Raw genomic sequence first — 137,465 nt, 5'->3', positions numbered from 1 at the left:
GAGGACCTGGGCTATTCACCAACCGGCCTCACACTTTGAGGGCTGCTCTGTACGTGCATGCGTGCATGAGTGTGTGGGTTGGTGGGGGAGAGGGTGTCCTCACCCCTCTCAAACAAACAAACAAAGTCGTAGACTGGCAGTTGAGAGGCCAGAGTATCCAGGGTGTGAGGCCACAGGGCAGAGGAGCCCTGATGGCCTGTCTGGATCACGATGATGATTGGCCTGAGACTCTACGGAGGCCTCCACGGTGAGAGGTGTTTTCTCTACAGTGTCTTAGGATGGGCTGGGAGAGATATAGAACTAGAGGGAGAGTGGAGAGGGAGAAGCCCCCATAGCCATATTAATGAGGATTCTCCAGAGAAACAGAACCAACGGGGTGTGTGTATGGAGAGAGAGATTTATTTTAAGGAATTGGCTCTCATACCATTATGAAGGCTTGGTAAATCCAAAATCTGCGGGGTAGGCAGCAGGCTAGAGACTCGCAGTCTGAGTGCAAAGGCAGGAGGCTGGCAGAATTACTTCTCGCTCAGGAACGTCAGTCTCTGTTCTGTATTCTGGCCTTTAACTGATTGGATGAGGCCCACCCACATTGTGAAGGACAATCTGCTTTATTCAAAATCCACTGATTTAAATGTTAATCTCATCACCCAATAGCCCTCACAGAAACATCCAGGACTGTATCCAGCTGTACTTCTTATCCAGTGTTAAAGCATGAATGAATGAATGAATGAACCAGAAGGAAGAATTACATATATTTACATATATGTATAGATTTTATGATATATAGTTCACATATGCATATTTATAAAAATTTATATTGTTTTAAATAAAGAGTAAGTTTAATTTTAATAAGTAGAAAAGCCTTCAAAATTAAGAGAGAACAAAAATGAGTAAAAGATACAAATAATAGAGTTGAGAAGTCCCAATAAAATATTTGACATTTAAAAATAATATTTAGTGAAATAAATGAGATTTAAAATAAAAGGCTGAATGGCAATGAAAATGTATATGTGTGTGTACATAGAGAGAGAGAAAACTTATCTCGTTGCCATCCTGCCTTTTATTTTAAACCTCATCTATGTATACATAGATATAAAATTGGCACAATCTGCATTCCCAACCTAGTGACTGCAATGCAGTAGTAGTATTTTGGTATTTATTTTGTGCAATAAAAAGTGAGATGTGGGGCTGGCCCCGTGGCTTAGCGGTTAAGTGCGTGTGCTCCGCTGCTGGTGGCCCGGGTTCGGATCCCAGGTGCGCACCAACGCACCGCTTCTCCGGCCATGCTGAGGCCGCGTCCCACATACAGCAACTAGAAGGATGTGCAACTATGACATACAACTATCTACTGGGGCTTTGGGGGGGGGGTTAAATGGGGCACACCTCAAAAAAAAAAAAAAAACGTGAGATGTGCTTTCACAGCTTCTGCACGGTCCTCAGATGCTGGTCCACCTCAGGGCCCGAGTCCAGCTTCCTCTGCCTTTCTGGGTTTGAATCTCGCCAGGAAGGATGATTGGGAAGAAGATCCTAAGTGATATAAATCATCCCCGGAGAGATGGGTTGAGCGTACGAGAGTAGACCTGTCTCTGAGGATAAGACGAGAGAGGAGTGGGGAGTGAAGACCTGGAAAAAATGAGGACGAGAGGCTGATGCTTGGCCAGGACTTTCCAAACCCCCTCTGTTCCTCCTCCTTCCCTAATCCCGCAGCACACCTGTTTCTTTTCTCTTCGACCTCCCTGCCATGCTAAAACGACTCCATTAGGGGCTCCGGGAAGTACAGAAGACCCAAAGGATCTGTGGGGGACACAACTGACGAATACACATAAACCCCACTAGAAGCCCAGGAAATGGGGCCGTTGCAAGACGCTTTGGAAGGGTTTGAAACTGGGGTGGGGGCGGGCTCTGAATCTTTCAAACAAATGCACCTTTGAGTCAAAATGTAAATGATTCAAATTTCAAGTATTTTAAAGTATCAAAATGATGTCTTACACCAATGAATATGCTGGCGTTTTATGACTTAAGGATAGAATGGTAGACCAGAATATAAAGTCACTAATCCAGGCCCTACCCCAAATCAAATGTGGGTTCTTCCCTGAGCTGGTTTGCTTGTTGTCCCTATCCTGCCGAGGCAACCCAGAGAGATTATGAGCTCAGATTCTGCAATCAAAGCGATTTTACCTCCAGTTTTGTCAGTTATTAGCTTAGAACCTTGGGCAAGTTACTAAACTGTTTTAAGCCTCAGTTTTTTTCATTTATAAAATAGGGATAGAAAACTACAACACTCTGTCAGTTTTTTTGTGGCACTTTAATAGGATGGTATGCATAAAATATTTGCAATAGTAGCTGGTACAAAATAAATAATAAAAGTAGCTAGTATTATCACTATCGATGGTTTTACCACACCAATTTAGAAACCTGAATGGTGTCTTTGATTTTCTTACGCTTCCTCCAAATGATGACCTACTTTATTCTACTTAAGAACTATTTTTAATTTGTCCCTCTGTCCCTTTTCCCACAGCCACTATCCTAGTTCAGATGGTTGTAAATTCTAATCCTCCACCCAGCTAGCAGGCAGAATCATCTCTCCAACATAGATCTGAGAATGTCTCCCTTCTGCTGAAAAAACAGTGATGACTTCCCCTTGCCAAGAACAAAGTTTAATTCTTTTTTTTATTTGGTGAGGAAGATGGGCCCTGAGCTAACATCTGCCAATCCTCCTTTTTTTTTTTTTTTTTTTTTGCTGAGGAAGACTGGCCCTGGGCTAACATCCATGCCCATCTTCTTCTACTTTATAGGGGATGCCGCCACAGCATGGCCCAACAAGCGGTGTGTTGGTGCACACCCAGGATCCGAACCGGTGAACCCCGAGCTGCAGCAGCAGAGCGCGCTCACTTAACCGCTTGTGCCACCGGGCGGGCCCCTAATTCTTTTTTTTAAGAGAGATATAATTGACATATAATATTGTGTAAGTTTAAGGTATACAATGTGTTGATTCGATACATTTATGTATTGCAATACAATTACCCCCTTGGCATTAGCTAACACCTTTATCACGTCACATGATTATCATTTCTTTCTTGTGGTGAGAACAATTAAGATCCAGTCTCTTAGCGACAAAGTATAATTCTTTATCACACCATTCAAGATTTTCTACTATCTGTCCCTGTGGCGGATTACATCATTGGCTCCAATTCTTCACCCCCTTCCATATCTATGTCCTTTGCCATATGACTTTACACTTCCTTCCACTGAAAGGTCACAATCTATTTCCCCACCCCTTGGCTTTAGATTGAGCATGCGACTTGCTCCCTTGCACTCCCGCCATCCCAGAAGAGAAAATTCCTCAGGCTACCTGCTGTTCTGGGAGTAGGGTGAGAGAGATGTGGAGCAGAAACCCTCTAGCTGAGTCCCGCCTACATCAGGCAACCCGCAGATGTATGAGAGATGATGAACAGGTGTTGTTTTAAGACACTGAGTTCTGGGGTAGTTTGTTAAGCAACAATAGACCCCCAAAATCCTTTTTCAGGTAACTTTCTCCTGCAAAATCCATGTATGTTTCAATTTCATAGAACGACTTGTCCCCAGTACGTTTCTTGAATTCTCTGCTGTTTCTCTTTTCCTTTTCCTTTTTCTTTACCATCTTTCAAATCCCTAGTCGTCCTTCCAGGTCCAGCTAATGTGTCACATTCTCTGTCAAGCCTTCTCTGATGCCGCCAATCAAATTTATCACTGATTCCTTCCATAACCTCCCACAGCCCTTCATCTGTACCTCTGGGATTCTAGTACCTAATGTACAGATCTGCTTCCCACTCACTTCTAAGTTCCCTTAAAGGGAGTGTGTGTGTGTGTGTGTGTGTGTGTGTGTGTGTGTCCGTATGTGGCTATTATTCATCTTTGTGTCCTCTTCAGTGCCCTACATATATATTCCAGAAATGTTTTTTGGAAAAGTGGAATGAATGAATGAAGGGAGAAATAAATTGAAATGCAGTGTCTCTCTTTTATCACAAAAGCAGGTCAATGACATAATGATTTTCTGACATTGTGCCCAGCTTAAACTTCAACTGATATAAACCGGAGAACATTAGCAAAACAAGTCAAGAAAAACTGCTAAGAATTTAGTTTGGCTAATATTAAAGTATAATTTTCAAAAGGATAAAGTTATGATTCTCATGCAAATATAAAATGAACACATGTCAAAGATTTTACTCAGCCTATTAATGAGGGAACCAGTAAGATGTTAAGACTGATTTAAATAGCCATTTGAGGAACTAGGTATATATAAGCAATTAAGGAATATTAGAATAAGAATTCCAAGTTAAATACAAAATTGGTTAATATCCTACAGAATAGTAAATGATGACCTTTGTAGATATCTTATTCACCAGACAGTAATTATTTGCATCTGTACCAGACAAAAATCTACACTTTAACATGTAATTTTATCAAGACTGGGAACTTCAATCAATAGTTTTAGCAGTAAGGAGTTACTATGTGAATTATTGTGCTTAATAGTCACACATACTATTTTAGATCATTAAAAAGATTAATTCTCTAAATTTACATTATAGCAGGAATTTTGGCAAGCTAAGTCAATTTAAAATATGTATTGAGTGTGTCTGTGTGAAGATAAACACGGTCACTGTGTACATACTGAATATGACCCGTTCTCTGCCTTCCGGAAGTTTACACTGTAAATTCTTTTATTTGCATGAGAATTTCCTGAATTGATAGTCTGATTTGTTCTTTGCAACAGCCCTGCCTAGTAAGAATGGCAGGTGTGGCTATGCCAGTTTTATAAGTAATCCATAACTTAGGTAACTTGCTCATAATCCTTCAACTAATAACTCACACATACAGTTTGGATTCAGAACAAAGTTTTCTGCTTCTGAGTTCAGTCTTCCTCTCTTTCCATCTAGAGGCCCCTTCTGTAGGATCTCTTGACATAGTTTGTTGATCATGTTGTATGGTTTTCTATTTACAATTTTTTTCTTTAAAAAAGCACTTTAGAGCTGAGTCTGCAAATTGCCAGAACTCATGGAACTATTAGAATTCGTAACATATTTTGCTTGGCCTGCATAGGGTGATGAATTTTTTTTTTTTTTTTAATTTAAAAGTCAGCAGATTTTACATACAAGTCCAGATTTTGGGCTTTTTTTCTTTAAAAAATGGTAGATTTGGCAGTTCTGGGCCCATATCTTTGCATGATAACCACAGGCTGGAGCTGGGTGGCTGCTGTCCCATACAGACAGTACCCACCCACCCTCACTAACATGGCCTGGGTGATGGCTGAGTTTGCAACCCTTGCTCACCTCTTCCCTGCACCCCCTCTCCCTCCCAGACCCAGCTGTGTGCAGCGTCCCTCTGCTGCCAGAGAAGCCAGTGTTCTGCACATGCAGAAGGAACTCAGCAGCTCCCAGGGAGGTTTGCAACTTACTCTATAAGATGGGCCAGAAATTTCACCTGGCTCTGGAGGAAACGAATGAGAATATCTTTTCGGTCCAGTTCTCTGTGACCACAACAGTTTAAATGGGTTGGAGTAAGAAATAGAGATTTGGGTGAGGGTGGCAGATATACCTTTGTGGCTTAGAAAATTACCTTCCGTAGCTCTGCTGAATTAGGACGAAATGAGATTTCAGAGGAATAGCCGTCCACCTTTGTTAACAAGATGATTGTGGAGGACAGACTTGTGGAGCTGGTCTGGGGAAATGCATTCTGAAAAATTCTGGAAAGAATAAATAAAATATTGTCTAGTACATCACAGGAGATTAGATCATAGCTTTAGGCCCACCTGCTGGACTTGTCCCTGTGTCTGTGTTCCTCTTCAGGCCTAAATTAATTAACATTTCATAAATTAGTCAATACTTATCCAACAATAGATATCCACGTGACAGAGGGGAATGGAAACCAGCGCTACAGTCTTCTGCATTTGGACTCCCTGGGCAGAAAGGGGGTCACGAGGAAGGATGGTAATACTCATTCTGTGGGGCGGGAAGGGGAGGCGGTACCTTCTCCCTATTTGTCACTTTCTTTTCTGCTGCACAGATGATCGAGCTAAGAGAGGAAAAGTGTCCTGTGAGAGAGAGCCTGAGAGGCTGGGGTAGAGCTAGTCACCTCCATCCCTGGCTCGGCCCAGAGCAAAGGCTGGCATCTCAGCTGCTCTGGCTGCAGTCACTCACTGGTCCTGTGACCTGGGGTAAGTTGCCTGAGCCTCAGGGTCCTCATCTGCAAAATAGGGATAGCAGTAGTTCCTTCTGCAAAGTATGCTTGTGAGAATTAAATGAGGAATCGGTGTCAGTGACCAGCCCACTGTAGGGACTACAAAAATATTAGGCCACCCCTACCACCAATATATGTCAGCTTCGTTTCTTCTTTGACACATCTTAGGGTAGAATTCCTCTGAAGGCAGTGAGTTAACAAAGCTCAGCAATTGAGAAGGTTGGCGCTTGCGCAGACTGCCTGCGTTTGAATCCCTCCCTGCTGACTACTGACTGTGTGACCTTGGGCCAATTATCTAACTTCTTTGTTCCAGCCTCAGTTTCCTCATCTGTGAACTAAGTATAAAAATTGCCCCTATCTCAAAGGGTTGATTGTGAGGATTACATGCTATAGTACAGGCAAGCACTTAGCACAGAGCCTGGCACAGAGTAGGTGCTCGACAAACGTAAGCCTTTTTATTTTTTTCAACTAGATGCAAAAGTTTATCTTTTTTAAAAATTGAGGTAACATTTACATGATATAAAATTAACCATTTTAAAGTATACAATTCAGTGTCATTTAGTACATTCACAAAGTTGGGCAAGCATCACCTCTATCTGGTTCCAAGGCATGTTTGTCACCCCAAAACGAAACCCTGTCCCCATTAAGTAGTTACTCCCCATACACTCCTCTCCCCAGCCCCTGGCAACCACCAGTCTGCTTTCTGTCTCTATAGATTTGCCTATTCTGGATGTTTCATATAAATGGAATCATATAATATGTGACCTTTTGTGTCTGGTTTCTTTCACTTGACATAATAATATTTTCGAGGCTCAGAAGCCATTATTTTAATTATTACTACTCTCTGAACTGCTCTGGCTAACATTCCGGAATTATTAGATTCCTTTTGGGGAGTGAAGATAAGATAATTAAAAAAAAACCAAAAACATGTTAATGGTTAAAATGCTTTTCTAGGACAAATAGAACTTCCTTCTCTGCATTGGGTGTCAGATATTTTGGGGTAAGTGGGAGACAAAGCTGTTCCCAGGTCACTGCCGCCCCATAGTGGCACAAGTGATAGGTCGGATGTGCTTGCCTTGCTGATGGCAAGACTGAGAGGGACAGGTTGGAGCTGGGTCATCCCTTACCCACAGCTATTGTTTGTGAGCCTGGAGAGAAAATATCTGTGTTTACAAACTAGAATGCTCAGGGCCAGCCTGAAGAACTATGTCCAGGTTTCTCTAAATCATTGGGCTTTAGGCAGGTGCTCAGCATTGACTTAAGAGGCAAACAGGGTCAACAAACAATGCATCAGACAGAGAAGGGCAGAGGAATTCCGGGGAGGGCAGTGCAAAGCCCCTGCCTGGGGGGAAGTTCCTTTTAAGAGTCTCTTCAACAACCAGACAAACCAGTCATAGGTCCTTCCTGTAACATGCACTTATTGAGTGCCTGGCTACTGGGGCCACAAAAATGAACAAAATGAGGTAGGTTCCTAGGGATCTCATTGTCATGAGGAGCACATAGGTAAATCCATTTAAAGGGCTTAGACCAGTGTCTGGCACATAGCACTCAATAGGAGGTAGCTATTGTTATTATTATTGTTGTTATCATAGTGCCTTATTTGACTATTTTCTGGCTATTAATTATAGTAGTAGTAAGATGGATAGACATAGATGGATAGACAGATATAGTCCTCTGGGGATTCTGCCAGTTGCTGTGTAAATCAATTCCAATTATGCATTCCCAACATGGGAAAATAGCTAAATAACTACAGATGAAGTCAGGGACATACCAGGGGCACCAGGAGACAGACCTGAACCCCGTTGATCTTCTGATCTCCGTGAATCCTCTCTGACTGGTGAGCAACAGTGGCATTTTGAGTCTCCAAAAAATAGTGTCAATTCGAAGCCAGTGACCATTTATTTCCTGTTTTCCAATCCACAGTCCCCTGGTAAAGGGCCTCAGGTCCCTTGGAGGAAGGCTGGGAGGTGTAAATTTCTGGTGGTGTGGCAAGTTCTTTCCTCAGCACGCCCAGCCTCCCCCTCATTCAAGGGGCTCTGGGTGTGTGAACTGTCCTATGACTGGAAATTGACTGAGTGGCCATGCCTCTCCATTATGATGATTCAAGTCGGACTTCTCTTCACCAAACCTAGAGCCTTTTTGGCTTATACAAATCAGATAGGACTTTCTGAAGGCTAGCTGTCTGTATACTTCTAGGGACACCGTGATCAACTAGCCCATACCAAAGATCTCTGCAGGTGAGACTGCTGATTGCTGATCCACTCTGCTGCTCATTACCGTAGCCATGCCCACCATGTCTTTGACAACCAAGTGCAGCCGTTTGGCCTCTACCATCCCAGAATCCCGTCATTGCCCTCTCTGAGAAGCCCACCAACAAGGAAAGGACCAGAAATTGCAGCTAGACTTTCTAACTTCAAATGAGTGTTTGAAGGGTGAGATCTAGATGTCTGGACATTGATATAAATGTGCTGTTAATACCCTCAATCTATTCTTTTAAAAAAATCTTCCTTCAAATCAATGTGAAAAGCTAAAAGACCAATAGAAACCTGGGCAAAGGATGAAATTTCCTAAAAAAGCAATACATACAGCTAATGAATACATGAAAAACTATTCAACTTCACTAATAATGACATGAAAATAAGACAACAAAAGAGAATTTTTCAGGGGAAGAATGTGGACATCCTTAGAGTCTTATGTTTTGTAGTTGGAGTATAAATTAGTACAAATTTTCTGCAGGACTATGTAGCAATATATATCAAAACCCTTCAAAATATGTTTTTCTTTTTTTTTTTTTGTGATTGTAAAATAGTTGAATTTTATTTTATTTTATTTTATTATTTTTTTATGTAGAATTTTTTTTTAATTTTTTGTTTATTGCAGTAACATTGGTTTACAACATTGTAAAAATTTAAGGTGTACATCACTACACCTCCACTTCTGCACAGATTACATCATGTTCACCACCAAAACACCAACTACAACCCATCACCACACACATGTACCGAACCATCCCCTTCACCCCCCCTCCCTCCCCCCCCTCCCCCCCAGCAACCACCAATCCAATCTCTGTCCCTGTCTGTTTGTTTATTGTTGTTATTATCTACTACTTAATGAAGGAAATCATACGGTATTTGACCTTCTCCCTCTGACTTATTTCACTTTGCATTATACCCTCAATGTCCATCCATGTTGTCACAAATGGCTGGATTTCATCGTTTCTTATGGCTGAGTAGTATTCCATTGTGTATATATACCACAGCTTCTTTATCCATTCGTCCCTTGATGGGCACTTAGGTTGCTTCCGAGTCTTGGCTATTGTGAATAACGCTGCAATGAACACAGGGGTGCATGTACCTTTACAAATTGGTGTTTTCAAGTCCTTTGGATAAATACCCAGCAGTGGAATAGCTGGATCATATGGTAGTTCTATCCTTGATTTTTTGAGGAATCTCCATACAGTTTTCCATAGTGGCTGCACCAGTTTGCACTCCCACCAGCAGTGTATGAGAGTTCCCTTCTCTCCATATCCTCTCCAACACATGTTGTTTCCTGTCTTGTTAATTATAGCCATTCTGACGGGCATGAGGTGATATCTCATTGTAGTTTTGATTTGCATTTCCCTGATAGTTAGTGATTTTGAACATCTTTTCATGTGTCTGTTGGCCATCTGTATATCTTCTTTGGAGAAATGTCTGTTCACGTCTTTTGCCCGTTTTTTAACTGAGTTGGTAGTTTTTTTGTTGTTGAGATGTATGAGTTCTTTATATATTTTGGAGATTAAGCCCTTATCAGATGTATGGTTTGCAAATATCTTCTCCCAATTGTTAGGTTGTCTTTTCGTTTTGTTGATGGTTTCCTTTGCTGTGCAGAAGCTTTTTAGTTTGATGTAGTCCCATTTGTTTATTTTTTCTATTGTTTCTCTTGCCCGGTCAGACGTGGTGTTTGAAAAGATGTTGCTAAGACCGATGTCGAAGAGCGTACCGCCTATGTTTTCTTCTAGAATTTTCACAGTTTCAGGTCTTACATTCAAGTCTTTAATCCATTTGGAGTTAATTTTTGTGTATGGTGTAAGGTAAGGGTCTACTTTCATTTTTTTACATGTGGCTATCCAGTTTTCCCAATACCATTTGTTGAAGAGACTTTCTTTTCCCCATTGTATGTTCTTGGCTCCTTTGTCAAAGATTAGCTGTCCATAGATGTGTGGGTTTATTTCTGGGCTTTCGATTCTATTCCATTGATCTGTGTGTCTGTTTTTGTGCCAGTACCATGCTGTTTCAGTTACTATAGCTTTGTAGTATATTTTGAAATCAGGGAGTGTGATACCTCCAGCTTTGTTCTTTTTCTCAGGATTCCTTTAGCTATTCGGGGTCTTTTGTTGTTCCATATAAATTTTAGGATTCTTTGTTCTATTTCTGTGAAAAATGTTGTTGGAACTTCGATAGAGATTGTATTGAATCTATAGATGGCTTTAGGAAGTATGGGCATCTTAACTATGTTAATTCTTCCAATCCAAGAGCACGGAATATCTTTCCATTTCTTTGTGTCTTCTTCAATTTCTTTCAGAAATGTTTTATAGTTTTCGGTGTATAGATCTTTCACCTCTTTGGTTAAGTTTATTCCTAGGTATTTTATTCTTTTTGTTGCAATTGTAAATGGGATGGTATTCTTAATTTCTCTTTCTGCTACTTCGTTGTTAGTGTATAGAAATGCAACTGATTTTTGTATGTTGATTTTGTATCCTGCAACTTTACCAAAAATATGTTTTTCTTTGATCCACAGTTCCACTTCAAGAATTTATCTTAAGGAAATAATAAATTAAATGTGTGAAGATGTCACAGAGCTGTTTTTATGAGCAAAAACTTGGAAACAACTTAAATACTCAACAACAGGAACTTGTTTTAAGTAAACTATGATATATACATGAAATATTATGCAGATATTCAGTCAATAAGCATTCATTGAGCACCTACTTGGTGAGAATACTGTTGTAAAATCTAAGGATACAGATTATCTCTTTTTTTGTGGAGCTTACATTTTAGGGGTTGGTGACATAGAATAAACAGATAAATAAATTTTTTAAAGTTGGGTTGTGTAAGTGCTCTGATGAAAATTAAAAGGGTGGTGTGGTAAAGAGTGACTAGGGGTGGGGCTACTTTAGATTAAGTAGGCCAGGAAAAGCCTGACCAAGGAGATGACATTTAAGTAGAGATGTAAATGGCAAAAAGGACATTAGAAATCACATTATGTAGGCCTATGTTTCTTGACCTGAAAAGATATTACAAACCCTAGTTTTTCATAAAACCATATGTGTGGGGGTAGGGGCAGGGGATGGTGTATGCCAGAAAGAAGTCTGAAGGAAGTGATATTGATTAGAATGCTTTCCCAGCTGCTAGTTACTGAAAACCCAACTCAAGAAAGATTTAATAATAAAGTAAGTTACTGATTCCTGTAACTGAAAAGACATGATTTCCACAGGCTCAGTAACTTCCCGGAGGGGCTGGTTCCTTTCTGTCTCGCTCTTCTCCATTCTCTAGAGTTGCTTCATCTCTCACAATTCCAAGATGGCTGCCAACAGTTCCTAGGGCTACGTGTTTCCTCATTCATGTCTGGTAGGAAGTAGAGAGCATCTTTGTTTCAACATTCCAGAAGAAGACAGGATCTTCAGTCTGATGGGACTGGTTTGGGTCACATGACCATTCCTGAACCAAATTCTTTGTCCAGGGTGATGGGCTATAATGGTTAGCATAAGCCATTGAGTACCCAACAAAGGAGCTGAGAGTGAGGCGATCCCTAAATCACCCGGCTGAGAACTTGGGGGAGAGAATATGTTCCAAAGGAATTTGGGGGGAACCTTTCCTAGAGGAAGAGAAGAAAGTTCTGGGTAGCAAATACCAGTTGTTGCGTACACAAAAACACCAAAAAGTAAATAGTGTTTGTATCTCTGTGCTTTGGATAATGGAATAACTGGTGATTTTTACTTTCTTTTTTATACTTTACTGTATGTTTGAATTTTTTACGATGAGAATATATTAATTTTATAACTACAAGACAACAAAGCTATTTCTATTTTTTAAATCTGGCAAAGTGAATAAAAGGCAATAAATGGATAAAGACATTTCTTTTGGCCTCTCTACTTTGAATTTGCTTCTCCTCACCTAAAGCATTGTTCTTACAACAAAACCGGCTCTTCTGGCCTTTTCCTTAAGTAAAAAGGAAGGCGGTGCATGGGCGGGCTCTCGGATCCTGAGTCTTCAGAGAATCTCCCTCCTACCAGCCCAGTTTCACTTAACAACTGAGCAGCGCCTGCCGGCTTGCTCTTCCCCGCTTCAAATGTGCTATTCTGGGCCATGGCAATTATTCAGCCAGTTGAGAGTTCTCTTCGGTGACAACTGAGATACCTCAAACTAAGAATAGGACTCTGACTGATGAAGGAAGGCGACAGCGATGGGGCCATGAGGAACTTGGCTCCCTGCCACGGCTTGGGACCTAAAACTCAGTCTTGTTCTTCGCTCCTAGGCCTGCCATTGGTCTGTGGTTTTACTGTTCTATATGTTTCTGTGAAATCTTGTCAGCTGCATAATCATACAAATAATATGGGCTGGAGAGGCTTATCAAGGATCCCAGAGAATATTCCTTCTCAGCCAGGTTTCCAGCTGGGAGCCCTGGGTCTAAGTTTACCAGACAATTCTCTATTGTACATTTTGGGACTTTTTCCTCAGACGCTTTTGATTTGAGGCCAAAAGGATATTCTTGCATTTTCTAAGAGCTTCTGAGAGAAACCAATGAAACTCTCTGCAATCTTTGCACAGTAGATGCTGTTGTAAAGTGGCAAAGGATTTTGAAGTTAGAGGGTGGGCTCCTCCTCTGCCTGGCTTTGTAGCCTTGGGCAGTTTAAGCTTTCTAAGCCTCACCTTTGTCATCTCTAAAATGGGAGTTATTAAAACTCACTCATGGTGTTGTTGTGATGATTAAATGCGTGTTTGGGAAGTACACAGCACAATAAGTGCCCAGCAAACATTAGCCAATATTATTCTACGGTGGGGACATTCCATAGGCTTCTCAGGAAGTTCCACGGAATCAAGCTCCACTACCTAGAGTAACAACCTCGAAAATGCTCCCTTATTTGTTTTTTCTGCCTTCCAGGTCTCATTGTCCCCTCTCTTTCACTCTGGCTCCCTGGGATCATCTGCACATGGGTTCTTGTCTTGGGCTACGCTTTTCATAAGATTAAGCATCATTGGGTCATATCAAAGATTATGATGACAACAGTGTTGATCATGATTATGGTGATTTGCAATTATTTGGGGAGGGGTGTTGCTGATGATGCCACTACTATTGGGTATTCAGCTCACTGAATTCCACAAATTCTGTTTATAGCAAACTAAGCAATAAGGAGTGGATGTGTATGAACTGGAAGACGCCTTGAAGGAAGCTAGAAAACTGGAGGTGATAAGGCCCAGGGGCATGTACTGATTCAAACCCCCATTCCCCCACACCTTTTCTTAAGATTTTCTTAAAACAAGGGGCGGGGCGGGGGGTACTATAAAATGCCAGTGCCAAAAATAGAGTTCTGGCAGACACACCATCAGGGTTAGCAATGGTCGGTGTTAGGTAAATTACATTTTACCCAACTATACAGTCAATTCCCAATTATTCTTATGCTTCTGCAAGTCTCTTCCCATTTTCCATTTCTTCGCTTCCCTCCTCTGGCTGTGGCACAGAACCATCCCTGTGGTTATCCCTCCAATCTTGGTGACACAGTGAGTATGAGTAGGAGTCTGCACACACCAAGGTAATGAAGGGACCTTGGAAGGTCTCGCATTTTATTCTTCGTTTGCTGTTCTAGTTACTATGGCTGTCTAACAGATTACTCCAAAACTGAGTGGTGGGAATAGCCGTTTATAATGCTCATGGATTTCATGGGTCAGGAATTTGGATAGGGTGCAGCAGCGAGAGCTTGTCTCTGCTCCATGATGTCCGGAGCTTCCACTGGAGGACTCAAGGGCTGGGGCTGGAATCCTCTGAACGCTCATTCACACACATGTCCTGCAGTTGATGCTGGCTGTTGGCTGGAGTCTCAGTTTTTCTCTACTTCGACTTTCCCATGCAGTTTCTCTGTGAGTCAGTTTGGATTTTCTCACAGCATGGCGGCTGAGTTTTTTTTTTTTTTTTTTTTTGCAGGGAAGATCGGCCCTGAGCTAACATCTGCCAATCCTCCTCTTTTTGCTGAGGAAGACTGGCCCTGGGCTAACATCCGTGCCCATCTTCCTCCACTTTATATGGGACACCGCCACAGCATGGCTTGCCAAGCGGTGCGTCGGTGCATGCCTGGGATCCGAACCAGTGAACCCCGGGCCGCCGCAGCGGAATGCTTGCCCTTAACCGCTTGCGCCACTGGGTTCTGAAGGCAAGCATTCCTAGAGAGGAAACCAGGAGGAAACTATGTCTCCTTCTGTGACCTAGCCTTGCAAGTTATGCATCACTATTTCCACCACATTCTATTCATTGAAGCAGTCATGAGTCCCAGTGAGGTTCAAGGCGAGACTGAATAGAATCTACCTCTTGTTTTTTTAATTGATGTCGTAATAGTTTATAACATTGTGAACTTTTAGTTGTACATTATTGTTTGTCAGTCACCACATAAATGTTTCCCTTCACCCCTGTGCCCACCCCCAACCCTCTTCCCCCTGGTAACCACCAAACAGTTCTCTCTGTCTGTGTGTTAGTTTATCTTCTACATATGAATGAAATCATGCGGTGTTTGTCTTTCTCTGTCTAGCTTATTTCACTTAACATAATATGCTCCAGGTCCATCCATGTTGTTGCAACTGGGACGATTTTGTCTTTTTTTGTGGCAGAGTGGTATTCCATTGTATATATATACCACATCTTCTTTATCCAGTCATCAGTTGAGGGACACTTGGGTTGCTTCCACTTCTTGGCTATAGTGAATAAAGCTGCAATGAACATAGAGGTGCATAATCCTCTTTGGGTTGTTGATTTCAGGTTCTTTGGATAGATAGCCAATAGTGGGATGGCTGGATCATAAGGTGTTTCTATTTTTAATTTTTTGAGGAAACTCCAATATTGTTTTCCATAGAGGCTGCACCAGTTTGCATTCCCACCAGCAGTGAATGAGGGTTCCCTTTTCTCCACAACCTCTCCAACATTTGTTATTTTTTTGTCTTGGTGATTATAGCCATTCTAATGGGTGTAAGGTGATATCTTAGTGTTATTTTGATTTGCATTTCCCTGATGATTAGTGATGCTGAACATCTTTGCATTTGCCTATTGGCCATTTGTATATCTTCCTTGGAAAAAGGTCTGTTCATATCCTCTGCCCGTTTTTTGATCAAGTTGTTTGTTTTTTTTGTTTGAGTGAGTTCTTTTGTTTGTGAGTTTTGTGTGAGTTCTTTATATATTATGGAGATTAATCCCTTGTCGGATATAGGCTTTGCAAATACCTTCTCTCAGCTTAGAATCTGCCTCTTGATGGAGAGAGGCAAGGTTCTGGAAGAATGTGGGACTGGAAACTTTGCTGTGACCATTTTTGGAAAATACAGTCTGCCACATTTGCATCCAGGTCACTAAGGGGTATAGCAAGGTGCTTCCAAGACTCTGGATGATTATACTTTGAAACAGAGAAAGGTTGATGGTGTTGGGAAGGAGCAATGGCTGGCTCCACTGTGATAAACAAGAATAGATGCTTGGTCTGGTTTCCCCACGAGATCCCTGAGAGAAAGGCCAAGAAAAAAGAAGGCCAAAGGAAGGAGCCTAGGTGAAAAATTGTCGCCTGGTGTGTTAAAATACCCTGCCCCAAGACAGAGTCCTTAAGTTTAAATGGATGAATCTTCTGACAAACTTGAAGGACCAAGTCTGCCTGGTTCTAAGATGTGTTCACAGTGCCTCACACATACAGCTCCAGCGATGTCTGTGGACAAAGGGGCTATGGAGAGGACTGGGGGTTGGCGAAGATCTGGAATAAAGATTGTGTCCCTAGCTTGACCAGTAGGGTTACATTCCGAGTGTCCTAAGAGAGGGCTTGTGCTGTCAGCATATTGACATTCCGTAGGTAGTGCGAGGATTGCAAATGGCTGGGGAGCTCTATGAAGAGGACCCTCAGGCCTTGAGTGCGTTTTTGGACCCAATTCTTCATTTATCCCACTTCCTCTGGAAGGTGCCTGAAGGTTGCAGATGACTCTATTAGAAATTCAGTTCCTACCGAGAGGGAACATGGTTAATTGCATGGATTCACATACTCTGAGTGAATTTATTGGGTGATGATTATGCACCAGATGTTGCACGTGGGTAAGACTGCCTTCCTGACTCCACTGCCTGAACAGTGCTCTCGAGTCTGACGGGAAATGCTAACAAAGGAGGGAAGAACCAAGGTCAAGCAGGGTTGGGGAGAGGTGGCCTGAGGAAGAGGGAGGAGAGGAGACTGAGGCTGAAGCTTCTGCTCCTTTCCTTTTGCTGCGACTTTTGGGCTACCCCTTAGCGAAGCGTTTGCACAGAAGTACCCCGCGGGGTTCTCATGCTGCCTCACAGGAAGTCTCTGCTCGTGCCATTCAGGGCCTTAAAAGCGCCATTCAGGGCCTTAAAGCAGAGACAGTGGACGGCCGGGGAGGGGTGCTTCTCCCCTGGAGACTCTTCCTTCCCTGTAACTACGTATCCTCCTCCCTACCCCAGCTGAAGCCGTGCGGGCTGGAGGTAAAACATTGCACAGCTGAGGTACAATCTCCAATTGCTCAGGGCTCTTGGCCCGTTTGGAGCATTCCCCAAGCTTCTTCTGGGCATTCTCCTCGGGCAGGCCTCTTGCCTCAATCCTTGGATCAAACACCCTCTTGTTCACACCCACTCTTTCATGCCCAGACCCAAGTTGAATATACTTCCTACATACCATGCACACATCTGCAGGCAATGATAGAATCATTGACTCAGGGGTTTGGAAGGAAAATATGAGAAAGGGGTGGGGAAGCCTCAGTCTTAGAACATTCCTGGGAGTAGGGCTCAGACCACCAGTGCTGTGCTCGTGGAAACATCTTCTTAAAACATTTATCAAGTAGCAAGCAACTTGTCTTCTTAAGTCAGCTGAAGAACAACTTCTACAGTGTCCTAGATTTCTCTGTGTGTGTCTCTCTCTCTGTCTCCCCTCGGCTCTCCCTTCTTAACCCAAACGATCTCTTGAAGCCCCTGGATTCCCACTTCCTCTTTCAATATAACCAGCCCTCCTTAGGAATTCAACCACTTCCACTAGCACCGTTCTCTCTTGCTTTAGGTATTATCTTAAATGTCACCTCCTCCGGGAAGCCTTCCAAGGCTGAGTTAGGTGGCCCTGTCACCGACTAGGTGCCCCAAAAAACTCAAGGGTGGGTTTGGAAGCAATTAACTGTTTTTCCAAGTTGTTTCTTTTCCTTTTGTATGTTAAGGAGATGTAACCACCAGCCATCCTGAAACTGATCAAATGAGAAACTCAAGGGAGATGTAACCACCTGACATCCTGAAACTGACCAAGCCTTGCTACAAGAGCTATGCCCATGACCTTTGCCTTATTTTTAATGGAAAGATCTCTCCAGGAGCAACTCAGACCTGGTTCTGTGGAAACATGTTTTCCAACTGAGCCTGTGCAAGTGAAGACCCGCATCTCCCTTTTGAATATTCATTCCCCAACCGAAATAAAAGATCCTGCTGCTGTTTGTTCAGGGACGCCATGACTTTGGAGATGATTCCTCATGGCCTCCTATTTGCTGCAAATACACTTTACTTTGTGAGACAACTTCCACTGGTGTAGAGTCTTATTTAACTCACCAGGAGGCGAGTCCACTTGGTTCGGTAACAGCCCCCGGCGAGCTCCCATAGCAACTTTGATTCTCCTCTGACAAATCATTTATCATGTGTTAAAAATGCTGATTATTGCCCTTCAAACGGTCTTTCTCACCCTCTAGGCGCTAAGCCCTTTGAGAGAAGGAACTGTTTCTTCTTCTTCCATTTTAGCTTCAGCAGTGGGCACATGGAGGGATTCAATAAATATGTGTCATGACAGGAGAAGATACATTAACTCATTTTCTTCCCTTTAGACTTCCCAGGGGCAAAAGAGAACGAGGAGAAAAGCTGGAGAACTTGCATAAGGAAATGACACCCTGATGTATTTTGTTTCTAACACTTGCACCAATACTGGGACTATTATGTTGCAGAGAGATATGGTTCAATTGAGGTAGTCTTCAAGATTTGAGACATCAAGGTTCTGAGAACAGGGGATGGGTCATCCTTAAATGGTGAACAGTCATTCTGAGTGTCCTTCTGTCAGGAAACAGCCAGTTGCACAGCAAGGACGGGAACTAAGAGGACTCATCTTAAGTCGAGGGAGAAAGCCTCAGATTTTCTGGCCTAGATGTTGAGTGCTGAGGTTCCTAGACATGCCTTCCTGGAGAAAATGTTTTGTAGTTTTTTTTTTAAAGAAGTGAATTTTGATTGTTACCAAAATAATGCATGTATATAATTTTAAACATCAAATATTTTGTTAAAAACCTATAACAACATGAAGCCCCACCTGTCCCCGTTCTCTACTTCCACTCTCTGAGGCAATCACTTTCAAACTCATTTTGCTATTTTTTTCTGATTTTTACTCGTCCTCTCGTTTTCTAAGTAGCATGCTTATGTTTGTTTTTCTTGATTTGTCTATTTTTGACACTGGTGACTTTTTATTGTTATTGAGGATGTGCCTCTCTTAACCACACCCCTGCGTCTATTCCTCCCACCATCTTCTCAGTAGAGTTATTTTATCAGTGAAGATAAGGCCCAGTCGCATATAACAGAAAACTCAAAATAACAGTGATTTAAACAGAATTTTCTTCTCTTTTGAGTAAAAGTAGCTGGGAAGGAAGCCTTCCAGGGCTGGTATGGTGGATCCACAGGCACCTGGAAGGCAGCTTCACTATCCTTCCTAGCTCTGGCTTCCATCTTCAAGGTCATTGTTGGGGATCCAGCCATTTAAGTCTGAGTTCTCCGAGGAGGAGGAAGGAGGCAGGGGCTTCCTTTCTGGATTTGCCTATTCTGGACATTTAAAATAAATAGAATCATATAATATGTGGTCCTTTGTGACTCGCTTTTTTCACTTAGCATGACGTTTGCAAGGGTCATCCATGTTGTAGCATGTATCAGTACTTCATTCCTTTCTATTACTGAATAATTTCCATTGTATGGACACATCAAATTTTATTTATCTATTCATCAATTGATGGAGATTTGGGTTGTTTCCACTTTTGGCTATTATGAATAATGCTGCTGCTAAACATTTGTATACAAGTTTTTGAGTGGACAGTTTTAATTTCTCTTGGGTATATACCTAGGAATGGAATTGCTGAGTCATATGGTAACTCCATGTTCAACATTTTGAGGAATTGCCAGACTGTTTTCCAAAGCAGCTGCACTATTTTACACTCCCACCAGCAGTGTACGAGCGTTCCAATTTCTCCATATCCTTGCCAACACCTGTTATTATCTATCTTTTTTATTCTAGCTATCCTAGTGGATGTGAAGTGCTATCTCGTGGTTTTGATTGCATTTGCCTAATGATTAATGATGTTAAGCATCTTTTTATATGTTTATTGGCCATTTTTATATCTTCTTTGGAGAAATATCTATTCAGATCATTTGCTCATTTTTAAATTGGATTATTTGTGGGGTTGGCTCCGTGGCTTAGCAGTTGGGTGCGTGCGCTCTGCTGCTGGCGGCCCGGGTTCGGATCCCGGGCGCCCACCAACACACCGCTTGTCCGGCCATGCTGAGGCCGTGTCCCACATACAGCAACTAGAAGGATGTGCAACTATGACATACAACTATCTACTGGGGCTTTGGGGAGAAAAAGGGAAAAAATAAATAAATTGGATTATTTGTCTTTTTATTGTTGAGTTATAAAAGTTCTGTATATATTTTATATATGGGTATCTATACATATATACATATATGTTTATTTTATATACATGTCCCCTATCAAATATATGATTGCAAATATTTTCTCCCATCCAGTGGTTTTCACTTTCTTGTTGGTATCCTTTGCAGCACAAAAGTTTTAAATTTTGGTAATGTCCAGTTGATCTATTTTCCCTTTGTTGCTTGTGTTTTTGGCATCCTTTATTGATTTTTCAGGTATTTTTGAGGGTTTTTTTTGGTAGTTGCTCTAGGAATTACAATGTGCATCTTTAACTTGTAACAATCTACTTCTGGTTGATGCTTAGTTCTGCTAAAATATAGCAACTTTGCTTAAATATAGCTCCATCTCTCCCCTAAGTGCTGTCACTGTCATATATATTACATCCTCATATGTTATAAATCCAAAAATACAGCTATTTTTTGTTGGATGAAAAGGTAAGTTTAAATTCAGGTCAAAATACCTTGAAGGGATGGGAGGTGGGGGAAGAGTTACTATGTGCAAATCATGGTGAGATCTTTTTCAAGTCCTGAAGAAGCATAGAAATATTGAGTAAGGGCCGGCCCCGTGGCTTAGCGGTTAAGTGCGCGTGCTCCGCTGATGGCGGCCCGGGTTCGGATCCCGGGCACGCAAAGACGCACCGCTTCTCCGGCCATGCTTAGGCCGGGTCCCACACACAGCAACTAGAAGGATGTGCAGCCATGACACACAACTATCTACTGGGGCTTTGGGGGAAAGAAAGAAAGAAAAAAAAAAAAAAAAAAGCTGCTTGATAGTGTTGTTCAAGTCTTCCATATTCTAAAAAAAAAAAAAAAAAAAAAATTGAGTAACTTTCAACATTCACAGAAAAAAAATGAATGGCATTAACTGATGTTAAAAGTAAAGAAATGCAAATATAGCACCACAAACTAGTAGAGGAAGAAAGACAGGGAAAACATAGAAAACTTTGTCAACTCATCAGTCAGGAATAGAGGGAAAAATAGGCAAAGAAAAGGATGCTAAAGAAAAAATGCACAGCATAATGGTAGAAGTAAGTCAAAATGAATCAACAAGTACAATAAATTTAAAAGTATTAAATTTACCTATCAAAAACAGAGATAATCAGATTGGGTTTTCAAAGTATAACTATTCTTACAACAGATAACATCTAAAACAATACCACATAGGAAAGTTGAAAATAGAGGCATAGAAAAATATCAAAAGTAAATACTAACCAAAAGAAAGAAAGCCCCTTCTGGCAAAGAAATGTAAAAAACAAAACCATTAATAGGGATAGTCTATTAACAACTCTACTTAACAACTTAACTACAAAATACGAAACTGACAGAATCACAAGAAGATACAAACAAATCCACAAACACAGTGAAAGATGCTAACATACCTGTAATAGAGGTGTATTTTTAAAAAAACAAACAACAAAAATAATGATTTAAAAGATTTAACAATCCGAGCCAGCCCTGATGGCCTAATGGTTAAAGTTTGGGGCTCTCGCCGCTTCAGTGGCCTGGGTTCGTTTCCTGGTCTCGGAATCACATTACCATCTGTCTGTTGCTATGCTGTGGCAGCAGCTCACATAGAAGAACTAGAAGGGCTTACAACTAGAATATACAACCATGCACTGGGGCTTTCGGGAGGAAAAAAAAATGAAGATAGGCAACAGATGTTAGCTCAGGGCAAATCTTTCCCTGTAAAAAAAAAAAAAAAAAGAAAGATTTAACAATCAAATTAACAAGCAAACTTGATTTAGACGTCCTTTTGAGATGACATGAGCTATTTACACCAGACTGTCCATATAAAACTTTTAAAGAAAGTCACAACACATTTCAAAGAACTGATATTTCAGCTCAGACATTTTACTAATCATGATGAAATTAAATTAGGAAGACATTTTTAAATCACATGTATTATAAACTTTAAAAATGATTTATTGAATAACATGAGTTTAAGAGGAAATCACTGGGAATTACATAATTTTTAGAATTAAGTGACTATGAAAGTAGTATATATAAACTTATTGCCCTGAAAGCTATATATACAGTCAAATTTATTATTATTTTTTTAAAAAAACAAAGGTTGAAAATAAAGGAGTTAAGTATCCAATCCAAGAAGCCAGAAAAAGAACAATGGAATAACCTAAAGTAACTAAATGAAAAGAAATAATAAAGAAAAGAATATATATTAATAAAATAGAAAACAAGAATCAATAGAGAAGATCAACAATACCAAAAGTGGTACTTTGACAAAAAATATGAAACAAAGTGCTAGCCTGACTGATCAAGAAGGAATAGAAAAGACACAAATATAAAATATTAGCATCAAAATAGTGAAAATAGTGAAAATACTTACTTACACAATTGAGATTTTTAAAATAAAAAGAAAATGCTATAAACAATTTCATGCCAATAAATTAGAAAACTTTGATGTGGCAGAGACTGCCAGCTGTCCAAATTCATTCTTCTCTTCTTCCTCAATTATGGAACCTCTGATTTTTATTTTATTTTATTTTTTTGTGAAGATCAGCCCTGAGCTAACATCCATGCCAATCCTCCTCTTTTTGCTGAGGAAGACTGGCCCTGAGCTAACATCTGTGCCAATCTTCCTCCACTTTATGTGGAACACCGCCACAGCATAGCCTGAGGAGCGGTGCATCAGTGCGCGCCCGGGATCCGTACCAGAGCCACCAGCAGTGGAGCGTGCGCACTTAACCGCTATGCCATGGGGCCGGGCCTGGGAACCTCTCATTTTTAATTGGGTGGGTGCCTACCTGGAATAAAAAAGACATTTACTAGCGTTCCTTGCAACTAGGAAGGAATGACTTCCTAGAAGAGGCTCTATGACTATGTTCTGATCAATGAAATAGAATAAATATCCTGTGGCAACTTTTGGGAAACTCTGGAAAGTCAGCTGGCACCTGCCTTTGGCTCCCTCTTCATTCCTTCCTCCAATCAGCTAGCTGGAATATGGTCTTGATGTCTGAATCTGAAGCAGCTATATATACCATGAGGCAGGAGTCACGTGCAGAAAATAGCAAAACAGCAAGTTAAAACAAGCCTACACTCCTGATAATTTTGTGATGCTATCTACCAATTCTGTACAGGCTGCCTCGGGAATTCTTTTATATCTCAGAGAAACAAGCTTATGGCTTGTTGAGCCAATTATATTTTGGATTTTCTGTCAGCCATCAGGAGCGTTGAAGACGTAGTACTTCTTAAACTAGGATCATAGGATATTTTCGGTCAAGCTTCTGACACCCATTTTGAGAAGTTTCTTAATATGTGACGGGCAAGTCTTCTACATGCACTTCAGTTACAAAATATAACACAGCATCATCTAATCCTTGCTTAGGTCTCACGAAGCATAGCTCTGCAAGGAAATATCTATCTGATCAAGGTCATTTCTCCAACAATGAAAATTTATCTCACTAATATCAATTTTCTATTCAACTGGTCTGTTTCAGCATCTTTCTAGAATCACAATCACTTCTTATGTCCATGCTGAATTATGGTGTAAACTTTTGTGTGTGTGTGTGAGGAAGATCAGCCCTGAGCTAACGCCTGTTGCCAATCCTCCTCTTTTTGCTGACGAAGACTGGCCCTGGGCTAACATCCGTGCCCATCTTCCTCTACTTTATACAGGACGCTGCCACAGCATGGCTTGATGAGCAGTGCGTAGGTCCATGCCCAGGATCCGAACCTGCGAACCCTGGGCTGCTGAAGCGGAGCCTGTGAACTTAACCACTACGCCATCGGGCCTGCCCCGTGTAATCTTTTTGAAGAACGCTTAACTCAACACATGCATACAACAATGCACACTGCTCGATTGAAGTGGTGATAATGTGGACAGCCATGACCAAGTTCAATTTTGTACAGGCAAGAGCAGCTATGTCTTGACTGCTGCCTGGTGAAGAGCAATTACACAATGTTGTAGATTGTTAGGTCTGCGTAGCCTAATTTCAAAGATAATAAAATGTGTCTTATAACCAATAATATGTAATAAGTTTTGGTATCTAATAGGGAAAATCCTTCCATCTTGATGATTGTTGCTTTAAGCCACTAAATTTTAGGGGTGATTTGTTATGCAACAAAAGCTTAGTGATACAATAATTTATAAAAATACTGTAACCAGGAAATGCATCTGTTTCTAAAATCATACAAATTCTTCATTAAATAAAAAGTTAGACATCTGTACAGCATCAATTATTGGCCACGTATTTTCTCTGCTTATGATAAAAGGAGAAATAACTTCTTAGCCATTGCCTTTATTTAAATATCAACTTAATCTTTCTGTAAATAACTTTCTAGGTTGGGAAAGCTGCAAGTCACCCAGGTTCAGGCCAGGGAGGAAAGACAAGTGAGTGCAGATAAACCACGAAATCACATTGTGGCTGAGAACTCAGACCAATATTTATGCACAGTTATAGCAAAGATTCAGTCATTTCAAAATAGGTGCTTTTAGTGATGAGTAATAAACCCTTCCAGAATTGAAAGGGTTCTTCCTGCTGTCAGCTTTGTGCCACTCGCCGTTCTCTCCTCCAGACGAATAAACTGTCAGAATATCATTTGAGCAATCTGATGTCTACATTTTTAAAAGGAGTACCGTTTTGCTGTGGATAGTCATTGAAGCCGGATGATGGGCACACAGGGGTTCATTGTTCAATTTTCTCTACTTTGTAGTATGTTTGAAAATTTTTATAATAAAACATTTTTTTAAAAGGCTGCCAATTTAAACAAAGTTCCAAACAATTATTAATATTCGATGAGTATTGTCCATATTGGTGTTTAATAATTAGGCACTCAGAATGTACATTACTCCCTAAGAAATACCTAGATGATTTCTGCTAGAAGTAGACTCGGAAATGTTTATGAATGTAATGATATGGTGTCTGGGGTTTGCTTTAAAGCACTCCAGTGGGGAAGGGAGTAGAGAGTATGGATACAACAAGATGGGCCACGGGTCGGTGATGGTTGAAGCTACATGATGGGTACCAGGGCCTACTTATACTGTCCTATTTTTGTGGATGTTACAAATTTTTCATTATAAAAGCTTTCTTTAAAAAGATATGTCTATGGTCCAGCAATTCCACTTCTAGGTATACACTCCTAAAGAGTTGAAAACAGAGGCTTGAACAGATATTTATATACTCATGTTCGTAGCAGCGTTATTCACAACAGTCAAAAAGAGGAAGCAACTCAAACATCCATTGAGGGATGAATGGGTAAACAAAATGTATCATATACATATAATGGCATATTATTCAGCCTTAAAAAGGAAAGAGATTTTGACACATGCTACAACATGGATGAACTTTGAAGATATTATGCTAAGTGAAATAGGTCAGACACACAAGGACAAATGGTATGATTCTACCCATATGAAGTACCTAGAGTGGTCAAAGTCACAGAGACAGAAAGTAGAATTGTGGTTGCCAGGGAATGGGGGAGGGAGTATGGGGAGTTATTGTTTAATGGGTATGGAGTTTCAGTTTGAGAAAACGAAAAAAGCTCTGGAGATGGAGTGGTGGTGGTGGTTGCACAACAGTGTGAATGTACTTAAGTGCCACTGAACTGTATACTTAAAAATGGTTAAAATGGTAAATGTTAGATATATTTTACCACAATAAAAAGACATTTTTAAAAGATATGTCCAGTTTTAAAAAATGACGCTAGAGAGAGAGAAGTAGAGAGAGAAAAATTGAAAGTATATGTGAACGTGATAAACATTGCTTGATCTCTAAAAACTATGATAATCCTTTCTGTCCTCACACATATCCATCATTTCCTTAAATAGATTCTCTGGTTTACTCTCACACTCTGACCTCTTCCCTCAAAGTCCCTGTGCTTCAGAATCAGGAGCTGATGTGCCTCACAGAGCCAGTCACAGACAGAAGTGTAAAGTGGAGCGCTTCTCTGCCATGCCCCTCAGCCTTCCCTTCACTGCCCTCTCGGGAGTTCCCTGTCCCAAAGCCTGCCCCCAGAGAGTGTTCCGTGCTCCTCCTGTCTCTCTCTCCTCCTAACCAGACCTAACCACTAGGCAACTCTCCTCATTTTCCTGAGGAGAAATCTGAGGCTCAGAGGAGGAAGGTGGATCATTCACTGTGGCCAGAGAACGGAGGCAGCAGGAAGGGACACCCAAGTGTGACCTGCTCCTTCTCTCTGCACTTCACACACGTTACTTCACACTTCTGGGTTCTTCCACTCGGCTGTGCTGACTTTCACTGCTGCCCGGGTTTGTCGGTGCTCCCTAGAACTGTCTAGAAGTCTGTTTTGGTCTTGGGAAACACTCCCAGAATGCTCTTGCAGAACTCAGTAGAAGCTCTTTAATGGCACATCATTTGGAAGAAGTCCAAAGAGGAAATAAATCCATCAAAAGTTAAAAATATCGAGGTCGTTTAAAAACATTCTACACCTCAGGATGGAAAATGTTGATTTGTAAACACAGCCATTTAAAGAGACAAGGCAAGATTACAAAAAAAGTGAGGTAAAAGTATTTTTAAACAAGCTATTTCTGTCCATTACCCGCCTGATTTCTTTGTTCACTTGTTTCTACCTTATCTCTCCCCCACAGAGTGTTTAAAGCGGCTGTGGAGAGGTGTCGAGTAAAATAGGACTGATGCCATCATGGTGAAGGAAGCCTGGTGTAGGAAAAATAAATGGTTCCGGGGGACTTGTGTGTACACAACGCGTGCCATAGGACCCTCCGCTCTTTGCTGGTGGTGCCACAGAGGTGGGACTTGGAACTTCTTGGCAGCCAGAACAAAGTGGGCAGCACCATCAATACCAAGAATCACACAGTCGTTAAAACGAAAATAAACCAGCTATTCAGGAGAAGCAGGATTTTTCCTGGAACTCCCTTTCCTACAACCCCCAGGAGGCCCTGTGTGACGTAAGGGACGATATCCTCATAATCACCCTACAACAGAAACAACAGGCAGTTTCAAGGGACTCTTTCTGAATGTGTCCTTCAGTGTGAGAAAGGAGTAGCACAGAAGGAAAAGTCATTAAGGAATCTCCAGAAGTGACCAGAAGAGTGCAGTCCAAGTGTGTAACTCTCAGGTGACTAGATGTAGTTGAAAGACAGTGTTTGAGACTATCAAGCGGACTGCAAACAGTCTAACACTCTGTGTCTATTATTTCCCATAGCAATACCATCGACAAAAGTTGGACGACAGAGAGACTGGTCTGACTGCCTCAGGGTCTTGTTGATGAAGCTCGTACCTGCTTTTCATCTGAACCCTTCTCCTGGGTATCGAAAGGCTTAAATGCAGCTTTTGTGACCTGGTTCTCTTTCTGGCACACTATACTGGCCCAGGCCCACCCACACCCTGTGGGATGAACCCTCCTGAACCCAAAGTTTTGTCCCTGTAGTAGTCCTGGGACTGGCAGCTCTTGCAATGCTCTGATCTTACTGTCAACTAGATACTCAGACACTGTCCAGAGACTGCTCAGCCGCTGCATCTCTTGACTTGACAAAAAAGTTTGTGCCAAGGTCAGATCTACTTCCTTTACTAGGCTCTAAATTGCTTTGTTATCTTTCCAACAGTGGAATTGATAAAAGAACAGCATTCTGGACTAGAGCAGATGTATTTATGGGGGTGAAAAACCATAGCAATTTTTTCACCTACCATCTTCATTGGTCTAAACAAAAATGTTTTCATGCGAAATCCAGAACAGAAACAATCGTTTGTTTTCAGTTTTGGTTTAATCAGGGTTCTATAGATCAGTAGTCATTAACAAAACTCAATGTGGGGCCACACTTGGGCATTTTGTTCTGCCCTGCATACTTGCTATTTTTATGGGCTTGATCCTGTGTGTCCCATGTGGGCTCTGAGTGGCAGGGGTAGAATGACCAGACACCATCTCTCAGCAGAAGGCTCTCAAAGTAAAATTCTCTCAGGGTGTCAGGTACAACATAGGTGGATATCTTTCAGAAAGGATCCCAATCCTGGAACTTAAATAGCCAGGCCCAGAAAGGATTCATCAACAGGCATTAATTCATCTTTGGGACTTGCAAGAGTTGAAGGGAGGATCTCAAAAGGGGAGTTTGGCCTCCCAACAGGTAGTATGTCTAATCAAAGAACACACAACTGGCTACTGGCAAATTCGATGGGCTCACAGAGAGGCCCTCACAAGGAGTGTGGGAACCACACTGTTAGTCTCTTCTCAGCCCCCTTCCCAAAGCTCTTGACTATGGGGACCTGCCCTTTGCCCTTTGGGCGGGAGGGATGGGGGTGATCAGGAGGGAGTTGTGCAGAAGGTCTGTACACTACTGTCTTCTACTCTGCGTGGACCCATCACTTAGACATTTTCAGTGTGGTAACTTCACAGAACCACCAATTTTAAAGAAAAAACATTTATTTGAACCGTGAAAATTCTGGTACATTTGCTTATAAAATCTGTTTGTAGTCTTGACCTTCGATATATTTAAACTGGTACAACTCTGATTAACTTGCTTAATAAAAAAGTTTACTTTTGACATGTGACTTATTATCTTTCCATCATTATTGAGATATAACTGACAGATTAAAAATGTACATATTTAGGAATATGACTTGATGTTTGATATATGTATACACTGTGAAATAATCATCACAATCAAACTAATCAATATATCCATCACCTCATATACTTACTATTTTCTTTTTTTTTCTTTTTGGTGGTGAGAACACTTAAGGTTTATCCTGTGAACAAATTGCAAGTATACTATACAGTATTGTTAACTATGGTCACATTGCTATACATTAGATCTCCAGAACTTAATTATCTTGCACAACTGAGACTTTAGACCCTTTGACTAACATTTCTCCTTTTTCCCCTTCCATCAGCCCCTGGAAACAACCATTCTGCTCTCTGTGTTTATGAGTTTGACTATTTTAGATTCCACATATAAGTGAGATCGTGCAGAGTTTGTCTTTCCGTATCTGGCTCATTTCACTTAGCCTCCAGGTTAATCCACAGTCTATGTTTTCCAGGTTCATCCACGTTATCACAAATAGCAAGATTTCCTTCTTTTTTAAGGCTGAATAGTATTTCATTTGTATATGTATAATGCCCATACCGTGTATCATAATGCCCATTGTGTGTGTGTATATGTACATACACATACAGATAGATATCTATGATGTATATGGATAATGTATATATAATGTGTGTCCATTCATCCATCAATGGACACTTAGGTTGCTTCCATATCTTGGCTATTGTGAATAATGTTGCAATGAACATGGGAGTGCATTATCTTTGTACTGTCATCAATTTCTCCCTTTAGATCCATCAATATTTGCTTTATACATTAGGTGCTCTAAGGTTAGATGCATGTATATTTATAATTGTTATATCTTTCTGTTGAATTGACCTTTTTATTATTATATAATAATGTTCCTTGTTTCTAGAGACAGTTTTTGATTTAAAGTCTATTTCGTCTGATATAAGTGTAGCCACCTCTGTTTATTTTTGGTTACCATTTGCATAGAATATCTTTTTCCGTCTCTTCACTTTCAGCCTATGTGTGTCTTTAAATCTAAAGCGAGTCTCTTGTAGATAGCATATCACTGGATCTTTTTTTTTAATCCGTTCATCCATTCTATGCCTTTTGATTGGAGAGTGTAATCAATTTACATTTAAAGTAATTATTAATAGAAGAGGACCTACTATTGTCATTTTGTTAGCTGTTTTGTATCTGTTTTGCAGTTGTTTTGTCCCTCTGTTCCTCTTTTGCTATCTTCCTTTGTTATTTGATGATTTTTTCTTTTTAGTAATGATTTGCTTTGATTCTTTTCTCTTTATCTTTCATGTATCTGTTGTGGGTTTTTTCTTTGTGGTTATTCTGAGGCTTGCATAAAATATCTTGTAGTTACAAACATCTCTCTTATGTTGATGACAACTTAACTTCAATCACATACAAACACTATTAAATTGTTTTTCTGGGGGAATAAGGACTGGGACCTCCTAGTCTGCCATCTTATTGATGTCACCCCTTTGATATGTGTCTTTAATTTCCTAAGATATCTTGACACTTTCTGTTCAATCCATTCACTCTCCTGCTGCAAAATACCTTATGGTATTTTATATTGTGGTTATTTTATCTTTGGACAGGACTAAATATCAAGGACATTTTGGCATGGAGCACATGTCTTATGGACATTTTGGACAGAACCAAATGTCCTGCAAGGATGCAGTTGTAAGAAATAACACAAGGAGATCCCATATACCCTTCACCCAGGTTCTCCCAATGGTAACATCTTGCATAACTATAGTACAATATCACAACTAGGAAGTTGACATTGATACAATTATCTACCAGTTTTATATGCAAGTGTGTGTGTGTGTGTGTGTGTGTGTATTTTACACTATTTAGTTTTATTCTGGTGACCATCACCACAGTCAAGATACAAAACAGTTCCATTATGACAAGGATCCCTCTTGTTGCCCTTTTGTAACCGCATCTACTCCCTTCCCCATCCCTAAACCTTGGCAACCACTAATCTTCCCTCCATTTGTATTATTTCATCATTTAAGAATGCTGCATAAGTAGAATTATACAGTATACATCCTTTTGAAATAGATGTTTCACTCGGCATAATTCTCTGAAGAGTCATCTAAGTTGTGTGTCTCAATAGTTCATTCCTCTGTATTGCTGAGTAATATGCTATTATATTGATGTACCATTTTGTTTAATTTGAAGAAAATTCGGATTTTTCCAGTTTTTGAGTGCAAATTAAGCTGCTACAAACATTCACGTACAGGCTTTTGTGTAAAGATATGTGTTCATTTCGGGGGGGAGAAATGCCTAAGAGCACAATTGCTGGGTTGCATGTTTGGTTTTTCCAGAAACTACCAAACTATTTTCCAGAGTGGCTGTAGCATTTTGTGTTTCTACGAGTAATGTAAGAGTGATCCAGTGAACTGCATCCTCACTAGGATTTGGTGGTGTCACTGTTTTTTGTTAGTCATTCCAATATTTGTGTAGAGATGTCTCAGTGTGGGTTTAATTTGATTAATGATGCCGAACTTCTTTTCGTGTGTTTATTGGTCATGTATATATCTTCTTCAATGAAAGGTTGCTTAATGTCTTTTGCTCATTTTCTAATTGGATTGTTTGTCTTTCTCTTGTTGAGTTTTGAGTGTTCTTTGTATATTCTAGATACTACTTCTCCATCAGATATATTATTTGCAATTTTTTTTTCTCAGTCTGTAGCTTGTCTTAACAGGTCTTATCATTTTCTTAACAGGTCTTTTGCAGAGCAAACATTTTTAATTTTAATGAGGTCCAATTTTCAATTTTTCCTTTTATAGACTGTGCCATTGGTATAAATGCTAATAACTCTTTGCCTAGCCCTAGATCCCAAAGATTTTCTCCTATTTTTTCTAAAAGATTTATAATTTTAGTATTACATTTAGGTCTGTGATTCATTGTGAATCACTTTTAGTATAAGGTGTGAGGTTCAGGTCAATGCTAATTTTTTTTTGCCCGTGAATAGCCAATTGCTCCAGCAACATTTGTTGAAAGGGTCCTTACTTTTATTTATTTTTCATTCATAAATTAGAGAGACAGACAGACAGACAGATAGACAGAGAGATTTTAATGACATAATTGAACCTAAGCTGCGGCAGGGGTAGGAACACTGGGATAAAAATGATGATTAGGAAAGAGGGAAGGATTGCCCAAGGAGGAATTAGCTGAATCATGTACTGTTAAAAACTAAGGAAAATAGGGAGGCCATTGACCTGTGTGTGTTTCTTTCTTTTTTTTGAGGAAGATTGGCCCTGGCTAACATCTGTTGCCAATCTTCCTCTTTTTCTTTTTTCTCTCCAAAACCCCAGTATATAGTTGTATATCATAGCTGTAGAGCTGTAGCTCTTCTATGTGGGACACCACCTCAGCATCACTTGAGGAGCAGTGAGTAAGTCCTTGACCAGGACCCAAACCTTCGCACCCTATGCTGAAGCCAGGCTGGCCCCACATGTTTCATTTTTAAGGTGGAGAAAGACTATGGTAGGAAAGAGAATGGAAGAAATCAATCTGCATCTTTGCCATGAGGTGAAGTAGCAACATTGGGCTGTCGTGTAATTCTGTGGAGTGAGGAGGGTGAGGAGTAAAACAGGGTGGCATCCAGGTGGGTGTTTGAGGAGGTCATACACAGTGGATTAGAATTGGGGAAGACGCTATTTCCCTCCAGGTAGCCTCACAGACTACAGTGGTGGCAACATCTCTTGCAGGACACCTTAACTTCTCCAGGGCGTGACCAAACTTGGTATCTCCCAGGAGGGGAATGCCAGGGCTGCCTCTAGCACTCTCCTCACTGCATTTGCCCCCTTCAGCTTCCTTGTGATGTTGGAATGTAACTACTTAAGGACTCAAGAGGCCTTTCACAAGCGACAGGGAGGCTTTGCATTCCAACTCTTGGTTCCCTGCCATGTGACTGTCTCTGAAAACTTCTATGTTATTTTTGGAATGGAAAAACCAAACACCGCATGGCTTCTTTGGAAAAGCAAGGTGATTGCTCTTCAGCTTCTTTGCAGAAAATAGACGCTCTGTATGATTCTCTTTAATAGGCATGTAAAATTAAGAAAAATGAGGCCATAAGGAAAGAACTATTTTGACATAATTCTGTGTGTGCACTGTTAGTGATTGTAGTGGAATTTCGAGCAGAACATAATCAAACATTTTGGCACTTACATGGCAGAAGCAAACAATAGGATGGGCGATATAATCCACTTTGAGATTTTTTGTTTAAAAAAAAAAGAAAGAGGGGCCGGCCTGGTGGCGAAAGCGGTTAAGTGCACGCTCTCCACTGCCGGGGCCCGGGGTTCGCCGGTCTGGATCCTGGGCGTGGACTGTCGCACTGCTTGTCAAGCCATGCTGTGGCAGCATCCCATATGAAGTAGAGGAAGATGGTCATGGATGTTAGCTCAGGGCCAGTCTTCCTCAGCAAAAAGAGGAGGATTGGCATTGGATGTTAGCTCAGGGCTGATCTTCCTCACAAAATAAAAAAAGAAAGAAAGAGTCACCTGGCTGACTGATTAGCTCTGGGATTCTTCCGGGGTGAGCTATTAACATAAAAGAAGGGAGGAAGGGAATATCTAGCTGGTGACAGTTTATTTTCTGTCTTCATTATATGCCATATCGGGTGACACCTGTAACATATCTTCAATCCATGTGCTTCTTTTACAGCTTTTCTTAATGATCCTCACACATACTGTAGTGGGTTGAATGGTGGCCCTCCAAAATACCAGTCCACATCCTAATCCTAGAATCTGTGAATGTGACCTTATTTGGAAAAGGGTCTTTGCAGATGTAATTAAGTTAAGGACTTTGAGATGAAATCATCTTGGATTATCTGAGTGGACCATAAATCTGATGACAAGTGTCCTTATGAGAGAGAGAAGAGGAGAAGACACAGACACACAGAGGAGAAGGCCATGTGAAGACAGAGGCAGAGATTGGAGTGATGCAGCCACAAGCTAAGGAACACCTGGAGCCTCTAGAAGCTGGAGGAAGCTTTCAGATCTCTACCAACAGCTCACCAACACTCCCGAGACGTCAAGGAGAAATGAATTCAAATCCAGTCTTTATTTTTGTATCGAGGAAGAAAGTCTATTGCTAAGGGAGACACTCCAATATAACACTCGGGAGATTGTCTTTCTCAACACATTTCTTCAGTTATTTCTGATTCATTTACTCATTCAAATTACTTTCAACCTTTTAGAGAGAAGAAACCACATTTGTTTTTCTGAAACCTTAAGATTCTGGTGTTGAAGAAGGTTTATTTTAAAATCTGCAATGCTTCTGGGTGTTAAACATAAACTCTAAGGAGAATCATTGTTTTCTTTCTTTTAGAACAGCTTTATTGGGAAATAATTCACATTCCATATAATTTACCCATTTAGAGTGTATAGTTCAGTGCTTTTTTAGTCTATTCAGAGTTGTGCAACTATTACCACAATGTAATTTCAGAACATTTTTATTACACCAAAAAGGAACTCTGTACCTGTTAGTCACCATACCTCATTCTAACCCCTCACCCCATCCCCTCTCCTGCAGCTCCAGGCAACCATTAATTTACTTTCTGTCCCTATAGATTTGCATATTCTGGAAATTTTGTGTAAATGGAATCATACAACATGTGGTCCGTTGTGACTGGCTTCTTTCATTTAGCATAATGTTTTCAAGGCTCATCACTGTTGTAGCATGTATCAATACTTCAGTCCTTTTTATGGCTGAATAACATTCCATTGTATAGACATAAATTTTGTTTATCCACTCATCCGTTGATGGACATTTGGATTGATTCCCCCTTTTGGCTATTATGAATAATGCTGCTATGAATGTTTGTGTACAAGTTTTTGTGTGGACAGATGTTTTCACTTCTTGTGTATATAACTAGGAGTGGAATTGCAGGGTCATATGGTAACTCAATGTTTAACGTTTTGAGGAACTGTCAAACTGTTTTCCAATGTGGCTGCACTGTTTTATTTTATTTTTTATTTATTTTTTTCTAGCTTTATTGAGGTATGATTGACAAATAAAAATTGTACGTATTAGGTTGTACAACATGTTTTTTCAAAGACATATAACCTGATGATTTAATATGTGTATACATTCTGAAATTATTACCACAATCAAGTTAATTAACAGATCCATCATCTCACATGGTTACCACTTTTTTTGTGTGTGTGGTGAGAACACAAGATTTATTCTCTCAGCAAATTTCAAGCATACAATACATTATTATCAACTATAATCACCATGCTATACATTAGAGTTCCAGAACTTATTCATTTGATAACTGAAAGTTTGTATCCTTTGACTGATATCTCCCCCATGTCCCCCACTCCCAACCCCTGGCAACCAACTTTCTCCTCTCTGGTTCTATGAGTTTGACATTTTTAGATTCCTCATATAAGTGAGACTATGTAGTGTTATTTGTTATATGGTGTCTTTCTGTACCTAGCTTATTTCACCTCGCATAATGTCTTCCAGGTGTGTATATACATACTCACCTGTAGAGTGAGAAAGAGAGAGAGAGAACAATCACAATTTCTTTGTTCATTCATTCATCAACAGATACTTAGGTTGTTTCCATATCTTGGCTATTGCAAATAATGCTGCAATGAACGTGGGAGTACAGATATCCCTTTGAATATGACTTCATTTCCTTTGGATATACACCTAGAAGTGGTATTGATGGATCATATGGTAGTTCTACTTTCGATTTTTCTGCCTCCATACTGTTTTCCGTAATAGCTGCACCAATTTACACTCCCATCAACAACATACAAGGGTTCCCTTTTCTCTACACCTTGCCAATGCTTGTTATCTTTTTTGTGTGTGCGTGAGGAAGATTAGCCCTGAGCTAACATCCGTTGTCAATTCTCCTCTTTTTTTTGAGGAAGATTGGCCCTGGGCTAACATCTGTGCCCATCTTCCTCTACTTTACATGGGACTCGCCACAGCATGGCTTGACGGGTGCGTCAGTCCACACCCGGCATCCGAACCTGGGAACGCTGGGCCGCCGCCGACAGGGAGCACAAGAACTTAACTGCTATGCCACTGAGCAGGCCCCCAATGTTTGTTATCTTTTATCTTTTTGATAATAGTTATCTTAAACAGGTGTGAGGTGATATCTATTGTGGTTTTGATTTGCATTTCTCTGTTGATTGGTGATGATGAGCACCTTTTCGTATACCTCTTGGCCATTTGTATATCATCTTTTGAAAAAAGGCTATTCAAGTGTTTTGGTCATTTTAAATCAGGTTATTTGTTTATTTGCTATTGAGTTGTATGAGCTCCTTATATATTTTGGATATTAACCCCTTATCATATGTCCGGTTTGCAAATATTTTCTCCCATTCCACAGGTTGCCTTTTCACTCTGTTAATTGTCTCCTTTGTTGTGCAGAAGCTTTTTAGTTTGATATAACCCTTTTGTCTATTTTTGCTTTTGTTGCATCTGCTTTGGTGTCATATCCAAAAAATCATTGCCCAGACCAATGTCAAGGAGCTTTTTCCCCATGTTTTCTTCTGGTAGTTTTATGGATTCAGGTCTTACATTTAAGTCTTTAACCCACTTTGAGTTAATGTTTGTGTATGGTGTAAGATAAGGATCCAATTTCATTCTTTTTCATGTGGATCTCCAGTTTTCCGTTTTCATTTGTCTCAAGATACTTTTTGATTTCCATTTTGATTTCTTCTTTGATCCATTGATCCTGATTCATTTATCAGGAATGTGTTGTTTAATTTCCACATATTTGTGAATTTTCCTCCTTTATTGATTTCTAATTTTATGTCATTGTGGTTGGAAAAGATACTTAATATGATTTCAGTCTTCTTAAATTTGTTAAGACTTGTTTTGTGGCAATATATGATCTATCCTGGAGAATGTTCCATGGACTGCACCATTTTATATTCTCCCAAGCCATGAGTGAGAGTTCTAATTTCTCCACATTCTCTCCCATGCTTGTTATTGTCTTTTTTATTCTAACCATCCTGGTGGGTGTGAAGTGGTATCTCAATATGTTTTTTTTTTTCCATAATGACTAATGGTGTTGAGCATCTTTTCATGTGCTTATTGGCCATTTATATATATCCTCTTTGGAGAAATGTCTATTCTGATTCTTTGCCCATTTTTAAATTAATTGTCTTTTTATTATTGAGTTGTAAGAATTCTCTAGCATACAAGCCCTTTATCAGACACATTATTTGCAAAAATTTTCTCCCATTCTGAGGATTGTATTTTCATTTTCTTCATGGTGTCCTTTGAAGCACAAAAGTTTTTAATTTTGATGACATCTAACTCATTTATTTTTTCTTTTATTGCTTGTGCTTTTGGTGTTACATCTAAGAAACTGTTTCCTAGATTTTCTCCTATGTTTTCTTCTAAGGATTTTACAGTTTTAGCTCTTACATTTATGTTTATGAGTTAATTTTTGTGTATTGTGTAAGTTTAATATTCCATAAACAACAAGCAGCTTAAGTACAAGTTTTCTTATTACAGAATTTCCCAAGGCTGCTCATTATTAACAACTTGGTGATGTCGACTATGACATAACTCCCCCTCTGTGAGCTAGAGTTTTCCCGCTATACAGCTCTTACAAGAATTTATCAAATTCTTACCTGAATTTATCTGGTAAGATAGAAATATTTGTGTTGCCAGAGACAACTTTGAAATCCAAATCAAAGTAGTCAGAAAAGGGGATTTTCTTGGAAAGATATTGAGGTGTCTCAGGTAATTGAAGGAAGAGTGGCACAGCCTGACTGCAGGGACTGAGGTGCAGCTGGACCTGAGAAACAGCTCAGACCAGGACTTGAATGCCGCCCGCACACATTCTCTCCCTCTCCCTCGTACTCCTGCCCTCGCCTTTCTCTGGGTCTTACCTCTATTTCTCTCTGCCCATCAAGCTTCATAGCCCAAGACAAGACTACAGCCAGCTTGCAAGACCCTGGAGTCCAAGCTCTCAGCACCAGAGAAAGTCTTTTTCCTAGCTCCAGTTTGAAAAATTCTGGGCAAGTTCTCTGATTGGCCAGTCGGAGTCATGTGCCCCTCTGGACTGTTAATGCAAGCTTTCTGGTAACATTGAGGGTGGGTTTCATTTGCAGCAAAGACTCTTTAGAAGTTTACTTTTGGTTTAAACAAGTTGTTGTCAATTTGTTATAGCTCTAGTTATTACAGAACTTTTAATTCTGTTTATAAATCTAGCAGTAGTTAACAATCACTTTTTAAGGAATGTTTAAATATTGTTTGATCTATTTAAAAACTCAGTGAATTAAACTGTTTCAACAGTTCAAACGTCATTTAATATATTTGATATTTAATATATTTGATTTTCTTCTTAAGTATTTTAATTGCTTAACCAAACAAACAAATCTTCCTGAGAACTTAAATAAGTCTTACAAATGCAATAAATTAATCTTATAAATAAGGGAAAACTAACATTCTCTTAGGTGTTCCAATACTGTGCATGAACTTGGTAGGATTTCAACATAATATCGTAAGTCTAACTTAGGTATTCAGTTGTATATTTTAAACTGGAATTATAAGGCTGTCACTCTAATAGACCAACTTCTCTTCAATATTACAAACATAGGATATCAAAAATGTATAGAGTCTTTCTAAACACCAAAGTATTAATACCATGCTTTTGATCCCCTTAAAATTTTTAGTGCTTAATTTTCAATCTTCCCAGAATTAAAACCTGGTACTCACTAAGGAATATTAGTAGAAGTCCAGAGAGCTCAGAATATTTAATTCTAAATTTTTCCAGGGTTAAAAGATGCTCACTCACTAAGGAGCTTTCATCTATTCTAAGATGCACCCTTTTTCCTTCACATTTTAACATCCCTATAATTGGAATGTGTCTTAGAATCAATGGCACCTTAATTGGCAGCAGTTAGTCTTTCTTAGTGGTACATAAAATACGGGTGTCTTAAATTAGGTGAGATATGATACTATCTCAGTTAACTGGGATTACTTAAAACTGGAAATAAGGCTGGGTGTGAGACCTGGAGCTGCAGACATCCAGTGCATTTCTACTCAGCAACACGACTGTCATGTTGAGGTTGTCTTTTTTGGTTTCTATGACATGACTTCAAAACTTAAAAAAGAAGTGTGGCCTGTATGGACTACTAGCTGGATTCAGTTTATCCAAATACTTGAGTCTCTGCCTGCTCAGAAAATCTACCAGTCCTAATCTAGTTGGTCACTTGATTGGATTTGCACTTGTCTGATTTTAGTGTATGAAAATGTCTTTTTTTCATCCAACTTTGAAACTGATGGGAGCCTATGCTATTTAAATATGTTTTTTTATTTAACTTGAAAGATATTTGAATTTGATGCATTCTTTTATTTTTTTTAGGTTAATTAATTAATGTTCCAGATTTAAGGTTATCCTACTTTGTCCAGGTATAAGTCATATATTTGAAATTATAATAATTATTCCCCTTTCAAATATTTGTCATTGCTTAGCCGGAAAGCCTAGAACAACATTTCAAGTGGAGAACAAAGACATTCTTAACTTATTCTTAATTTTTTTTATTGTGGTAACATTGGGTTATAACATTATATAAATTTCAGGTGTACATCATTATATTTGGATTCCTGTATAGATTACATCATGTTCACCACCCAAAGACTAATTACAACACATCAACACACACATGTGCCTAATCATCCCTTTCGCCTCCCTCCCTCCCCTCTTCCCCTCCGGTAACCACCATATTCTTAAATTTAATGAAACTGTATGCTGTTGATGATGGTTTGAGATAGATATAATGTTAAGAAATTATGCCATCTATTTTATTAAGAGATTTTAAAAATCTGGAATGGATTTTTTAACAGCTTTATTGAGATATAGTTCACATACAATACAATTCACCCATTTAAAGTGTAGCATTCAAGTATACCATTCATATATTCACAGATATGTGCAACTTCACTACAGTCGATTTTAGGACATTTTCATCACCTCAAAAAGAAACCATACCCTTCGGCTGTACTCTCATTCTCCCCAATCCTAAGCAACCACTAGTCTACTCTTTGTCTCTACAAATTTACCTTTTCTGGACATTTCATGTAAATGGAATCATATAATATGTGGTCTTTTGTGACTGGCTTCTTTCAGTTAGAGAAACAGATGCTGAATTTGGTCAAACATCTTTTTAGGAAATATTATGGAGAGTATCCTACTTTTTGATTTGAACATCTCATACGGATTTGTCTGACTCGCAGTCACAATGATGAGGTCATTCTATTGTCATGGACCAACCAATTGTGATCCAGAGGGGAGGTGCTGGGAGGGCCCCCAGGTCGGTATCTGCCTCAGACTCAATCTCCATACAGGGGGTGGAGTCGGGTAAGAACATGGCAATGCTGACTGGGACCACATGGTTGGGATAGGTCAAGGAGAAGTCCCTGGAAGTGGGGACAAACAGACAGAATTGAAGATGTCTTTAATTCAGCCATTTGAGGGTCCTCTCCCATGCTTTCCTGAATCATGAGTAATGTTGCACACAAAATATTGCTGTGGTGTGCTGGAAAGAAACTGAATTAGAAGTCAGAAGGCCTAGGTTTTTGCTTTGGTTTTGCAGTTTGACTTTAAGGAAGTCACTCTGTCTCTCTGAACCTGAAGTTTTTCATTTTTAAATGAGTGAAAATTAACTGCCTGGCATGGTTGTTGGTGTATTATATGAGAGGATGTGACTAAAAGACTTACACAAACGTGAGAGTCCAATATCTGTCTTCTCACTCTCTCTGATTCTTGATATCCCGCGTGGTTGCTCCATAGCCCACTGCTTTCTGGAGCTGTTTCAGATTTAACTCTGGTTAAGTGCACTCGGCACTTTTCAGTGTCTACCACTCCACTTCGTGTTGCCATTGGGGTCTCTATTTACAAGATCCATGGTTAGTGGCTTCCAGGGTCCTCAGAGGTTTTCTCCAGACTGCATCCATCTACCACTTCCAAGCACACTGAAAACCATGCACCACTGCCCCCCACTCCCTGCCCCCGCCCTCATCCTACCTTGGGTCTCCACTCACTGGCCCAAACCCAGCAAAGCTGGTTTGGTTGTTAGTTACCTCAGTCTCCGCAGAGGTCTGTCAAAACCCAGCTCATCCTTAGTCACATCATAGGCTGCAAAGCCTCTGAGTTGAAGAGGGGCACAGTCCTGCTCTCTGGGGCTAAGTTCTGAAGCTGACAGATAACACAGCCACCATGAGCAGGACACCTGATATTTGGGTGGCAGGTAGCCTGACACCAGGGTTTCGGGGCCCTGAGTTCTCTTTCAGCTTCATTTACACACACACACACACACACACACACACACACACACGTTTTTCTTCGTACTTTCCCATTGAGATGATTCATAATCAGAATGTTCCTATTCAAAGGAGACCAAGCACCTCAAGAAGAGAGCAATTCTAAATGCTGACATTTAGCATTATATGTTAGAACTGGAAAGAACCATGCACGTAATCTAGTCTACACCACTCCCTATCCACTGCCCCACCCCCCCATTAATGGAGAAGACTGAAGCCCATTGAGGTTACATGACTTGTCTAAGATCACACAACAGATGAGGGAAAAAGCAAAGATCATTCATTCATTCAATGAAAGTTTATTTATTTCTACTTATCAGGCACTGTTCTAGGAGATGAGAATATAGGCTTATTCAACACAAAGTCCCCGTCTTTGTGGAACTCGCATTTCTCTTATTACCATGGAGATAATAAACAATGTAATGTCAGATAGTGATAAGTACCAGGAAGAAATCCAGAATATGGGGATAGGGAGTGAAGGAAGAGAAGAAGTGCAGTAAGGAAGCCAATATAACCAAGATGTCTAGATTCACCATCTAGAGCTCCTTCATCAAACCATACTGCCTCTAAATCATCAGGGGTGTCCCGAGGGTCTTCATGCCACATATAGTGTCCAGGTTTGAGGGGGACTATAAGAACCCAAAAGTTACCATGCTGCCCAGGTTGGAACAGAACTTATGTCCCCGACATTGACCCAGAGCCTCAGTGTAGCATAATAGAAACAGCACTGTCCTGGGGATCAGGAGACCTGATGTGTGATCTTGGTCAAGGCCTTTTGGAAGATCAGATTGTTATTTTTTAAATTTTAATTAAAATTTAATTTTTAGTTTTAAAATGAGTGAGTTCCCAATTTTTTGTGTATCCTGACTCTTTTTGTGGTGGTTGTTATAACTTAATACAGAGATGTACACAAATCTTAAACGCACAGCTTGATGACTTTTTGTGTACGTATACATCTGAGACACAATCACTCAGACCAAGGTGTAGAATGTTCCAGTGTCTCTGAAGGTTCCTTCATAATGTGTCTCCCTCCCCACCCCTGGGCCAATACCCTGCCCTCACCCTCTGCCAATGATAACCATCTGACCTCTACCAACATAGATTAGGGTTGTCTGTTCTTAAACTTGATACAGCAGGAATCATACAGGACGTACTTTTTTGTGCCTGTCTTCTTTCATTCAACATTATGTTTTTGAGATTCATCCATGTTGTTGACTGTAGCAGTAACTAATTTTTTTTTCATTGCGGTGTAGAGTTCCATTACTTGAATATAACATATTTTATTTCTCCATTCTCCTGTTGATGACCATTTGGATTATTTCCAATTTGGGGCCCCTTATGAAAAGCTTCTATGAACATTCTTGTGCATGTCTTTTGTTGGACATAAGCACTCATTTCTCTTGGGTTTATACTCAGGAGTTGAATTGTCTGAGCTTTTTTTAAAGTTCAAATATTTCTCAGATAATCAGATGACAGTAGCTATATTTTAGTATCTATTAATCCTAGATACTAAAGTCAGTAAAGCTTTTAAATTAGTCTTTATATTATTAATTATGAACATACCTGTGTGCATTTGGAAAAATATCTGTATGAGACATAATTTATTCAGTCTTCCGATAAGGCATGGTGTCCAAATGGTTCTTGAGCTACAGGTGGGGAGTCACTACCTTAGAGAATGACTAAAGTGTCCTTGAGATGTAATCCTCTATGATTCTAAAAGGCAGTGTTCCTAAAGGCACACATTTAATTTGATTCTTAACAGAGCCTTCTCTTGAGCTGTAAGCTGGTGCTTAGAAATGGAGCTCAAGAGGAAACTGTGTGTCTGTGTGGCTCACAACATTATTCTAGTATTGAGTGATGAATGTATGTGGTATCAAATATCTTCTTTTCCTTTCATCAAAGATCTACCCTTCTCTAAATTAAAGTCCAGAGTGCCATGAAAAGGTCCCATGAATACAGTATGCTAATTTATGCTTGAGGATCAGCAGGTAGTAGGGGCCCCTAAGACATCCTGTGACTGGGGTGATGGCTCTTCAAAGGAGTGGTGTGAAGGTTTTGCTGCAAGAAAGACTGGTGGCAAACCAAAATGACAGCCAGATGGGATGTGCCAAGGTTCGGTATGGCAGTATGGAATCTATTTGTTTTTTGTTTGTCCGGCACATTCCATTCTCTTCTCTCCATTTCTAGAACAGACCCTACTTCCTAAACACAGAGTAGGAATGTGACCCAGGATGGCCAGTTGTAGTACTTGATGCCCCCGGCCTCAGTGATTGGTCAAAGAATGGGCAGGTAAGTCAAGCTGCACTAATCATGATCCATCTAAGGACTCTTTTCATTACATAGATGGGAGGATTTTCCATTTTTGGATGCAAGCTGGAAAGATGAAATGCCAGAGTTCCTACAGCCATGTCTGCCCTCATGGGGACAAGCCTGGCAGAATGACAAGAGGTAGAGAGAAGATCCTGGCAGGTTGCATCCTTGCTTCCTGTCTCCGATGGGCAAAATATACCCCTTTCCATTCAAACTGGTATGTGCTGACCAGGCTGTTGAGCTTCGGTGGGAAGAATCTGAACAAATACACAGCCAACTGCTTCGTAACCAAGTCTACTGCTCAGGAGATGGTCTAGAGGGACTTAGTCTTGAGAGCTGGCAAGGGGGGCACATATGGCTGCACTTCATTTGGTAGAATGAATTACATGCTCTGATCAGCAATCACTGCCAGGGCTAAACAGAAACAGGAGTCCTCCAGTGTTTCGAAAAAGATCCTGTCTTGACCATGCCACAAAAACAAGAGCTGCCATTAACAGAGTGTCTCCCACATGCAGAGTCTAGACATGAATCTAGACAAGAAATCAGGCAGTCACAACATGGTGTGGCGAAAACTACAATGGGAAGTAGAGAGTGATGTGAAGCACAAAGCAGGCTCCCCTCACCTGGTCTCTGGGGCAGTTCACGGGGATGTCGAGGACGACTTTCTGGAGCAAAGGAGCTTCAATTTGTAACCAGGGATGAGCAGGAGAGTCCCAGGGAAATGTGTGTATGTAACTTGGGGACCAAGGGGATAGGCATAGAACAGTGCTCTCAGCAGAGGGAACAACATATTTAAAAGCCCAAAAGTAGGGGCCAGCCCCCTGGCTTAGCGGTTAAATGCTCGCACTCCGCTACTGGCGGCCCGGATCGGATCCTGGGTGTGCACCGACGCACCACTTCTCCGGCCATGCTGAGGCCTCGTCCCACATACACAAACTAGAAGGATGTGCAACTATGACATACAACTATCTACTGGGGCTTTGGGGCAAAAAAAAAGGAGGAGAATTGGCAATAGATGTTAGCCCAGAGGCGGTCTTAGCAAAAAGAGGAGGATTAGCATGGATGTTAGCTGAGGGCTGATCTTCCTCACACAAAAAAAATAAATAAATAAAAAGCCCAAAAGTAAAACTGAGCCTGGCACAAAAGACTGATATAATGTCAGGATGCCAATTTATTAAATCAGAACAAGATGTGCAGGCGAGCACGTGAAAGCCTTTTGAATGCAGAGAACTCACATCTGCGACTGAGGGCAGCCCGTTTCTTGGATGGTAGAGCTGGGGGAGTGATTTAGTATCATAACATTTCATGGGGAGCAACTTTATTTTTCTGCTATTTTTATGGGCTGTTGAAAGGCAAATAGGGCCTATGAGTGCAAGAGGCACAAAGATGAATAATTTTCATTCTGTTTCTTTCTCTTCCTTTCTGGCCTAATTAAGCCAAGAATCCACCCGATGGAGATGTTGTGAGTATTAGAAATAATGTACACAAAGCCTGGTCATAGCAGACTGTTAAAACCAGCAGCTAGTATCACCAGGAGGCTCAGAGAAAGCAAGGAGTCGCTCCACTTCCTACATCCTAAGCTCCACTTTGCTCAGTTTTCGTTTCCTGTCCCAGGAATGACCTCTTGGTGGATGGCTGATGGCAATTGTGCCCTCTCTTTTCAGGGGAGACCCTACCTCTTTCTCCCTGGGTGACTCTGTGGCCTTCAGTGGCTAAGACATCTTAAATCCGGTGAATTTGTGTTTCCCACAGTTAGCGTTTGTCAGTCTTGAAAAACCAAGTATATGGGGACATCTACAGCTCAGTCTACATGGGCTGTGCCAAGCCCAGGCCAAGTCCTTCTTCTTATTGTCTCTCCTCCATCCTTTGACTATTTTGGGGGGCCCGAGGTTCTCTCTTCCATGAATGGTTGCTGGAAAGAAACACACACAGACACATAGAGGCAGAAAGGTGTATTGGTCTCTGAGACATTGCTTTCAAGGGCATCTCTAAACTCTGGGGAGCTTTTACTATGTCCGCATGGGCCTCACCCCACCGCAGACCCTGTAATTCAGTATATCTGTAATCAACTGGGGGCTTAGAAAGTGTATATATTTTGAAAGCCCCCCTGGCGAGTCTCACAAGTACCCCAAGACCAAGAGCCCCTTAGTGCAGGAGGATACGCAATTCTGCTCTCAGCAGGCCAAGACAGCCTCTCTTATTATCACACAGCTTTTTCCTCAACATCTTTGTTTCTGAAGCGTCTAGCCTTCATATTTGCATAACCAACAGGCCTGTTCAAGACAGTTCCCCAGAACAAAGGAATGGTCTCTGTTCAAAAGTGAATTAGAGCTTTGACTTTTATAGAAACTTGAACCTGCAGGAAGCTCTGATATTACAAGGTTTCACACACGCACCCTCCTAGGACACACTGTATTACATATATATGTGTAGCTTATCTCCCCTAGAAATTTATAAGTCATAAATAATTTGTAGGGCAGTTGACTTGAGTTGTCTTTTGTGGGATTTGCATTATAAGACATTTTCAGAATTTAATTTCAACAATGAGAAAAGTATAGTTGCAGCCCATCTGTTTAACAAATAAGTCTCTTGGGGCCAGTGGCATTAAGAATCCTTAACAACTAGTCTGCACCATTACTTCACAAAAATGGAGTGCCTGATTTGCCCAGCTCTGCTCAGGGTTGCTTTCTTTCTTCCATTTCCTCTCTCTCTCAATTAAAAAAAAAAAAAGTTCCACAGTCCTTTCTCTGCAAAGGGAAATGTTATAATTGAAGTTGCCACTCCATTTCCCCAACACAATCCTCATACAACATAGTCCCTCATGGAAAAACATGAGACCATGGAACCTGAGGCCTTAAAGTTTAGAATAATGAATTTTCAGTTTTGTCCTGGGTATTTTGGGTCTCCAAGATTCCACACCAAAATTCACCTGCTTTTCTTGGTTTCTGCTCTTTTGCTGATCATCTGAGAAACTATGGCGATGAGAATGGCTGAACTTCAAAACTGTAGGCCTAGGGGACACCATCTGATCACATGGTCCAGCCTCAGACAGATGGAGCATCACAAACATGCCCTTGATAGTTGAAGCAACTGAGGCTAGAGAAGCTTGGAGCTGGCTCAAGGTCACAGAGTAGAGGAGGGACTACAACTCAGGATGTCTGGCTCCTAATATGGTACCCTTTCCATTAGAATCCAGGAATCTAAATCCTTCTCCTGCATAGAAATGACCTGGGCAGCAGTGCCTGGCTGAGGACCAGCAAAGCACTCCCCCAACGTATTTACATCTCAGTTTGCTTTCAAGCTAAATCTTCTGCTTTCCCCTTCCAACATATTTGTGACTCGTAGATCCCTCCCATATAAATATTCCCATATAAAAATTCTGGAGTCTGAATAGTACCATCCAGTAATGTTTTCTGGAATGTGTTAAAATGCAGGTTCCCAGGCCTATTATCTGGAGTGTCAGACTCCCTGGCGTGGGGGAAGCCTGTGAACCTGCATTTTGACATGGTTCTATGGTCTGTGGACCACACTTTGAGAAGGTGCTCCAGAGCCACCATTTTAAATGAGGACTTCTGGAGTCCACTGTGCCTTTCTCAGAGAAGCTCTTCTCTTTGTAAAATATAAGAACTGGAGTCAGGTTGCCAGGGAACGTGTTTTGAGGAAAGAGTTTGTTCAGCAGCTCCCACTCCAGCGGGGACTAACCTCCTGTAATTAGCTGACAGGTTGGGTCTTCTGAGAAAGGGTGGGAGGAACTGAGGAGTTTGTTTAAAGGTGTCCAGTGAAACCTGAGCGAAAGAGCCCAAACTCCTGAGTGGTGAAGGTTTTGAGTGCGGGGAGTGGAAAAGAAGGTACAGGGAAGGGAAGAATGGGTGGAAATTTCTCCTTGGAATTTGGCTTTGATCTTGAGGAAAGCTGACAGCTGGGATCCACTGAACGATACACTACAACTATTGTTTCCTTGAACTTTCACCTACATTAATGAAATGTCTGGGTCAAGTTTTCCATACGTTCTTCCTCACTTTATTTTTAATTTCTTTGGTAAGGGCTTATTGAGATATAATTCACATGTATCTTTATTGAAATACAATTCACCTATTTAAATTAGTGTACAATTCAATGGTTTTTAGTATATTCACAGAGTTGTGCAATCATCACCACAATCGATTTTAGAACATTTTTTCTCCTCAAAAAGTTACCCCCTACCCTTAGCAATCACCCTCCCCACATTCAATCTCCCCATTCCCCACCCCTAAGTAACCATTAATCTACTTTCTGTCTCTATGGATTTGTCCATTCTGGAGATTTAAAAAAAAATTTTTTATTGATGTCATAGTAGTTTATAACGTTGTGAAATTTTAGTTGTACGTTATTGTTTGTGAGTCACTGTATAAATGCATCCTTTCCCCCCTTATGCCCACCCCACAACCCCCTTGCCCGTGGTAACCACCACACAGTTCTCTCTGTCTGTGTGTTAATTTTCCACTTATGAGTGAAATCATGTGGTGTTTGTCTTTCTCTGGAGATTTCATATGAATGGAATCATATAATATGTGGTCTTTTGTGACTGGCTTCTTTCACTTAGCATTATGTTTTCAAGGTTCATTTACGCTGTAGCACGTATCAGTGCTCCATTTCTTTTATTGCTGAAAATATTCCATGGCATGAATTACCACATTTTGTTTATCCATTCATCCATAATACCGCATTTTGTTTACCCATTCATCCACACTTGGGTTGCTTCTACCTTTCGGCTATTTTGAATAATGCTATTTGTGTACAAGTTGTGGTGTGACATATGTTTTCATTTCTCTTGAGTATATACCTAGGAATGGAATTACTGGGTCAAATGATAACTCTAACTTTCTGAGGAAATGTCAAACTGTTTTCCAAAGCCTCAAGCCAACCTGAAATCAATAGATCTGAATCATCCTCTAAGAGTTTAGTTACAGGGCCGGCCCCATGGCTTGGCGGTTAAGTGCACGCACTCCGCTACTGGCGGCCTGGGGTTCAGATCCCAGGCGCGCACCGACGCACCGCTTCTCTGGCCATGCTGAGGCCGCGTCCCACATACAGCAACTAGAAGGATGTGCAACTATAACATACAACTATCTACTGGGGCTTTTGGGGGGGGAGGAAGGAGGAGGATTGGCAATAGATGTTAGCTCAGAGCCGGTCTTCCTCAGCAAAAAGAGGAGGATTAGCATGGATGTTAGCTCAGGGCTGATCTTTCTCACAAAAAAAAAAAAAAAAAAAAAAGAGTTTAGTTACATACAGCTCAGCTTGATGAGGTCTAAGGACTTATGGTAAGCAAGTGTTTAGGGAATGCAAAGAATCAAGCCTGGGTTACAAATCCAAACCTCAAATACTTGAGTGTTAATACTTGAGTGTTATTTGGCATAATCTTAAAGTTTGGGGCAATGTTACATGGATTTGTGTTTATGATAAGCTGAAAAAGAAACTCACAGCTATAAATGTGGCCGCTAATAAAAAAAGAAAGCTACAGCACAACTCTTAATTAGCAGCTTTAGAAAGGTTTAGTTGCCTGAAAAAATAACTAAAGTTATTGTATAAAACTATCCATGGATTTTAATTACCTCTGCTATCACCTGTTTCTATATAGGGACATACACAAAAAATTTAAGGGCAAAGTACTTAGAAATACTTTAAAGTATTTAAGTATAAAATACAGAGAAATGCACAAAGTGTAACTCCATGAATTTTCTCAGAATGAATCCCACCCATGTAACTAGCACCCACAGCAAGAAACAGATGGTTATCAGCCCCCCGGAACTGTCTCTTCCAGTCATTAGCCCTCCAAAGGGAGGGAGGACATCTGACTTCTAGCATCAACATTCCTAGACACAAAGAATACATTTTTAATAGTACACTTCTGGTGTCAAGGATTAGATCAGTGGAATAGATTTGTTAAGTTGACAGAATTTCTCAAGACTCACTCAGACGTTTTATATTGCACAGTGCAGTAGAATCTTGAAAATTAAATACCTTTAAGCTTGTGTTTAAAATATAAGGTATAAACTCAGTACACAAGAAGCTTTTAATTTAACATCGCCTGCAATTTAAGAACATGTACTGCAAGACATTTTTAAAGTGCATGAAACAAACATACTTGAAACGTTTATTTTAAAAGACAGCTCCTTTTTTCTCCAGGATTTGAAGTTTATTTCCAAGAGGAGTTTGTAAAAGAAGTCTTAGGGACTATTAATCACAGGTGCTTTAAGAATTCAAAAAGTGTATATGTAAACACACATGCACATTAGCAATGTGGGTTGAAGTAAGTAATGACCAAAATAAATACTGTATAGCCTTTGCAAGCAGAGCATAAAAATGGATACACATTTCCCTTGGTTTATTGGGTAGCAGAATGTTAAATACCCTCATCTTCCTGATAAAATGAGTTGCCTGATACTGAGACTGACACTGCAAAATGACACTGCTCAGGTTTTTAACCTGGAAAAAATATATTATAATAGTTTTATGTATAAGAACACTTTCACACATAAGAATTCATTGGAGAGAAAGGTATACTATTAGGGAAAACCATTTTAGAAGGCGAATCATCTTTTTTGTTTTTTAAGGCTCTAATATGTCTTATAAATTACCAAAAACAGATTAGGATTTTATTAGGATATTTCTTCGGAAATTTCAGGATTCTATGTTCTACCAGGTGATACCTAATACAGCTCAGGACTCAAGGGGAGGCGGACACAGAGTGTAACCCTTGCCACACGCTCCAGATCGCCCCCGGTTCCTTCTTTCCGGATGCTGGATACTTACTTCCAACGTAACCTCGTGCTCACTCTGGCTCCTACCCTGGTGCGGGGAAAGCATCCCTGCCCGCTTCCCTCCCCACCCCCTCCCCCACTTTCAGGCGGCGGGCTGCGGCGCAGGGTCAGCGCCCGGAAGCCCAGAGCTAGTGGTCAGTTCGCTCTGCTTCGTCCTTCCCTGAAAGCCGGCAACTTAGACTTTTCCCACCAAGTCACCCATAGCCCCTCCTCCTGCCTTCACCCCCGCCCTGGGGGGAAAAAGTTTAAAGCCGGACTCCCTTCACATTAAAGGTTGCCGGGGGCCCCCTCTTGGCTGGACCGGAAGGGGGCAAGGGTCCACAGCGCTTCTCCTGCGCTCCTGTCCTGCCCCAGCTCGGCGGGTGGGGGACAGCCGTCGGCCGCCAGCTCCGACGCACCCTGACCGCGAAGTCCTTCCTAGCCCGAGGGACCTATATAAAAAATTGGGGCTGGGCACCTTTCCTGGACCCCAGGGAGCGGGCGCAGGTTCTGCCGTGACCCAAAGGCTGCAGCAGCCGCGCGGCGCGAGCGCAGGGCGCGCGTGGGTGTGTGTGGGGGTGACAGTGAGAGTGCGCTGGGAGCCGGCCGGGGGCGGACCCGCCGAGTGGCAGGTGGGTGCGGCCGGCGGGAGCCCGGGCAGCGGTGGCGGCGGCAGCAGCAGCAGCAGCAAGTGGTTGGGCCGTGCGCATTTCTTTCCCTCCCCCTCGGCCTCGGAGCCCGCCCGCGGTGCCCAGTGCGCGGCGCCCGCGGCTCCGCTCCGCGTCCCCTCCCCGCCGCCGCCGGCCGCTCTTTCCCCGCCCGTCCATGTCCCTGCCCGTGGTGCTCCCGGGCTCCTGCTGCCCGGTGGCCGGGCTCTCCGGCGGGCCGCAGGCCGGGGGCCCGGGCGCCGCGGCCGCCACCGCCCAGGAGCCGCCGCTGCCCCCGCTGCGGCCACGCTGGCCCCGGGCCGCGCTGCAGCCCCCGGCGCGGCCTCGCTGCGTGGCCACCGCCGCCGCCGCCGGGGTGCTGGCCGCGCCGCCCGCGCTCTCCTCCCGCCGGGCCGCCGCCGCCGCCGCCGCCGCGGCCCCGGGCGCAGCGCTGCTCCCCGCTCGCCCGCTGTTGTCGCTCGGGCTGCTGCAGCTGATCCTGGGCTGCTGCATGGTGGCACTCAGCTTCGGGGCACTGTCGCTGAGCAGCTCTCCGCAGGTGAAGAACTCGTGCCCGTTCTGGGCCGGCTCCTCGGTGAGTGCCGCACGCGCCCCGCTGGCCTCGGCAGGGCCACCCCAGGAGCAGGGGGCTCTGGCCGGTCCCGTCCAGTGCCCTGCGATTGCCCACCCCAGGGCTGCAGTGACAGAGCACAGTCCTTCAAGCCAGTTGAAGTTTTGGAGGCGTTAAGGCTGGAAAAAAAGGCTGAGAGAGAGTGGAGTTCAGGGGCGAATGGGTTGCACCTAGACAGTGTCTGTTCCTCGCAGGCTAAAGGATTTTATTGTCTCTGTCAAGCTAATACAATAAAACAGATTTCCAGCTTTTTAGGAGTTTGGAAGGATGGGGTGGGTGGCAGGAAATTGGAGGAAAATGATTAAACTTCTGTCGGCCACTGAGTATTTATTTCGCTGACAGTGTCCGTGCGGGGAGGCTAGAGATTTTGATCAGTGTTTGTTCACTAATGTATCAACAGTGCCGGGCACATAGTAGGTTTATTTGTGAGATGGATGTGTGACAGCTTGACTGGGGCACGTCACGTATTTTATTCTACTTGAAAGCACGCGTAAATGTGAAATGTATCTGGTGTCGGATGGCTCCACTGTATTTGGGAACGAGTTCAGGAGTTAATGACAGGGTGTGTGTAAACGCGCGCTTGTAGCTGGCCTTTATGACTGAGGACCCTAATCCCCCAGTCTGTTCCTGGAGCCACGCAGTCTGCTGTCGTTACGCGTGAGCTCGCCAAGGCCCCCAGGAGCGCGCGGCGGCTGGCTGGAGCAGTCTGCCTCCCTCAGCTTCCTGGCCCTGCTTCTTCCACCGGGGACCAGCCTGGAGCTTCTGTGGTCACCGGGTGGCTACTCCTCCCTGCCTCCTAACCATGTCACAGCTTGCAAGGCGTCCAGCCTCTTGAGATTTGCCCCGGGGTTGAGAGTTGGAAACAAGTCTTTGTGGAATGACTGTGGAAGATGAGTGTTTTAAAGTAAAAGACCTTCTTATGAACGAAATCTCCAAGTCTGGCAGCGCCTCTAGTTCTAAGATCTGTAATGAAGGAATGTTCTGAATGCGTAAAAACTGTCCTTTTGGCTGTCCACACATACCCAGATTCAGGACCAAATTTTAAGAATATAGGGAGAACTAATGGAACCCAAAGTAATTCTTTGAAGAAGAACATTAAGTACCTTGAGCCTGGCCTGATGTTTTATTCTTAAACTGGTGCCCATTTGCTCTCCTTAAATACTTGGATACTGAGTGATCTTACTGTGGTACAATCCAGCTCCAGTAACTGGAGTTCACACTCTGTGCATCATGTAAAAGGAATGCTCCCTCCTGGTCCTGCCCTTGGGCTCTCCTGCTGGCCCCCCTGGGTGTTCTTTAAAACTCCAGGAGGAAGGGTATTCCCAACAGGGTAGGGATTTTATCCATTATGCTCTCTAGTCCTCTTCTCAGACTAAATTCAGCCAAATGGTGGGTGCATTTCATTTCTCTAAATACCATAGGCTGGAAGTGAATCTTGCATACATTTTTAGGGATTTGCTTTTTGTAAAATCATAATCTCTTTGTCTTCTCAAATATAGCTAGTTCAGGTTATCGAAAACTAATTTTTCCCTTATAAAATTAAACCCCAAAATTATTGTACAATTGTGAATTATTTCAGAGGTAAATGCACTTAGATGTTAGTCAAGCCACAGTTGGATTTGATGAAGTATATTAAAAAAAGGCCGTCAGCCAGAAGATAAAGGCTATTAACCTGGGCCTGATGGCTGGGCGTCCTTGTCTCCAGGACCCAGCAAACCAGAGCAGGGAAAGACTCGGTGTTTTGGAACTAAGTTCTCTTCTATAGGGTCGTTTTCTACACCTTGCCTGCCAGCTCCACGTGCAAACCGGCAGCTGTTCGTTTTTCTTAGTTTTTGTGGCCTGTTTCTGAGAGTAACCTCAGAATTTGCAGAGTGACAACAGAACCGACAGATGTTGCATCTCTAGAACAATTAAATAGGATGTGAGGATAGCACCAGACACCGTGACTCTCTTGGTGTTTTAGGAAAAAGTCTCACCAGTAGTTTATGTATGTGAGAGAAGTTTTTTTTTTTTAACTTTGCATTATGAAAAATTTTAAATTTATTCAAACACTGTACAGTGAACCGTAATATCCCCCTCGCCAGCTCCAACAATTGTTTCATCCGTACCCCTTCCTGGCTCTAGTGCTGCCTCTCTGTGTTCTGATAACTCTAGGAGGATGGGTGTTCCAAGCGAGGTAGGAATTAGCTCCATCATGCTCCCTAATCCATTTGTCAGATTAACTTCCCATATTATTTTGAAGCAAATTTCAGACATCACATCGTTTCATTCGTAAATATTTCAATATGTTTATATTTTTAAAAAGAAAATGTAAACAGAATAGAGAGACAGCATAGAAGTGACCATAAGAGCCCCCCTCCACTTTTTTTTTTTAAGATTTTATTTACTTATTTATTTTGCCCCCAAAGCCCCAGTAGATAGTTGTATGTCATAGCTGCACATCCTTCTAGTTGCTGTATGTGGGACGCGGCCTCAGCATGGCCGGAGAAGCCGTGCGTCACTGCACGCCCAGGATCCGAACCCCGGGCTGCCAGGAGCGGAGCACGCGCGCTTAACCGCTAAGCCACGGCACCGGCCCCCCCCTCCACTTTTAATATTTCATTATGAAAATTTTAAATCTCAACAAATGTAGAAAAAATCGTATAATGAACCCCCATTTACCCATCACCCTGCTTCCGTAGTTATCAGTATGTGGCCACTTTATATGCAAACTTACACCACTGGATGGATTATTTTAACGTAAATTCCAGGTATCATAACTTCAGGCATTAAATATTTCAGTATGTATTTCTAAAAGGAAAGGGTTTAATAGTTAAAACAAAGGGGCTTAATAGCACATTGTAACTAATTTAAAGACAGCTAAACTAAGGTTTTTATGAAAAACCTTAAAAATGATGACTTGAGGACTGCTAAAGTTTTTTTTTTTTTTTAATTTATTTTTTTCCCCAAAGCCCCAGTAGATAGTTGTATGTAGTTGCACATCCTTCTAGTTGCTGTATGTGGGACACGGCCTCAGCGTGGCCGGAGAAGCCGTGCGTCACTGCACGCCCAGGATCCGAACCCACGCCGCCAGTAGCGGAGCGCACGCACTTAACCACTAAGCCGCAGGGCCGGCCCTGCAAAAGTTTTTTAATAACAGCTTTATTGAGATATAATTCACATTCCATATGGTTCATCCATTTGAAGTGTGCAATTCAATGATTTTTAGTAAATTCACAGAGTTGTGCAATCATTACCACAATCAATTTCAGAAAGTTTTCATCACTTGCCCCCAAAAATACCCTGTGCCCGTTAGCAGTCACTCCCCATCTCTCTCTGACCCCCTAGGCAGCCACTGATTAATCTACTTTCTGTCTGTATGGATTTGTGATTCTGGACATTTCATATAAATAGAATCATACAATATGTGGTCCTTGGTAAAGGCTTCTTTCACTTAGCATAATGTTTTCAAGCTTCATCTAGGTTGTGGCACGTATCAGAACTTCATTCCTGTTTATTGCCAAATGAGATTCCATTGTATGGATATACCACGTTTTATTTTTCACTCAGAAGTTTTATTGGCATATGAAACTAGGTAGTTGAGTGACAGTGCCAACTTAAGTCTAAGGTTACTTCAAACCCACGTAGGAACACAGTAGAAGGATAACCTCATGTTTCAAGCTTTGAACGAGCATTATGCATGTGCCTTAGTTGGCTCTATCCACTAAATCAGCAAATCTTCTTCTGGCTTCAGTAAAAATTTTGCTTGTATATTTGATACAAAATTAAATCCAAGGGACAAATATATTCATTTGAAAGGACTATTGTTAAACACGGTATAGTTCAAGAATGTTTTTCCATATACACCTCTGTGAGTGTTCTCACCTTAAGCCTGAGATTTTGAGGCTGCTTTCACTTGTCTGAACCTTGAAGGTATATTTTATCTATTTTAATATATATTTAAGAATTAGCAAGTCCTATAAAGACTCTTTTTCTGTACTTTACATTCATACTTTCAACAGCATGCAGGGAGTGTTTTTAATATACTCATTGTTTTTGAGCACTCTGTGATCATTTATTTTCTTTTTGGTATCCTTGGTTAATGACTCAATTGATGATTATTCCCAAAATTCATGAAGCTAAGAGATTAGCCACTTTTAAAAGCATCCTGAAATTTGACTCCAGGTGGCGGCAGAGGGAGGATCTTGATGTCCAAGTTCAGGCCGTGCTGTCCTGGCTCCTGATTTGGGCGCGCATTTAGTTATTATTAGTTAGATTCCACAGCGATTGTGGGAGACCCAGCCTACCACACTGCGATAGATTAATGAAAAAGTAGAGAGTTGCATTGGTTTGTGTCTCTTCTTTCCAAAAACAAAATTCCTGACCCTGATGTCATCTGTGATCCTTGGGAGATATTTCAGGCAAGTGGTAGAGAATTGGTGATTGTTTTTTGTTCTTCTCTGGGAGCTCTAATATCCTTTATTCTCTGCATGTATTCATGCCTCTCTGCTTTAAGGCACTGACCTGAACTCAGGGTCACCCCTCCCTTGAGTCTGAGATTCTTTGGCAAGATTCCAGATCCTTGTAAAGAGACAGATATTGGTGAACCTTAAGGTAAACTTTTTTTTTTGAAAAATTGCAGTGATGAAATGTGAAAAAGAATGAATTGTCCAAAGGAGAAACTAATGCAAAAATTTTGGTCTTTTCTATCATAATCATAAAATGCAACTTTAGTAGTTAAGGAGCAATTTAAATATAATTTTTGTGATGAATTTTATTGATTTTCTTTGGTCGTTTATTTTACATGACAGCACAGTCACATGGATAAATTCTTCAACAAATCATTGAGCCTTTCAGCCTCAGTTACTCATCTGAAAAATGGGTGGGATGATTCTTGCCTCAGAATTGATTTTGGGAGGGTGTAATTAGAGAACATTTAGGAGAGTTTGCTGCTGGTCCCTACCACCAGGCCTGGCACATAAGAGAACCTCTATCAGTGTTTTTTAAACATCAGGCAATATTTAATCAAAGCAAAGTGAACAGGCCAGTTTTCTGTGGGGCAGTCTGGTAACCATCATGTATACATTAGAAATATCCGGTTGTCTATTTCCTCAGTTTTTTTAATGTGTTATGCTGAACAAATAGGAAAGAATGATATACACACGTATTTTTTTTAAATTGCCAGTGTAAAAGCTATAGGGCAAGATAGGTTGTTGAGAGGTTTGATTATTGTGTGCTTATTTACAAGGTAAATATGAGACATTTACAACATGGCTCTTTTTATCTCTATTTTTAGATACACTCTAAGGCGTATTAATGGATTAGCAAAGAAATACAGGGCAGTAGAATTATATGCTTTTGATCTTAATGATTTGATTTTTAAGCTGGAAAATTAAGGCACATTAGCCATATATGATGGGTAACAGCGATTCTTGCGTGGAGTATCTCAGAATCCTTCTTTGCAGTATCAGAAAAAAGAAAGGCCTCTGCTTTTTCTTGTAAGCTACAAGGAATGGGTTACAAGTGAGTGAAACTGAAATTGTAATAAATCTCATTATAACAATATAGAGATAATTTGCTGTTAGAAAATAGGTTCTTGCTCATTCATTCAGGGCAAGTTTCATCTTGCACAGGGTGGAAAGATGCTGGTGGAGTTGCTTTTTGCTGTTGGTGTGCTCTTTTAGGAAGCACAGGAGTGAAAAATATGTTTAGGCTTAAATAGTTGTCTTTGGGCAAGTTCGTCTCCTATTTCTGATCTTCATTCATTCATTTATTCACCATCCATTCGTTCATTCGCTGACTCTTGCCATGACTAACAGAGTGCCACTGGGAGCCTTTAGTGGTACTTGAGAGAATACTCAGAGACCCACACCCTCATGAGATTAACTGTGAGTGTAAAACACAATTAAACAGTTAATAGCATTATGACGTAACGGATGCCACAGGGGACCAGTGTTAGGGGACCTTCCCGACTCCCTTCAGATGGAGCTCCAGCTACTGCTGCCACCGAGGGAGACAGAGGCATTGAAAGCCCTGCCTCCTTCTTTTCTCCCTTCCCCAGCCCCTCTCCCCATTCATGAATCCCAGCCTCTGCCTCCCAGATGAAATGTCAGCATCCATTCCTTAAGTCTTAAGCTCTTAAAAGATTCATTCCCAACTACAGCACTTCTGTTCTGCTTTCCGGAGGCTTCTAACTCTCCAGTCCTCCTTCCTCTGTTTCCCCTTCTCCTCCTCACCTCTCACAGGGTTCCCCAAGTGTCATAGGGCTTAACTGGACTTGAGGAGTGGGAAGAATCGAGTAGAAGTAGGTGTAACCTTTGTTGCAGGTTCAGGACTGAGGTGGATAGAACTGCAACTCCCACCTGCAACTGGAATGTAGTTTCTGAAAGCATCCCTATAAAGAAGGGTGGCTTGCAAAAGTTCTATTGGAATATAATGTGGTGTGTGCTGAGTCTATAAAACAATTCAAATGGAAATGACATCTTTAAATATTTTGTCTTACCATCCATGAACATGGTATATGTCTTAATTTATTTGGGTGTCCATTGAATATTGCTCAGTAGCTTTTTATTTCTCCGTACTGAGGTCTTAAATATCTTTGTCATATGTATTTTGAGATTATTGATATGTCTTATTTGTCAAATGCATTTTGTACAGATTTTTTAAATTATATTTTCTATAGTTTGTTGCTAGTATATGCAAACTCCCTCCTCAAAAAAAAGAAAGAAAGCTTAGTTCTTTGTTCTTTTCTGCCAGGGACCCTTCATTTGAAATGACAATTGTATCTGTTATCATCTATTAAAAAAATGTGTATATATATACCCCTTTCAACTTAACAACCCTTCTCCTGGGACTTTATTCAAAAGAAATAAAAAGTACTTGTTTTTAAGGATATATGTCCATGGATGTTTACTGCAGCATTGTTTGTAAGGGCAAAGAAGTGGAAATAGAGTGAGTATTCATGAATATGGAGATGATCAAATATATTAGGTACAGCCATACAAAGGAATATCATGTAGCCATTAAATGGAAATGAATGGGAGCTATTCCAGTGGACATGGAGAGATTTCCATGAAGTATTTATTCAGAGAGAAAAAGAAGAGGAAGAAAAGTATTTTTTATGATCCATTTTTTGTAAAAATTACACTGTGCATGCGTATATATACACATACACATGTGTGTTTAATGGTAAGAATTTAGAGAAAAATGTGTACATATGTATAATCTGTAAACATACTAAATTGTTCATGTGGAGGAGGGTGGGATGTGGCCGGTGAGGGAGGTGGGAAGTATGGTTTAGGCATATCACTCTTTACATGGGCTTTTATGGGCTGAGCTGGACACCTCACTTTAATAATAATATTGTTTTAATGGAAAAAATGTGTTCCAAAAAGCTGAACCACAGGATTCTCTGTTAATGGAGACCGATGGCATGAATATCAAACACTAGCTGATAATTCAAGTCATATTCGTCTTTTAGTGAAGTGGGCAGTTTTTGTTTCCCTCAAGGGCAGTCAACTTTGCAGTCATGTTTTCACAAAAACAGTTGCATTTCCTCAGCAAAGTGCAGTCAGCAGCAGGGCGGGCCGGCAGGGAGCTCCCGGGCATGTGGACACACGCGCACGCATGCAAAGACTTAACACGCACACATCCGTGCAAGCACGCGTGCCTGCACGCAGTCTGCAGGGTGGGGCCAGCGCTGGAGTGCAGGGTTTCGGAGGAATTGCCATCATCACAGCGGGGTACATTTTTGAGTTAGAAGAGACCCAGAGGTGGTTTCCTTCACTTAGCGCATTTCTAAGGAAATGAGAGTGAGGACCGGGGAAGTGAAATGACTTGGCCAAGGTCACATAGTTATCTAGAAGCCTTGGACCCCGAGGTCTCGTGGATTCTAAGTCCCAATTTGTAAAGTAGATGCAGCCCACACACTTGAGGCCGGACTTGCGCCGTGCGTGTCTCCAGGCAGAAATCCTTTCGAGTGGGGAAGTAGCCTATTGAATTGAAGATGATTGCAAGATTGCAAGTTTGTTTAAACATAGATGAGATACAAAGAAATTGTCACCTGCCTGCCCATACGTGGTTATTGGTCCTTGATATAAGTGGGTAGACTTGTCCTCTGCTGATTTGATGTTATGGAATGATTTACTCTCAGCCAGTAAATGGAGACTGGAGACTATTGCAAACAGGCCTGTGAGCTTTGGATGTGAAGTAAGATTGTAAAATCCTTAGTTATGTGTAGTTACTAAACAGTAATTGTGAACTGGTGCATTTGGGGGATTTTGGTAAAAAGTGCACATAAAGGAAAACTGTCGTAATTGTGTTCAGCAGGTGCACTTTATTGCTCAAAGGTAAGTGTGCTCAAATGGCATCAGAATGTCCCTGGGCTGAATAATTACTTTGCTTGTTCTTTCCCAACTGCTTAGTGAACTGTGTTATCCAAAGAGCTGACGTTGGTTTCGGCAAAATGCTGGTTCCTCTTTGCTGAGGATTTTAGCTTGTTTTTTTTGAAGTATCATTTTGCAACATGAAATTTTTCTCAATGTGGCTGCTCCCCCTTGGTGGAATAAATGCTCAGGAACATTTGCTAGTTGCCAGTCATGTAACAAGCACTGTGCTGGGAGCTGGGGATTCAGAGAGACAAGATAGGAGTTTACAATCAGTGGGCAAGACAGAGATGCACCTCACAAATTATAATAGGTTTTTTTGGGGGGGAAAATGATATGTAGAGGGCTTCCAAGAGTGTGGGGTGGTGGGAGCAGTGAAGGTGACTGTTGGTTGGGATCTTGCAGGCTGCATAGGAGTTCTCAGGTAGCTGTGAGGGGAGTTGGGAGGAGAAGACACTGCAGCAAAGAGCAGTACAAAGCCCTGGAATATCTAGAGCCTGGCCAGTCTGAGGAGGACAGGTGTGCCTGGAAGGAAGGTGTGTGCAGGGAGGGGCAGGTGTACATGGAAACCAGGCTGGAGAAGTGGGCAGGGGAAGATCCTGAGAGGCCTTGTTTACCATTTCGAGGAGTTTACTTGTCCCATAAAGGATGGGTACGCACCTGATGAAGGGAGGGTTGTGGCCAGACATGCATCTTATGAGGCTGACTCTGGCAAGAGATTAGGAGCTACTGGGGGCAGGGAGCTTAGATGGGACATACTGATTCTTTTCACTAACCAGAAGGATGGGCTGATTTCTGTTTGTGTGTTCTTAATTGACCTTAAGAAAACACATACACAGTTAATAAAAAAGCTTTGGGGGCTTGGATGTGAAGGGTCATCCAAAGTGGTCTACCAGGGCGCATGTAATCAGCAGGAATATTAAATGTTTGAGTTAGAAGGCTTTGAAATTTCAGTATTTTTAAAAATACATACTTTAGAGACTAGGGATTAGTTTATTGGAATTGGTCCATTTTCTAGATTGATGATACTGTTTATCCTTATAGGTGATCCTCTCTGGAATCATAGGATTAACGACTTGGAAACGGCCCATGATACTCCTGGTATGTACTGGCCTCATAACTTGTTACCCTTTGTAAAATGTGCTTTGTATGAAGCCTGTTGAAATAAACCACCGAAGACATGCTAAAGCTTCCTTGCTCGTTAAGAGAAGTTAACGGTAGATAATATCACAAGTCAGATGTTCTCATCACAGTAAAGTAAGATGATGATTTTGCTGGTTTTCTGATTCACTTTAAGCTTCTTATATACCTAATGCAATACATGTGTTTCTAGTTCCAAGATTAAACCTATTGTAAAGATATAATAATAAAAAAATCTCAGTTTACTGTGGACATTTTTAAACATATACAAAAATGTACTAATCAGCCAGCTTCAGCAGTCATGAATTCATAGCCAGTTCTGTTCAGCTGGAGCCTCACCCATTCCCCTCACCCTCCGTATTCTTTTTTTCCTCCATATTCTTTTGAAGCAAATCTCAGATGTAGTCATGAATATATAATTTCTTATTGTTGTAATGCTTTGGTTGGACAACCTCAGAATTGCATTGCTTAGATTTTCTATATTCTGTTTATCACACAAATATTATATTTTCATGGTAATATAGACATATATTGGTGACTTTATCCTTTTTTTAGTTATTTAGGTAATATTCACATTCTATAAAATTAACCGTTTTAAAGTATACAGTTCAGAGGCCTTGAGTACCTTCCCAGTGTTCATCCTTTGTTTTTATTTGCTGTGTCCTTTTTATTCAGGGAATACTATAAAAAACAGACAATTGCCAAGGGAGTTGCCGACTTTCAAGCATGAAGTAGAGGGTCTAGAAAATTCTATTTGAACTATACTTAAAAAATTTTTTTTCTATATAACATCTCCTCTTTTGCTTTTTCTCTCATCCGTTTTGAAATAGGATTAAATAATTTCCCGAAGTCATTTTGTATAGATACTTAACAGTTCATCTTGAACAGACCCCCGTTTGCTAAGTGATGGGTAGTTAATAAAAAATTAGTTAAATTCTTAAATACAAGCAGAAGCAGCACACTGTAGAATACAGTCAGAATGGTGGATCCCAAAACTGTGTTGATGGTCTTGAAAAACTAAACTAAAAGGTTTTCAGGCCCTCAAGACAATTTAGGCCACATTTTAGAGTCCATCAATTATTGCATTTAGTGAAACTCTGTATTTCTGGAAGGAGTAAATTATTGATGCAGAATTTTAGTATATTAGGTAGCAGGAAAGGAAAAAATGAGGCTCCAGGTGAGTTTTATGGCATGCGTTATGAGTGGCTGAGGTTTGTTTTGCAACAATCTCTCTAGGTTCACAGGCAGAAAAATTTTGCATGAGGTTCAGTGTTTATACTAGTATTTGGCTGTAGGAGTCATCTTTGCACTGTCTTTTTCCATTGGGTCAATATTGAAATGCTGGATAGCACAAACTTCAGGTATTTAAATTAAATTTAAATCAGAAAATCTCTAATGTTATTTGTACTTTTAAAATTCCAAATGGTGAAGAGAATATGAGCACCTGTTCTATTTTTTTTTGGTGAGGAAGATTAGTCCTGAGCTAACATCTGCTGCCAATATTCCTCTTTTTGCTGGGGAATACTGGTGCTGGGCTAACATCCGTGCCCATCTTCCTCTACTTTATATGGGACGCTGCCACAGCATGCCTTGATAGCTGGTGCGTCGGTCCGCGCCCAGGATCCTAACCTGCGAACCCCTAGGCCTCTTAAGTGGAGCGCGCGAACTTAATTGCTACGCCACCAGGCCGGCCCCTGAGCACATGTTCTAGATAGATATTAAGAAAGTCCACCTTTAAAGACATTTATTTCTTTAACTTTGTTTTCTTTTGGAAAGGTGCCTTATAAATTTATGTGAGCTCAAGCAACTTTAAATGAAAATGACCGTAATTATTTCTCGTCTTTGTTGATAAGTATATGTACTTTGTCACCAAGTTGTAACCAGTTTGTACGTACCATGTTGTGCTCTGCTTTTCTCTTTAATATTAAATTAATTAAGTTCATATCAGTAAATATTAAATTTCCATGTCTGAGGAGTCCACATACCTATGACTTAAAATTGCTAAGTAACATTCTGTCATATTTCCGTATTACCATCAGTATAAGCCTGTTAGACATCTGAGCTTCTATATTTTGACTGTTATGAATTATGTATTTAGAAAGTCATGTAGAGATTGTTTGAAATGGTAATTAACATCAATTTATAAAGAAGATAAATTAATTGACAAGAATTGTGCAAGGGAAAACTTTCTGAGTATATCAACAGATCATTGAGCCTTAGTCAATATCATAAAGGAAAAAGCCTCAGTCCACGTGAATCTTAATAGTATATCGTTATAACCTGTGCCAATGCTTTCGTTATGTTTAAAAACAAAAAAATCTGGGGCCAGCCGGTGGCATAGTGGCTAAGTTCTCATGCTCTGCTTTGGTGGCCCAGGGTTCGCAGGTTTGGATCCTGGGTGTGGACCTACACACTGCTCATCAAGCCATGCTGTGGCAGCTTCTCATATACAAAATAGAGGAAAATTGGCACAGATGCTAGCTGAGGGACCATATTCCTCAAGCAAAAAGAGGAAGATTGGCAAGAGATGTTAGCTCAGGGCCAGTCTTTCTCACCGAAAAAAGAAATAAATACATAAAAACAAAAAAATCATGTGATGTAATGAGAGAAACTGGACGAGGTCAGATCCTCCTAGTTTGGGTCCTAGCTCATCCCTTGAGGAGCTCTGTAACTCTGTGCAAGCCACCTACCTTTTCTGTCTAGTTTTCTTTTCTGAACAGAGAGGATAATCTAATGACACCAAGGGGTGGGTTTACCACCATACCATCTCCCCCACTTAGTGGATATATACTTTACCTTTTTTTTTGCCTCACCCCTACTCCCCTTCTGAGTTTAGGGAATGTGCCATTGGAGGATTTTGGAGGTCATGTTCCACAGAGAAGCCAGCAGGGCCCTGTGGGTCTGTGTTCTCATAGACCGGGGCTTGGTTGGTCAGAGTTCCAGCTCTCCTCCCCTTCATGTCCCACCCTCCACCCATAGGGCACAGGAACCTGGGACCTTCTTCCCCTAGCTGTTTGCTATGCTGGCCCCTTCTCTTCTGGGTCTCAGCTCAGCAATCATTTCCTGAGAGAGACCTTCCCTGACCACCCTGGTTACAGTGGCCTCATCTCTGCCCCTCCCCGTGTACCAGCACTGATGTTGGCTTCACAGTCTGTAATTAGCCTGTGTGCTTTTCATTTACTGCTTGTTGTCTGTCTCCTCCAGTAATAGTCAGTTCTGTGAGGACAGAGGTCCTGTCAGTCTTCTTCACCCTGTGTCCCCAGGACCAATGTGCTCAAGCCACGTCTGTTGTTGACCGTGGAGTTAATTTGGCAGCCAATTAGAAATTTAGGTCCTTGGTGAGTTCTCGAAGTTTCTCTTTTACTTTTGTCTTAAATTTCTCTCACTTGCTTTTGTTCTCTAGAACTTTCTGTTCATCTCCTTTTAACTTCAGGGTGGTCAGGGAGTGTTTTGGTGGTGGACGTTGGGAGGGGCAGGTTGGTCTTTTTAGGGGCCTTTGAGAGGCAAGCTGTCCTCATTTTAAGTTGTTGGGTGCACACCAGTCTAAAACACTTGAATACCTTCTTTTGAGAACCATTTATATTTGTGCTCCCTCTCTTGTGATTGTTTCGGTGATTGAACTAGGTTTTATACTGGTTTGAACAAAGAAGGGTCAGTTTGACTTAGTTCATTCAAACTCAAGTTTTCATGGAAACTCAGAGTTGGAAGCTCTCATTCACTGGGTCCTCTCCTTATACTGATAAAATCTCCATGTGTCCAGAACAAAAATAATAATGTTGGAAAATAGTTTGTAAATATTTGTAGCTGGATTTGGCTATGATTGGGATTAAGCTAGGGGTTGTGTGCATGTGCATGCATTTCTGTGTGTGTGTGTGTGTAGTATTCTAGGTTGTGTATTTTCCATCAAGAGCAAACATTTTCCATTTTTAAAGAATGTTCCTATTTCTTCTTGATATCATTCCTTTTTCATTCTAATACCATGTTTTAGAAGTGTTTGGAAATCACAGACTCAGTGCTAGAAGTGACATCAAGGATTATCTTGTCTAGGCACCTCAGTTAGAAAACAGAATTGTCTGAATAAGATGTTTATATTTAGTGGTATATTTGGTAAGAATTGCCACTGTGAAAGCCCAACCAGGCGTTCTGCCTGTAATTTTGGTTGCTTATGAAGTGGTACTTTGAGCTATTTTTTTTTCTTGTCAGTTTGGAACAGATGGGATGAATATGACCTTAAACCAAGAATGAAGGTTTTCCCCTGGTGATGTTCTTGGGTCACGTTTATGGTTTATTCTCAACTGTGGGTCCTGTTGATTGGCACCCTAGACCAAGAATAGAAGAGGTAAATGAATTGGCTATTTTTAAAAATGATCCATCAGTTTCTCTTCTAACTTCAAGGTTATAGTATTTAGGATAAAGCTTCATTACCCATAGAGACTCAAAAATGGCTTAAGTAAGATATACAGACATTTCCCCGCCTCTTGTAACAGTTTAAGTAGGCTGGGCTGGCAAGATGGCTCTGCTCTTTGAAGCCACTTGGGGATCCAGGTTCTTTTCCATCTTATTGTGCCTTGAGGGGAGAGTCATGGAACACCCAGACACTATGTCAAAAGAGGTTGAGGAATTAGCTTCACCAGATACTCAGAAATAGTTATAGGTGGGTTATGCTGCAAGATAGATGGTGGTCCTTTCATTCCTGATGATAAGAAGAACAGGAGGGGTCAGAATACCTAGGTGCAGTTTAGGAATTTATTTGTCCCTCTATAAAATGAGCTCTGAAGCTCTGGCTTTGTGCAGTCTGGGTCTTTCAAGTATATTTCATGGTTGTCAGTAATTTGGAATGAGCTGTGCTTTGAGAGTTCAAGAAATCTGCATTTTAATGCTGACTCATTACCACTAATTATTGAGTGACCTTGGGGAAATCTCTTGATTTCTGTGTCTGTAAAATGAGGGGCTTAGATCAGAACAATCTTTTTTAAGAGTCCTTCCAGCACTCATATTATAGATTCCAGACTCCTCTTTAGTTGCCTTGATGGTGTTTAACTTTAGATGGGCACTTTCAACAGGCCGTTGTAAGCCCCCTCTGTACAAACTGAAATACTGTAATTATGTCACTCTTGGGTTTTTAAGGCATAAAAATGGATGGCTTAACTCTTAACTCTTCAGAGTTATTAATAATACTCTCTTGCATGCATATAATGCTTAAGAGTTTACCAGGTTCTTTCATATACCTTTCTCATGTAATTTATATGGCAGATATTATTCCTATTTTATAGATAAGGTACCAGTGGCTCAGGAGTTAGCTGGCTTGTCCAGTTCACAAACAGATGAACTGTTATTAGAAACAACCTAGGGGCTCTGACTCCTAGTCCAGTGCTCATTTCATTGTACCATTCCATCACCTCCTCCATTACCAAATTGGTAGGTACTTCTCTGTGGCCAACAATGGGGTGTGTGTGTGTATGTGTGTGTGTAATATAATTTAAATAAGTTATTTTCTTATTTGTGACAGTCTAACTCTTTTTCAAGTTCTAAAGTGACAAAAATTTCAGGAATTTTATCCTTGATTCAAAAGAGCCAGAGGCAGAAACAAACAAGGCAACAAAAGGTCCAATTTTGCGTCTTAGTCCTATCACTTTTCATCAGTGAGTGGCCAAGAAAATTATGCAATCAGCTTCCTCATTTGTACAATGGGAGTACACCTATCCCTCAGGATTGTCGTGAGGAACAAAGATGCACATTGAAACTATAAAATGTGAAATGGAATCTAGGGTTAGGCAAGCACATTATGAATTAGTTTTCATCATCCATTGAGAAAATCTCCAAGAGAAGACCTGGTCTCTCAGTTTGGTGTGTAATTAGGTAACCCATGGCAGCAAAATATGCACTTAGGCATCGTGAAGGCTCCCTGGGCTGGGGTTGGGCTTCTCTGTGACCACAGTGGGTTTAGTCCATGGGCAACAGAGCTTTCATTTCTGTCCTCTAATTACCTGCTCCTGGGAACTGCATTAGGTAAGAATCTGGCATCTTCAGAAGTTGGAAGCACTTTGGGAAGCCCATCTTTGGGCAGAATCAAGGCTTGGGTAGAACTTGGCTTTGCAAACTCACCCTAAGCCATTTGGGTCTGCTTGCATTAGCAGGTTTAGTTTGGTAGCAACAGGTAATTGCCAAAGCTTTGAAGTAACCTTCCTGCCAAGTCAGTCGTTACAATGAAAGTGAACCTCAGACCAAATTCTGCTATACATGCAAACACTTATTCGACAGACAAAAAATTGTTCATGCATTCTGTTCTGCAAGCTTAAAGGATAGAGAACTGGGATTTTTCTCGAGCTTACAGAACAGAATGTGGACAATTTTTTACCTCTTGTTTTTGTTGCATCCACTTGTCTTGAATACCACAGCCAATTCCCCGCAATCCTGTTGATCAAGCAAAGCTGAGTTTATTGGCCCTGCTGCAGTGAGCGAGAACACCTCTTTGCCAGTAGTTCTCAGAGGGGATGAGTCAAAGTGAGGATATTTATAGGCTTTGAGGGCCCTGGTTGGGTGATTTTAAAGTGAGTCTTGAAATATAAAGAATTGATTGGATTTGGGCTGAGCTTATGGCATAACAGCTTTGAATTGGTGGGCGAATAGAGGGGAGGGCCTGGCAGCAAGATCTGATGAGTAAGCTGTCAGTTTCCATAAACTATTTTAGTTGCTTCAGTCTTTTTTTTTAAATAATTTTATTTATTTATTTTTTTTCCCCAACTATCTTTTGCCCAGTAGATAGTTGTATGGTCACAGCTGCACATCCTTCTGGTTGCTGTATGTGGGATGCGGCCTCAGCATGGCTGGAGAAGTGGTGCGTCGGTGTGCGTCCGGGATCCGAACCCGGGCTGCCAGCAGTGGAGTGCGAGCACTTAACCGCTAAGCTGCGGGGCCGGCCCAACACAGTCTTACCTTTTTTTTTTTTTTTTGTGTGTGAGGAGGATCAACCCTGAGCTAACATCCATGCTAGTCCTCCTCTTTTTGCTGAGGAAGACTGGCTCTGAGCTAACATCTATTGCCAATCCTCCTCCTTTTTTTTTTCCCCCCAAAGCCCCAGTAGATAGCTGTATGTCATAGCTGCACATCCTTCTAGTTGCTGTATGTGGGACGCGGCCTCAGCATGGCTGGACAAGTGGTGCGTTGGTGCGTGCCCGGGATCCGAACCCGGGCTGCCAGTAGCGGAGCGCGTGCACTTAACCGCTAAGCCACGGGGCCGGCCCAACACAGTCTTACCTTTGAGGAGTGAGTAGCTAAGTTACTTCTGCTTGGTCTCAGTGTTATTTACGATAGGGTCAGAAAAGTATGGCTAGTCCCAGAATTGATTAACATAGGGACAGGAAATAATGTTGGTTTTAGTTCTCACCACAAATTTCACAGAGAACCCATCTTTAACATCCACTATGCTAATTAAACAAGCTAATAATTTCATCAGTTGGACAATCATTTCCATAGTCATTTTGCTAATTTAGCAAAGTCACCTGGATGTTGTTGAGAGATAAAGATAACGGAAACTTCTGGAGTATGGCCTTTCTCATAAATGCTAGATAACTATCCTGGAGTATGAATTCCTGACTGTCTTCAGGTGTAGCTTGGACCGACTAATATGTACATAGTATCACACTGTGCTGAAGTATTTCGAAGTGCGTTACAGACGCACTTTAGCAGTATGAGTATCTAAGCCCTCTGACCACCCTACATCCAGGCTGTCTGGTCTTAAAACACTATAGTGATCAATTTCTGAATATGACTGTGAGAAAACTGTGAATGATTTGGGGCAAGAGGGGAGACCATTTTGAATTGGGGCATCTTAAAATAGATACATTGTCATGTGAAAAGTTGCAGAATAATATCTATGGTACCGTTTGTGGTTTTTTTTTAAACCTGGAGGATCGTACATATGTGTTTGTAGTTACATGGAAAATTTCAGGAAAGATATAAGAAATTGTTTACAGTAGGCACTTCTGTTGAGTGCAGCAGGAATGGGAAGGAGGGAGACTGACTTTCCACTTTATATCTGGAGAGGACTTGTGTTGTGTTGTGTGAGGAGGAGGCTGGTTTAGTTTCCTTACGTTTTGTTTGGGTTTTGGCCACAAGTATCTGCAGTGTCTGAACTCTCTTTTTGGGGTTGGTTTATCCGCCTTTGTGTGAGAGGCAGGGCCCCACCTCCATCTATGGAAGCTCTGAGGCCAGATGCTTACGCTTCTGAATGCCAGCAGCCAGGATGTGAGCCTGTGACCTCCACCCACTGAAGCTCCTGCCCAGGGCCCTGGAGCCTGAGCCATTGGTGCAGACGAGCCGGGGCAGCTTAGAATTTATTAGGCAAAAGAGGCAACCGGTGTCCGAGGCTGGCAAACAGGAACCTGGTTTTCCTGTGGCGTGACCTTGGTAGAGGTCCCAGCGCCCAGTTTCCCTTGGCTCCTTCCTGGGTTTCCGAGCCTTGTCTCTGTGGATTCTGTGAGCTACCTGATAGCCTTGCAAGAAATTCCTTTTCTGCTTAAATAGCCTGAGTTGGTTTCTGTTGTTCAAAACATAATCAAAAACTCTGCTGTGGGACCGTGATTTTTTTCTTCCGTGGATGTTGCTTTCATAACAATTTTTAAAAAACTAGTTCAAAAATAAATTAAAGAGATTCATTTTAAACATTTGGTCGTTTATGGTAACAGTTGAAGAACAAGAAATCCAGTGGGTACTCAAGTTAGACTGATTTATGCTGAGTGCCTGACTTGGGTGGGAAGTGTTAGGTAGAGAAGGCTGGGGGTGGGGGGTGTCAGGGCCGAGCTGGGTGCAACTGGGTCTTATTAGCTGGAATTTCTCAGCAAGGATACCAAAGGGTTGCCTTTAGAGAAGAATAATTTATAAATGGACATTGTGTATTACTGGGGAAAGAGTATAGACTTGAGTGAGACCTGGATCTGATCAGGGTCCCCTAATTAGTTGTATAAGTTAGGGCATAATAAATAAATCACCTCTCTGAGACTGTTTCCTATTTATTTTATGTCTATCTATAAAATATATTCATATATGATATATATAACACACTGTATATATAAAACATATATATGGTATATATACACACACACTATACATATATCAAACATTATGTATGGTATATCAAACATATATATAGTATGTATGTATATATATACACACACATACTATATATATCTCTCTCTCAAACACACCACTGTGACATTGTGACTTTTTTTTTTTTTTGTGAGGAAGATCAGCCCTGTGCTAACATTTGCCAATCCTCCTCTTTTTTTTGCTGAGGAAGACCAGCCCTGGGCTAACATCCATGCCCATCTTCCTCTACTTTATATGGGATGCTGCCACAGCATGGCTTGACAAGCGGTGCGTCGGTGTGTGCCCGGGATCCAAACTGGCGAACCCCGGGCCGCCGCAGTGGAGCGTGTGCACTTAACTGCTTGTCCCACCGGGCCGGCCCCACATTGTGACATTTTATAATTTACTAAATGCCTTTTAAGAGGAAAAAAATCTTTTTTATCTAAAAAAGGGAGAGCTCATTAGACTTCTTACTCTTATTAAAAATAATAATTAGACCTCTGCATTTCTCCCAGTATAATCCAAACCCGATTATACTCCCTCAAATTAACCATTTTAAACTCTGGTGTTAGTACTCTTGGTGGTTGTCTCCATGTTGCTAAAAGTGAGGGATTTGTAACACTAATGCTCTCCTACCTATCCTCCTCTTGTACTTTTTTGAAATTATTTTCATTTCCCCTTTGGATGACTTTATAATTTTAAATAATATTATAAACTTCTATTTCTTAATTCATCAACTTTGGATAATATCTTTTGACTCTGTCTTTTGTAAGATGAAGAAATGTGCACTTACTCTGCGTCTTTCTCCCGTCCACCCCCCGGTTTTTGATAGTAACACCATTACTTTTATACTGTTGTCAATGTTTTAACATTTACATTTTGCCCTTAAACTATATTATACCATTCAAACTTTGTCTATAAATTATTTCTAAAATAGGGAAAACCAGTAATAGTATTTATACTATTTTCATTATGTGAATGTGATTGTGATAGGATGTTAGAATTGGATTCTTTATTTCCGGATTGACCTGCGGCCACGATACAACAGATGCCAACAGCTCCCACAGTACGGAATATGTTAGACTATCTTAGCAGGACTTGCACAGCTTATGGGTGAAAACCAGTTTTGCAACTCTTAGCTGATCTCCATCCCCCAGCCTATAAAAAGATTAGGGATCACAGAGACAAATGTTTTGGAGAAAATTACTAATTGCTGTGGCATTTTGAGTTCCACCCCGCATGGGGAGAGGAGAGGTGCTTACAGATAAAGCACTTGGAGAGCTGACAGGGGTCCCTTGGTGGTTGACTGGACTGGTGTCTGGCACATGCCTGAGGAATTTAAAGGGCTGCTTGGAGTGCCTTGTGGCCTCAGAGTTAGGGACTGCAGTTGGGAAATAACTGTGCTTCCACAGACCAAGCCCAAGAAACATACTTCCAGCTGACCAGATGGGCCCCGCAAGAGAGAGCAGGTCTGGGATGAGCTTAGATCCTGTCTAGAGAGCCCCGTAGAGGAGTGAGGAGACGACAGCAGAGAGAGGCCTGGCCTGCACTGCTGCATGCCCGAGTGAAGGGAACTGCAGGCTCTCCAGTAGGAATCTCAGAGGAGCCAACGGAAGCGCCATGAGGGAGAGTCCTCTAAACACCTGCCGAGGCCAGACATGAACACTCAGGTGAACTCTTGGCGGCCCCTTATCTTGTTTACCGTCATGCCGCAGCCTCCCTCTGCTCCCTCCTCTCCAACATGACAGAGCTGTGGCTGGCACGCTTCAGGAGAAGTGGATACAAAAGGTAAGGAAACAGAGAAGACTGCATCACTCCCTTGCCTTTCCCACTGCAAGCTTGCTTGCTGCTTGCTCCCTACAGTAATCAGCCTGATGAAAGAGACAGAAGCTGAAATTTAAACGAAGTTCCAAGTTTTGATTGGGACACAGGTCTGGCCATTTTAGTTACTGAAATGAGACGTTTTGTGCCTTCAAGTGACTGGAGGACTTTTTGTATCTGATATTGACCAGAGAAGTCATGGGCCTGGCCCCAAATTTCATCTAAGGGGTCAGGAAGTCCTTAGTCCTAGAAATTGGGCTTGAACAACATTGGGAAAAGAAGACAAGGGTTTTCTGTTGACCCCTACGAGTCCTGCTTGTTCAAGAGATCAGCTACCTTATTTACTGTAGCACTGGGAAGAGTGATTGGATCTAGAGAGAAGGAAATGTAACCCCGTGTCACTGAAGGGAGGACGGTTCTAAGCAGCCAAGTCAAATCTCTTATTCTTTCTTATTCTCTACCATTTGCTTAGTATCATGCCACGTTTTAGTTGCTTCAGCTTTGGACCATGACTCTGATATACAGATTCATGTTTTTCCTGGAGTTTCCAAATGACTCTTTTTTTTTTCTTGTTAACAAAAAAGTACCTAATCTCAGAGATAATCTGGCTGCTGCTGCTTCAAAACAGGTTTATTGAGATATGATTGATATACCATAACATTGACCCATTTAAAGTGTACAGTTCCACTGTACAGTGGTTGTTAGAATGTTCGCAGATATGCGCAAACATCACCAACCATCAATTGTAGAACATTTTTATTACCAAAAAAACAAACCGTGTACCCATTAGAAGTCACTCCTCATTTCCTCCCAATACTCCCAGCCCTGGGAAACCATTAATGCAGTTTCTGTTTCTATAGGTTTGCCTATTCTGGATATTTCAAATAAATAGAATCATATAGTATGTGATCCTTTGTAACCAGCTTCTTTCGCTTAGTATATTTTTTTTAGCACACTCTTTTTAAGGGTCATCCATGTTGTAGCATGTATCAGTAATTTTTTTTGTTGTTGTTGAATACTATTCCATTGATGGATATACTGCATTTTATTTCTCTGTTCATCAGTTGATGGACATTTCTACTTTTTGGCTTTTATGAACTGCTATGAACATTAGTGTTCAAGTTTTTGTGAACATGTTTTCATTGGCTATATACTTAGGAATGGAATTGCTGAGTCGTATGGTAACTCTGTTTAACATTTTGAGGAACTGTTTTTCAAAGTGGCTGTGTCATTTTACATCCCCATCAGCAGTCTATGCAGATTCCAATTTCTTTACTCTTTGTCAACACTTATTATTGTCTGTCTTTTTGATTATAGCCATCTTTACTGGCGTGAAGTGGTATCTCATTGTGGTTTTAATTTCATGTTGAGCAACTTGCATGTGCTTATTGGCCATTTGTGTATCTTCTTTGGAGAAATGTCTAGTCAGATCCTTTGTCAATTTTTAAATTGGATTGTCTTTTTATTACAAGTACCTTATCAGATATATGATTTGCAAATAATTTCCCTCATTCTGTGGGTTGTCTTTTTACTTTTTTGATGGTGTCCTTTGAAGCACAAAAGTTTTTAATTTTGATGAAGTCCTGTTTATCTATTTTTTTCTTTTGTTGCTGTACTGTCATATCTAAGAAGGCTGGTCTAACCAAAGGTCATGAAGATTTACTCCTATATTTTCTTCTAAGAGTTTTATTGTTTTAGCTTTGCTTAGGTCTGTGATTCATTTTGAGTTAATTTTCACATAGGGTGTGAGGCAGTGGTCCAAGTTCATTCTTTTGCACATGGAATTCCAGTTGTCCCAGCATCATTTGTTGAAAAGACTGTTCTTTCCTCATTGAATTGTCTTGGAACCCTCGTTGAAAATTAGTTGACACTAAGTGTGGGGTTTATTCATCTAGCTTCTTAATCATACTCGTTCTGCCAGTGGTCCACTTTCCCCTTTGGACATTTCTCTCTAAGACTACTAACTTCCTGTTCTAGTTTGGACTTAATTATTTTCTAGGCCTGCTGCACAGATGTCATCTGAATATTTCTTTTCTTTGTATTCTTGGATTAGCGCCATTGTTTTGTAGATCTCATGCATTCTTCTTTCTTGAATTCCTTTTTCATTTTGCCAGAGAACATTCTCTAATAATTTTTAGAAAGAATGTGAGAGAAGGAAACCATCTTAGGGTTTGAATGTCTTCATGTATCTTTGTTTTGCCCTCCCACTTGAATGATGGTTTGGCTGGATATAGAATTCTGGGCTCAAAATAGTTTTCCTTCCAAGTGTTGAAGGCATTACTTTTGAAGGCATTACTTTGTCACTGATGAGAAGCTTGATGCTGACCTGATTCTTGTTCCTTAGTAGGCAACCTCTTTTGTCCTCTCTGGAAGCTTTTAGGATCTTTTCTTTACTTTGGTATTTATGAAGTTTAATTTTCAAAAAGATAAAATCATGACTTTCAGGCAAATATAAAACAAACGTGTCATTAATGAGGGAAAACTGGTTCCAAGAGCATTTGACAAACTAAGTATTTATAGGCAATGTTAAGAGAAGATTGCTGGGATAGATACAAAACTAGTTGATATCCAGCAGGGCCGTAAACTGTACCTTTTTGAGTATTTTTACTCTTTGAGTATTTGGCTGTTTTAATTTGGAGAGATGTGTCTCTCTTTAAATACTGAACAATTTTCTTTATTATTCGTTTGATTATTTCCTTTTCTCCATTTGCTCTGCTCTTTCTTTCTAGAACATCTAATAATCAGATGTTGTTCCTCTTAAATTAAACTTCCTTGTTTCTTAACGTTTCAGAGTCTCACATTTTCTGTTTCTTTGTTTTTTTATTTATGTTGTAGATATCTCCTGCCATTATGTTGAAGTATTTGTTTTGAGAATTATATATTTAATGTTGAGAAACTCTTTTTTGATCTCTGATTTATCCCTTTTCATAGCAGCTGTTCTTGTTTTATGTATGCTGTAATTTCTCCTCTCTCTCTGAAGATACATATTACCTACATTTTTTTTTTTCTATTCCCTGGGTAATCTCTGTTTCTCTCTGGGGGTCGGTGGTTCTGGTGGACATCTTGATCCTTCTTTTTTGTGCTGTTAGGCTTTTGAATGTCTATTGATCCTTGATTATTCATGCTAGTATGACTGAAGAACTAGGTAGGTAATATTAGTAATAATAATAATACACACACAACTGGGATGCGTGTATTAACCCACTAATCCTATGAGGTGTTGTTAGTATCCTCGTTCTGAGGAAACCAAGGCACGGAGAGGTTAAGTAAATTGCCCAGGGTCTCATAGCTAGAACTGGCAGAGTTGAATGCAATCTCACATGATCCATGTCTAGAGTTCATGCTCTTAATCACTCTCTTGCTCGTGTGGGTCCGTTTCCACAGCAGCCTTGTCTGTGAGGGGGGGCTGCCTGGGTGCTCTGCGCAGCTGAGTGGGTTTTAGTGATGGATAGGCTTTATTTTAGGGTGTGCTTGAGAGAAGCAGGCAGGTGACTCTGCTATGCCAAAAAGAAGACTTGCTTCTGAAGTGAATGGTCCACCAGGAACCCTGTTCCCCCAGGCAGATTATCCAGCTCTTTTAGAAAGAAGTTCACTAGTATTAGCTAGTAGACAAATGCTTCTGCTCCGTGTTACTTTTGCACTTGCAAAAGTCTCTTCAATATTTTTTCATATGTTTTATAATGAAGATTCTCAAACTTACAGAAAAGTTGAGCAAATAACACAATGAATTCTCATATACCCTCCACTTAGATTCAGTAGCTGTTAATGTTTTGCCACATTTGCTATATCTGTACATAAGTAAGATATTTTGTATTGAACTCCTTGAGAGTTTCCGACTTGGTGATACTTCACCTCTATGTGCTTTAGGAGGCATCTTCAAAAAATAAGACATTCACTATAATAACATTCACTACCTCACTATAATAACATTATGCTTACTAAGAAAATTGTCAGTAATTTCCTAATGTCATCTAATATTCAGCCCATATTTAAATTTCTCCAATTATTCCCAAATGTTGTATAACTTTTTCTTAGTCAAAAAGCTTATTACCTGAAGTATGATTTGTGCACATTTCTGTATGTATAAGTGTATAGCTTGATGTGTTATCAAAAAGTGAATGCTCCTGTGTAACCTAGTTCTTTTTTTTTTAAATCCAGGATCCAATCAAAGTTCAGTCATTTCATTTGATAACTCTATCTCTTTAGTCTTTTGTATTCTAGAATACTCTTCCTGCCACTTTTTTTTTCTTTTTTCAAGAATTGACTTGGTGAAGAGATGAGTCCAATTGGCTTATTTCTACTCCTCCTCCTTCTCTTTTATCTTCTCCTTCCCCCATCTCCTTTCTTCTTCCTTCTTCTTCTCCTTCTCATTTCCTCTCTTCCTCCTCCTCTTCTTCCTTCTTTTGATGTGGAAATTTTCAAATATACTCCTTATCTGAGAGAAATACAACAATCTCCTTGTACCTGTTGCCCAGTTACGATAATCATCAACACATAATCATACTTGTCTCATCTTCACCCCTAACCATTTCTCTTCTCTCTTGCCATTGGATTGTTTTTTGTTTTTTTTTTTTTGTGAGGAGATCGGCCCTGAGCTAACATCCGCCAATCTTCCTCTTTTTTTTTTTTTTCCCCGCTGAGGAAGACGGCCCTGGGCTAACATCGGTGCCCATCTTCCTCCATTTTATATGGGACGCCGCCCCAGCATGGCTTACCAAGCAGTGCGTCGGTGTGCGCCCGGGATCCGAACCAGCGAACCCCGGGCCGCCGCAGCGGAGCGCGCGCACTTAACCGCTTGCGCCACCGGGCCGGCCCCCGCCATTGGATTGTTTTGAAATAAATCCCAGCCTTCACAACATTTCATCCTTAAATATTTCAGTATATGTTTATAAAAGACATGGCTGGGAGCTCAGCTAGGGCTGTTGATTAGAGCATGAACAGGTGACCTCCCCATGTAACAACCACCCAGCAGGAGGCCTGGGTTCTGAGAGGGAGCATCTCAGACGAGTGTTCCAAGAGCCCAAGCTTGTTATGATCTAGTCTTGGATGTCCCAGAATGTTATTCCTGCCACATTCTAGTGGTTGAACAAGTTCCTAAGGCCGGCTTAGACTCAAGGGGAGGGGAATTAGGAATTGGACTCTACTTATTCTCTTTTTTTTTTTTTAATTTTGCCATTCTTAAAAATTGTGGTAAAATATACATATTTTGAATTTTAACCATTTAAAAGTGTCCAGTTTAATGGCATTAAGTACATTCACAATGCTGTGCAATCATCACTACTCTCCATTTCCAGACTTTTTCTTCATCCCAAACAGAAACTCTGTCCCCTCATTCAAAAATACCTCCCCATTCCCACTCCCCCTGCTGGTACCCACCATTCTACTTTCTGTCTCTATGAATTTGACTAAGTACATCATATAAGTGGAATCATACAATATGTGTTCTTTTGTTTCCGGCTTATTTCACTTAGTATAATGTTTTCAAGGTTCATTCATGCTGTAGCGTGTGTCAGTACTTCCTTTTTAGGGCTGGATAATATTCCATTGTATGTATTGGACTCCACCTCTTGATGTGAGAAACAGCCTGTGAGACAGTGAGGGAAGGACTTGATGGCAGCCATCTTTGGAGACTGTTGACTCTGGATAGCTTCTCAAGAGCTGTGATCTTCTTGCTGGGAAGTCATGAGATCTGACTTAATTTGCTGAACCTTGAGAAGCTAACAGCAGTGGAAAAGGGGCTAGAAGCAGAGAAATAACGAAAATTAGAGAAACACAGAGGAAAGGAGAAAAGAGTAATGGATTAAGGAAACTGGAGTCTCAAGAATCATGTATCTGCAATTTTGTTTAAAACTTTCCAGTGCCTTTCTTATCTTCAAATTCACATTTAACTTCTGCCACCTTATTCCCAAGGGGCATAGCAGAGCGAGTTCCTGACCCTTTCACCTTGTTTGAATAGCACATCTGATGTGTCACGTCATCCTCTGATTATTTCTCTTGAGACTCTCATTAGGATGTTTTCCCTCTGGTCCTTAGCCACATTCCTGGTGAGAACATGGTAAATTAGGGGTGGCAGAGCTGTCTAAGTTGTACTGGAGAATAATGGAGCCAGACACACTGAAGGCGTCTCCTTCTCTGCTACGCCTGTCTGCTTGGGTCATGAGAAAAGTCACTTTGCTGAGAAATGAGGGGGGATGTGCTAAAAGGAAGCCCTAGAAGACCGGGGATCTGAAAGAGATCGGGGGGAAGGACCCCAGGTAAGGCAAAATTTCCTTTCCACAAGCAAGGAGGCTTGAAAGTACCCCTGAGATTTGTACATTTTCACCAGGAATCAGCAACTCTCAGTTATAAGTGCTTTTAGCTTACCTCAAAGCCGTGTCCTAAACTGATGAAAGTTTGTGTCTTCCTCTGGTGGGGAGAGGAAGAAGCCTTTCACTCGTGTTGAAAAAGGAATTGGAAATGAATGTTGTTAGTATATTTTAAACACTTTATAATAAGAAAATCTGGGACAGCCATAATAATATGAGTAAACCTGACACTTAAACATCTTTGAGAGCAAAGAGAGACAGCTGGTTCTGTTCACAGCAACGGGCCTGTGTTTCACTTATTGGCAAGGAGAACCAGTCTGGACGTTGGTAATGTATCTGCCAAACTTCTGGAAGAAGTTTAAAGGGTGTCAAGGGAGTGAAGCCTGAGAGTAGGTTCTCTTGGGATCTAAGGATTAAAGGCACACAGGCCGACCAAGTCACTGCCTGTGTGAGCTCCCGAAACACGAAACACGTTTAAAGCAGCAAGAGGCTGGGCTTTGTGAGTGGTTGTGATTTATTATGTTTTCTTGGTTGCCATGGTGCTGGGTAGTCAATCAAAACATTCATTTTGCTAAACTAGTTCAGAAGAGTTTTAGTTTCGTGTCTTGTCTTGAGTTTTTTTTTTCCAGCGCCATTCTGTTGTGTTTGGATAACTTTGCTCATGATTCTACATCTTTGTATTAAAGTGCTTCCCCAAACTGAATTAAAATTTTAAAGGTTAAGAGTCAAATAAATGGTTACATTAACTATCATGGGTCCTATGACAATCGTCTTATTAACCAGTGACTGATCAGTAGTTTGGAGCTTGGACTTCGTGTCTCGGCGAACATAAATGTTAGAATGTTGGTTGGATTCCCAGCCAGATCACACAGACGTTCTTGTTTCAATGGGATAACGTAACCTGAATTGTAAGGGCTGCGTGCTTTGTTCTTCCACCCGTTCACCAACCACCCCCACTCCTCCTTCCTTCAACAGTGGCACAGGAATCCCAACCCTTCCCATCTTCTTTCCCCAGGAAGTGGTAATGAATCCTGACCTAGAGCAATGGTGGTAGCCATTTTCCTGCAAGTAGTGACGGTAAATCTGGTGTTTGCCTGTCAGGGCCTGTCTGTATATGTTCCAAAGTATTAGTAAGAATGCATGATACCTCCATGTAGTGTTTATCATAAAGAATCGATTTTATTTCATTTGTTCATTGATTGATTGATGGATTCATTCATTCATTCAGTATTATTTAAATATTAATTATTTAATAGTAATTTTATTATTAAAACCACCTACGTTTTTGGGTCCTTGGTTCAGATTTTGTGCCCCACTGGAGAAAAGGGTATTTTGTTTTTAATTTATTTTGAGCAGTATCAAAAGGCTCATGTGGGAAAAAAAAAAAGGCATAGCAATTAAATGAGAACCAGTGATATTTTCTTGGGAAATTAAAAGATGAATGAGTGTGAAAGAAAAGGATTCTGAAGCAGTATTAGTATTTTTTAAGTTAAAAGTTTTTGAGAAGTTTCTCCTAATGAGCTTTTGATATTTTAAATAGAAAAAAATACACACACACACAAATTCACTAGTCCCATTCATGGGAGGGCTCTACCCTTATGACCTAATCACCTCCCAAAGGCCCTACCTCCTAATACCATCACTTTGGGGGTTAGGATTTCAACATAGGAATTTTGGGGGGACATAAACATTCAGATTATAGCATGGAGTTTTATTCCATTTATGAGTATACTATAATTTGTTCATCCATTCTCCTATTCTTGGGCATGTGGGTTGTTTCCAGGTTTTGACTGTTATGAACCGTTTGCTATGAACATTCTTGTATGTGTCTTTTTGTGGGCATGTGCATTAATTTGTCTTGAGTATAGATCTAAAAGTGAATTGTTGAGTCATAGGATGTTTAACTTGATTATAAACTGCCAATAGTTTTCCATATTGGCCGTACCATTTTCTAATTGCTTCTTAGACTCTCGATCACTCCTATTTTTAGCCTCCCTTTCATTTCCAGAGGTACCTGCTGCCATCCCTTTGTGAACATTTGGAGATTCTGAGGAGTAATCCTGTTGAGTTCTGGCTTTCCTCATTGCTGTTGTAGGTTTTCTCAGGACCACTGAGTCAATTCACACTTGCCCATCAGCTCTCTTGCTTCTAAAATTTTGTTACTGTTTTCCTATTCTCTCTGTCTTTATGGATTTCTGCATTTAAAATTTTCCCTTTACTGCCATTTTAATGGGTTTTCAGGAATTAGTAGAATTAAATGCTTGTAGAATTAAATGCTCAGTGCACCATTTAAAACCTATTCATTTTTCAACTACTCTACCTTCACATAATGACTGGAACTATTGATTCATTTAAACATACATAGTGGAGTTTCAGTTGTGTCTTGAGCTTGAAACAGTAGGGTAGTGAGAAGCAAAATAGAAGTCCTTATGCAATAGGGCAAGGTCAACCTATTTAGAGAGTGAAATCTTGTATCAAAAAAGACACTCAGCAATACCAAGCTGTGATAGGCATAATTATTTAATGATGTTATGTGATGGGAATTCTGAGGGACTTTTAGCAGGTAGGAATAGGCAAATTGAAAGAGATGTTGCTTCTTGATAGCCTCAGGTTCCCCAAACATTCTTTCCTTGGGACGCTTACTTGAGACCTGGAAAGAACCTGGGGCACAATTGCAAGAGATCGGAGATGAGGTGAATTCCAAATACTGAATTGAAAAACATAATACCTTTTGCATCAAGCCACCTGGTATATAAGTAGCATAAAATACTCGTGATTCAAATTAGTAACAATAAAACCAAAAGCACAAAACGCTTAACTCATGTGGCCAGTCCTTGCGAGAGGACCAGCTTTTTGGATCTTAGATTCTGCATCTTACCCTTGAATGGATGGATTTTGCATCCTTCCCTTAAAAGCCACAGGGTGCAGGGGGGCAAGCCCTCAACTTTTTGGAGCCCACTGTCTCTCATGTCTAAAATACAAGTTCAGAAGCACATTTCTTCATCAACTCTGGGCTTTTCTGTTTCTTGAGAGGAAATCCCAATGATGAATTAGCTTCAGTAGGATTCAGGGACTGTATCCCATGGTGTTCACTTCACTGAGCAACTGATGATTAATTTGAAGTGAGAACAATAGGAACTAGGCTTAAAGAGCAGAAGAAATTGGGGTTAAATATAAAGAAAAATTTTATAGAGAAGTTGTTTCAGTCAAGGTCCCAACAGGACACAGATGACACAATAAAATAATAATTTGATAACAGGTTAATAAAGGGCCTGTTCAAAAGGTGTGTGCAGGAGTAGGGAACAGTACAGCTGTTACTATCCCTAGGCCTAATGAGAGAAGAGGGAGCCATGGCCAGAATCTAGACTCTGTACAGAGGACCCCTAGAGAGGACAGAGGCTTTCCGCTGAGGGACACAGCCAGCCTGAGGCTGCAGAGAAGGAACCGGGAGGATAAGAACCCCACCTTCACTCTCCTCCCTCCCTCAGATCTTCTGCCGGGGCTTCCCGTTGGCTGAACTTAACTAGAGACCAGAGGGCAGAGGAGCCCCATTGATATGGTCTTCCCAGGTCAGCCTCCCCGGGAAGAGAGCAGAGTAGTGAAGAGTGGAGAGAGGATCTGGAGGGACAGGCAGCAGACATCCCACACGCAAGTGTCAGTGGTCAGCGTGGAGTGAGTTCCTAACCTGGGCTGCAGAAGGAATTCTCTTTGGAGAAGTTTTGGAAAAAATATACCTGCAGATTATTCTTACATTTGGGGTATCCCTTCCAGCTGCCATAAATTCAGGTGTGTCACAAGCCTAAGAGCAAAATGCTGGTACCAGACCTAGTGAAATTCTTTTTGTGACATTCACTTTGTAATAACAAGCTGCTCCCCACAAAAGGAAATACCTATTATTAAAAATAATAAAACTGTTTGCATGGCATTTTGCAGTTTACAAGGGGACTTTTCATTTACCTCATTTGGTGTGATTTCTCAATAACTTTGTGAGGTAGGTAGGAAGACCTGCTAACAGATGAGAAAGGTGAGTCTCGTAGAGGTTGCCTACAATATCTCGGCAAACGAGTGGGAAAGCCTGAGTTGAACCAAGTGTCCTGATTCCAAATTCAGGGGCTTTGCACAAAGAGAAACTCAAATCACCTGCAGTGATTTTTTTAAGGCAAGAATCATCACAATATAAGAAATATAAGAAATTCATCTCCTTTCTAGATATAGCTAAGTGGGCTTTGTGCCTGTGATGCTCCTCATTAGTAGCTAATGTTTTGCTGTATTCTATTTGGGAGGATGCCATCTGGTGATGGTTGGGATGAAAACTTGGGTCTTGGAAGTCATACCATTATAACTAGGTTAAAGCCAGAGGGGTCCATTCTGAAGGTCCCTGGAAATCCTAAGATGGTCCCTTATAACTCCAATATTTTGTACCCTTGAATCTGATCCAACCTCTGAAAGAGGTATACTTGGTATCCTAATAGCTCCCATGTCTGATGCATGCCACAGTGGTCTACACTAGAGTAATTCAGGTGACCATTTGGCCAAAGTTTTTTTTTTTTTTTTTTTTGTGAGGAGATGTGCCCTGAGCTAACATCCGCCAATCCTCCTCTTTTTTTTGCTGAGGAAGACGGCCCTGGGCTCACATCCGTGCCTATCTTCCTCCACTTTATATGGGACGCCGCCACAGCACGGCTTACCAAGCAGTGCGTCGGTGCGCGCCCGGGATCCGAACCAGCGAACCCCGGGCCGCCGCAGCGGAGCGCGCGCACTTAACCGCTTGCGCCACCAGGCTGGCCCCTGGCCAAAGTTTTAATAACAGTAATGAAAAGGCCATATGCGGGAATAAATTTGGAGACTAGTACATGGTGGTTTTGTACACAGCCTATGTGCCTTGGCCCAGGTCCTCATTCTAGGGTTTACAGGGCTGCCTTCTGGTGATTTGACTTTGACTTCTCATTGGCAGCCCCTCCGGTGCAGAAGAGAAGCTAAGCCTACCAGGCAGTGAATCCCTGGGGAATTCTCTCCTCTTGTTGTTTGTTGATCTGACATTTTAGAAGTAGCCCCAGTTATTGTATGATCTCATACTCCTGTCTTGGCAGCTGGATTCAGGATTTTCTTTCTTATTTTTTAAAAAATATATGGTAGATATAATTTGTATAAATCCCAAACTGTAAGTGTTCAGTTAGCTAAGTTTTGATAGTTGGATACACCCATGTAGCCAATATCCAAAACAAGATATAGAACATTTTTGTCACTCCAGAAAATTCCCTCATGTCTCTTCCCAGTCAATCCCCTCACTTCACACCTCCCCCCATAAAACAGGCAACCACTCTTCTGACTTCTGTCACCGTGATTATTTGGTCTATTCATGACCTTCATGTAAGTGTAAACATACGGTATCTGGCTTATGTCACTCAACGTAACGTCTTTGAACTTCATGTGGTTGTGCATCAGCATTTTGTTCCTTTTTATTGCTGGAAGCGTTCCACTGTTTGAAAATACCACCGTTTGTTTATTTATTCTCCTGTTGTTGGACATTTGAGTTCTTTTCATTTTTGGTCCGATGTGAATAAAGCTGCTGTAAACATTCTTCTGTGTCCTTTGTGGGCAATTGCACTTACATCTCTGGGTCTATTCCTAGGAGTGGAATTGACGGTCGTAGGGTAGGTGTATATTCAGATTTTTTTAAATAAAAATTTTATTTTAGAGTAGTTCTAAATTTACAGAAATATTACAAAGGCAGTATGGAGAGGTCCTGTATACCCTATACCCTGTTTCCCCTATTATTGACATCTGACGTTAGTATGGAACGTTTGTCACAATTAATGAACCAATATTGATATACTGCTATCTACTAAAGTCTGTACTCTTCAGATTTTCTTAGTTTTTACCTAATATCCTTTTCCTATCCATGATCCCATTCTACGAACCACATTCCATTTAGTTGTCATGTCTCCTTAAAGGGGCTCTGCTTGGCTGTGACAGTTTCTTAGACTTTCCTTGTTTTTGGTGACCTGGCCTGTTTTGAGGAGTACTTGTCAGGTATTTTGTAGCACGTACCTCAGTTAGGATTGTCTGATGTTTTTCTCATGATCAGACCAAGGTTATTATGGGTTTTGGGGAGGAAGACCACAGAGTAAAGTGCCATTTTTATCACATCATATCAAGGATACATGCCATCAATATGATTTATTGCTGATGTTAACCTTGGTCACCTGGTGATGTCGTGTTTGCAGGTCTCGCCACTGGAAAGTTACTCCGTCTCCCCTTTCCATACTGTATTCTTTGGAAGGAAGTACTTGTGCAACCCACACTTAAGAGTAGGGAGGTGAGGGCAGAGTATTTCCGTAAATTATTTGGAATTCTACTGCATGGGAGATGTATATTTAATTTTTAAGAAATTGGCAGTTTTCTTAAGTGGTGGTACCATTTTGTACTTGGACAGACAATGTCTGAGAGTCCACAAGCTCCTCATCTTCACCAGCTTTTGCTGTTGTCAATCTTTACTTTTAACCATTCTAGTTGGTGTCAAGTGGTATCTCATTGTGGTTTTAATTTGCATTCATGATGACTGATGATGTTGAACACCTTTTCATGTGCCTATTGGCCATTTCTGTATATTCTTTTGTGAAATACCTGTTTGCATCCTTTGCCCAATTTTTCATTTGGGTTGTTTGTCTTTTTATTATTAAATTGAGGAGTTATTTGTATATTCTGGGTAAAGGTTCTTTTTTTTTTTTTTTTGCTGAGGAAGATTCACCCTGAGCTAACATTTGTTGCCAATCTTCCTCTATTTTGTATGTGGGCTGCTGCCACAGCATGGCCGCTGACGAGTGGTGTAGGTCCACACCCGGGAGCTGAAGCGGAGCATGCCGAACTTAACCACTAGGCCATGGGGGCTGACCCTGGATAAAGGTTCTTTATTCAATATATACATAAAGTATTTTCTCCTGGTCTGTGGCTTGCCTATTAATTTTCTTAATGATGTCTTTTAGTGAGCTGGATTTAAGATTTTAATGAAGAGATTTGGGGAGCGTGCTGGGAGTAATGGACCCTCACCCATTCTATATCTGATGCTGCTAATTTTTAGTTATGAAAATCAGTGGTATGCTGGTGGGCATAAGGATTATAATCATGCTTTCTTTTCAAGGCATCTGATATTGCATTGAAAGGAAATTTCCACAGGGAAGTTCAAGGCTTCCCTATAGTAACAATAATTGTGTTGCTGGGTGTGAAGATTCCAGATATCTAGGTCTCTTTGAGTAGCAACAGCCAGTGCATAGAAGCAGCCCACGTAAGAAGACTGTGTTCTATCCTTTGCCACTTACGCATTCTCATTTTCCAAAAAGCCTTGGCATGATCATGAATGACACCGTGTAAGAGGGGGCAGGTGCTATATGCTGCTCAAGTCAAGTCCTAGAGACGCTGAGGAATCCAGCCTGGGAAACAGTAACAGCAGCCACTGCTAGTATTTTCCCAAAGACTTGATGACAGGCTTCATAGTCCTTTAACAAATTAACGAAAAAGTAGAGAAGCAGAAGCCAGGAGAAGAAGAAAGAATTCCTCTTTGGAAAAGGGGCATCATGTGATGATTAAATATTGAATAATAACGTGGTTCTGGGGAGATGCTTCCAAGCTTGACTTGGAATACCAGTAATAAAGAATGAGCCTTCTCTGTTAGGGTTCACGTGTGAAGTCGTTTACCTGCTGGTTCTGACATCTCAGCTGCCTGAAATGATGCTTGGTTCTAATACTGACAGTCATTAGCTCCAATCTTTTATATTTGTTTTTATATTTGTAATAAGTTTTGATGTTGATGACAATTATAGTTCTCAAGTTGAAAAGCCTTCATAGTCTCTAAATTGCACTAATACTGAATACTGGCTTCTTAGTTGATTTCTGTCAATTCTTAATTATTTAGGGTAATATTTGTAATTTTTAACTTGAAGAAAAGTGCATGGAAGACCCTTATACACTTATTCTTTAGTACCTAAATTGTTCAGAACTGAAAAAAACCTCCTCTTGATTTTCACTTGTATGCTGTGATTTCTGGCTAATAATGGCTCTGAGCTCCTTGTTTTTCCTGGGTTCCGCTTGTATTCTAGAATTCTCCATTTATCTACTTACCCTTGATCCTGCAGAACTCAGAAAAAATAACAACGGCTCAAGGAGGAAATAGCCATGTCCTAATGTAATGTACAGATAAAAGTTAAAGAAGTCAGAACACCCTGTTCGCAAAGAGGAAAAAATGTAGGGACTTGAAATTATTGAGAAGACTTGAGAGCCAATGGCATTCCTCAGCACAACTTAAAAAATTCTAAAATATGAAAAAAGGTTGTACATTAAAAATATGGTTCTGACTTTTTAAAACAAATTTCTTCTAGGATGAGAAGATGAGTTTTTATTGAGACGAAACTCTGAATTCAGCTGTCGTCTTTTGCTAACTGCCCGTTTTCTTGCCATTTCAGGTGAACCTCTTCGTGCTGCTCTCTGTGGTGTGTGTCCTCTTAAATTTGGCTGGATTTATCCTAGGCTGCCAAGGGGCGCAGTTTGTGTCCAGCGTGCCCAGGTGTGATCTGGTAAGCAAACATCCTAAAACGTCCTTGTGCGTCTGGGCTGACGCTGGCCTATCTGGCTTTCCTGGGGTGCCAGCACTAGGCAACAGTCCTAAAATGAAACCTGAAATTGGTGCAAGGAAGCTGCCTAATTCTTGTATTCAGGTTGTCAATGATTTTTTCCAAAGCAGGGACCAGCCAGCATAACCCCAGAACCACAATATTATAATGCATCGTTAGTTAGTGAAAGGATGGATCTGGTGTCCACGATCAATACCTGTCTGCTCTCATCTAAAGAGGAAAAATGGATATTATCTGAGTACAGATCAGCCGTCCTTTATCTGAAACCTTTGGAGGCAGATGTGTTTCAGCATTCAGAGGTTTTCTGATTTGTAGAAAATAAATGTGATGCATATACTATTTATTCAGTAACACCCCAGTGGAGTCTGGGACAGCAGAGTATAATCAACACTTTTGGTTTTCAGAGCTTTTTGGATTTCAGAATTGTGAATAAGAGGCTGTGGATCTGTACCATCTCTGAATTTTTTTAAAAATTGTGGTAAAGTACATGGAACATAAAATTTACCATCTTAGCCATTCAGTAGTGTTGAGTACATTCACATTGTTGTGCACTCAATCTCCAGAACTCTTTTCATCTTGCAAAACTGAAACTCTATACATATTAAACAACAACTCCCCATGCCCTCCTCCCCCAGCCCCTGGCAACCCCTCTTCTGCTTTCTGACTCTGAATTTGACTACTCTAGTTACCTAAGTGGAATGGTACAGTGTGTCTTTTTGTGACTAGCTTGTTTCACTTAGCATAATGTCCTCAACGTGTCCATGTGTGGTAGTGTGTCAGAATTTCCTTCTTTTTTAAGGCTGAATCATATTCTCTTGTACGGATATGACACATTTTGTTTACCCCTGCATCAATCGAAGGACACTTGGGTATTGTGGCTCTTGTGAATAATGCTGCCATAAAAATAGGTTTACAAATATCTGAGACCTTGCTTTCAATTCTTGGGTATATACCCAATGGCTGGACTATTTAAAAGGACTTCTCAATAACAAATATCTCCCTTTTCTTTTGCACAAAGCAAAAGAAATGGACTCTTTAGAAGTTATAGTAAAAACTCATCTATTTGGAACTTTGTTACAGAGCAGTCTCATCCTTTCAAAACCAGCAGGATGCAAGCAAAGAAGGCTGTCACATTTTTCAAAACACTGTGATAAAGCCCTTGTGGTGACCTTCCCAAATAGGAAAACTCCCCAGGGACTCACTAAACACCTGTTGCTCTTTCTTAACAATCCTTTACAAGTTTTTTGATTTTTTGATGAAGCCATTCCATTGCTTAATAACGTTAAGTTATGGAATCACGGGCTCACAACCTTTTCTGGTTTTCAAGGCCCTCTGAGATTCGCCCTCATCCTGCCCTCTCCCCGCAGCTGCTCACCCTCCCTGTAATTGAGCTCAAGCCTGTGTGTCTTTACCAGGCTCCTGCCCTACTTGCTTATTTCTAACAATGCCGTCTCTCCTCCCAGATTTCCCTCTCCCTTACTTCCCTGCTCATCCAATGATACCAGTCTTTTAAAGCCCCATTCAAAGACTATCTTCTCAGGAAACAGTCCCTGATCCCCAGAGAAGATAATCTTCCGGAATATCCTATCTGTACATCTCTTAGGCATTTATCCTTCTCTTTTTTGGGCCAAAGACATTCGTACACCTGTTTTGTCCCTTCTTCCGGGCTAGGGAAAAATTTTGAACAAAGCTTGGTTTTCCAATTACTAATCACACAGCAAATTAGAAGGGGCAAAGAGAAGAGACAGGCTGGAAGTGAAAAGTCATAACACATTGCAAGACAATTTGGCAAAATTGTAGCATCTGTTATATGCAAGACACTGTGCTAGAGGCTGCAGTGAGTAGAAAGAAGCGTCACCATTGTTTCTGACCTAGAAGTTTACCACGTAGCAAGAGGAGTAGGATAAGCTGGCAAATGCTTGCTCAGTGTTTGCGGAGGGAATGAATAAATGCCCACATGCAAAGCAAGACTGTGATGGCCATCAGAGTGAGACAGTGCTCAGGGGATGCAAAAGAAGAAGGGCTTGCGTCTGTGGAAATATGGGGACAGGGCACCTGGAGTACAGGTATTTGAGATGGACCTTGAATGATGAGTAAATAAAGTGAGTGAGTAGAAACCAAGAGAGGAGAGGATTCCAAGGGCAGTGGTCAGAAGTTAGCTTAGTGGTTAGATCACTGGTGGCTCTGGAGAAAACAGAAGCTAGATTGCAAGGGGTAAGGGTATATGTAGTTGACTTTCCTGAGAAATTCTGTGGTTCTCTAACCTGGCTACCCATTAGAATCACCTTGGGGAACTTTTTAAAGAATACTCAAACTTGGGCCCCATACCTAGAAATTCTCGGTTGCTGTGGAGTGGGGGCCTGGGCATTAGTATTTTTTAAGCTTTTAAGAGTATTTTTAGTTAAAATCCTTTCCCACCACAAAACCAACCCTGTAATTATTTGTCATTATGTAATTGTAAAAATTTGGACAAGCCATAAAAGTGTAGGACAGAATATAAAAATCATTTGAAAACTCACTGGGATAGCACAGTTAAGAATTTGACTATTTTTTTTGGCATCTGTTATGCATAAAAACACACATAATTTTCCGTCAACGGGACCATATCATAATTGCTGTCTTTCAGTGGGGAGCCTATTTGACTAATGAAGACTTCTTGGGGGAGGAGATGCGCTCCTTTCCTCTTTCTGTCTCCACCCATACATCAGTCACCCCAAATCCATGGTAACAAATCCATGGTAACAAGCTGGGGAGTTTCCATTCATGTTTTCATGCTCATATAATCTTACATAAATCTATGTGGGGTAGGGTTATTCATGATTTATGTTTTCAAAATGGGGTGTTTTGTATCTACTTCTCTGTATATTGTTTTTCTCACTTAAAGACATTGTAGATACAGATCTAACTCCTTTTTTTCCTTTTAAGAGGTTAGTTCTTTTTTGTATCTGTTGGGTTTGGGTTTTGGCCAATAGAAACAATGCTACTGGAAGAGCGTTCTGCGTATCCGCATGGGGCTTTTACCTAATTGGGGTAGGCTTCCAGGACAGGGATTGTTCTTCTGTTTGTCTTATTTATTTATTTATTTTTTGTGAGGAAGATCAGCCCTAAGCTAACATCCATACCCATTTTGCTTTACTTTACGTGGGACGCCGCCACAGCATGACTTGACAAGCGGTGCCTTGGTGTGCGCCCGGGATCCGAACCTGTGAACCCTGGGTCGCTGAAGCGGAGCGCGCACACTTAACCCTTGTGCCACCGGGCTGGCCCCTGTTTGTCTTATTTTTTATGACACATTCAACCATTTGATGACTCTATTCATTTTTTTTTAATTGAGGTAAAATTTACAAACAGTGAAAGGCACAGGTCTTAAATGTGCAGTTCATTGAGTTTTGAGCAATGTATACATTCATATTGACAAATCTGTAACTCGTATATGCCCCAAATGAGATCTAGAACATTTTCATCACTCTAGAAAGTTCTTTGGTGTCTCTTTTCAAGCAGTCTCTGCTCTCTCATAGGCAATCACTGTTCCAGTTTCTTTCACCATAGTTTTGTGTTCTTGAACTTCATATAAATGGAGTCATATGGTATGTACCTTTTTGTATCCGGCTTATTTTGCTCAGCATAATGTTTTTGAGATTCACCCATGTTTTTATATTGTATCAATTGTTTGCTCTTTTTTTTTGTTTGTTTCAGAGCAGTATTTCATTGTATAAAAATACCACAGTTTGTTTTACCCGTTCTCCTGTTGATGGACATTTGGGTTGTTTCCAGTTTGGGACATTATGAACAAAGCTGTTGTAAAAATTTTTTCGTTTTTCTTGAGTAAATACACAGGCATAGAATTGCTGGGTCATGTGGTAAATGTATGTCTAATTTTGTAGGAAACTAAATGGTTGTCCAGAGTGGCTGAGGAATAAGCATTTTTAATTTAAAGTAGATAGCTACTTCCTTTATTGAAGGGCTTCAACTCACATTTCTACCAGGGACCCTCCACCAGCAACAAGTGTTGCTCTCTCCTTTATTTTTTGCCAGTCTGATGTGGCTAATGTGAGATCTCATCTTTAATTTGCAGTTCCCTAATTGCTAAAGATAGCATTGCGATTTTTGGAAGCTCCCCAAAACATTCTACTGTGCAGCTCAGGTTGCGAACCACAATATTGGGCGATGCTGAGAGGAGGGAGAGGATCTGACAGCTTCAGGTCATAGTATCAAGGTGAAGGATGGGTGTTTTTCATTTAGGACTGGGGAGACCTGAACAGATTTGTAGCAGATGGTTAAAGAGATTGAAGTTAGAATAAGTTTTCAGAAATATTGGGCAGAGATGGGATTAAGAAGGGAGGTGACGGATCAGCAACAGGGAGAACAAGGAACACAAAATGCACAGTTGCCTAGAATCATTCTGTACAGATCCTCAGGGCTTCCCTGTATCAGCTGGGCATGGTAATTGATATTCATTAGTGTTTTCGTAATGATTAAACTTTCAAGTAGTCTTGTTTAAAGGGATTAACCTTCACCCGTCTGGAAAATTTTGCCATCCAGACTGGCTTACCCCAGAGTTTCCAGATAGCTGAGGTTTCTGTATATTTCCATATATTTGGATGTTTTGTGAATAATGCAGCCCACACAGGCCTGGTTTCTCTCTTAACTGAATGTCTTGTATCGAAAATGGACTTCATGTGGGAAGGGAGGACTTTGTAGGATGACACCTAGTATTACCCGAGGGAGGTAGAAGCCTCAGGTAAGATCTTGAGGCTTACACAAGTACAAGAAATAGAAGTCGTGCTGGGGGGCCGGCCCTGTGGCTTAGCGGTTAAGTGCCCTCGCTCCGCTACTGGCGGCCCGGTTCGGATCCCGGTTCGGAACCCCGGGCGCGCACCGACGTCCGCTTGTCCAGCCATGCTGAGGCTTCGTCCCACATACAGCAACTAGAAGGATGTGCAACTATGACATACAACTATCTACTGGGGCTTTGGGGAGAAAAAGGGAAAAAAAGGAGGAGGAATGGTAATAGATGTTAGCTCAGGGCCGGTCTTCCTCAGCAAAAAGAGGAGGATGGGCATGGATGTTAGCTCAGAGCTGATCTGCCTCACAAAAAAAAAGAAAAGAAAAGAAAAAGAAGTTGTGCTGTGTCATGGTGAGGAAAGTGAGTCTGGTTCCTGTCTGCAGATTAGAGGGCGTTGTGTCCATGAGCAGAATGGAGGCTGATATATCATCTCCATCAGCTGCTCATTCTCCTAAATAGTGCTGTTAGTATTAAAACAGGAAATTCTCAGCTGGAGACTTTACAGGAGGAAGCCCATTGAGAGTAATATTTACCTGCTGGATTTAGCCCAGTGTAAGGACAATTATTAATTATGGAAGAGGGGCCAAGAGAACACCATTGATCCCTCAGAGGGAAGAAGGGTTCCCACCTGCCTAGACCCTGCCTAGAGAGATCCTGTCTGAATGGCCACAGTGGTTTTTCTTTAGAAGGCAAGAATCTAGTGTGGCTGTTAGCAGCAGGATGGATCTTCAAATGTGAGACGATCGAAGAAAAATTCAAATACAAACAGCCTTGTGCCTTTGTGTGTGCGAGGTTGTGGATCTGGGTGTGGGGACATAGCTGAGATCACAACCTCCTTGGACAAACCAGGACAGGACAGAAATCAAGTGGGAATGAACTGATAGATTATGGAGTCCCTCGAGGTAACTCCAGCTGTAATTCTTGGTGTCATATGCAGAATTTATATCAAAATCTGGGCATCAATCTTTGATATAATAATGCATCCCTTTCAATGTGGTTTAAGGACAAGGAATAAAAAATATTACAGAATCCATGGCGTTCTGGAAAAGGCAAAACTAATCTATGTGGGAAGAAATCAAAACGGTGGTTGCCTCTAGGAGGGGGCGGGCAGGGATTGATGGGAAGGGGCATGAGAGAATTTCCTTGTGTGATGGTAATGTTCTGGATATGCTGATAAGGGTTTGGGTTACACAGGTGTATGCGTTGCTCAAAATTCCTTGAGTGGTATGCTTAAGATTTGTGTATGTAAATTTTTGTGTGCGTGTATGTAAATTTTACCTCAAAAGAAAGAGAAATACAGACCAAAAAATGTTGTGTAATCAGTAGTGGAATTTTTTCCCTTAGCTTCCTAGTCAACTTGTATTATAAGGAACTAAGTTTTCTCGTAATTTGGAAGAATACCATGAAATTTATTACTATGCCTAGAGGGTAAGAATCTTAATTCAACAAGGAAAAAAAACTTTTTTTTCCTGTTTAGTAACTAAAACATTGTAGATGTTCAGTCATTCTTAAAGATTCCTGAAAAATTTTGCAGCTAGTGAAGTCAGAGCTGTCTGATTAATTTAACAAGTATGAAAAAGGTGTGGCCTTCCCTTTTAGCCAAAATAGAATAGCCAACTTCAACAGCTAAAGCAGCAGAACAGGTAAGAATGAGCCTCTGCCCCCCAGTGATGGGTCTCATTAGCCAAAATTAGGTGTTACATACATTACATGAATCACAACCTGATTTAAGGGAAACTTGGAAAAGTGACCAAAAGTTTGCAAAACATCTCACTAAAAATATATGAGATTACTCATCAGTGATTTTATCACTTCAAATAAAGAAAACGTTGAAGATGTGAACTGAGAGATCTCTTTAAGCCTACATGGTTTAGGGCTATTGTTCCCCACATATACCCTTTGCTTCTTACAGGCAGGGGGTAGACTGAACTCCTCGCTCTCTTGGAGTTCAGTGGGGCTATATGCTTTGCTTTGTCCGTGAAGTGTGAGCTAAAGTGATGAGTGTCATTTCCAAGAGAAAGATTTAAGGTAGGGTTACCAGATTTAGCAAATAAAAATACAGGACACTCAATTAAATTTGAATTTCAAATAAACAGCTAATAGTTTTTGTGTTTTTTTTTACTATAAATATGTCTCATGCAATATTTGGGACATAATTATACTAAAAAAATGATCCTTATTTATCTGAATTCAAATTTAACTGGGCATCCTGCATTTTATCTGGCAACCCTACTTTAAGTGCCACTGTGCGGTTCATCCTGTGCTCGCCATCTCTCGGCGTAGTGATCATCAGTCCTGAGACGGTGGATGCTCCATCAACTTCATCCCTAAGGGAGTGTGATGAGCAGAGCCCCCTGCTGACCTGCAGTGGCCATGTAGCATATTCAAGTAATAACCTTGGTTGGTCAAGCCTCTGAAATTTTAGGGCGCGTTGTTACCACAGCATAGCCTAGCCTGTCCTGACTGATACAGACACTGCCTGACACTGAACCCTGATGTATCTCATTCTGTAGGATTGGTGCTGCATGGTGTAGCCTGTGTATTTTTCTTAATAATTAAATCATTATTCTGCCTTTTCCCCCTTAAGGTGGACTTAGGTGAAGGCAAGATTTGCTTCTGCTGTGAAGAATTCCAACCAGCCAAATGCACAGACAAAGAAAATGCCTTGAAACTCTTTCCAGTTCAGCCCTGTAATGCTGTTCACCTTCTACTTAAGGTACCTCGAGTGGATTCCACCCCCCACCAATAAATACACCATAGAGCTCCCACAGAAGGCAAAGTTACCTGAAATATTCCTACTCTGTTACCTCCCTCCAACAATTACGCTGTTGAAAGTAGATATGAGTGACCCCTCATTAGTGACCCAGGGACAGAATTGAGTGCAGAGAGAACCACAGATTAGTGTGTCTCTTAAATTGTGTATGGATGGCTTTCTTTGTGTTCAAGAACTATAAGATAGTAAAAAAATGTAAAGGAGCCTAAATATATATATGTATGTATGTAGTACATCTATATTTATATACATACGTATGCATGCATACACACATATGATGTAGCTACACATATGTAATGTAGCCTTAGCAACACCTTTAAATTGCACGCCCATTTGTCATTGCTCTGATGCTCCTTTGTTGGCCTAAGTGAGTCCTGTGGGCTGTTGCATGCTGCTGTTCTGTGACACACAGACTAAGGAGACACACTGGCTAGAAAATACAAGAGAAATTCAAGCACATTACCTCTTATTTAATGGGCAGCGCTATAATAAGTGAAAGAGGTTAAAAACAAATGACCTCAGTTGAAGAGAAATGCAAAATGTGCCTTTATTAGGGAATTGGATAAAAACTGTGTCCTGACTGAAGGCCCAGTAGCCCAGTGAGTGACAGGATCAGTTGGTGAACCTTGAGGTATTCGCTTTTGGGTAGTCCACCACTGACGGCCCTCTTTAGATCTTTGTTTGGGGTTTATTTTTTGGGGGGGAGGAGGAATCTCTAAGCAAAGAGAGAGAAGCTGCCGGTTCTTTGGGTTATGTAGGCTGTAAAAATGGCCTTCTTTCTTTGGCTTCTGGGTGTTTGGTAGCTGAGTCACTCGCAAACTTTCTGAGCCAGGAGTTAGCTTGAGGAAAGCCCCGCTAAGGAGCCAGGACTGCGGCAACAGAACCGTTTGGAATTGCCTTTGCTGCTATTTTGAGACTGTGTTTAGAGGAGAGAAGCCCTGTTTCCACTCGGCCGGTCTGCCCCCTTCGTTGTCCTTGTTGGGTGCCCAGGGCTGCTGTCAATTGCTCCCGAAATAGAATCAGTGGCCACAAATTAAGCAGCATGCTGTCCTGGTGGGAGGCTGTGGGAGAGGGGAGGCTGGGGACGCCAGCTTCAGAAGAGAAAATCATTGCTCTCCTGGAAGGAATGTTTCCAGACAGTACTCTGATGCAAAAAGAAATATTGTAATATCAGATCTTTCTGTCACGGGAAGCTTCTAAGATAAGTTTTTAAAATTAATAAGTACACACTATTGTATGAGTCATAATAATAACCAGCATTTATTTCCACACTTAGCGTGAGCCAAACATCATCTAAATCCTTTACGTGCATTTTTCTCATGAGAATTGTCTTACTGGGACAGTATTATTATTATTTTAAAAAGTTTTTGTATTGCATTGTGGTCATCAGCTTTGAAGTACTCAGTGGCGTCACTGTGTCCTTGTTCCAGAAAGTCCTTTTCGCCCTGTGTGCCTTGAATGCCCTAACCACCACGGTCTGCTTGGTGGCAGCCGCCCTTCGCTACCTCCAGATATTTGCAGCCAGAAGATCCTGCGTGGTAAGTCCTCCCGCTGAGCGCGCCCACGACGTTTTTGTGTAATCCACTGCTTTTCTCCCCGAGCTTCACAGTGAAGACTGTTGACTGACCAAGGTGCTGTTTGATTAGGATGAATCCCAGATTTCTGCCGGAGAAGTGGAAGAGTGTGGACGGATCCCAGACCCCGATGACTTCGTGCCCCCAGTGCCGCCCCCTTCCTATTTCGCCACGTTTTACTCGTGCACACCCCGGATGAACCGCAGGTATCCTTCCTCAGCCCCCCACCAGCCGGGTTCTGAAGACTGAAAGGTTTCCGGAACCCCCAGCCCAAGCTCTGACTGCTCTCCGAAATCTACACAGATTGTGTTATTTTTTAGGATTTTCTATTTTCTCTTCCCCCCCGCCTCTTTTTTTTTTTGTCTGATAAACGGCATGAAACCAAAGAAAAGTCAAACCTTGACCTAAGGATATACTTTTTCAATTTCAATTAGCTTCTTAGGAAATCCGACACCCAGTGAGATAACGGCTGTAATTTGACATGATTGAGAGCTGCCGTTGCCCTGGAAACGCGCTCAGGCCAAATCGATGTTCATTCTGACACCATCAGCGGTCCCCAAATCGTGAAATTCTTCCCAGCCATTAAAAAAAGATTAATTATTAATGACATCTCCCTGGATGAGAAAAAATAGACACCATGCTTATTTTCCTTTTCAAATTCTAGCTCAAAATTTGATCACCTGTTTCTTAAATCTCAGGAATTATTATTTGTAGAATGAAATGCCGCATGTGTTCGTCTTGTTCTTAGCACTGCTAGAATTGTCTCTCTCTAAAGAACGACTGACTTCATGTATTCATTCAACAAACATTTAATCAATCCTCTACTCCTTACTAGTCACTGTGCAGGGTTATTAAAATTCAAAATGAGTTAGACTGCCCTCCTCCCTCTATCAAGGAGCTCACAGTCAAGGTCATTAAAAATAAGTGTTGGAAGGATCATCAATAGTACTCAAAAGAGAGATTTTGAGTGCACAGAGGAAGGCCACCTAACCTAGAATGGTGAATGGGCTGCAGAGAGCTTGAAAGAAGAGTTGGCCAGTCAGGGTGGGCTTCCTGGACGAAGTGATCTTAAGCTGCATTTAAAGGATAAGCAAATCTATATTTAAGCTTCCAAAAGAAAATCTCTGAATTCTACAGAAAGACTAGTGTCTTTAGCTTGATATTGAGAGGGCCAGGAATTTCTACTTTTTTTTATTTATTGAGGTCATATTGGCTAATAACATTGCTTAGATTTCAGGTAGGAATTTCTGCTTTTTCATCCCTGAAGTACACGTGGACAGTTGTCAGACAAATTTGGTGCCAGGCTTGGGGATATTGGAAATCCATTTTCTAATGCTCAGGGCAGCCATAAGTGACTTTGAAACAGGCCACCAGTGGGAGCTACCACGCAGATGCTGTTCGAGTTCTTTTCACTGGGTTATCTCCTGACGTGTCCCTCAGAGTCACACCTACATCCCAGCTCCATTCCCTCCCCTGCCCATCTGCCTAGCAGAGGTAGAGGTGAGCACAAAGCCAGAGGGGACATGAGCTGGGTGGACAGATGGCCAGGGGTGGACAGCTCATCCTCCCTGTTGTCCAGGGCTTGGTGTACTGGAATTTCAAAGCTTCAGGGGCCAGGGCAGCTTCCCTAGTCTCTTAGGAAATGAGCCAAGAATTATAGGGGCCAGAGAGACACAGCAACAGAACACATATTCCTTGGGTACCATAGGACACGTTTGCTAAAACCTTAGCCCAATCTCAGGCTGTCTGCAGAGGACATATTGGAGGATAGTAAAAATGCCTGTTATTTCATGGTTGGGAAAAGAAATGCCCTCAAGAAGAATTCCTTGGCTTTCTGAGGTTGTGGGTGAGCGCTTGGTTGACCTAAGAGGAGGCAACAGACGGATTTAATTTCCTGCAGTGGCAGAAAGGGAAAGTGACTCATGTGAGTTTCGGAGTCTCGAGGTACAGCAGCGTGTCCTATAGATGCGCACCCACTGCCCCCGAGTCGAGCTGTCCTTCTCTCTTTCCTTTATTTTCTCTGCTCCTTCGTAATAAGGCTGATCATTGTGGGCATTTCCACTCTTTGAGGATCTGAGTGCATCCCTGGCTTTGTCCCTCTGAGTCCTGAGATAGCCCCTGGCCAAATCCAGGTTGGAAGAAGACAGACAAGCTTTCCCATATAGAACTTTCCAGAAAGAACATGGGGGAGAGCGTTAAAGCAAAACACCCTTATGAGAAAGAAGACACTGCTCAGCCTAAAATATATACCTAGAGCCCTAGATCATATCTCCAATGGGCAAACACCCTCATTTTCTGAAATTCTACCAATATCAGAGTGCAGCCCACTTTCCTTTTTGAAATGGCTAAATTTATTCACCTTTATATACATATTCTATCGAAGATATTTTTACATTGGACAGACTTTGCTAGATTCTCAGTATAAATCAACTTTAAAGACACTAGCTGTTTAACACCAATTGGTAATTTTCTTTCTCGTAGGCAGGCAGGCAAGAATATTAACGAATGTGTGCGTTAACATTTCCACAACCAGTTACGTTAAGAGTTTTCACACCATAGAGCCTCGCCGTTTCCAGTAAGGTATTCTGACCTCTCAGAAGAGGTCTATTTATTTAACTTCTATAAATACAACCACTTTGTGCATTGGTATCTGCTTGAGAAAGGGCTTCTCAAGTTACTGCCATAAACAGAGGCCAGATTGCGGTCAAGGCTTCTGTCCAAAGATGGGTTATCTACTTGGTGAATTGATTTGTAAGTACAGGAGGGGGCTCTGCACCCTGTCTCCACTACTCCAGGGAGTCCCCCGTTCTCAGAAATTGGCTTGAGCCGGGAATCAAAAAAGAGAGTTTCCCCCTATTTCATGAATGTGGACCTGGTTGTACTACAGGGATGTCACCTGTTAGAGAACACTGAAGTGTGAGGAGGTGGGAGCCAGGTCGACATGGGCATTTCTTAAAAGTACAGACAGCAAAACCCACCCATTTCCTTTCCTAACGAGCTTCAAAACCCAAAGTCAAGTGGAACCAGGTTATGCTCGGGGTTGACGCAGTGCTCAGCTATTGGGCGGGGTGCCTCTGCCTCGCTGCCCCCTCCACGGGCAACAACCCTACCCCCATGTGCCTGGTGAAAAGGCACAGCTTTTCCAGTGCACAGAGGAAGATCGTTCTTTGGTCAAGGGCACATTAGTTGCTGCGTCAGCCTCAGATGAGTTCTCAAGGCCTATTTGTAGCATCAAAGCAGAACAGATTTTGCATGATCTGTTTGGGTTGCTTACTCATCTTCAGTGCTCGTGAGCATGAACCAGTGAATGTTTTGTGGAGACTTTGGGAGGAACTTGAAAGAGCCAGGCTCTCGAGTCTCTTAAAAGGGTGACCCTGGGCAGATCTCTTACCATTTCTGAGCCTCAGTTTCCTCATTCACTTGCGTTGTCCATGGCTGCTGAGAAGATTTTTAAGAAAGAATGGGCATAAAAAAATCTTTCTAAAAATAAAACCTTATACCGTGCTCTACTATTGTTAGATGCACGGTTTAAAATGTCCTTGGTATGTGTCTTACCACACATACGTCTCTTAAGAAATATTTAGCCCTCAGTCTTAACCCTATTGTATCAGGCAGCAGTTTTCTAGACACCCATTCTTAGTAAAAATCTGATTGCCTTTCTAGATGTGACAGGGTTTTAGTTTCAGCTGCCACGGTCCGTTTCCTTTTGCAGTGGTCTCGGTCCTGGCTGTGCATTGGAATCTCCTGGGAGCACTGACAACATACCTGGGCAATGAGAGCAGAATTTCTAGAGGTGAGGCCTGGGCCATCCATAGTTTCAAAACGCTCCCAGGTGATTCTACTCTATAGCTAGGGTTGAGACCCATAAGGGATCAGGAAAAAAAAACCTGCCAGGAGATAGCAGACCCCTTTTCCTCCATGGATCCTTATTTACCCAAAAGAGGTAAAATAAGGAAAAGCTGCTTAATAGGAAAGGAACTTTCCTTCTGCATCAACTCTAGCAGCTTCTTCCCTCAAAATGAGGCTTTTCTGGTTATTTTAATGAGCACCATAGAAACCATTCATTTTGCAGCTAATTTAGATAAACTGCGCCCCCACTTCCCCCCAGTTTTCCTTCTTGAAGAGGTTCTGTAGTAGTTTAGGATCTAAAATGGAAGCCTGTTCCTCTGAACTCTTGGCCCTAAGCAAACCCTCTCTTCTCTGTGAACATACAGGTAGTCACTGGGTTGGGAATATGAAACAAAGACCACCAGAGCTAACAAGCAAACAGGCAAAGCTGGTGGTCTGAATTTTCCAGGCGGGGGCACAGCAGAGGAGAAATGCACAGGGAATTGGCTGAGGGGGAAAAGTCAAGGGTTTGTAAGTGCTAGACAGATGGCTCATGGGGTTATGCTAATTAAGGATTGAAGACTGGCCCTCTGGAGAGGACGGAAGGAGTCCATAGGTCTCATTGCGTAAGACAAGTCACCTTGTTCATTGGCTGGGAAAGAGTCTTCACTTAGGTCCAGGAAGAGTCTGGATGCCTGGAGTCATTTGGCATTTCTAGTCTTTAAACAGCTTTGGTGGGAATGGAGAGTTGACCTGAAACCTGTGGGCTAGTCCTGCTGTAAGGGGAGAATGTGCCCATCATGGTAACTGTCCCAGGACCCCCCCAGTCCCCTCAGGGAGGGACCCATGCGGGTGCCTCTCTTCACACTTGTTGTGTGTTGTGTGCTGAGCCTGGGCACATCCCCGCCCTGGGCGTCAACACGTAACCTTCTCCTTTCCCGTTCAGGTCAAGCAGAGGGTGAGAGTCTTGTTTCTGAGCAAAGATTAAAGAAGAAAGGGGAGAGCTTTCTCATTTTTTCATTCAGGCTACGGAAGTCTCATTCTTCTAAAATCCCAGAATTCCAGAAGTTTTATCGTTAGGAAGAAAGAACATCACATCTTTTTCAACTTTTTTCCTCCACCAATTGCATTTTTGTAAATGGGCACAAGGAATAAAATCAAACAACCGTGAATCCATAGAGCACCTTCCTGAAACAGGCAGTCCCCTGCATGCAGCTGGCCCTAGAATCTGTCTTTCCATCAGTCTCATTTGGTTTATGTCCATTTCTGCATTTCAAGAACAGGCGTTAAACTTCTGCTATCGTCTCTTTTATTCGTTCTCCAATACTCCATGGCCTGAGTATAGGTTTTTTGGTCTTCTGTGTATTTTTTTAAATTGAGATATAATTGACACATAACATTATTATTAGTTGCAGGTGTACAACATAATGATTCAATATTTGCATGTATTTCAAAATGGTCACCACAATAAGTCTAGTTAACATCCATCACCATACAGTTACATTTTTTTTCCTAGTGATGAGAACTTTTTAGATCTACTCTTAGCAACTTTCAAATATACAATACAGTATTATTAACTATAGTCACCATGCTGTACATTATATCCCCAGAACTCATTTATTTTATAACTAGAAGTTTCATCAAAAGGTACAAGCTTCCATGTGTTTTTAACTATTATTTTAAAGTTTAGGTTCTTTATTATATAGATTATTTTAGTGTGTGTGTGTAATTTTCTATGAACACTGGCAGAAAATCTTGGGGGTTTTTTGTTTTTGTTTTTTGCTGTCAAGCGTCCCTCACCCACAGGACAAAAACCACACTGCCTCATGGAGCAACCGCTCCATGCGTGTTTGCTGAACGACCACCTTTAGGAAGAGTCACTGGGATTATGGTATAGTATAGTACATGTAATATATAATATAATATATAATAATACATAATTATATAATATATAATAATATAATATATGATAATACATAATATAATAATTATATAATATATTTTAATAATAATATAATGTGTAATATAGTATAGTATATAGTATACTCACTTAGGATTCTGCCTGCAGTGTGCTGCTTTGCCTCTGAGCTATGATATTTACTTTTTTTGAAAAATTAGTTCATCTTTTCAAATATTTATTTAACAAATAGTGAGTTTCTACCATGAAGCAGACATTAGTAAGGAAACCCAGGCAAGAAACTTTTGTCAGGTACTAATGTAAGAAATAATTGAGTTTCCCTGAGTCACTAGTTTTGTTTTTTTCTTTAATTGAGGTGAAATTCATGTAATGTGAAATTAACCATTTGAAAGTGTACAGTTCAGTGGCATTTGGTATATTCACAGTATGGTGCAACCATCACCTCTATCTAGTTCTGAAGCATTTCATCACCTCCAAGGAGACCCCGTCCCCAGCAGTCACTCCACAGCCTCCCTTCCCCCGGCCCCTAACAACCACTTATCTGCTTTCTGTCTCTGTGGATTATTGTTGGCTTTTTGACTAGCGGATTTAAAAAGAATGATGGTATTGCATTTTATACGTTGTCATTTGCCTGAGGAACTCTAGGTGCTCCATCAAAGAGCAGCTTAGATTGTTTTCCCTCTCCTGGACCGGGAGACTGTGAGGGGTGAGTGGTCTTCCCCCCATCAGTGGGTAACCCTGTAGAGGCTGGGGCCTCTACGGTCGGATGGCCAGTCTGTAGAACGTGCTTCCTGATGCCAAGGTGCTTTTCCTAGGATGGTTGGTCCTGATGTTATTCCACTGCCGCACATCTACGGAGCACGAGTCAAAGGCGTGGAAGTGTTCTGCCCTCTGGACCCCCCGCCTCCCTATGCAGCTGTGATGAGCCAGACAGACCAGGAGCAGGTACTGTCCGTGGAGTTTCTCTTCGATAGGTTGACCGCAAGCGGGAAGAGCAGCATGTCACACAGAAGAAGGGGGAGACGGTGCCCTGCAGATCCTTTTAAATTCGCTGGAGTCCAGATGGGGTTTGATTGAATATCAACAAATATCCCTCTTTTGTCCTGTGCTGCAGGGGTCTTCATTCCAAATGCTAGAAGGATCAGAAGCTGGCAGCAGCCTGTTGGAACCGATCTGCACACCAGTCACTCAAGGTAGTAAATACATTATTGCTGCCCAAACTCATGATCTAGTAGATTAAAACAAAATAAAATAATGATCTGCATGATATTTTGTTGGGGGTCAGATATCTTGAAGGAAATGGTTCAAGCTACATCCTTCTTTCCAGGTGTAAAAATACTACCAACTCTTAGGGCCTACAAATGGGAGATAATATGTGAACACAAATAAAGATGTCCGTAGAATCTATTACGAATAACCAGACTATGCTTAGGGATCTCTGAAATGGATTACAGAGTTTAATTTGGCATTCCTGCGTTTTCCAATCTAAGATTTTCTTTCTCCTGTTAAAATAAGATGAGCTCTTTTGGAGGGAAAAAAAGAGTTTCATTTATTGCAGAGTGATTTGCTGTGAGATTGTGCTGTCATTTATAACCTAGGCCCCAGGTCATGCTGCCTTAACATGTAGTGAATTCCCATTTTCAGTCCTGCATTAAATGCTGGGGTCAGTTTACATTGATCCTTGTAATTTAAGGGAAGCTTGTTACAGCTTTCTCTCTTTGGAGAGGTTTTAAATGGCCCAGAGAACTGTCCACCAGAACAAAATTGCAAATGGTGATAAATAATGGATCAACTTTTAGCTATTTTAGATGGAGGCAATTTTTCAGCAGCACCATCCGGAATGCATTTCCGTTCCGTTCACCTTCCATGCTAAATAGAATTATGCAGCAGTGTTCTGTTTCCTAAGTATGTTTGGAATTCTTCCATTTCTTAAAAAACTTTCCAGACCACAACTCAGACTCACAAATGGTGTGATTTTATTTTCCTGAGCAGCAGTCATCCGACTCAGAGTGGTTTCACTGATTCCTTTAGTGGCCACTGGCTCTTTACCTTGGCTTTCCCGGAGTTTCACAGCCTGGCCTGCAGATACCTCCTCTGCCTGCATTTGGTCTGCAGCCCACAGGGCAGCCATCTCTCCTGTGCAGGTATCACCTTCCACCGAACCAAGCTCATCCTGAATTATCAGAAACCGTAAAATGGCAGGCATTTTCCAGAATGCTTCAGTGGAGGAGATTCTAAGCACCTTTAGAAAAAACTGACATTTTGGCAGGGCTTCTTTATTTTGCTCTTGGCTTTAAAGTTTTTGTTTGTTTGTTTTAGGTTGTGGTGGCATGGTTTGGAAAGGCAGTATTTCCCATAGTGCTGGGAAATAAAAACTAACCGGGCCGGCAGCCTAAGCCAACGTTGTTATCTGTATTACCCTTGCCCTGGCAGGTTTGCGTTCACAGGTTGTTTCCTGCCCAGCACTTTGAAGGCTGCAGCTGATGAAATAATTTGTGTTTCTCCTCTTTTAAAAAAAATGTCAGGTGGGGACATTCCTAACACGCCTGGAGAAGAAAGCACGTTCTTATCAACTCCCAACACAAACCAGCTACAGCCCGCGAGAAGCCGGAGAGCCCCCCCACCCCTGAGGACAAGATCCAAGAGCGACCCTCTGCTCCATCACTCCTCGGAGAGAGGTGATGTCATTGCCCAAGCTTTTCTGCGCTTGTTTGCCTAAAGGTGCCAGGTGAGAGCAGGTGGCTGTGCCCGGCCCAGGCCCTTCAGTTCATGAGGTACCTTGAAGGAGGTTAAGAGATCTTGAGAAAATAAGACATTCTACATGCACACTAGGAGTATACGTCTGCCACATCTTTTAAGGCTCGTAGGGTCTTTTTCTTTTTAAGTCGTTGTCATCAAAGGCATTTGGTTGCACACAATACCATGTTAGGTGCGACACAAAGAAAATAATGCAAACCTAGTTCTGGTTTCTAGATGCTTGCAGTCCTATGGGAATAAACATTCTTTCTCAAGGAAGAAGTCAAAGGGGAGTATTTTTTTACTCCTCCTTCTGTAATTTGATGTTACTTATCTTTTTACTCTGTGTGATGAGATTGAATTATTCAAAGCTGCCCTTGTTTTAAGAACTTTGGGTAGAGTGAATCTCTCACGCTCCATCCCTCTCCCTCTCTGTTTTGAGTTTGTTTGTGTCTAGATGTTACTTGAATAATTTTAAATTTTAAAAATTTAAAATAACAACATTGAGTCTTTTTTTCTGAATATGTGAATACCTGAATATCTCCAGATATCTCTTCATTGTAGACAATTATAAAAAATAAAGGAAATAAAGGAAGAAAATGAAAATCTTCCGTAATCCCCCCAGTACAGGCTTCTTTGGGTGACCTAACAAGTGGCCTGTGCTCTCCTCGAGCTCTTTGCAGATACAACTTTGCAAACCCTGTCCCCCTGCTCTCTCTGGGGCCCTGTGTCACCCCCTTACAGTCTCGGTTCCATTCTTTCCCCCTGACAGCCTGTGTTGTTTGCCGCAGCTCTGGACTGACCGTGTGGGAGCCAGAGGGAACATCCTCTTGTCTCTACAGTGGCTTCCGAGTGGGGAGGAGTCCCACCGCCCGGGGCCTGAGCCCTCCCCGGCAACCCCAGAAGGCCGGCAGCCTGGCCCCTTGGCTCCCCAGACCCGTCTTCACTGTGGGTTCCTCTGCCCAACCTGGCAAGTTGAGGACTTGAGCTGGCCACCTGCCAGCTTCACCAGGAACTTAGCTGTCTGCACAGCTTAGGGAGATCTTTCTGGAAACTTCTCCCATTCTGCAGTGCTGCAGGGGCGAGGATGACGCGTGTTTACCTGTTAGAGCCCTCCATGGTGGAAGGGACCAGATTGCGTTCAAGTGACTGTAGTCCCTGACTCTGTCTTCACACATGAGTGTCTGTAGTGAATGTTCCTAGAAGACTCCGGCTTTCTGTGACATGCACGTGGCAGCCTAGGAGGATGGTTGCTAACCCCTGTTTAGAGCTCCTTGTGCCTGCCCTTCTCCAGAGGAAAAGAAGTACTCCTCTTCCTCCACCTGCTCTCCCACCGCAGGCTTCCTTTCTTCCTTGGACATCTAAATCCTGTTTATCAGGCCTTTGCAGACTGAGGTCTCCAGTGTCACGTGCACTGAAGGCTGCTGGCTGGCTGGCTTGTGAGCACGTGAGACCAGGCCTGAGTTGCACTTCACCCGCCTGATGGTGCAGTAATGTTCTGCCGGCCTTTTTACCCTTGCTGAAGGAGGTAGTTGTGGAAATTAGAGCCTGCGGTGGATTTGCCAGGCCCTCTGTTGACTTCAGAATGATGTGTAATTTTTCTGCCTAGATTTCTCTTTCTGTAATAGTCAGCAGTAGAGCCACCTCACAGCCATGGCATGAGCATCGGTAATGTCAGTACAATGCCCTTGAGGATGTTTAGGACAAAGGTACCGTCACAGTGAACAGAACATTCCATCCATCCCATAAGTCTTGTCTCTCCTCAGTCCCTCTCTTTAAGTGGGTCCTTCATCCTCCCCCCCTTGGAACATTCTTTCATCAGTCAACCATGTTTGTTCTGCCTGCCCCGTCCATCCCCATCTATTGGTCACCACCCGTGAAACCATTGCTCCGTTATGGTTTGCATTCTGGATGCTCTTCTCTATCATCTGTCTTGACCTTGGGGGTTGTGTTATGTGGCACAATAAAATGTTTTGGGACACGTCCTATTGAAACTACACTTCAGGGAATAAGCTTGTGTCATAGTTGTTTTTTTCCTTTCCTTTTCCTTCTGCAAGATGCAAAGCAAGACGTGCATGGCTGTTGGCATTTGTCAGGTCCTTTCCACGCTGAAGTTAGTCGTCTCTGCTGTTTCAGGTACAGGCGTGTGTTCACAGGGGCATGTCCAATGGGTACGTGTTTGTCTCGCCCACAGCCGTCCCCGTGCTCAGCTGTGAAGCCGCGACTCAGACTGAAGGAAGATCAGATTTGGCTGCGGTGACCTTGAGGAGAGGCTTGAGATCCAGAGCTTCAAGATGCAGACCGAGGTCTTTAATAGATTACAAATCTTACATAGACACCAAGCTGCTGGTGGCGAGGTTCCTGGAGCAGTCCTCCTGCAGGATGACCCCGGACATCCATGAACTCGTAGAAAACATTAAATCTGTTCTGAAGTCCGACGAGGAGCACATGGAGGAAGCCATCACAAGTGCCAGTTTCCTAGAACAGGTAGTTTTATTATTCTTATCGGGCATGAATCAGATAACTCGTTTCCATAGCAGCTGAAGCGGCTTCTCTGATTTCCTGTCCAAGGCACCGTAAGTTCATGGTCACTGTATCAAGGGAAATGGGGTTAGGAGGTCTGGGGAGGGAGAGAGAGGAAGCTGGAGCATTTTCTCTTCAGATGTGGTGACTTTTCCACAGCCTTCTTGGCCAAAGGGAAGAGAACCCAATTTTTCTGGGATGTGGAAGCATGCCTGAAGAAAAGAGATTGCAACTTAATAAAAAAAAAAGCAAGAGGTACTGGCAATGTGGAGCACATTCAACATTTGATTTCCTAAGTTGAAAGTTTCCCTTGATGTGGCAAGTTCTTTCAGCCCTTTGACAATGATGGATGGACGTGAATTTTAATATTGGCAAGATTCTGGGAGCTCTTCACATTCCCACGAAATGTTTGCCAAGATACTGAAGCAGATAGGACTTAAAGGAATAAACACCTTTTCCTTTCCATAGATTAAAAAGCTCAAAGCAATCCCCTAACCTAAAGCCACCCGGGGGGGGGGGGGGGGCGGAGATAGAATTGGGTGTGTAGCGGAAGCCATGTAAGTGTCAGGTTTCTCGTCTTTAAAGTGAGGGGTTGGACTAGGCAGTTTCTACACCTGTATTTCTGAATGGATGGAATTTCCTCCTGGTGAGAACTGGGGATGGGTCACAGCTTTAACTGCCCACCTCTTTTAAAAGTGGTTACCCTTTAGGCGTTTGCTCTGTTGCCTCTTGGAGGTGGGGTGGTTGTCGTGGCCCTCAGTGCACAGTGGCCCACAGGTGTTACCTGGCTGTGCCTGTGTGCAGTCAGCACCCAGCAAATACTTCTTCAGTTGAATTGGGCTGGTTTTCAGGGTCATTACCAGCTACAGGATCCTAGGTAAATTTTTAAGGCAGAGTGACTAAATCCTCTTCTCACTTTCCTTTCTGGTCCCCCTTTCCACTTGCTGGCCTGGAAGCCAGAAGCCAGACTGTCTCCCAGCCCCTCAGGGGAGGCAGGGGGACAGAAGGCAGTCTGATTACTCACGTGAAGAGGGACACGAACCGTGGACCTCTTGTTGTTTGCTTTCTAAAAGACTGGTCAGCCAGTGGTCCTGGGTCAGGCTCAGTTAGTATCCTGCGTAGGGGAGACATTTACATCCTCATGTCCCTGGTCTACACCAGATGTCATTCCCTGCCTCTTCCCTCTGTCTAGCCCTAACAGCCCCATAAACAGGAGCAAGCATTCAGAGCCACTCCTCAGAGGCTGCCAGGCTCTGGTGAGCTAAGGGCTGGAGCATCCGCCAAGCCGTTGGGCTGGATCTTCTGCAAAGTCTTGCCTGCTGGAAAATAGCTCTAGGGAAGAAGAACAAGCACTTACAGTTCAACAGATGCTGTCACTCTGAATGTTTGCTAGGTTTTTGTGCCCGGACTGGATAAAAGTTCAGGTACTAGGATTGTTGCAATAGACTCCGGCCATCTGCTGGGGCCTTCCAGGACTGGACCCCAGTGGTGAGGTATCATAATGCCACACCCATCCGCAGACAGAAGAAGGCAGGGACAAGGGGAAGGGCTTTTATTTCTGACTCTACCCGGCTTTGCACATTTTCACTTTCTCTAGTATTACTAGAGTGTGTTTTTAGATCCATTTTAATTTTTACCAACATCAGAGCCATTTGTCTTATCATGGAACAACAGTCAGCATCTATGAATGTTGGAATTTTCTTCTTAATCAGGAGATGAAGACAGGCCTTAAAGACAAATATAATAATAAAGTGTTAGCAAAATTTAATGTCCTGTCTTTTGGGAGGATTAACCTTTTAATGACCCTAATATCTCAGAATGGTACAAACTAAAGTTCATCCCAGTGATCGTTCTGTGATATCAGGTGGTGACAAAGCAGCTGTGTTTTTCCCAAGGTGCTAACAGTATTATAGGTCATGTAGTCGTGACTGTGCAATTTGAAAAAATTGTATGTACTGGACAGCTCTCCCCTCGTCAATCCCAGTTGAATGAGGCTTTTCCTTTTTTTTTTGCGAGGAAGATTAGCCCTGAGCTAACATCCGTTGCCAATCCCCCTCTTTTTGCTGAGGAAGATTGGCCCTGGGCTAACATCCGTGCCCATCTTCCTCTACTTTGTATGGGATGCCGCCACAGCACGGCTTGACAAGCCGTGTGTCAGTCCGCACCCAGGATCCGAACCTGCGAACCCCAGGCTGCTGAAGCGGAGCGCGTGAACTTAACCACTACGCCACCAGGCCAGCTCCTCCTTTTGTATTTTTTTGACATTTTTACAAAGTAAGTGATATTCTGATGCAGTCATGTGCCGCATAACAACGTTTTGGTCAACAATGGACCACATATACAACAGTAGTCCCGTAAGATCAGTAGTATATAGCCTAGGTGTGTAATAGGTTATATACCATCTAGGTTTGTGTAAGTGCACTCTATGATGTTCACACAATGACAAAATCACCTAATGACACGTTTCTCAGAACATATCTCCATCATTAAGCGATGCTTGACTGTGTATTTAAAGTTATGTATGTAGCGCATTGCATAACAGTATAATCATTGTTAAGAGTTTTTACAAATAAATTGGTCTAGTTTTTATGTTGTTTATTGAAGGGTTATCAGATCAATTAGAAGCATCATTGGTTTTGGTTGACATGTTATAAACTCATTACCAGCTCATAGTGCCAGACCAGTGGTTATCAAATTTTCAAGTACATTGGTATCGTCTGGGTTCTTGTTAAACATACAGGTGCTCAAGGGCTGGCCCGGTGGCATAGCGGTTAGGTGCGCGCGCTCCGCTGTGGCGGCCGGGGGTTTGGATCCCTGGTGCGCACGAACGCACTGCTTGTCAAGCCATGCTGTGACAGCATCCCACATAAAGTGGAGGAAGATGGGCATAGATGTTAGCCCAGGGCCAGTCTTCCTCAGCAAAAAGAGGAGGATTGGCGATGGATGTTAGCTCAGGGCTAATCTTCCTCACACACACACACACACACACAAAAACACAGGTGCTCGAGCCCCATTCTGAACTCATGTTTCAGAGTTGCTGTGGGGGGAGCTGGGACTCCATGTTTCTGACAAGCTCCCCTCCCCTCCAGTAATGTGCAGACCCCAGTGAGAATCACTGGCTTAGGCCACAGGGAAACTGGAAAAAAGTGATGAGAAGAATGTTAAATACAAAGCAAGAAATTGCCATTGACGAATCAGTGAAGTGAGGCAGGTCTACAGTTGAAACAATAGAAAATGTGGGGAATTTCTCAGGAACTTGAGAAAAGAGGCAGTGTGTTAAAAGTATCTCTGGCATTCCAGGTGGGCTCCACTTTGGGAAAATACCTTTTCCTGTCCCAAGGCAACTAAACTGAAGATGACATGGCTGGATATGGGAGGCAGGTCAGAGGACCACATCTGGTGAAGCCTAACCTCTCACCCCCCCTCTTTATTCTCCCCAAGATAATGGCCCCGTCGCAGCCCAGCACTTCCAGGGCCCACGTGCTGCCCTCGCGGAGACAGCCTGGCCTGCTGCACCTGCGGAGCTGCGGGGACCTGAGCACCTTTGTCCCGGTGGGGAGGCCGAGAGCTGAGAGGAGGCCCCGGCACACAGAGGCTGAGAGGCCACACAGCCTCATCGGGGTCATCCGAGAGACTGTCCTGTGAAGCTGCGTGGCTGGGCTTCCGCATCGGCCTGAGGAGCAGGAAGGAAGGAAGATGGGCCCTGGAAGGCGGAGAGCCGCTCCGAGGGGATGGATCTCCTTCCTCTCCGTGTAGTTTCCTGGCTGGGAGTGGGGGTCCTCCTCAGGGAACTCCCCCAAAAGGAGGCACTCCAGAGAACATTTCTTCCCACTCTTCGGCTCCCCTTTCGGCTGCCTAAGGGCACTCGAGGGTGAATGAGCAAGTTCCTCCAGCTCACTGGCTTTCCCATGCCGTGAGCTGGAGGCTGTGAGAGCAGCCTCTCTCCTCTCTCTGCGGTCCGTGCCCTGGGGGGGCCAGAAACTGGGCTCATGTTTCTCGCCCGCCTCACCTCTCCTGGCTCTCTTCCTCGCCGAGTTCTTTCCCTCATTAGAAGCACAGATCTGCTGGGCTGCTATTTATAGCTGCCTGCGGCCTTCCGCTGCTCCGTGAGCAGGAATTGGCACGAAGCAGGATGATTAACCCCGGTGTTCTACAGACGGCAAGCCTCATTTTAGGTCACCCTCCAATCGCACTCTCTTTAGGAAAAAGGAACCTTTTTCAGTGACACATTCTAATGAAGGACATTAAGGGAGAGAATTCTCGTTGATTCCATTTATTCATGCTTGCAAAACTAGAGATGGCTAAGGCAGAACTGAGAATAAAAATGTTTACTTTGGACCTCTGGGCTTGGTGTGCAATATTTGTTTATGAGTGGGCGGCCAGGCCTTACCCGATGAAGGGTGCGGGGCTTGGAGCGGTGCTGGTCGGGTGGTCCGGTCCGGGCAGGCCACCAAACCAGCTTAATCTCCAAAGCACCGGACCGCCCGGGGGTAACAACGCGTCCTTCATCCATTCATCCAGCGTTTGGCGGAATCGTTTCCTGGAGCTGCCTTCTAGGGGCGCTGTGAGCAGTACATCAGTCAAGTGATTACAGATTGGGGATTAGTGCTAAGAAGGAAGGGGTGGTGGAGAGGGCTTCTTTGAGGAAGTGACATTTGAGCTGGACTTCACTTTGAGGGCCAGGGAAGGGTGTTCCAGGCAGAGGGAATGCGGAGGCAAGGGCCTCCAGTGCTAGAGTCCGCAGAGACTGCAGCTCCGAGTGAGGGAGTGAGGGGAGGGGTGGGAGGAGCCTCGGGCTGGATTTTATGCTAATGATCAGATACCATGGGAGAGTTTTCAACAGGAGTGACAGATTTAATTTGCGTTTTCAAGAGATCACTGTCCTCCGTGGAGACTGGTTTAGGTCAGGATACGGGATAGAGTGGGGGTGAGGAGCTGAATAGAGGGTATGCGATGAGAGGACCCACTGCCTGGGCTCCGGCTACTGTGCTGGGGGCCTTACACGCTCTCATTTCACCCTCACAACCGCCGAAGGCCTGGGAGCTGTGATTGTCCCCATTTTACAGGTGGGGAAAATGTGGTTCAGTAACTTGCCCAAGGCACTCAGAAGTTAAATGGTGGAGACACCGTTTACACCCAAGCAGCTCAAGTCCGGAAACCATTCCTCGTCCTCCCAGATAGTAGTAGTTTGCCATTTCATGTTTCTGTGAGAAGGTGGTTGCTGTTTTGTGGAGGTTTCTAGGGCCTTCCCAGAATGACAGTTTCTCCGTTCTCATCCACCTGTCCCCAGGCACTGAATTCCCGATGCAAGTGAGCCATCCTCCACTTTAGAAGTCCTCCCCATCAGCACCATAGCTGCTTCCTGGGGGCTGGCCCCCTCCCCTGCACTCTCTGAGAGTCTACCCTGTGTTACAAGCCCCGTGCCTCACCCAGGTTCTCTGACCCCCATGGGACCCCCACATAGCCCTGTCTAATTGCTTTCCTCCTTTATGGCTGCTCAATTACTCCCAATCCAGTGTCCCCAGGTGAGGCCGGGAGCTCTCAGCCCACCAATTTGCTCTTCCCTCACGGCCGGGGAGAGAAGGACTGGCCTCATCCGGCTCAGGCGCAGCCCGGCCTTTCTCCCCTTTCCAGGCTTCTGTTTTTCCCCACTCTGGGAGGGCATTTTTCCAGCTGCATCCCTTTCCATCTTCCCTTTTGAACTTATTACCACTCACCTCCAACTGCATTGCGAGCGTCACGGTATACTTTGAAGACTCAGGGAAGCCAGGTGGGCACCGCAGGTGTGGACAGCTTCTGCTTCTAGCCTTGGGGAACAGTCACAGAGTTGGTCTCAGCCATCCGGAGGAAAGGGAAATTGCCAGCAACAACCGGAAGAGGAAAGGGGAACATAGAGACTGAGGGCATCACTTAAGGCACGTCAGGAGGAAGCGGGGACCTGTCTCAGCTTTGAAGAATTGACTTGCAGCCTGGGGTATGTCCCATGTATTTTCAGAATCTGAAAGTATTGGCAAAGTCAGAAAACTGACTTTTGTCTTGTTTCTCAGACTTTAAGGAATATTAAAATAAAACATATATATGTTATATATTACAATATATTTTATAATATATAGTACAGTATTTTGTATATATTTGCGTTGGGAGGGAATTTAGAGGTCACACGATTCATGTCTCTGTTAGTTTGTCTGGGTGTAATATATACTTTAAAATACTTAAGCATCAATAATGTAGTATACACGTACATACATAACTGAATATACACAGGGAGAGCAGCTCTTTTGCATTTGGAGTACCTTAAGAATCCACAGTCCAGAGGTGATGACAAAACATCTCAAAAGTAGTTATCAAAATTACACCAGAGGGGGCCCAGCCCTGTGGCATAGCGGTTAAGTGCATGCGCTCCAGTGCTGGTGGCCCGGCTTCGGATCCTGGGCACGCACTGATGCACCGCTTGGCAGGCCATGCTGTGGTGGCGTCCCATATAAAGTGGAGGAAGATGGGCACGGATGTTAGCCCACGGCCAGTCTTCCTCAGCAAAAAGAGGAGGATTGGCATGGATGTTAGCTCAGGGCTGATCTTCCCCACACACACAAAAGTACACCAGAGGGTTGATTAATTAGCATGAGGAATGTTTGAAATAAATTTTCACTGGTGAAATAAGTGATGCTCAAGATCTGTGGCTGGCTAGAAGCATTGTACAGTCACTGTGTCCTCTGCACCAACAAAGAGTGAGAATCTGGTCCCCACTTCATGAGATTATCATGGCATGAACCAGGACACGGCTGCTTCAGCGTGTTGTCACCTCTGCCTCAACCTTTCACGCAAGCTGTGTGTCCAAGTGTGTGAGGACGGAGTGGGACTTTCTCAAGCTTAAAAGCTGTTTTGTGCAGACTTGCCAGTGAGTGTTCGTGTCTGGCTGGCAGAATTTCCCCAAGACTTGCTTTCTTTGGAGTGTCCCACCTAATGGTGAGGTTTGGGGGAGAGTTCCCTGGTCTCTGGCTGCCTGAGGCTGTCCATATTTACCAGTCGAACCAGACATTTGTTGAACAGCCACACTGGCTAGGTCTGGTCACTCTCCCTCTCAGTGTGAAGATGAGGAGACCGAGGCTCAGAGCTCAGAGCAGAGCAGTGGCAGGAGACCAGTACTTCCGGCTCCTGGACCAGGGCTGTGGATGCAGGTCAGACCTTCTCAAACTATTTGGGATGAAGGACCAGTTTTTTTTCCCTCCAATCTGTCATGGACCAAAAACTTCCGTGAATTATAATAAACTGACTGAGAACTGTCTTACCTTAGGCTGCTATAACAGCATACCCTAGCTTGGGTATTTAAACGATAGAAACATTTATTTATCACCATTCTGGAGGCTTGGAAATCCAAGATCAAAGTGCCAGCATATTCAGTGTCTGGTGAGAACAGCCACCTTCTTGCTGGTCCTTACAGGGTGGAGAGAGAGCTCTGGTCTCTTCTTCTTGGAAGGGCACTAATCCCATTGTGGGAGCCCCACCCTCATGACGTCATCTAAACCAATGATCTGCCAAAGGTCCTACTTCCAAAGACCATCACACTGGGGGTTAGTTCTTCAACATATGGATTTTGAGAGGACATAAACATTCAGTCCATAGCACTGATTTCCCAGGAAAATGAAATAGTAGTAATAAAAAGGACATACAAAATGCAACCTCCTTTTATTAAATAAACTTTCTTTTTTAGAGCAGTTTTAGGTTCACAGCAAAATTGAGTGGAAAGTATAGCGATTTCCCATATACCTCCTGCCCCCACACATGCACAGTCTCCCCATCAAGATCTCACACCAGAGTGGGACCTATTACAACTGATGAACCTACATTGACACATCGTTATCACCTGAAGTCCATAGTTTATATTAGCATTTGCTCTTGGTGTTGTACATTCTATGGGTTTTAACAAATGATAAACGACATGTATCCACCATTGTAGTATCGTACAGAATAATTTCTCTGCCCTAAACATCCTCTGTGCTCTGCCTGTTCATCCCTCCCTCCTAGCAGCCACTGACAACCACAGATCCTTTTACTGTCTCCATAGCTTTTCCTTTCCGGAATGTCATATAGTTGGAATCATACAATATGTAGCCTTTTCAGATAGGCTTCTTTCACTTAGTAATATGCATTTAAGTTTCCTCCATGTCTTTCCATGGCTTGGTAGCTCATTCAAACCCCTTTTTAAATTATTAGATTCAAAAGTCATAATAGCACTCTGTCAAGTTAACATTTCAGAACACCCTCATTTTCTGAACTTGCCCTTGTCGGGGACCAGGAACATAACACAAAGAGTTCTTGACCCAGGTCTGCAGCGCACACTCTGAGTGGTGCTGGTTGGAGTTTCCACTCTAGCCTGAGTTTCCCAGTGTCATTTGAGCCCTGAGCCCATTCTGTGTGCTAGGCTCTGGGGACATTGATGAAGAATACTGGGACAGGGAGGGCAGGCAGACACCTTTCCCTCTGCACCCACATGTCTCCGAGGGTGCCTGACAGCTGAGGCTCCCCTCACAGAGAAGAGCACACTTCAAAGGTCCAGGCTTTGGCGAGTCCCTCAGGATTAGGCAGAGTGGCAGAGGAAGGAGGCAGCCCTTGCCTCCCCCTAGCAGGAGAGGAATTGTGCAAGCAGAACAGAGGAACACATCCCCCACTCCCCCAGGCAGGGCAGGTTGCAGAAGAGAACAAGGAAGGGTGTGAGCAAAGGGGCTGGACAAAAGCATCTTTGTTTATGGGGTTTTCCTCCTTGGGGCCTCTGCCAGGAAAGCCAAGTCTGGGGCCAAAAGGCACCACATTTCTTCCATTTCTCTCTCTCTGCAGGAGCCTTCATCCTGTCATTCATTCAGCAGGTATTTATTGAGCTGCAGAGGACCAGGCAGTGGGCCAGGTGCTGAGGAGAGAATGCTGAGCAAGGAGAGGGAGACAGACAATAATACTAATACTAATACTACTACTAATAAATGCAAAGTTACATTTCTTTTGGCTGCTGCTGAACTGCTCCCAGGCCCCAAGAGGGAGGAGGACCTGGATTCTGTCTTGGTTAACTTTGAAGAACAAGGGGCCTGGGCCTGATTTATCAGAGGACCGGTTTGAAGGACACCCTCATCCTTGATTGTGAAACAGGTCCTGGTGTGGATGCCCCATGGCAGAGCTCTGCAGACCTGGGCTGTGGCAGCGGGTGGTCATCATCTTGGGAATTGTTAAAGAAAAATTATCCATGACACTTATTAAAGAAAGGAAGACTTTATTCAAGAAGGAATTACTGCAGTGGGGTTTTGCTATAGGGGAGAGAGATCGGGCTCAACTCTGAACGCAACAAGTGGAGATTTAAAGCTTATGAGCAGGGTGGGGTCAGTGGATGGAAAACGACTAAGAGGAAACACGAGGGCTAGGGGGGTTCTTGCTGGACCCACTCAACTCAACTCTTGCTGAAGGCAGGCCAGGATGATCAGATACCAAGGGTGGGGGATTATCTCTAAACTGACCCAACAAGATTCTTGCTAAAATTGGACTAAGCAGGCTGTGCACAGAGCCCAAGGCCCGGCTCTGGTCAGAAAGAGGACTGACTCAGAGCAGCTGGGCTCAAGTTTGGTCAAGGAGAGAGTCTTGGTCACAATCTGACGAGCACCTCTTCTGAGTGGGAACCTATCCCCACACTGTGTCCTTGGCATCAGGCATGTCACCATCTCATCGGGAATGGTCTTTTTATTTCAGCAGCCACAGGATTCCTTGTGTTTTGCCCAAGCAAAGGAGCTATGGCCAAAATTCAGGATGAATCATCGTTCCTCACTTGCAAAGTGCTGTAGGTCCCAGGTATATGGAGGCTTTCCCCGCATCTTTTAGATGCTGTGCATGAATTCTGGTCCAAAAGAAGCATTTCACAGTGGGGGGGCGGGACACATATCAGGCAGGAAAGGATCCTAGCAAGAGGTTACTGGGATTAGTTTGCTTGGGTAGGAGCTGTTTCTCCTACCGTCCCTGTATCTGCTTGGTGGAGGGAAGCAGTTTTCAACAATAATCATAAACCACAATATCAGCGGTGTCAGAGATGGAGGCCTGCCTCCTTGTTTTATAGATGAGGAGCCCAAGATTGACAGAGGTAAACTGATTTGCTTAAGATCACACAACTGCAAATGTCAGAATGCTAGAAGTTACTTTCTGTCATAACAGACTGCTTATTCTTCCCTGGACTGCTACAACATGGAACTATGGGAGGTGAAGGAAACACTCCACAGGAACTCATAAGGAATTGAAACATTAACACTGATGCATCACTTAAAAATAGTAATAATGACTAACATTTATTGTGAGGCCTTCCAGAGCTGTCTTCACAATAATTTTCATAATTCACCAGTTCTTATGACTTGACTTGATTTCTCTTATCTAATCGCATTGGCTGATATCTCTAATACAATGTTGAAGAGTAGTGGAGATAATTGACATCCTTGCTTTGTTCCTGATCTTAGAGGATATGTCTCTGATGCTTCCTCATGAAATAAGATATCAGCTTTAGGACAAAAAAATATATATTCTATCATGTTAAGAAAGTATACCTCAGTTCCTAAGTTCTTGAGTGTGTGTTTTTTTTTTTGTGAAGGGATGTTAAATTTTTCTCAGCATTGATGGCAATAATCAATCATGATTTTTTCCCTAGATATTTTAATGTGGACTATGAAATTACAGTCATGCACCACGTAACAATGTTTCAGTCAATGACGGACTGCAGGCATATACGATGGTGGTCCCCTAAGATTATAATGGAACTGAAAAATTTCTATTGCCTAGTGATGTCATAGCCATTGTAATGTTGTAGCAAAATGTGTTACTCATGTGTTTGTGGTGATGCTGGTGTAAACAAACCTGCAAGTCCTTCAGGAGGTATTCCAGAAGAAGGCATTGTTATCATAGAAGATGACAGCTCCATGCAAGTTATTGCCTCTGAAGACCTTCCAGTAGGACAAGATATAGAGGTGGAAGACAGTGATATTGGTGATCCTGACCCTGTGTAGGCCTAGGCTAATGTGTGTGTGTTAGTTTTTAACCAAAAAGTTTAAAAAGAAAAAAAAAATTTTAAATAAAATGTCTTATAGAATAAGGATATAAAGAAAGAGAATATTTTTGTACAGCTGTACGATATATTTGTGTTTTAAGCTAAATGTTACTACAAAAGAGAGAGTTAAAAAAATTAAAAAGTTTATGAAGTAAAAATGTTACAGTAAGCGTTGGTTAACTTATTATTGAAGAAAAGTAATTTTTAAAATAAATTTAGTGGAGCCTAAGTGTACAGTGTTTATAAAGTCCACAGTAGTGTAGAGTGATGTCCTAGGCCTTCGCATTCACTCACCACTCACTCACTGCCTCACCCAGAGCAACTCCCAGTCTTGCAAGTTCCATTCATGGTAAGTGCCCTATAGAGGTGTATCATTTTTTATCTTTTATACCGTATTTTTACTGTACCTTTTCTATGTTTAGATACACAAATACTTACCATGTATTACAGTTGCCTACAGTATTCAGGACAAGACCATGCCGTACAGGTTTGTAGCCTAGGAGCAATAGGCTATACCACACAGCCTAGGTGTGTAGTAGGCTACACCATCTAGGTTTGTCTAAGTACACTCTGTGGTGTTCGCACAAGGACGAAATCATCTAATGACACATTTCTCCGAAAGTATCCCTGTCGTTAAGCAACGCATGACTGTAATGGATTTCTAATAGTGAACCAACCTTGCATGATTAAATAAATCCCAGTTATTCATGGTGTATTATTTTCTTAATGTGATGTTAGATTCATTGTATTTGCTAATATTTTATTTAGAAACTTTGCAATGATATTTATGAACAATACTGGTCTGTATTTTTCTCTATACTGTATCTGGTTTTGGTGTCAGTATTATATTTGCTTCACAAAACAAATTAGGAAGTTTTCCTTCCTTTTCAGTGCTGTGGAATATTATACAGAGCATTGGGTTATCTGGTCTTGGAAGGTGTGGTAGAATTTCTTGTGACAGTATCTGGGCCTTGGTGCTTTTGTGTGGGATAGTTCCTTAATAAATTTCTCTATTTCTTCTATGGAATTGGTCTGTTTAAAATTTCTAACTCTAATGAGGGTCAATTTTGGAAATTTTTATTTTCCTGGGAAATTATCTAGTTCATCTAGTTTTTCAAACTTATTTTCATAGAAGTCTGTAAAATAGTTTCTTATAATTTAAAAACTTGCTTTTGTTCCAATGGTTATTTCCCCCTTGTCATTTTAAATTTTGTATGTTTGTGTTTTTTCATATTTTTTTCTTGATCAGGTTAGCTAATGATTTTCTGTTTTTAAAAATTTTTTTTAAATAGGATTTTATTTATTAATTACATCTACTGTTTTTCTATTCTCTTTTTCAATAATTTCTGCTTTTATCTTTACTATTTTCTTCTTGGTACTTTCTTTTGGCTTACTTTGTTGTTCTTTTTATAGTGTTTTGAGCTGGAAATTGAATTCATTTCATTTTATTCCTCTATTTTCATTGATAAATGTGTTTAGTGCAAGCAATTTTCTTATCACGGCTTTAATTGCATCCCATAGACTCTGATAAGTATTCATTATGATTAGAGACCTCTAATGAGGAGAAAGAATACAAAATTATGAATATAAAATTAGGCACAGGGCTTTGTAAAGGGCCTATGTAAGTGAGGGCCGTGATACTTGAATTTCGCTAGCTTCCCAGTCAATCCACATCTGTCCAAGAACAAGGCTTGGGCGTTTACACAGGAGTTTTGTGTAAGTGGCTGGCATTTTTGAGACGGGCAGTACAAGGGCAGACTCTGGCACCATGAATAGCAAGAAAAAAGAACTGGAAAGAGAATGAACTGTAAGGTAGGCACAGCTTGTGCTAGGCACTTGGCAGAACTTATCTCAATAATCTTTACCACACGCCTGTTTTACTATTACCATTTTATAAATGATTAAAAGGAGTTTCTGAAATGTTAAATACCTTGCTTCAGATCACAAAATTACTAAGTTGGATTAAGTCCAGCCCAGTCCAACCCAGAAGCCTGTGTTCTTCTCACTACATACACCACGTTGTTGGTGCCCAGAAAGGACTGGTCTCATTTTCCGCCCACTTTCTCCTGCAAGCAGCAAGTTCCGGAATGTGGATTACAGAAAGCCACCTGGAAAGGCAAATACTCGTGGTGCAGGATTACCTATTGCCGGGCATTGGATAAAGCATGATGACCGTATTAGTCATCCATTTGCTGTGTAACAAACTATCCCCAAACAAGAAACATTTATCACGTTACAGGCTCTGAAGGTCATGAATCTGGGAGCAGCTTGGCTGGGCGGTTCGGGCTCAATTCGCTCATGAGGTGCTGTCAAGCAGTTGGCCAGGGCTGCAGCCGTCTGAAGACTTAACCAGGGCTGGAGGACCTGCTTCCAGGCCCACTCATGTGGCTGTGGACAGGCTTCCGTTCATCACTGGGCTACTGGATGGAGACTTTATTTCTCGCCACGTAGGGCTCTCCATGGGGCTGCTCACAGCAGGGCAGCTGGCTTCCCCAGAGTGAGTGACGAGACAGAGAGAGAGACAGACACAGAGAGAGAGAGACTGGAGATCCCACCCAAGACGGAAACCATAGTCTTACCACGTATCTCAGAAGTGATGCAGCATCATTTCTATTTGTTAGAAGCAAGTCATTAAGTCCAGCCCACACTCAGGGGGAGGGGAATTAAGCGGCATTTTTTGAAGGAAGGCCTATCAAAAAATGTGTGGACGGATTTTCATAACCACCCCAGTGACACTGTGTGTATATGGAGACTTCACAATGTATCCCTGCCCTGGTATTTGTAACAAGGAATCTTGCCTAGACTGAAGTCATCCTCTTTGCAGAATCTGCTCTTTGCTCTCCCTGGAAATCTAAGCCTCTCCTTGTCCTGTGGTACATAAAGAGGTCACCCCTCTTCATGCATTCATTCATTCACTCACTCAGCAAACATTTATCCAGTGATAATTGGATGTTGGGCACAGCTCTGGAAACTGGGGATAGATCAGTGAACAGAACACAGGAAGTCCTTGCCCTTACAGAGCTTATATTGGTGTCGGAGGAGCCAGATAATAAATAAAAAGATAATCAAAATAAGAGCAATGACAATAGGGCTATGAAGAACAAAAAAGCACACTAAAGGGCTAGGAGGTGATGGGCGTGGCTGCTTTAGACAGAGTGACTGGGTGTAGACCAGAGGGACCCTGTTGCACTGTACTAGAGGAAGTGCTCAGAGAAAGCCTCTCTGTCGACGTGACATTTCAGCAGAAATTTGAATGAAATGAGCGTGAGCCACGGGGATATGGGAAGAGGGTACAGCAGGGGCAAATGCCCTGAGGCAGGGGTGTTCTTGGTGTGTGTTCCAGGAATATTGTGGTTGGAATGGAGTGAGCAAGGAAACGACTGATGGAAATGAGATCAGAGAGGAAGCCAGGGGCCAGATCATACAGGGCAATTGTAAGGCCCTTGGTTTTAGCCTACAAGTGATGGGACCCATTTGGAAGGATTTGAGCAGGGGGATTAGCATGATTTCGCCGTGTTAATGGATTCACTCTTGTTGCTGGTTAGAGTGGGGAGGAGGGGAGAAGAGAGAAAACAGGAGACAGGAGGCTGCTGCAATAACCCAGGTAATGGTGATGGTGGCTGGTTCTGCCCCCGCCTCCTGCCCGCAGTGGAGGTCACGTGAGATGTGGGTGGATTCAGATGTGGCTCCTGCCACAACCGCTTATGTCCAGGAGGTGGCGCCACGGACTTAAGACAACAAAGTTTCCGCTGCTCTTATGAATTTCTAGTCAATTAATAACCATTCTTTGAACAAACACCTGTTTGCCAGGCGCTCTGCTAGGCCTAATGGGTAAAGAAATGAGCAAGACCGATGCAGCCCGCACCCACATGGCACTCACGGAATAGCAGGGAAGAGAGGCGATAAAAGATACATTGCAGTCCAACGTGCTACATGCTGTAAACAGCACTCGAGGCATCACACGGCAGCCAGCCAGTCCTTCCCGGAGGGGGCGCGGGAGGTTGAAGACGGTTTCCACAGGCAGGAACCGGTGGCAGGCGGTACAGGCGGAGCATGAGGTCGTGGTGGCTGGAAAGCTGTATTTGGAGAACAGTCGGTGTCCAAAAGCAGTAAGGAGTCACGGAAGATGAGGCAGGACGAGAGTTAGAACCAGGCTTGTACAGACCCTGGAATATGCCTTTTTAAGGTGATTGGACTTTAGTCCTGCAGGCACATGGGAGCCCCTGAAAGAGCCCAGAGGCAGCACGGAGCGTGGGTTGGAGTGGAAAAACCTGGAAATATGGACCCCTGTTGAGAGGTTATTGCTAATACCATCAGGAAAGGTTCAGGATTTAAGAACAAAGATAAACAACATTTAAGAACCTGACTTAGAGGACTAAATACTTTGGAAGCAGAATTGGCAGAACTTGCTGGCTAATTGGATGCGGGAGAAAGAGAACCAAGAGTCAAAGATAGCTTACGCCTCTCCTCTTCATCCCTTCTCCACGCAGCAGCCAGAACAATCCTGTTAAAACGTAAGTCAGATCCATTTCCTCCTCTCCTCCAATGACTCCCACCTGGCTCAGAATAAAGCCAGAATCCTTAGAGTCACTTACAAGGCCCCACATAAAAGTTCCTGCCCCACCCTAGTTATCTCTGACTCAGTGGACTCTGACCCTCTTGCTCTTTCCCTCCCTCTGCTCTGGCTGCTCTGGCGTCCTCACTGTTTCTGAACATGCCTGTGTGTTCCTGCCTCAGGGCCTTTGCACCTGCCATCTCCTTGCCTGGAATGCTTTCTGATATTGCTTTGTCTTGCCCTCTCACCTCCATCAAGTCTTGACTCAAATGTTCCCTTCTCAGTGAGGCCTTTTCTGGCCACTCTCTCCAAAATTGCTAACCTCGGGCACTCCCATCCTTTCCCTGCTTAAATTTTCTCCCTAGCACACATCACAACTATATATTTTACTTACTTAACTTATTTGTTTTTTGTCTCTTGTATTAGAATATATATTGCAGGATGGCAAGGATTTTGTGTGTTTTGTTTGCTGCAGTCTCCCCAGCTCCTGGCACAGAATTAATGCTAAATAAATGCTTGTTAACTGAAGGAATGACCATAATCTAAGTAAAGAACCCAAACATTCCAATTACCACCAAAGACCATCAGATTTGCCATTGTTTAGTAAAAGGCATTAGATGGCTAGACTTCTTTCAGTAGTAAGTTCTCTTGGTATAGTTCAAGTTAGAGGCCATTTTTAAGAATTCCATTTCCACATGATTTATTTGTTGGTTGGGTTCTTTGTTTTCAGGAAAGACATCACTCTATTTGTGGCTTAGAGATTGGGGGTGGCAGTGGGTAACCAAGGCAGGGACTCTGGGAAAAGAGAGGATGGGGGTCACTAGGGCTGATCCCTCCGAGGGTGTGCAAAAGTGCTGGTCCTTGGTGTGCTCACTGCAGCACCGTGTCCAGGATGCTCTCGTGGCAGTTGTGGGTCTGGTTCTGCTTGGGGAAGCGAGAGTCCAAGAGTATCGTTGGCCATTTCCGCTTGACGGGTTTCTGAGAATCAATATCCAACAACCGCTGAGAAGATGACTCCAGGCTGAAGCCAACGCATTCCCAGGGTGAGCTGTGCTTGTACCAAGGCAAAGCCGTGGAGTCGCAGCCCAGGAAACATGCCACCTCCTGGCCACATTGGCTGGGACCCTGGAACCCCGGCCAATGAGAACCACTGCGCTGGATGGAAGGTTCTGGAACTCAAAGACGGGGTTGGTGGAGACCGCCCTCCCCCCTGCAGGCTCCAACCTGTTGTCTCTTTTCCCCCTGATCTATTTTTTTGTGGAAGTAACCTGAGCGAGGCAGTGGAATGGGGAGGTTTCATTCCATGTCCCATCCTCACTGACTATAGATAAGCCAAGGTTGCACCAGTTGACTATTTTCTCCTTTACTAAGGAGAAATGAGGATACCATAGGCTCTGAGCAATGCACCGGGAGTGAATCTAGACCATGCCAGCCCTGAGACTCATTTCCCTCCAGGATCAGAATCATGGAGTTTATTGAATTCATTGCTGTATTCCCCCAGGGACCACCAGGTGGCTGTAGAACATCACAGATTGGCCCAGCAATCAGGCCTGGGCTGGAGAAGGCCCAGAGAGCCAGGCACACCACAGAGAAGCCTGCCCCCCCTCTAAGCAGGGCGATTCTGAGCTTCCTATGCGGACACCAGACTCGGCTGCTGAGACCCTCCTGGGATAATCATGGCTGAGGCCCATGGAGTGCTTCCCTCGGGAGGCCCTGTTCTAAGTACGTCTGCTGTGTCTCACGTACTCTTCAGAGCCAGCCTCTGAGTAAGTACTGTTCTTATCCCCATTTTTCAGATGAGGAAACTGAAGCACAATGAGATTAAGTAATTTACCAAATACCTCAGTGCTGGTGAGGGCCCAGGCAGTAAGGGAACCAGGACCCACGCACTTACCCATGCTCCAGCCCGGCAGCGGATGCCAGGCCCTTGCTGGGACACCCGAGGCACAGAGGGTGCCTCTCGCCCAGCCCTACACCCTCCGTTCCCAGCACAGTGGCTGGACCAAACCACTCTCAGAAGTTGAAGGAATGGACGGAGGAAGTCTGCACGGCGAGAACAGAAGCTGGCGGTTAACAGACAGGTAGAATTGACTCGTGCAATCCCCAGAGCTCTTCTTTAGGAAAGAGTGAAATCAATGAAATAAAAGGAATTTGTACATTGGTCTGGACTGCATGGGCCCCCAATCTAACTCTAGCCAACCTTTCCTGACAAACTGTGGGGTGACCGTGCTCCCCGTGGCGCCAAACATCCTGTTCCTTGCCCCCTACTCGGAGGTGGCTGCGTGTCTTCCTCCAGCCCCTCCGCCATCCCGCCCCCTCCCCCCGCCCCCAAGCTCCCTGTAGGTGACATCTTGTGATGAGCATCTCCCTCCGTATTCCAGGCACCTGGGCACATGTGGGCCACACCCCTGACCACACGCTCCTGCAGGAAGAGGGGAAAGGGCTGCATAGCCAGGAAGTGCAAGACGAGACTGAGTTGAAATCATCACTCTGGTACTTTGGGCAAATTAACCACCATGTCTGAGTTCAGTGTCTTTATCAATACAATGAGGTGATACCTGCTTTGTGATATTGCTGTGTAATGAAATGATATCATATAGGCAGCTCATCTGCCTGGCATCTTAGAGGTGCTCAAAGAATGTCAGTGCTCATTGTGACGGTTAGTGGGCCTGGTTGGAACTTACCAAATCCTGCAAGATGTGTAACAACTGGATCTTATGTTAGCATGAGGGAAGCCATCTTAGGGAAAGGAAGCAATATTGTAACTATATGTGACCCTGACTCACTAGTCTCTGTGAATACACTCTATAGCCTCCACGTAGCCTAGATGATTACCTCTCGCTTTTGCAAAATACAGGCTCTGCTAGTTCTATGACTCTTGCTTACGTATATCTCCCAGCTGTGATAAGATGATAACTTTGTTTTCTGGGTTCCCCAGGAAACTGATGACCTCCAGAAAGAAAAATTCTGCGTTGGTACCTGTCACAAATGACAGGAGAGAGAGATAATGTGGCGCCTTGAAGTTCGTCACACGGGATGCTAGCTATACCTAAACCCCTTCCTTCCCTGCCCGTTTCCCCTATATAACTGCCTCAAGGTTCTGTATGATTTTGAGATGGTTCTTTAGGACACTAGTCCACCATCTTCCGATTATGCTAACTAACCATATAAACTTTCCTTTCTCAACCACTGGCTTGTTTGCAATTGACAGGCACTGGATTGTGGCAAGCAGAATGAGCCCCTTTTTGCTTGGTTACAAATGTTTTGTTTTGATTTTAAGTTACGTTCCTAAGAGAAATGGAATATTGGAGGATTCCAATGCATATGTGAGGGAGATGAATAAAAAGATTGCTTTGCATTGTTAACGTTGAATTGTGTCTGTGCTGCAGGTGGAGACCTCGGGGAGCTGAGAGCTGGGCAGAAGCCTGCTCTGAGCCCTGTGAGGCCAGGGCACTGAAGGGACCCTCAGATGTCACCCAGAATGCCTCTCTCTTCTCACCTAGCTGAAGTAGGCCCTGGGGACCCCACAGAGCCTACCCCCTATGCTGTGACAAATACCCAACTAGTCTTGTTGACACTGTGACCTGTTTTCTCCCAAATGGGCCATAAAAAGATTATTGTTTATTTTATTAATAAATATTTGCAGGTCTGGTCTCCACAAGAAAGCTTAGAGACAGCCCAAGCAGACTGAAGAATCTGGACTAGAGCAGGTGTGCTGGTAAGTGGTTAACAACCAGCTCTCTGGGGGAAAAAATGAGTGAGTGTGTGTGTATACACACACACATATCCACACATACATCATAAGTTTAACTGTTATAAAGGATATGTAGCACGCCATTTACAAATAATAAAATAATTATAAATAAATTCAATAATCTTTAATGTAAGTGCCATATACTTATAACATCATTGCAACTTGATATTTCTTGCGAACTCCATCATCGGTTTTCATAATTCTAGCATCGAGAATAGTGTCACAAAACCAGACTACAGATAAATGCTTGATGACTGTCTGAATCAGCAAAGGTGTCGCGCACATCGCTGATGAACGAGTGAAGCTCTGACACGAATGTCAGCTGATGTTTTTGCTTATGTTAATGAGTAAGACAAAAGTGAGACAACCAAGATGTTTGTCAGAATGTGACTTGTTCATCAGTGATGAGAGTGACTTCTTTGCTGAATTGGATAATGGTTTTGGATGCTGAAAGACTATTTCCTTAAGTTTTTGTGCTAGTCACCATGTAATGGCCACAGACATGAAACTTTTAAGTTGAATCTCTATTATTAACATTTTCTCCATCATCTTCTTAAGTCTAGACAATCAACAAAACAGTAAATCAAGCCCTGATGTGAAGTGTTTGCCAATGTGTGTGGTGTAAATACTCCTGCCATGGCCAATTTCAAGCTATTATCGTGATGTCATGAAGTCAGAGTTAGGAAAAGATATGCAGCAGTGCAGCATCAGACAGTGTTTCTGTCATGTTACCAGACCAGGCTCATTTTGACCTCCGAACAGTATGCCAATCACTGAGACAATGAGTTTGCGGCAGAGAAAGGGTTTATTCTCAAGGCAGCCAAGTGAGGAGACGGAAGAACAAATCTCAAATCCGCCTCCCTGAAAATAGGGATTAGGGATATTTATGGGATAAAGGGGCAGAGTGGTCTGAAGTGTGGGGATAGATGATTGGAGGTGAGGAGTGGTGAGGTAATTGATGTTCTGCACAAGCGTAATCAAGCTTCACGACTCTTCACCGGGTGCGTGCTCACAAATTGGTGGTGGTAGCATGATCTGAGGGTGGAGATTTTGGTGCCCTGACGTCAAAGGGTCACCAGTTGGGCACTGGTGCAGGCCCAGTTGATGAGTCGGTGGTCTTAACTAACCTGAACTGGACAGGAATCAACTCTCAGTTCCTGAAAAACCCAAGCACCTGTTACCATGGTGACCCAGGCATCAGAGATGTTATCTACAGGGCGAGCTTTAGTCAGGCATTATCTAACTACTTTTGCAAACGGACAACTAACTGAGTACAATTAAAGTAAGTTGTCCCCTGGTTTCAATCTTACAGACATAACAGATGTAAAAAACGTAAAGAGCATGGACTGATAGTAAAATGTAGTAAGTAATTAGATAATGATTGAGTTTTGATTACTTATTACCTTTGTTTTTCATATAAGTTATTTAATTTTAATAATGGCTATGTTTAACCACAAAATTCCTGAAAATTTAACAGTGGGTTCTGCAGAGCGGCTATGAGCTGGCTCCAGCACAGCACTGGCTGAGGCATCCCATAGACCTCATTCCAGGACATCGAGGGGCAGCTGCTGCAGCCATGGCTGTGCGGGGCAGTGTGGCGGCCTCCAAGGCAAAGTCAAGTTGTGTGGTCATTCCCTCAAGGTCTGTGGCCCTCTGAGTCATTAAGGCCCAAGGAGGCCGTGAGCAACCAAAAGTTCTTCAGCCTCCAAGGTGTGTTCAGCGTTTCCTGCGATAGGTGAGGACTCAGGGCCATTGTGGAGACAAGCAGTGCGTTTGGGGATGTAGGGGAGAAAGTCGCTCTGTTGCCCCACCCTAGGAGATAAGTTACTTTCCCTCAATTTTCTCTTGTGAAGTGGCTTGTGGGCTGCCCTTAGGGACTGGAAGTATGGTCCCTACCCCCCCAGACTGGGGACACCCAAGTTCAAGTCTGGGCCCCTTGTTTTAGCAGCTGTGTGTCCTTGGGCCAAGGCTCTTCCTGAGTCTCTGAGCCTCAGTTTCCTTATCAGCAAAATGGGGACCAGGTGTGCCCAGGGATGGAGGGGGTGGAGTTCATGGTCATGCCCCCCCAGAACCTCAGGGGTTCATCTGCGCAGGGCTGGAATAGTTTTTCCCAGCATCATAGCTCTTCATGAGAGCCAACTCAACGTGGAACTGGAAAATTTCTCCCATTTACAGACTCCATAGAAAAAGGAATGACTTCCAACTGAGAAAATTCAAGAGTGGGGGCAGCGCCCCAGGAACTGTATTCTCAACCAAAAGGAGTTAGAAGGAAACAAAGTGGCAGCTGTTGGGCGGGCCTTTCAGAGCGTCTTGTGATCAGGCAGACTCAACTCTCTCCTCTCCACTTTCGTTTCCTCCTCTGTCTGTTTGGGTTTGATCACCTGCGCAATAGCCATACGGCATTTATTATAGGGATTGGGCCGTACGTAGCTGTGGGAGCTGGTGACGAGGTCCACGGAAGCCTGTGCCTCTGGGTCTGGCAGGGTTGGCTACTGTAGAGAAAAACGAATGTGAACTTCAGGTGAACGGGAGAAACTGGAAGCCGTGAGCGCACAGCGGCACTAAGCCGGCCACTCACCACGCCCACCACGATGACGTGGTGACCTGCAGGAGGAGCTGGCTGCGGTCACACCCAGCCCAGGACTCGGAGAAGCTGCCGGAGGGTCTGGAAGAGCTGCTGCTGGCTGGTCTCGGCCCTGAGCCGGCAGTGGGAACCGCAGCCCAGCTGCTGTGTGAGCTGCGGGAGCACCCGGCTCTGTGCTGACCTTCAGTGCGTTTTGGCTGATGCTTCATGTCTGTGTTCCAAATCTCACTCAGACCTCTCCTGCGGCCAACCCTAACTTGGAATCATACAGGGAAGGGAATTCTGGAAAACCAAGTTCCAGTTTAGCCAAGTTGACGCAGTGGAAAGACACCACACTATGTTTCCATCATAACAAGTGATTTTGGATCCTCTCACCGTACTCTTCCAGGCTTGGGATGTTCTCCCCAACCATGGCACCTGGCAAACTCCTATAGCGCCTTCAAAACCTGCAGAGACATCTCTTCCTCTGAGAAGAGCTCCCTGACATGTCCCCTCCAGGATTAGTCCTGTACTTTGTACATAATGACCGCCTCTGTTGCACATGCTAACTGCTTCAAGGGCAGAATCTCTGATCTTAAGAACTGAGCCAAGCTGTGCCTATTTTACAGATGAAGAAATAGTTGCTCAGAGTGATTGATTAACTTGCTCAGGGTCACACAGTGAGAATACAATTAATAGACTGGAATCACAGAACTATAATTCGAATGGCTGTCTGTGATGCATCTTCTAATTATAACCCACCATGACTAGAAAGTTGAGAAAAACTTGGTCCCTGCCCATCAGGAACTCTAGTGGAGTGGAAGGAGAGCTCTAATGTAGTCAGGCAGCTGGTGAGATTGCCAATAGGAGCAGAACGTGGAGTGGGCTCTGGGGAAGAGGGTCGCGGGTAGTGATAAGGCTCCCACCATGGTACCCTCAGCCCTCCAGGAACAGGCTTCTCCCAGCCCAGCAGAAGGGATGGGGAACCAGCAGTTATCTGTGCTCTTCTGCTCAGCGCTCAGGAAAGCTCTGGAGGTGGCCCCAGGCTGAGGCCACAGTGGTCTCCGGGCTACTCCCAGGCCTGGCCAATAGGGAGATGAGGACCCCCTCCTCCTCCCCTGCCCCTAGTATGTCAGCGGCTGGGATGGAGCCAGGGAGTGAGGCTGTAGCTGACTACTCACAGTGGGGCTTCGGGCATGTCCTACCCCTGTTTAGGACTTTAGTTTTCTTATCTGGAAGACAAGGGGCCTGGGCTGGATGGCTGTTTCCTCATTCACTCAGTCACCACCGGGGATTCTCGGTGGTTCTCTGGATTTGGCAGTTCTCATTTAATTTCACCAGAGGGCGCCAAATCCTAGCTCCTGCGGAATTGGTTCCTGATTAAAAAGGGGTGGTTTAGCGAAGCGAGCTCAGAGGAGGTGATGAGTGTGAGCTGAGTGTGATGAGGTGTGTGGGTTTGTGTGGAAACAATTAGGTGTGCATATGTGTAAGCACCAGAGTTGTTACAAGCACCTACATCTACCGCCATCACCCTCTACTCCACTGAGTTAACCTCCAACCACTTGCAGGCTCCCGTTCTCTGCTCCAGCCACACTGGCCTCCTGGCGCTGCCTCCAGCACTCCTGCACGATCTGGCTTCAGCGCCTTTGTGTGCTGTCCTTCAGCTGGGAACACTCGTCCCCTAGACATCCCCAGGGCCTTCCCTTACTTCCTCTCTAGCCAACCCATATGAAAAACTACTTCCAAACTCATTCCATGCTTTGTTTTATCTTTATTTTTTAAATTGTGGTAAAATATACACAAAATTTACCATTTTAACCATTTTTAAGTGTAAAGTTCTGTGGCATTAAGTACATTCACACTGTTGTACAACCATCACCACCATCCATCTTCAGAACTTTCTCCATCTTCCTAAACTGAAATTCTATATCCACTGAACAATAACTCACATTCCTCCCTCCCCCAGCCCTGAGCAACCACCATTCTTTCTGTCTCTATAAATTTGACTACTCTAGATATATCACAAAAGGGGAATCATACAGTACCTGTTCTTTTGTGCCTGGCTTATTTCACTTAGCATAATGCTTTCAAGCTTCATCCAGGTTGTAGCCTGTGTCAGAATTTGCTTCCTTTTTAAGGCTGTGTAATATTTCATTTTATATGTATACACCACATTTTGTTTATTCATTCATCCCTTGATAGACACCTAGGTTGCTTCCGCTCTGACTATTGTGTATAAGCTGCTATGAACATGGGTGCACACATACCTGTTCGAGTCCTTACTTTCTATTCTTTTTCCATGCTTTTTTTTTCTGCACAGCACTTATCAGCATCCAACTGCCCTCCCTCTGCCCCCAACTAGAGATGCAAATAATTTCTGCTTGGTAGAAAAGATAACCCCAAAGGTTACAGTTGAAGTGTCTTAAAGAACATTAACCTGTTAACAGCTAACCTAGCACGTTTATTCTAACATTCCTTTTTAAATGTCTGTAAGTACTTAGTTCCTCAAAATGCTCTTTGGACCAGCTTTACTATATTGTTTAGGCATTAAGGAGTTAATAAATCTTTGCTACGTGTTCATTCTATATTTGTCTGAGTCATATTTTTAACTTTTAAAAAATTATGCATTGCCATTCCAGGAATTTTTACCAGGAACTAAAATCTGCATTTGTGGGATGAAATTAAATACATTGGTAGTTTATAATGCTCTGCAAGCCAAGCCGGGGCTTCAGGTGTTCTGGGGCCACTGACCTAAGCTGAGACACCAACAGCACATATGCTCATATGGTCGGGGACCTTCCCGAGTTGTGGCCTCTGCTTGTGTCATCCAGGGGTCTGCAAAGTCCCGGGATGCTTATGAGGACCAGCATCTGCGGGGCCCAGGAAAGACAGCGTGCTTGCTTTATTACGACAATGGCCAATAATTATTGAGCATTTTCGACAAGCCACGCACCATCTAAAAGCTTCACCAATGCGTTAACCAATCCTCACACAGTCTCCAGGCGATGGATACTATTTTGCAGATGAGGGAACAAGCTCAGAGGGGTTAAATAACTCTGAAGACCATGGTGTAAGAGGAAATGAAAGATGAAAGACTAAAATGAAGATTCACGAGTGGTTCTAGAATGAATGGTTCTGTGTGCGTCGGGATGGTTGAGTGGGTTTTTTCCTCTAGTTCTGCAATTTCAGCAGAGATCACAGCTGAGAGGGGAAAGCATAAGGTACTCTGTGGTAGGGGTAGTCTCACGCATGGGGGCAGGCCACCCACAGGGGACAGTCACCTTCCACAGAGGACAGCTCACCTCCAGGGGTCTTCCTGGGAGATGCCAAAGAATAGGCTCCACCCCCAGCTGCCGCTCCCACCTCATCCTGGTGCTATAAGAGGACCAGGAGGGACGTCGCCATTTGGGGGAGAGCAGAATTCAGGAAAGGAACTATTTGTCCCTGGGGGGTCAGGAAAGAGAAGTAGTTCTCTCACCCCAAGCCAAAGGAGGGGCGCCCCAAGAGAATGCCTTGTGAAGTTTGGGTGCCCGAGCCCTCCCCCCACACCAAGTTAGGCACCGGGGACCATCTTATCCAGACGTGGCTGAGGGACTGGCCAGTGGAGACAGATGGCTCGTGGCATGGCCAAGTGAGCGAGGGTCCGGGGACCCCACCTTTCCCTCTGAGGGGTGAGGAGGATGGATGCCACGTGAGCTGGCTGACTAGTGAGACTGTGGGCCGCAGACTGGCTGGGGGACACAGCTTGGGTTGAAGCTGTGTATACGTTAGAGAACTGTGGCCTGAGGGGTCAGCTGGAGGATGGGGCTTGAGGGATCTCCCCCCGTGGCAGAGGCTGCTCACCGTCTGTCTACATGGAGCCCCTCATCAATGAAGAGCATCAGCAGAAGGACCTGGACAAAGAGAGGCTGTGACCTTCGGAAGGGCAACACCCAAGGCTGGGAAATCTCTGTCCATCTCCCACCCATGCTCCTTTCCTTAAAGGGGCCATGCAGAGAGGGAGGGGGAGAGCGGAAGAGCAAAGCCCCCTTCCCCTACGCCTAGAGCACAAAGTCTCGGGGGTGGGGCAGCGTTGATTGAATAGGAGATTGAGGTTTGCAAATGATTAAGAACCTGGAAAGAAAGCAACAGTAAGAACCAGGAGACCAAAAAGTACAAGGTTGAGTTCATCAGCGTGTGAAGGCACAGGGAGTCCTCACACGGTTGGGAGCAATTGGGAAAAAACACATAAGTCTTTGAACTCTCCTCAGTTTCCTCATCTATAAAATGGGCACAATAGTGGCATCTACCTCTCAGAGGTGCTGTGGGGATTAGCTGAGTTAGCCGTGACTCCTCCATACATCAGTGCGAGGTGTTTTCTTGCCGCTTTACTCAAGAGCGGGCATCTGTGTGTGGCAAGATCTGCCTTCTGTGAGAGGGGACACAGGTGGGGAGGGGTCCTTGGGGGCCAGGCCACAGGAGGCTGCCCCAGGACACTTGGTCTAAGGTACAAGCTCCACCTCCCAGGGCTTTTGGCCTCCCCAACTCAGGACCCTCAGGGGCTGCGACTGGGCTTCTCAGGGAAGATGGTGCATTGGTGTCCCCAGAGAAAAAGCATTAAGGACACTTTGCTTTAGAAACAGGGCCGCATACTCCGTGTGGGGGAGCTGGGCGTCCCCAGCATGCCCCCAGCAGCAGGAAGGTTATGCCCTGCAAGCTGCAAAAAGTGGAATTACAAAGAGCCCCAGAAGAACCTTTCAGAAACTCCTCAGGAACCTTCAGGTGGGCCCCCCCCAGGGCACAGTTTTTCTTCCACTATCCACTTAATCAAGGCCACCTCCCTTCATTGGAGATTTCTTGGGGGAGATAATTAACTTCTGTTTCCCTTCCCTCATTGAGAAACCCAGAGAGTTCCTTTCTCCCATTCAGTGCTCCAAGGAGGCTGACACGACTGTGGAATATTAGCTGCCACAGGAGACACAGCGTACTGCATTTCAAACCGAGGCGGTTTCACAGAATACACCTATTTATTGTTTATTTATATTGAGGTAACATTGGTTTATAACATTATATGAGTTTCAGGTGTACATCATTATATTTCCATTTCTGTGTGGACATCATGTTTACCACCCAAAGACTAATTACCATCTATCACTGTACACATGTGCCCTGTCACCCTTTTTGCCCTCCTCCCTCCCCCTTCCCCTCTGGTAACCACCAATCTAATCCCTGTATCCATGTGTGTGTTTGTTGTTTTTATCTTCCACTTATGAGTGAAATCATACAGTATTTGACTTTGTGTGATTTATTTTGCTTAGCATAATACCCTCAAGGTCCATCCATGTCATCACAAATGCCTATTTAGAAAACACCTGGGCTCTGGGCAGCCAGCAGGCCCCACAGGATGGGCAGGAGGTGGCCTGCTGGGAAAAAGATAAAATCTTCCCCCTACTTGGGGTCCCGCCTCCCAAAACAATAAGACACTCAGCCAGGGCCAAGAGGTGAAGTTCTTGTTTATTGTTGCGGCAACTCTTACAGACATTAGCGTTCCGTTAAATAAAGGAAGGTAACACATTAAATACATCACAACCCTCAAAACAGTACGGAGGAGGGGAGGGCAGGCCGGGCCCGGTGACCAGACTGTCAGAGGGAATACATTCAGTGGGTGTGCGGCGTCGACATTCCAGGCTCACGTGTATATAGATTTTATTTATATATTTATTTATATTTATATATAGAGATCATTGAGTTTTGTGTATACAAAGAACCATATTGTTACAAATACAATACTATACTTCTCCCAACGCTTTACAATAAGCTCTATTTCACCCTCTTTACAGAACAATAGTACAAGTCAAACTCTAGGGGCTGTGCTGAATATGTACAAGAAATTTCCTTCCCACATGGTCCTCACGCACTGCCTTGATGGAGGGGGACGTAGAATCAGGGTTGTGTGCTCAAGTCGGCCCAAACCAGGGAAGGAGCAGACAGACATGAAACTCAAACCAACAAGTGGCCTTGGAAGTGGGGCAGTAAACACATGTAGGAGGAGGTGGCCCTTGGTTGTAAACATTGGTAACAGCCACACCACTGGGTGGAGGGACCCAAGAAGGGCTCGTGGGTGGGTATCATCAGCATGCAGACGGGGGTGTCGGGTGTGAACGGGGGCCGTGGGGGTGGTGGGAGCGATGGGGGAGGTAGTAGGTTACTCCGGGACTCTCTGAGGCCGGTGTTGATGGGCTCCAGGCCCCGAGGAGCCCGCTCTGGTGAGGGGAGTGGGCTCCAGGCATTCGCCTCTGGGGGTTTCTTCCTCTTGTGAACCCAAGGCTGACGGTGGCTCCCTGAAATGGTGGCATTTGAGAAGGCAGAGACGGGGTGGGTTCTGGTGCATCCTGGCTGGACCAGGAGGGGAGACGAATCTGGGAATCTGTCCCCAAAGCTGAGTCACCAGCATGTCCTAGCCGAGCAGCAAGAGTGGCTTTTTGCCCCGGGGCCATGTTTGGGAAGGCTGCTCTGTACAGAGTCTTCCCCATTATATGGGGTATTCAGATATTTACATATATAACTATATATATGGGGATGTCAGAAGGGAAATTGACCACCACTTCCCACGGGACTTTCAAAAACCGAGTTAACATTTAAGATTCCGCCTCCTCGGTTAACCAAAGGTAGGTTAACTCCCTCCATCCAACGGGAGCAGGGAAAAGAATACACTTCAGCCAGGCGCACCTGTACTGAGCTCCAGAAACATTCACTATCTGGGGGTGAGGAGCCACTTTGATTAACACCAAGGTATGTGATGGATGAATAATCTTACTTAAACTAAAATATGTTAGTCCTGTAGGAGAGCTTACCAAACTGGCTTTTTCAGCACCTGTCAAACTTTCCAAGATTTTTGTGCAATAGCAATAGAGAGTATGTTCTCTCCCCTCTCCTTTGGGTGAAGACACTTAATGGTAATTACTTGGGAGGTTGCACAGGGGTGTGCTAGCAGAGTTCCTGTCTGCTGGCCAATCATGGAAGGGCCTCTGAACAGGTGCTCAGGCGAGCGTGTGAGCCCTCTGATGATTTCCCAAGGCTTCTGATGCCTGAAGTACCACCCATAATGCTACTCTCTTTTTTGGCAGAGGAAAGATGAATTTATGACTCCTCGGTATTTAATTTTATTACAAGACACTCTACAGTTTGGTTGCATTGGGAAAGGTAAACTAGAACTTGGAGCCATGGTTCCTGTCTCCTCACATTTCCTCACTGGGGCTGCTCTCCCAGCAGCATTCAGCTCAGCATCCTCAAAGGATGCCCAAGGGTCCTGGACTGCCCACCCCGGTGGCCTTGGAGAAGGGGCAGTCCCGTTCCAGAGAGGAAGTCGGGCAGCGGCAGCTCATCTTCATCGCGGCTTGTCGTACCACAGAATAAGAGTTCAGCTGCTGATGCCTTTGAAACATTTGCCTTCCTGGCTCGAAGCAGAAAACTCAGAGGGCACAGAGATCCCAGGGGAACTGACCACACAGCTCTCTGGTGGAAGGCTCCTGTTTCTAATCTTTTCATATCCACTTCTCTCCCTCCCCGAAACCCCTCCATCCGACGTATCAACGTATACTACCCAACATGTGCTCACCGAACTCCTATTGCCACAGACACAACATAAATATTCCAGATGCAGAGAACAGGGGCTATGTTAATATTACAAAATATATTAGTTTCTCTTCCCCTGTCCCTGCTGAGGTCATGAATGAAAAACAGAAACCAAACCAAGCCACACCCCACCCACATGAAAACGAAATGCTCTTTGGACCAAGAATAAGTGAAAACTGGCTCAGAATAATATTACTAAAACACCTGCACTGAACTGAGACAGAACCTGCGGATATGAGGCACCAGATGGAAACACACAACCTTCCAGCCAAAGGAAAACTCTCAGACCCACGAGGCAGCAAGATGTTGTTTCTGGAACACACTTGGGGATTCTTAGGCATAGCCTGAGGTCACGATTGTCCCCTTCATTTTGTGGTTTGTGTACTGTTCTAGCCTCTCAAATGTCACATCCTGCCTAGTGGCCCTGAGCAGAGAGGCAAGCTGGTCCCGCCTCGGGCCAGGAAGTGTAACAGGATCCTCGTCTTCAAGGGGAGCGGGTCCATCCTTCCCAGATATGTATGTACATATGTACGTGTATGTGAGTGAGTGAGTGTGTGTGCGTGTGTGGGTAGTCCACTAGGAAAACATTTTGAGCCAAGGTGGTGCTAGCAGGGCCAGGCCTCAGCCACAGAGGGGGTGTCTCTCTCAGGACACGGCTGACCAGCCCCTGGGAGCCTCACCTGGCAGGGGAAGGGGCCTCGCAGAAAGGCGACGTGGGTTTTCCAGGAGCTCTGTGTGCCTCATCAGTGGTGGGGAGGAGGGAGGGTGATACATATGCGAGTGAGATCGTGTGTGTATGTGTGTGCGATACAGAGGGAGGCAGCGAGCACCTACCCGTGTTTAAATAACCGTTGGTAACCTCAGGACAACCCGGGGACACTGCAGATGCCCCCAAAATTGCTCAGCTCCCTGCAACACAATGGTATCCTTGTCCGAGGCAGTTCCCCTTCTATCCTTGAGAAGGCTCCTATTGGAAAACACAATTATGTTGTAACTACAACTAGCTATAGAAGAGGCATAAGGTTGGCTCAGAAATTCTGGCAGAAATAATGCATGGTGCCCCAAGTACATGGTGGCCAGGCCGTATCCTTAAAGACACCGGCTGGTCC

General features: G+C 42.8%; 1 protein-coding gene across 1 annotated transcript; it reads left to right on the top strand.

The window, feature by feature from the left end:
* The first annotated feature begins 50,821 nt into the window (after positions 1-50,821).
* ENTREP1 (endosomal transmembrane epsin interactor 1) lies at positions 50,822-111,137 on the top strand. The gene is made up of 11 exons (XM_058565700.1): positions 50,822-51,288; positions 60,732-60,788; positions 86,500-86,610; positions 94,041-94,169; positions 95,657-95,764; positions 95,873-96,006; positions 102,362-102,491; positions 102,661-102,739; positions 104,072-104,224; positions 106,477-106,769; positions 110,247-111,137. The coding sequence occupies exons 1-11, from the start codon at positions 50,872-50,874 to the stop codon at positions 110,448-110,450; spliced, it is 1,815 nt and encodes a 604-aa protein (XP_058421683.1). The 5' UTR covers positions 50,822-50,871; the 3' UTR covers positions 110,451-111,137.
* Positions 111,138-137,465: the final 26,328 nt, after the last annotated feature.

Source organism: Diceros bicornis, chromosome 22 (genome assembly GCF_020826845.1).
Source record: "Diceros bicornis minor isolate mBicDic1 chromosome 22, mDicBic1.mat.cur, whole genome shotgun sequence".
Classification (NCBI taxonomy): Eukaryota; Metazoa; Chordata; class Mammalia; order Perissodactyla; family Rhinocerotidae; genus Diceros; species Diceros bicornis.
The sequence above is the reverse complement of the archived record's forward strand: the minus strand, read 5'-3'. Positions and strand labels throughout refer to the sequence as shown.

Bases quoted from the DNA above. Each gene is read 5' to 3' on its own strand.
- ENTREP1 (XM_058565700.1), top strand. From the start codon at position 50,872: ATGTCCCTGCCCGTGGTGCTCCCGGGCTCCTGCTGCCCGGTGGCCGGG. The intron at 51,289-60,731 runs GTGAGTGCCGCA...TTATCCTTATAG, and splicing joins CGTTCTGGGCCGGCTCCTCG to GTGATCCTCTCTGGAATCAT. The intron at 60,789-86,499 runs GTATGTACTGGC...TTGCCATTTCAG, and splicing joins AACGGCCCATGATACTCCTG to GTGAACCTCTTCGTGCTGCT.